The sequence below is a fragment of the Talpa europaea genome (assembly GCF_964194135.1).
Source record: "Talpa europaea genome assembly, chromosome: 10".
Taxonomy (NCBI): domain Eukaryota; kingdom Metazoa; phylum Chordata; class Mammalia; order Eulipotyphla; family Talpidae; genus Talpa; species Talpa europaea.
This window is the reverse complement of record NC_140077.1, coordinates 36,107,721-36,249,538: the sequence shown is the minus strand read 5'-3', so window position 1 is coordinate 36,249,538 and position 141,818 is coordinate 36,107,721. Positions and strand designations below refer to the sequence as shown.

Below are 141,818 nucleotides of genomic sequence, written 5' to 3'. Positions count from 1 at the left end.
GAGCCTTCTTCAAGCTACACTGTCTCCCCGAGGTTGAACATGGCCTCCTTCCCCAGGGTCCCATGGCCTCCTCTCTCAGGGGCCCTGACCTTTTCCTCCCTGATACTTTTTTCCTCCCAAGTCTTTGGAGCCCGGTATGTATTGAACACGTACACCATGCTGCAGGTGTCTATGTCCCATCGCCATGCATGGTTCCCCGCTGCTGGTGGACCCAGTTTCCTCATTGGCAGGCAAGGAAACTGAGAGTGGGAAAGGCAATCTTGCAGATGATCATGAGTGTGCACTCTAGGCAAGGCAGCCGCCATCCTGCCATTCACACTAAGGAACTGGTAGCCTCCTCACTGGTCATAAAGGAAGCAGGAGGCAGGCAAGTCTGTGACTAGTACCTGGGTGACTGAGCCTCCATCAGCAGGAAGGTGGTATAAGGGTTCCATTCCCCCCACAACAGGTTCCAATGTCCCAGGGCTTTCCTGCCTAATCCCCAAACAGCCCAGGCGACTAACCACAGGCTGTGCCGTGTGAGGTCAACCAGCCCTCACTGTTCCCAGCCTTCTGGCAGCAGGCATACAGCCTAGCACGCAGGGTTCAGGTTAGAGCTCCCACCTTCCCCCCAGAAAGGAAGGGTACCCCTGTCCCCCACCCTCTCCCATGTCATCCAGGATGCGGTCTGGATTACAGAGGTCCCCATAGAGTGTTCCACGAGCGCACGGGATGGGGAGGCGGGGGCAGGAGATCTCCAGGAGTGGGAGGGGGAGAAGGGAATCCTGTCTCACTGGAGCCGGGGGCAGCCCTCCGGAGTCCTCTGGCCGCCAGAATGGATTTTCCCCTTTGTCACACTCAGTCCTTCCACTGCAGTTTGCCGGGTGCTCTGTTGACACTTGTTTACCACTGCTCAGGCAGTGTGGTGGGAAGTCATGGTGCAGGTGCTGGCCTTGACCTCTGAGCATGGTCCTCTACCACAGACAGGACTGGGACCATTGCCCAAGGCAGAGCCCCTCTGCCAGCCAAGGGTTGCCAAGCTCAGTGCACTGAGCTTGAAGCTCCTCTTCCCAACCCAGTGAGACACAGGCATCCTTTCTGCAGTCTCATGCACCCACCATGCCTCTCCTTCTCTCTGTTCCTCCATGTCAGCTGCCTGCTGTCTCTCCCACTGGGCTGTAAGCTCCTTGAGAGCGCACAACAGGCTCTTACTTCACCCCCAGTGATTGGGCACAGTTCCGACACACCAGTGCTGAAAAGCAGCAGAAAGCAAGCAAGCGCCCAGCCTGTGTGCCCTCAGCTTCCTCCAGAGATGGCAGTGAGGTTTTGCCCAGTGTGCCAGTTCTTAATGTGCTGAATGGGCTCTTAAGGGTTCTGACTATGCACAGGCCATGAGAAGTCATTGTATGCTGCGTGGCGCACATTTGCCCTCTCAGCCCTGGCTCCCTGGGCATCAGGTCCACTTGTCAGGTGTCTTGGCTCTGGACTGTGGCCAGTGTGGACCTAGGGAAGAGGCAGTGACTTCATGGGTCCCTCAGGTGTCAGTCCGCCCTGACTGCTAGACAAAATGTGCCCCTGAGAACCTTCCAGAGACCCCAGGTTATGGGACAACATACACCTCCAAGAGTGGACTGAGGAGTGCCAGCCCCACACCCACACTCTGGTTACCGGGGAGGGAGGAGGAATCCATGGACGCTTTTCCCTCCCATCTGTCTTTCCCATTAAGTGCTTCTCACCCTTCTTCAGTTCCGGTTTGGGAAGCAGCACATCTTGCCTCACAGCTGTTTGGGACCCTCCACTGCTTCCCTGAGACATCTTTGGGGGCCTCTTTTGGAGCCTGTGGGAGCATCTCTGCCTCATAACCTCCATGGAATGCTCCCGCGGAGCCCTGGCCGTCTGGCCCATACTCCGGTTGGCAGGATAGATAGCATGTGACAGCCCTCCCAGGAGGCCCCTGGTGGGCTCTCTCAGCCCCATCCACAAACAGACCCCCCCCAACCTTGTCACCACCTAGAGAATCAGTCCCTCTACCCTTGCCATCTCTGCCCCCAACAAATGCCCTCTCAGCCCAAACTCTTCACCCAGCCTCTCCAGGGTGGCAAGGTTTGAATCTGGAGAACTTTGAGGAACTAGAACCTGTAAATAATCTGGAACACATTTCTCCATGTTAGGGGAAACACAAAGAACACCCTGCGTCCTTTAACCAGCTTAGCCTGGCCCCAGCCACAGCTCCAACATGGTTGATCAAGGTGACCTGATACTGCCAGGGCTTCCTCTAGATGCCACTGGTACCCCCCACCCCAATCCTGGAAAGCTCACTACCCAAGGGGTCATCCATGTAAATTTTAAAGGATGCTGTACGATGTAGTTAAAGCATGGCTTTTAGGGACAGGTGTTCTGGGTTCAAATCCCACCCAGCTCTGCCCCTTATCAACTAGGTGAATCTCGACAAGTCACTTCATAGAGAATATCCTCTGTTTACTCATCTGAAAAATGGGGAGAAGCCCACCTGCCTATAGGAGTGCTGTGGGACTGGAAGGCCACAGTAGCTGGACAGCACTGGTCTTCTCTGTTAATGGTAGAAGCTTCTACCTATAGCACTGGTGCCCTTGCTTGGGACTGGGATCCAACCACTCCAGTACCCAGATACTCACTGCTCCAGGGATACTGGTCTCCCTTTCTGGAGATTTTGAGTGGATACTTTGAGGATGACACCTGAAGGTGGAAATGCAGCTCTAACCGCAAGTGCCAACGTACACAAACCACTTGAGACACCTTTTAAATGCAAATTCTCAGGTTCCTCTCCTGGAGTCTTTTCTGTGGGTCCAGAGTTGGGCCCAGGGCTCTGAATTTTCAACCAGAACCCAGTGTCATGTCTCCGATCAGCCAGTCTGGGACACAATGGGGCCTGCAAGGAGGTGGGGGGTAGTTGGGGGAGCCTGGAGGTAGGGCCCTGACAGTGGTGCAGCCTCGCTGAGCAAACATGGGCAATGCTCTTCCCTCTCTGTCGCTCTGTTTTCTCATGAATAAACCAGATTAGATGATCTTTCAAGGTTCTTTCTGCTCATAAAACCCCATGATAATTAGAAGGACATTCCCTGGCATTCTCTCTGCCAGCCTCCCTGAGGCAGGGCTGTGGATTTCAGCCCCGTTCCCTCTGGCCACAGAGCTTTGGGTCAGCAGCTCCTGCCAGCCCCAGAGGTACAGGGACATGAAAGCTGTTCCCTGGACATAACACTCCGTTTAGAGGTAGTTCCCCTGTACCTTCCAGAAGGCCTTAGATCATCGGGCACTGCTGGATTCACTCAAATCTGAGATCTCTTCTGCAAGCTGAGCTGGAAGCACTCACTCTGAGCCAGTTGAGGAGGATAAGGTTGTGTGAGGTCATCCAGCAAATCTGAGGGGCCCCTAGGCCTTAATAGTTATCACACATGGAGTGTTAAAACTGGAGGATGGCCCTGTGAACCCCTTCCTTTTTTTAATGAGGAAACTGAGGCCCAGGGTGTTACATGCCTTGCCAGGTCACCTAGGAAGAGTGGGAGACAATGGGGAGCAGTCCAGGCACCTAGACGTCTTGCAGTCTGATCCTGGGCCATGCCACCTACCCACACCTCTTTTTGGGCAATCTACCTGGGATGGGCAGCCATGCCAGACCTGAGCCTCCCCCAGCCTCCGCAGCCCTTGGGAAGAAATGGGGCCATCTCAGGATAAGAACCAAGGTGCTGTCTGCTGCTGTCTTTGAGCCACACTGTCAGCCTAAATCAGCAGCCCCCACTCAGCTCCTGGGTCTTCCTGCCCCAGCCAGCGTGGAAGGTTTCCAGGAATATCCATGCAGAGGGCAGCATGCTCCAGAAATGAAAAGCTCTCACTCCCTGGCTCCCTCCCCTTCTCCACTTGCCAGTACACAAGAAAATTAATAAGCAGAGGTGGAAAAGCCGGCCCTGTCCTAAAGAGACCTCATCTGAAGCAGCTGGGCCCTGGCAGGTGACAAAAGAGGAATGATTCACCACTAGGGCCTTCACCCCCCCCACCCCCGCCCCCACCTGGGATGATGTCAGAGCCTGAGACTCAGGGTCTGGGCTGCGCTGTCACTCAGTCGAAGGACCAACGCTTCTGTGACCACTGGCATCCTGCTTGCATAGCCAGCCTTGGGTGTAGGCCGGGGTAGGCGGCACTGTCTCCTCCCCAGGCCAGTAGTCCAACACACTCCATTCACACTATTCACATATGCCTGGTACAAGACCCACCTCCAGGCCTTTGCATAAGTCAATCTCTCCTTCCTGCATTCTCCCTCTGCAGTCAGCAAGGCAGCAATAGTTAGTAAATACCTACTGTTTATATGGGTCTGTGCTCTACTCTTGGGGAAACAAGGAAGCAGAAAACCCTCTGCCACTCTGCAGGTTGGCACAGTCTAGGCCAAGGCTCCCATACAGGAAAGAGAATTAGTGCCCTGTGGCCAGGGAGGTGCTGAGATCAGAGTCATCCTTGGGAATTGGGGGCTTTGTAGGCTTCCTGGAGGAGGCTGATTGGAGTAGACAGACACTCAAAGGATTTCAAGTGGGTCCAGGGGTGAGGGAGGAAAAACCACTGTCTTTGGTTAGAATAGGAACTAGTGTCATCTGACCGCCAACTCCTCACTGTTCTTCCTTTCCCCCAAGGGCTCCTCTCGCGCAGCCCTCACTGCCAGTAAAGGGAATTTGAGCACCCCCCACCCCAGCATCTTTTTTGACAGAAAGGACACAAACTCTCTGAAAAATCATTTGCAGTCTTCCATTATTGATCTTATACCCATCCTTCTGGTGCCTTGCAGCCCTGTGGGAAGATGCACACCCAGTGGATAGTGAACAGACCCTTCCCCTGAATGGGTTTTTTTCTAACAGAAGAAGTAAGTTATTTGCCAGCCTTTGGTGCCTGGCACTTTGATAATTCAGGTGTTTAAATGGCAATGACTATGGGGCCAGCCAGGGGAGGAAGCAGCGAGTCAGATGGGAGATTCAACAGGACTTAAAGGTGCTTAATCTCAGTTCAACATTACTTTTCCAAATATATGGTCTCTGCACCAGAAACGGGGAGACCTCAGTGAGGGTGGACCTACTGGGAGCTTCTGGAAGGGGGCAGGAACTGTGGCTGTGAGTGCCGAGTGGATGCAAAGGGTCAGAGGGCACCCTCTGTAGCCCACTTGCTAGTAAATTCCTGAGAGCTGGAGGACAAACTGCTACTATTTTAGGAATTAAGGGATGGGTCGCCCTGGACAGTAATAGGAAGAATTTTAAGAATAGACCTAGATCAGCAAAGAGAGAGGGCCAGTGACTTGCCCAGGGTCACCCAGCCAGAATTTCAGACCCAGTCCTTTCTATTAATCACTATGATATACTGGAGAGAGAGAGAGAAAGAAAAAGAGAATGTGTGTGTGTTGGAGAATTCTAATGGTTTTTGTGTTAATTAGCATTCACCTCATGTGCTTTATTTTTTTTCTAAATATTTATTTATTTATGCATACAAGAACTGAGGCACAGGCCAGAGGTATAGGGGGTGAGAGGATTCACCAGAGACAGAGTTGGGAACAGAACAGGCAGATTGACCGAAGTACACTGCTGAGGGGTGCAGCGGGCGAGTCAGAAGTCTGCTTGCTGTGCCAAGTGGGCAGCTCCCTGGCAGGCCAGGGATCAAACTGGAAACTCATGCTGCAGTGGCTGCAGACAGCTTCATAGGTTGCGTCTTAACCCCTTGCGCCACCAAGGAGGCCCCCACCTCATGTACTTTATGTACATCATCTCATTTAATCTTCTTAGACCCTATTTTGCAAAGAAGTAAGTTGTGGAACACAGAAGTAAAGGAGTGTGCCTGTGATCCCATAGCCACAGGGAGGTGGGATCTGAATTTGAACCTGGTACTATCTGACTTGAGCACCCACTCTGAACATTGCCAGAGGAGAACCCCCAGCCAACACACACACACACACACACACACACACACACACACACACTCCCCTTGTGAACTAGGCCAAGCTTCCTCCCTCCTCCTCAGGGCACAGCTTGGTTCCCGTAGGCCAGCCAGCAGGAGGGCAGCCTGGAGCCTGAGCCCAGAACACCTTCCTGCTTGGCAGCGCTGGCGCTCTTTGTGCCAAGCAGGCCCTGTGTCTATGTCTGCAGCTCACGGACTGGCCATCCCCTGGTATGGAAAGTGTCTCCCATTTGGGAACAGGAATGCCCTGGATGGGAAAAAGCAGGGAGGGGACAGTTTATGAAAAACACAAACAAGCAAAGGATTATGATCCCTGAAAATGTGCCCTTTGTCTAGTGCTGGAGCCCAGAAAGTCCCAGAAAGTGAGAAAAGGGGCACAGGGAGGGCTGTGCAGATGGGGCCAGGGCCGAAAGCCAATGGAACCCTAGGATGGGGCCACTGTCCCGGCTTGGGGACCCTCAGGGTGAGACTGTGGCTCCTCTTCCTATAGAAATAAATAAATGGTTGACGGGAAAAGCTTCCAGGCTTCCAAACCCACCCCACCACCCCTCAGTCCTTCAGCAGTCATTTAGCACCACCATTAACCAGCACTCTGCTGAGTGTTTGGGGCAGCTCAGGGAGCAGGAGGCCAGGCTGCCACCCTCAGAGAATTGACATCATAGTGGAGCCAAGAAGGAACAGGTCATTGGAGCCCCGAGGCCTTCCTGACTGCCTGTCCCCTCTCCCTGTTTGTGCAGTGGGGGGCAGGCCCCCTGTGTGCCAGGGCACAGCCTCCTGTGCTATTGCAGGTATTGCCCGTTTACTGGGAGTTTCCCACAAGCGCCTGGAGGTGGAAGGGGCTGGCAGGACCTGTGGGGTAGTGAGGCTCTCTGGCCCCCTGAACACGAGCAGCTCCAGACAGCAAGGAGCAGCACTGAGAGAAGCATTTGGAAGAAGCAGATGACAGCGTTGGGGTGCAGTCTATGACTCCCAGCTCCATAGTTGCAAGCCACATGACCCTAGAGAGGTTTATAAATCCTAGAAACCTCTAGATTACTTTCCTCATCTGTAAGACATCTGAAAGACAGATCACAAATTTATTCTGTGCTTTAAATGCCATCACAGTTCCTGGCTCTAGGTGTGCAGTGGAGGCCAGCAGTCAGTACCATCAAGGGGTGGGGGGGGGGGTAGAGGCGGGACAGTCCCTCTTGCCAGGGGACTCCCCTGTAGATCTTCCTGTCTGAGCTGAGATCATTCTTTCTTCACACAGAATCTGGTGGCATTGGAAAGCCTCTTCTCTCTGGACCTCAGTTTCCCCATCTATCCAACAGGGGAGTAGAACTCCCTAATCTGAGTCCTAGTGGTCAGGGACTGGGATATAGAGGGGAGTCACTGGGCACATCAGCTGCTAGCAAAGCTGTGCCAACTGCTGTGCCAAGCACCCAGATCAGAGCTGTTGGGGATCAAGAACCCCCAGGGATGCCGTGAGTCCTTCCCGGGTCCTGGTGCTCCACGGGGTCGGCCATGGGTCCCCAACTGTGGCAGCATCTAGAATTGTTTGCCCCACACAGTCAGGCTGGTAGAACTCAGGCCTTCTCCCTGCGCCTGGCAAGGACCCGTAAATTGAAAACATGATGTTTCCTGTCGGAGGCCAGCGCAGGGCTGGACTCGGTGTGGCCTTGGAAAGCTGGCCTGGCTGTCAGGAAGCCCTGCTCCCCACAGCACTACCACAAAAACAGTGGAAAAGTGAAACCTTTTCAAGTCTGTGTTTCCACTGTAAACAGGGGGTGAAAGCTGGCCCCTCGCCTTCTGGCACTGCTTGGTTCAACTTCTCCACCCTGTGCCAACCTGCCCAGTCTTTAGAGGCACCTCAGCTGCCCCCTCTGCCCCAGATAGCACCCTCTGATAGGAGAAACCCAGGGTCCCCAATTCATGAAGTTGTCCAAGTTTAGTCAGGCACGCCCACGAGTCTTCAGCACCCATCCTGGATTGTGAGAAGGGCCAGGAGAAAAGACCCGTGCACAGAGGTATAGGACTCACCTCACATGGCAAAGTGAGGGCAACCCAATCTCCTTCCCATCTGGGGTGACCTCACAGAGCCTACAGGCCATCAAGGGAGGTTCTCGAGTGTGGACAAGCAAACCTAAGCAGAACTGCTGCCTGATCTAGCAAGAGACTCTTTGGCTTTGTCCTGTAAATGGAGAGACTTAAAGATTGCACAAGTAGCATTTAGCAGAAATGATTTATTTATTTTAAACTTTAATTGGGTCTCTTTCCCCTTATTGTAAAAGTATTGCATGTTTGTTGTAGAAATTCTGGAAGTCGCCCGAAAGCTAAAGGAAGAAAAATAAAAACTGCCCTTGATCCTCTCACTCAGAGGCCACCCCAGTCAACATGCTAGTATATTTCTTTCTAGTCACTTTATAATTTTCTTCCTTCTCTTGTGGACTTATGTCTTTAACAGGTTTTGGGGTCATTAGCTGCTACTAGAAAATGTGATTCTTAATGGCTTGGAGGAAGGCCAGGGCCATTTTCCCCCTCACCGGTCTGTTTGACCCCCGGCGTGGGCTGGGTGTGATGTGCATTGTCAGGGACACAGGGGGAGAGGCCCCCAACCCTGCAGTGGAGTTTCTGGTGAAGGCAGCCTGGCCTGGACCCTGGGTTCGAGAACCTGAGCAGCTCTGATTTGCTGCCGACTCTGCGTCTCTCTGACCTGTTTCTCTGTCTGGAAAACGGGCTTCTCTGGAGTCCTGGTGGCTAGTCAGCCTGCTACAGAGACCCTGCTCAGCGGCTGCCTTCCACACAGTGAGGCCTTCCTGCAGTCATGGGCGGTGGACAGACCTACTGTGTGCACGTGTCTGGGTCTGCTCGAATAATGATCAGCCCTGGTTGCCCTCCCTGTTCTCCCCACCATTATGCCTCCACACTCTGGCCTCTTTCAGCCCACAAGCCCACCCTGCTCCTTGATGGCCCCTCATCAGGCGAGGCTGGAGCCAAGCTGGGTGGGAGTAGCAGGAGTCCTAGGAGGCACCCTCTCCGGCCCCCTCCACCCCGCCCACGTCCTTGGTGGCCTTAAGACAGCTTTATGGAGGACGGATTGAGGCTGTGTCCCTCCTGGCAGGTTTATTTCTTCATTTTTCATGCCTGGCTCTGATTTTTCCATGTCGGCTTCCTGGTCTCCCCCTCCTCGTCCCCTGCATACTTCTCTTCCCTCCCCCTCTAATCTGTCAGTCCAGCCAGGGGAGAGGGCCACCGGCCTCCAAGGTGATTGAATTATTGGGGGGGAGACAGGCCAGGGTTTTCTGCGTGAGTGCTTTTGGCTTCCTGCCCTTGGAGAGGAGTAGGGGGAGGGGGTGTGATGGCGGACCGTGGATTTCCCAGACAGCCCTGCTCTCCTTGATCTGGGCCACAGGTGAGCCTTGTCACTGATGGTGTGGGCTGGCCAGGGGCCATTACTCCTTCCCCTCCCCACCCCCCACCCCCAAACGGACAGGTCTCTGTTCAGACACAGGGAGGAAGGAGAGGCGTTTGGGCAGTTTTGGCTACTGACTCACACATGAGAATTTCTTAAACATCTGCTACCTCTGTGCTGCAGACGAGGGACCCAGAATGAAGGGAGGCTAGCCCATCTAAAACACATACCGTGTGTTCACATGTGTGACTTCACATAAACCTCCACGCATCGTGACCAAAGATAGGCAGCCGCAGGTCAGAGTTACTGGCCTCATGCCTCTAGTTGAGAAATGTGTCCGATACAAAGTCCTCCGGCTGACGTGTGGGTCCTGGAGGACAGGGGCTCTGTCTTTGTCTTTGCTGGCTCCCCAAGGACGCCAGAAGACTAGACACTCAGAAAGGACCCAATAAGTGCTTGGTGAACTTGCTTCTACTGAAGTGAGCCCAGAGAGGTGAAGTCACTAGCCCAAGGTCACACAGCTAGAAATAGAGCCCCTCTTTGCCTGGCTCCCAGCCACCTCTTCTGGTTTGGATGTTGGCAGGGAGGCATGCCATTCCAGCTGGAGTTGCTCAGCCAATGGCTACTGTGGTGAGCAGAGAACTTGTGACTCCAGGTCTCACCCCCTTCCTGTCTGTGCCTCCCCTGGGCAGGCCCCACACTCTCCCTCACCAGCCTGCCTCTTCCCTCAAGGAGGGGCCAAGAAAGGAGAGCCCCTTCCCCCGCTCTGCTCCACACTCCAGCTCATGGAAATGAAAAACACATTGGCTTCATTATCCCGGACTGAATGAGCAAGGTTGCCATGGCGACAGCCATCTCAGGCCCACAAGGGGGCAGGGAAGGGGCTGGCGAGGCCTTGCCAAGGAGGGACCAGGCGGCGGGTGAGCAGGCGCACCTGGTGGGCAGGCCACAGGAGCAATTGCCATTTGTGCCATCCTTCTTCACGTCGGGCCCTGGCTGCAGCTCACCATCCTTCCGTCTTTGGGCAGAGAAAAGCAGGCAGTCGCATCCTCCACTGACCCACCCCTCACCTGTCCATCTGTCCTATCACTTGTCCATCTGTCCCCTTCCTGGGGATGCTTAGGCTAAAGATGGGCCTGTGTCTCACACCATCCTGAAGGTCAAGAGCAAGGGGACAGTGAGGAGGTAGGGGGGTGCTCCCCAGCAGAGACCAGCCCTGGGGCTCCAGGCCTATGGACTGACGTGAACTGAGGAAATGCTCAAGGTACCAGGCTGTGTATATCTGAGCATTCCCCTGAGACAAGGGTCATCCAGGTGACCTGTCCTCAAGTGTAACCCTATTAACAGAAGTTGGGTCTCAAATATCCAGCAGATCAATGGGCGTGGTGGTGGCTGTGGGGATGCCTGCAGAGTCGTGGACTAAGGAGCCCCAGGCAGGTGTCTCTGGCTCCAGGCCTGAGCTGGCCTGGCGCCACAATCCCGAGCCTGGCCAGAGCCCAAATGAGCTCTTCTTTCCCCAGGACCTGGGTACCATGTGTCCTGTGGCTGTCACCCCCGGGCTTGATTGTGGGAGCAGCTCCCCCAGTAGACTCCAGCCCTGCCTCCTCTTTGCTAAGACTTTTCCAAAGGAGACAGACTGCCCCCCGCCCGATCTCGTCCAGGCTCCCAATGCTGTGAGAGCTCAAGCTGACTCTCTGGAGTGACCCCAAGCAAACAATGCCACCTCCCTCTGAGCAGATAGCCCTGGCCAGTCCCCTGTGTGACCCAGAGACACTGGGGCAGCTGCCAAGAGCTCCTGTTGGCTGTGAGTACCCATAGGGACTTTCCCTTCAGATGGTCAGAAACACTCAACACTGATCCTAACTATGATTTCAGCCTGACCCTATCCCCAGACCCAGCCTCAGCCCCAACTTTCTGGTTGGCATGTTTCCAACTGCTGTCCCCGACCCCAGTTTCTCTTCCACCCTGCATTACCTTCCCTCTCTGCCTGTACATTGTCAAGTCAGCCTCCTCCCACTTCCTGTCTTAGATGAGGAAACCTCAAGTAAACATGTGACTTGTCCAAGGCCTCGGATTATGGGGCAGAGCTGCCTGGGGCAGGATGTCCCTTTGGCTGGAGGCTGAGCGTTCAGTTCCCCATTCAGATGGGTTAAGGTCCTTGTAGCCCTGGATAGAGAGCTCCAGGAGAGTGGGGGTGGGGGGTTGCTGTTGGTGGGGAGGAGTTGGGGTTGTACTCCCCCACTGACACAGCCTTGCTGACTCACCCACCCCAATTGCCCCAGGAGACAGCCATGAACAGGTGAGCTCTGCAGATGGGCCAGGCTCTGCCCCACTGCTGTGGCCATACCCTCCTACCAAAAGGAGATGGGTGCTAAGGCGAGGCAGCACAGCCGGAGAAACCCAGCCCCTCCCTGGGGCAGAGGAAGCCCAAACATTCTAAAGCAGCCATCTGTGACCAGATCCTAGGGGAGCATTAAAATGCAGATTCCCAGGCTCTCCCAAGGAGGAGGAATCTGTGTCTGTAGTCACCCAAACCCCAAGCTGTGTGAGTGCAGCACTTGCTTTACTGCCTCCGGGGGCCTGATTAGCCTGCCTGAGGATCTTAGACCATGTAATTTCAGCCTCCCTGGCAGAGTCCCTCCGTGTGCTGTAGTTCCAGGGTCACAACCCCTTACTGACCCTCCCTGGACCTTGTCCTGCAGAGGGCTAACTTCAGCCTAACCCTGGGGCCTAGTGCCTATCCCTTGCCCTCTTATCTTTGATCAACTGTTTGTCTGCCCCAAGCCCACAGTACCATGGCATCTGTTCCCTGCATTGACCTCCCCTGACTCCACGGCTGTGCATCCCAGGACAATTCCCAACCACCATTCCAGCCACTGCCCAGCAACCCGCCTGTCAGCCAAGGGCAACTACTGGATAAGGCTATCATTTTCCCTGCTGGGGATTATAGGTTTGGGGCTAAGGGCGTCTAAGCTGGAAGGGGAGGAGCTGGCACCCTCACCCTGGTGCCAGACCTGAGAAACACCTCACAGGAAGGGCAGCGGGCATGTTGTAGAGAGCTATTTAGGCAGGGATGGGGATTCCTATACCCTGATGTCATCCCAGCTCTGTGTGTGCGTGTGTGTGCATGCATATGTATTTGCATATGTGGCTGCATGCACGTGTATACACATATATTCTGTGGGTGCACCAGCTATGTGCATATGTACACATGTGCGATCTGTGGTGTCTGCATGTATATGTTGGTGAGTTGTGGGTGTGTTTGCTTGTGTTCTGTGTGTTTGTATGTATGTGTGTAGGTTAAGAATGTGTGTAGGTTATGTATGTGTGCGTGCACGTGTTCTTTGGGGGGGTGTGTGTGAGTGGGTGCATACCTCTCAAGAGGGCCAAGGGCTTCCTTGTGTTCATTTAATCATCAGGGGGCCTCCCTGGTGGCGCAGCGGTTGAGCGCTGGGTTGCGAAGCTGCTGGTGACCTCTGCGGCGCCGGTTCGATTCCCGGCTGCTCCCCGGCCACCAGAGGAGGGTCCCGCATGGCGCGCAGACCTCTCCTGCCGCCCACTGCTCCCCTCAGCAGTGTACTTTGGTCCTTCTGCCTGCTCTGCTCCCTGCTCTGGCTCTGGTGAATTCTCTCACCCTCCCCCGCTTCTGACTGTACCCAGTGCATGTACAAACAAAACAAACAAACAAATAAATAAATAAATAAAACATGCCTCTATTAAAAAAAAAAAGTTTATCCAAAAATAAATAAATAAATAAATAATTTAATCATCAGGGTCAGGTCTGGTGGAGAGCACATGCATCCCTTTTCTGTTCTGCTGCTGCAGTGCCCCTGGGCCTGGAGAGGACAGTGCAGGCCAGACCCCGCGTGTGGCAGCACCAGTATACAGAAGGTGGAACTTCTCCCAAGTTCACACTTGGGAACTGGGATGAGCTTAAATACCTATGCGGGGACTCCAGGCAGACCCAAACTTGAACCCTCCCTTCATTCCATCTGGGGAAAATGGGGTGAATGTCTGTGTGCTAGAGATAGGTTTGCGCTATTAATATATGTACAAGGACCCAAGGACCCTAATGGGATTTGAGGAACCTGGGGGTTTGAGGGACACAGTAGAGTGGTTCCCAGCACAGACTCTGGAATCTGGCTGCCTGTGTTATGATCTGGGATTAAGTCACGTAACCTCTCAGCCTTGTCTCTCAGGGTGGATGATGTGATGATTGAGCAAGACTAATCTAGAGCACTTAGTATAGTACCAGGCGCACAGCCCAGCCCACAGATGGTCACTAGTATCCTCCTCAGTTCTGTGGGGGATGCAGGCCCTGCTCCCACCATCTAAGCAATGGGGACCAGAGTGGAGGTAGGCAGTGTAGTGGAGGTAGGCAGTGGGGGTACCACCAGAGTGGGGGTAGGCAGTGTAGTGAACCCACCAGGTGGAAAGGGTGTGCCAAATGGGGCTTCTTTGGGACTGGGTCACTCCGGAGCTAGTGTTTCTGCCTAGCAGGACTGGGTCCCCCTGAGTCACACCAGGCCTGAGTTTACCAGGCAGACCTCAAGAGAGCTGACTCATGGGTGGCCTGAGCCCCGGGGCCAATTCAAGAGCAAGGAGCATGAGGGGGCCGAAGCTAGGATGAAGTCTATCTGCTCTTGGGGATTCACAGCATGTCTGCATGTCACTCGTACTTCGATAGGGAAGATTTGTAGGTGAGATTTGCAATTCTGTTTTCTCTGAGGGTTATAAATCAGCTGCACACACACCCCGATGTAGCATGGGCCTGAGGCGCACACGTGCACACTCGCGCACACAGAATCGCCGCCCAAGCAGGAGAAGCACACTCCAGTGAGCTAAGCTTCTAGAAGGGAGAGATCTGGGCCCTCACCTGCTGCTTAGCCTTAGAGCATCCCAGAACCTGCCCATCAAGAGTTCCCCCAGGAGACAGGTTGGAGAAAGCTCATCCCATAGGTTAAGAATGTGAGTACAGGAGATGCCCTGGCTGAGTTCAAACCTTGACCTTACCAGTCGTGTGCCTTTAGCCATGTTGCCTATAGAGCTCTTGGTTTCTCTATCTGTGAAATGGGACTCAATGTAGCATGTACTTCACACATGGTAGAGCAAAATAAGTTAATACATGTAGAATGTTTAAAAGGAACAGACATATAGTAAGACCTCTGGGAGTTTTTGGATATCATCATCATCATCATTTTTTCCCTGAGAATGTCTGGATTTTGGTGTCAGACGAAGGCTTGGACCCTGCCTCTATCTCTTGCTGCCTGTTTGAACTTGGACATGCTACTGAGCCCCGAATCCCTCATCCATAAAAATGGACTCTCTGTGGGCCTAAAGGAGATGAAACTTACCAAGGCAGCAATGCCAGGCCCTCAGGAAACATCAGCCCATCTGCCTTGAGGTAGGGTGTGCAGATGGGACCTGGTGGGAGCCTCCAGGTGGCTCTTCTCTGAGGCCAGCCTTCCTGGGGAATGTTTAGATGTGGAGGGAGGTCAGAGAGGGGGGCAGAGGAAAGGAATTCCAGGAACCTCTGTCTCCCCGTTGCCACAATGGCAGTGTAACACTAGCCAGAACTGCTCTCCTCTCCTGCCCGTCACCCCTCTCCTGAGAACAGGGCTCAGAGAATGGCAGGTGTGACGCATGGCTCTGCCACTCACTTACTGGGTGGCCTTGAACGAGTCACTTAACCTCTCCATTCCCTCCAGCAAGGGATAATTGCAGCTGCTCACAGGCAACTAGACAGCAAGTTGAATGAGATAACTGGCATGCAGCTCTTAGCACCACGGGGCCCATTCAGCCAGGCCATTCTGGCGTTCTGTGATGTGACACCCCCCCCACCCCAGCCTCTCCCTGCCTTCTCTCCTCTAGTCCTCACTCCCTGGGCCCTCCCATACCTGATGCATGGATGGCATCTTCCCAGGCCAGACATGAACGTATTTCTCTCTAGGAAAATATGAAATCCAGGTGGCGCCCCTGGAGCTGCTGGAATGAGCCTGGGTAGAGGGAGATGACTTCAGAGATTCAGATTGCTGTCTCCTGATTTAGTTCCCCTGGGCCAGCCTCACTGAAGCGACTGGACATGAGGCTGCCCTTGCTGGTCCATTGACCACCCACCCCAGAGCTTACTTCTCCTGAGGGTCCTCAAATGCTGTCAGATGCAGCTTGTTTCCAAGCTGTTTCTGGCATTTTTACCTGCTCAGCCATAAAACCCAGGAAATCGGTGATCTGGGGATGAGTAGCTGCTTGCACAAGAGCAGTGGGAGAGACAGGGACGGTTGCCCACATTCTTTGCAGAGCGGACAGTTTTGCACCTCTCCCACCCAGCTCACTGCCGCTGAGCAGCTTGATGAGGCCTTGGCTGTGGGTAATTGTCGGGAGCATCCCAGGCCAAGCCTTGGTCTCCCCACAGAACTTTGGAGGCCGGACTTCCCTGTTGCCAGGGAAACCAATGTGTTCCCTGGAAAGGAAGCCACAGTGCTTTGGCTGTTAAGATGCCTCAGTCCAACCCCCCCTCCCCCCCGAAAATGAGTTCCCTCCAAAACTGATTCCCTTGAAATTGTCTAGTCGGCAGCATCCTGCCTCCTCCCTGGGCCTGCTGAAATTACAGAAAATGAAATCTGCCCCTGACCTTGTGCTTTTCACCTCTTTTTTAAACATTCCACTGTAGCACAAGGACATGTTTTGTTTTTTCTTATTTATCTTCCTCCCATGCCAGCTGGGGCTCCAAGTCCTTCTCTCCTCTTGTTGACTGGAGCCAGAAGGGGAAGGACTTACATGTCTTTTTTTCTTCTTCGCTCAGCTGTCAGCAAAAATAAAACAAGCAGGTTTATATTTGGAAAGCAGAGGGTCTCAGCCACCGGCTATGTCCGGGTAGGCCACAGCCTTTGTATCCCTCACGAAGCAATGGCTTGAAATTTGATCTGTAGATTTGCCCCGGGGGTGGGGGGTGGGGCGGAGGGGGGGCTGCAGCCGGCCTGTCTTTACTCATGTTGACTTTTAAATGCCATTGGAGGATCATGGATGATTCTTCAATGGCTGACAACTCTGGGCCTGGCAAGAAATGGTTCTAGAAAACAACCTCCTGAGCATCAAGTTCTGAGGAGGGTCTGGAGTGCCCACATTCCCTTCCCAACCCGGGAAGCAGGGAGCTTTCACCGCATTTCACAGATAAGGCCCCTGGGCCTCAGCAAGGTTTTGAGATTGAGGAGTAGATTCAAGATTCACAGCCAGCGCCTGGGGACCCTGTGGGTCATTTTACGGAAAAACACACAAAGAAAGGACAGGAAAGAAGGGAGAGAAAAATGTGGTCAGTATTCACTTTCAGATGCCTGGATGCTGGGGGGATACAGCTGAGACAGAAAAGATATAAAGATATAAAGGAAATAATGAGTCTGGGGTCCAAATTTGTCCTGGGATTCCCCATCTGAACCACTGCCTGGGACCTGCATCCTCTCTAGCTTCTGCCAGGTCTGCCTCCCCGCCAGAGTTCCCCTTTGCTTTACTGCTCTGAACAGTTAATTTTTCACCCAGAAGTGACTCTCTGTTCCGTAAGTAATTTTAAACAAATTCTGTTCCTGTCCCTGCACTTCCGTGGGGGAAAAAACAAGACCCGGCTGGGTTTTCCACCATCCTCAGCGTGTGCTCTCGGCTCTGGGTCTGTTAAAACCCTCTGGACAGCAAACAAGTCCAGAGATCTGCCCTGGGAAACAGCTACAAGGGACAGAAAGACCCGGACTTGGGCAAGCAAATGGGCCAAGGCCCTAAGGAAGGATTTTGGTGGGGTCTGAAGGCCATTTCAGCCCCACTCTGGATTTTCAACAGATCTTTCTTTAGTGATTCCTGAAACCCTCTGTCAGATCTTGCTATTAGCATGAGGCTCTCAGAGTGTAGAGTAAACTAATGAATTACAGCATGATTACACAGCACATAATTAACTTTGTAATTAATATGCAACTGCCACTTAAGCTAAAACACTGCTTATAGAGACGTACGGCAATAGTAAATCACAGGTCAGAAATAGCACTTTGGAATTTTCAAAAGAATGAGTGTAAGCAGGGAATCACTTAAGGCAGCAGGGCGAGTTAATTAAAAAGCAGATGAATTGTGAGCGTCCTGCTTCATCTCAATACCTTCTCCCTTAAGAAAGACCCCAATGCCACCCTGCCAGGCTGCCAGGCCAGACCTGGTCAAAAGAATGCTGGGCATGAATTTTTTTTTTAAAGATTTATTTTATTTATACAAGAACCAGGGTACAGGCCAGATGCGCGGGAGGGTGAGAGGATTCACCAGAGACAGAGTGGGGAGCAGAACAGGCAGACGACTGAAAACACTGCAGAGGGGAGCAGCAGGAGAGACAGGAGAGGTCTGCTGCGCCATGTGGACGCTCACTGGCCGGCCGGGATCGAACCGGCGCTGCAGAGGGTGCAGACAGCTTCACAGCGCTGCGTTCAACCACCTACACCACCAGGGAGGCCCCTGGACATGTATTTTTATTTCCAAAATAAGATAGGTCTTCCTTGCCCCAGCCCAGCCCACCCCCACGTCTGGCCATCTGCCTAACCACACTGTCCTAGCCCTCGAGGTCCGTCCCCAACCCTCCTGCTCCTGAAAGCTTATAGAGATGCCCCCAGCCCGGCCCCGCACCTTCCATAGTCTAACCCAACTCCCAACCCTACAGTAGGCAGTGCTGGCAGGGGGCTTATCACCTTCACCTGGACTTTAGGCTTCTACAGGTCAGGGATGCTATGTTACTTTTTTTGGCTTAATCCTTTCTTCTCACGTCCTCCTGCTAGAGCGCTAAAGCTAGAAGATGCCTTAGGAACCACCTCACCCAGTCCCCATTTCACTAAGGCAAGAGAGTCAAGGGACTGAATGCCACAGTCACAGGGTGGCATGGGAGACTCCTTCCCCTGCACACTGTCTGACCCTGTACCAGGTCAAGTGGGAGCTACCAGTGGAGCTTAGGCCAACACCTTTGAAGTAAGTCCCACCAGGGTTTCAATCCCAGCAGCCCCACTGCTCCCATGTGTGGCCTTGCCTAGGTTACATCACCTCTCCGAGCCTCGGTTTCTTCATCTGTAAAGCTTGAGCAGTGATGGGCCCCTTGCCGGGCCAGTGTGAGAATAAAGTGAGGCCCAGTGCAGAGCGAATCACCACCTGCTCCTATCTTTAGAGGTTTGGAGGTGCAGGAGGTGCTGCATGATTCTCAACCAGCCTGTCCTTCAGGGACTGAGTAACCAGCCTAGAGAGATCAGCTATGTGCCCACAGCACTGCATGTGTGCTGGAAGGCTTGGGGACCCCTGCCCCCTCCCCACACACACCCTAGACCGGGAGGTCCTGGGCACAGATGGCTCTTGTTCCTGTGTCCAACCCTGGGCTGGGCACAGCAGGCACAGAACAGAGCAGTGCCTGGTGAGTGACAGAACTGAAGGGGGTCCTCAGCCCTGGAATGTGTGGAGGTAGCTTGGACTGGGGGATGGATCCTGGGCTTTCACGTCTGATAGCGTGAGGTTCAGATCTCAGCTTTGCCATTTTCTTATCTTGGGGAAGTTCCATGATCGTTTTCAATCTTAGTTTTGCCATCTATAGACAGTGCTGATCACGCTCCCTTTGGCTGTATCGTTATAAAGATAATTCACGTAAAATGCCAAATTCACTGCCGAACACAGGAGATAATGACTGATACCTGTATCGTTTTCATTATTATTCATAGTTACAGACAGAGATTCTCAGATAGCTGTTGGGAGCCACCACAGCCTCAGGGAGAGGACTCTACTGTCCCAGTCACCCCTGACCAGAGCCCGCAGTTTCTGAGGCCATGGCAGCCCTCCCTTAGAGCTCCTAGCTTGTGGGGTAGGGGAAGTATCAGTCTCCCCAGCTAACCTCGTCTCTCAGCCTCTGAAGAAGCAGTGTGACCTTCCAGCTCTGACCTTTGCCCTTCCAGGAAGTGGTCTGGGCTCCTCTCCTGACCTGAGCCAGCTTGCTGGGAATGGGGAGATGGGGGGCCTTCAGGCAGGCTCGGGCTGGTTGGTATTTCTAGCTGGCAGTGGCTTCGCGGAGCTGGTCCCGGTGTTGGATTCAGAATCCAGGACCCCAGCTTGGGGTCTGGCGCTGGCACCTGTGCCTTCTCTTCCCAGAGACACTTCAGCATCTGGTCCCTGCCCGACTGTCACCCCTCGTCAGTCCTGTCTGCCTTCCTTTCTTTGTCCCTGCTGTCCATCCTCTCCGTTATGTAGGTACTCTCCTTAGGTTGATATTTCTCAAAGCCAGATCCTGGGAAGACTAGTTTCATGGGGTTTTAAAGCATAGTTTATGAAAAAAAGTGCTTTGAGACCAGGAAAAGCCAGGTTCCCAGAGGAGTATGGAAAATGCAACTTTTCCCCAGCTCATCTGACCAGAGAATCCTTCATTTGGGGAGAGTGTCCAAGACTGGATTCCTGAAATGGGTGGGCATCCTCTTCTGGGGTGCCCAGCCACGGTCCCCCTTTGGCCCTAAATGGCAGTGGGTTCCTCTCAAGTCTCACTGCCTCCATAGTGACACCTGAACAGACTTAACCAGGACATACCACCACTGCCCTGAAGCAGCAGCGTTCACCTCACATGTCTTCAACCTCCACCCTTATCCCTCCTTCCTTCTGGAACTTTCCACAACTCGCCTTTGCCACTAGGACAGATCCCTTTAGCTCCTCAAGCTGTCACTCTGTCAGGTAGCCACAGCGCCCCTGCCCCGACCACCCATATTCCCCAAGTCCCTGCACCGCACCCTTGGGGCTTCCCAGGCACCTGGGTGAAGGTGAATGAAGCAGGCAGCCCCGCCCCCACTCTCCATCCAGAGCTCTGTCCCTTTCGTTGTATAAATTGAGTTTCCACCTAAGGTTAAAATTACATGTTTTAAAAATAAGTTTAAAATAAGGCAGGGGGTCGTTAGTGTCTAGAGTAATGGCGTTTAACCACCTCCCCCAGCAAGCACCGGCTCCTCTCAGGCCCGTGTTTCCTCCTGTCTGTGATGGAGATGATAAGGCCACCTGGGCCATCTAGAGCCGAAGCTCATGTGCTCGGGCTGTGCTAAGTGCTTCCTATTCACTAACTCACTTAACAGCACCACAGCCTATGAAGTGGCTACAGTGATTATTTTTGCTTCCTTTGCAGTCAGGGAGCCCAGGCACATGGGGGGAGCATCTTGTCCCCGGTCACAGAAGCTAGTAAGTGACAGAGCCAGGGTTTGAATCCAGGCAGCCTAGTGGCACTAAGTGGCACTGCCCATGTAAGATGAGTAGACACAAGGGCCACATGGGGTTATGACACCAGTGCCTTATAAACTGTAGAGTGCTGTGAGCTGTTAGAGCATCTGTGATACACAGCTTTGGTGCACCTAGCTCTCATGAATTTTTGTCCCTCAGCAGACCTTGAGGAAGTGTGTTTTTGTTTTGCCTATGGGGTGCCCAGCTTGTCCCTGGGGGGTCCCAGGGATGAGGCTCCCACTCCTGGCCTGGACTGGAGGTGGCCCAGTCCCCAGTTAGTGTTACATCCAAAGACTGATGGGTGCCAGACCCAGATTTGCTCCCTGCACCACAGCCCTTCTGGAGGGTGGGTTGGTCAGTTCACCAGCCTCAGCCCAACTGGGACGCTGAGAACCTCCACATGAAGAAGCCAGTGATCTCTCAGGACTCCTGCAGAGATGCACAGCTTCTCCCCAGGGGACAGAGTCCCTGCTCCCATCAGCCTTGGCACTGCCTGTCACAGTCACCATATCCTACCCCACCCATCTCAAGGCTACTGATCACTCCCCAGGGCAGGTCTGGCCTATGTGAGCCTCAAGGATATCATCTGGGCAGACATGGAGGTGTTTAGAATCAGAGAGGGCCAGGTCAAGGCTGCTGGGGCTCCTGAGGCCTGGATGTGGTCCCTGGCCTTCTCTGTGACCCAAAATGGGAATTTCAAGACTCTGTCCCACTGCACTTCTGTCCTGAACTTCAGTTTCCTCATCTGTAAATGTTAGGATAGGCCTGCGCAGAGTCCTCTTCCAGATCTAAGTTTATGAGAACTACGATTTCTCTTTTTTTATCTACAGCTTTTTAGCTCAAATGTCTGCTTTTTGATTCCTATGTGTCCTAATTTTTTTCTCCAAAAATTAAAAAATATTCTGATAGTTCATAGCAAGTAACTAAAGAAAAGACATATATAGTTAGTAAAAATAAAAGCATAGGACCAGGAAAAAAGCCACTATTCTGGATCAGATACATTTCCCTATGTGACTGGGTAGAACTCTCCCATTCCCTTGGAACCTCAATTTTCTCATCTGCAAAACTGGGATAATACTTGCCTGCAAGTTGCTGTGAGACTGTGATGTAATATTCTGAAGCATGGCTGGCTCATCTGAGGTGTCTGTTCATGGGCTCTCCGCTTGAGAAGACACTGACTCTGACTCACAGTTTAGCAGAAAGGTCATAAAATGCAGGAATAGGGAAGTCTGCATGAGGATCTCTGCTCATGCCTAACTGACTGGTAAACTCAGGCTAAGCCTGGCCCTCTCTGGATCTCTGTTCACCATCCTTTCAAAGATGGGGCCTCCCAGAAGTTTCCTTCTCATGTGCAGGTACCAGCTTGTTAAGAATGGCTGGACAGGATTGACTGGGCATGTCTGACTCAGTGGCAAGAGTGTGGTGGTTGATTAGCCATGCCTGCCACGGTGCAGGAGGTGGGGGAGACACCCTGCATACCACACCCTACCATCCCAGTGTTAGATGGTCCCTAAAATCCACCTGGTTCTATCTGGGGTATCTGTTGATCCTGCCCCTGTTTAGAGCTCCTGCAGAATACCAGGTGGGTATTTTTGAAACTTTAAGGATTTGGGATAAAGAGAAGATAGTGGAAAACACCGCTTTTTCCCTAAAACCAGAGCTATAAGAATATCTGCAGGGCATTTACAGCATTCCAGAGGCTACCATCCAGTAGTCAGGGGGTACTGGCTCCATGTCTAGCCTTGTCCCACCCCGTGTCCTCCAAGACCCCTTGGGAAACTGTTTCTACTCTTCCTTTCCCCCCTTCATGGCATCTGAGCCTAAGGAATTGTAGGTGAGTGTCTTGAGGCACAGCTAGGTCAGGACCACAGTATGAGCTTTGCTGTCCTGGGCTGACCTGGGCCCCACCCTGGACAACATCAGGCATGACTGTGACTCCCAATCTCAGCACCCTCCTCAGCACAGCCATGATAGTCACCTTCTTCTTGTGCAGTGCAATGGGTGCCAGGAAAGGCAGTCTGGCTGAGGAAGGCCTGCCACTTTTCCATGGGAGTATGATGCAGGAAAACATGATCTTGTCATTTGACTGGAATTCAAATCCTGCCATTGCCACTTCTCAGTGGTGTCACTTTGAGCAAGCCCTTGGACATCTCTGAGTCTCAGCTTTTTCATCTGTAATAGTCACTGGAACATCGAGAAGAATTTGGAGGCTTTAGTGAGGTGATATAAATAGAAAAGCTAGTGTCAGGCACATATAGGTTCAGTAGTCTTTTAATTTCTCTCTCCACTCTAAGGAAACAAAAGGCAGGGCAGGAGCATAGCTTTGGGGATGAGAAAAACCCAACGACCTTATCCAGGGCTCCTTTGCCTTTTGGGGAAAATAGCTGTCGGAGGAAGTTCACTGTGAGGCCAGAGATTGGAGTGTGGCCAGGGGGTGGCAGGAGTTTGGCATCAGGTGCATGGCCTGGGCCTGCTAAGGCGTCATAAGCCCCAGAGGGATGAGGCACACCCAAATGCAATTTAGATTCCCAGTAGGGCAAGGGTCAGGACAGGGACCGGCACTTTGTCAGGGGAATTTCAGCACATGTTCTTTCAAGTAAGTTTTTCTCCTCTGGATTAACTTTTGTGACCCAGAACAGGTGGTCAGTTATAGCTATATGAGTATAACCCTCAGGAAGCCCCCACTTTGAAACACCAAGGGTACATTATGTTGCCCCATTAACCACCATTGGCAAGGGATTCTCTGTAGAGTAGGGTGGGTGCTGGGACACGGGGTCCACATGAAGAGAAGTGGGTCCATCTTTCCAGGAGCCTTGAGTGCCAAGCCAAAGCCTCTGACCTCTGTAGCCAGGAGGTGTGTGGCTTTGTCATGTCTAGGCATAGACACTCCCTGAGCTGAGGAAGAAGGAACTTGATTTAAAAGAGCTGTTGTCAAAATCAGAATTTCCCTTTTCAGTCACCCCTAGGTGACTTGACTTATTCAGTTCCTTAGCTCAGTGGGGCAGGGAGAGGATGCTCCTTCCTCTTGGACAGATGAGGCTCAGGGAGATAAAGTAGCCTCCACAATCTCGCAGCCAGGAAGGGTGGGCTGTCAGGGCCCACCCTTCCAATAGCTCACCCTGTGCAAGGCCTCAAGCTGGCCCAGGGGCCCACTGGGTCAAGGATCCAAGCTGCTCAACCAGGAGTGGGAGGAGCTATGCCTGGGCAGCCACTGGGGTACTCCTTGCCTCCCTCTGCCCTCTTCCCTGACTTCCCCGAGGTAGGACATAAAGCCAGCCTCTTCCAGCTGCCTTCATTACTCTACCACCCTCTTCTTCTGCCACCGGACAGCATGCCTGATGCAGGCTTCCGAGGCTTGAGAGTGAGTCACATGCTGTGTGACCACAAGCACCTTGTGCACCTTTCTGAGCTTCTGCTCCTTCACCTTTAAGATGAGAAGGGTGTCAGACTCCATTAGTGCTGTGTTAACCTCATGCATCTACACCATGTTTAAATGTTTCTTTAATCCACCTAGGTCTGCCACTGCTCCCTAATTTAACCTATTTATTACTCATAAAGTAATAATATGAACCCCACCAGTGATCATCTCATTGAAATACTCCATTATGAAAATGTAAAACATGTCCATGGATCACCTAAAATCATCTTGTTCTACCAGTGGTGCACACTATGCTCTTTGGAAACCCAGGTCTGGGTAACCAATGTCACCCCCAGTCCTGAGATTTCTCTCAGTAGTGTTGGGCCATTGGGTTTTCAGCTTTTGCACTCTAGGCCATGTGTATACCCAACAGTGGCCATCCTCCCATCTAGCAAACACTGCTGAGCATTTGCTGGGTACCAGGCCCTGAACTGGGCTCTGGGAATCCATAGCTAGACGGCCTCCCAGCTGACGGGGGAGATAAATGCAAAGACACACCACTGGTCTAGTACCTCAGACTGGGGTAGAAGGTAGGGCGATGATAGAGACGCTGGGGGCATAGAAGTAGAAGTGAACAGCTCTGCTGGGGAAACCAACAAAGGGGGTGACAGTTGGCCTTGAGGGATGAAGGGGACCAGGCGTTCTAGGGGCAGCAGAAACCAAGACCTGGAAGCATGATCTTCAGATCCAAGAGGTGGGGTCAGCCCTTGTGGGAGACATACTTCCAGCAGGGGTGGTGAGAGGTAGAAGCCAGGTTGAGGAGAACCCAGCTGACTCTGACACATGCAAGGCTGGCAGGTCAAAGCTAAACCCAGGGCCCATGACATGTTCCCGCTGGGAACCTGAAGGCTGGGAAAGGGCTGGCTAGGATGGGTCCCCACACCCTGGGGCGTTCCATCAGGCTGAGCAGCAGGCAGGTCCCAAGCTCTTTGGCCCTGGCGATGTCTTGGAACACAGCCTTTCTCTGCAGGATGTAGGTACAGGCTCCCCACCCCCGCCTCCAGCACCACTCGCCCCGGGGGACCTGAGCTGCAGATGTGCATGGTGATTGAATCATTTCTGCACACCACTGCTCACACAGCTCCCCTGGGGACTCCGCCACTTGCCTGTGCAAGCTGTCATGAGATGTGTGTGCTCCAGTGCATCTGTGCCAGTACTCAAGTGTGTGCATGGACCTTCCTTTATATGTGCAAGTGGCTACACATGTATGTGAGTGTGCACACACATATGTAAATGCCTGTCCCCTTAGTAGTATGTGTGTTAATTGTTCCAGTTAACTAGCTTGGATTCAAAGGTGAAAAATAAAGTCCATGGATGTCAGTAAAACTGCTGTTGGCCCGCCACCCTTGGGAGCTTCGAGCTGCACATTTCCATGAGGCATCAAAGGAGCACCCTACCTCCTATATCTAGAGAGGAGCCTGCTGAGGGCAGAGTGCCTTCCCCAACCTTTCAGACCAGGAGAAATGTTTCTAGGGGGCCCGAGGAGGACCCACTTACTTAGAACAGCCAGAGAGCTTCAGTCCCTCCTGGCTCCTGTCTTCCCCCGTGTCTGTTTTCTTCTCTGCTCCTCCCTCCCATCCTGCAACATGAGGACACAGGGCCAGGGGCGCCCAGGCACCGAGCTGCAGTCAGGATCCTCCTCTCTGAGCAGCCTATGTGCGTAAGGGAAGCTAATGTTTCTTGTGTGTGTCTTCTGTGCTCAGCACTGCTGAGTGTAGACTGGGCTGGTGCTTTGCTAGGTGGCGAGAAGTGTCAGACAGAAGCTTGGCCCTTCAAGAGCTCACCTGGGAATTGGGAAGACCAGGCCAGCCCAGATGTCACCATCAGGAAGCTTACAGATGTGTCCTTAAGCCAAACTGAGCATAAGGAGCAAGGCAAACTGTGTAGCTGAAAGAGCGTCTGCCGACTTAGGCTCTGCTGGAACAGCCTCTCCTCCAGAGTTTCCTGGGCCTGCAGACTCCCCATAGGCCTGCCTCGGGACAGGCTTTGCGATTTTAAAGCCAAACATTCTATACTCATCAAGGTGGAGTTTTTCAAACAGCCGGAGCTCCTACACAGAAGTCGCAAGATGTTGGAGTTTGAAGGGATATAGCTAGACTTCAAGAATTTTACAGATGAGGAAACTGAGGCTGACCAGGATAGGCCAAGCTTCTTGCCCTGTACACACAGCAGGAGGTCAGGAAAGCAGGGTCTCATAAGCTGACTAGCTTTATTTTTCCTTCAGGCTCTGGCTGCTCAGGCAGGAGAGGGACTGGGGCACACCACAGAGCTGTCCCCAGTCAAGGGCAGAAAAGACTGAGGCTAGGGGTGCACCCGGGACCAGGCTGACAGCTATGGCCAGTTGGGAGGGAGCCAGTACAGCAGTGGGGGCTGCGCACTGGAGTTACAGCCACAGAGGATTTGTAGCAACTTGTAAAGGCTTAAAGGAGCCCAGGCTTCAAGAAGCCAGGCAGTGGCCAAGCTGAGCAATGGTGCCATGGTGGAGGGCGACCTCTGCTGGCTGCTGAGTGTTCCCCTCCACTCTGTGCCAGCGTGCAGGCAGCCCAGTGGCACTTGGAGCAAGTGGATGGGTTTAAACAGGTTGAGTGGAGTCAGAGGAACATCTCTGGCCCATCTCGGACCCATTTGTAGCCTTCGGTCTTAGAGAACTAAAAAGAACACATTAAGGGTTAGAAAGGCAGAGGGTTTGAATCTCAGCCCAATGCCTTCCTGGCTTTGTGACCCCAGGCAAGTCACCACACCACTCTGAGCTTTTAGGACTGCCTAGGGCCTGGCCTGGTACCTGCATGTAGCAGGATAAATGGAAGACCACAGACCACCCCTCAACATGCTACCTCTCTCACATTTCCCTTGGCCTATTCCTCCTTTCTGCATGCCTGCATTCCTCCTTCTTCCGTAGGAGGGAGCCACCAGCCCCATCCAGTCCTGATTTACCACTGACTTTGGCAATTTACAGATGTCATCTCACCTCTGAGTGCCCCTTAATCAGGCAGAAGTTTTTTTTTTTTTATAGATTAAGACACACACAGTAGGCCCTCTGATCTAGGATGTCTTTCCTGCGAGCCGCCCACACACCCTCTGGATTTCACTGGTGTCCCAGGTCCAGCCGTTCATTTCTTGATTCTAAGAACATGAGCCCTGGTCTGGGAGAAAAGTCTCCTGGGATTTGGACCCAGCCCAGATGTGCTGTGTGGCCCGGGACAAGCTGCTTCTGGGCCTCAGGCTTCCTATAGTAAAGCCAGTTGAATTGTTAGGGAGGCGGGAGACCCCAAAGCACTTTTGGACAATTATACTCTGAGACTCTGGATCCAGAAGCCAATTCAGTTCAGCCACTGGTGTCCAGACAGGATTGCCTGTGAGCCAGCATGGAGAAAGTTCTGTCTTCCCCTCTTTCTGTTTACTACCTGAGGTGAGACCTGTGTCCCTCTCCCCAATGGGGCTCAACAGAGAACAACAGCCTCTGGACCCCAAGTGGTTGCCTGCTTGGAGCTTCTCTGGGTGGCTAAGTACCTCTAGGCTCCAGAAGTTATTTGTTAGTCATTCAACAACCATTTACCATGGTCCCAATAGGTCTCTGGTGCTAGGAAAAATGCCAGCCCCAACCTGAGAAAAGTTTCTGCTTAGAGCCTCAAGAAGCCTCCTAATTTCCCTCACCACCCTCACCCCATCATGCTGAATAAATGGGAAAACCAAGGCTAGAAAACAGGAGAAGCCAGCTCACAACACCTTCTTGATGGGGAGACTCAGATGCTCCGTGAAGAAGGGCTCTGAGGACAGAGCCTCTCAAGCCTTCTCTAGGCGCTTAGGTTCGGCAACAGTGCTCCCTGCTGGCCACATGGGTCACTGCAGGCTCTTTGTCCTTGACTACAGCCTGTGGACAGGGAGATTGAGACCAGCACAGACCTGGGGTTTCTTTGTACTTCTGTCAGCCTTTTCCTAACCTGATGCAAAGCTTTGTTGAACAAGTCTATCCTGTTTGGCACCCCTGCCCTTACCTGGCTGTGGAAACTGCACCCTTTAATGGGGGCGCTTCCCAACCTCCTGGGATCCTAGAAGACCACCACAGTCCCTTGGGCTCAGCTGGAGTCTGGCTTCAGGAACCAAGGTAGCCTCACCAAGGGTGCACTGGCTCACTTCCACTCTGGTGCTTCCCAGGTCATGGCTTGCCCCTGACCCCGGGGGGGGGGCTGTTATGAATGCTGGCTAAGGCACTGTCAAGTAAACTCAAGAGGAGAAATTTGCCCTGTGAAACCTCCACTTTCTTCTCCCCTCTCCTCTATACAATCTGCGACACTGCAGCCTCCAGAGGAGACCCCTGTCCCTTCCCCAGTACCTGTACAAAAGTTTTGGTTGTGGGCCTCCGCAGTGGCGCAGCGGTTGAGCGCTGGGTTGCGAAGCTGCCCGCAGCCTCTGCAGCGCTGGTTCGATTCCCGGCTGCTCCCCAGCCACTGGAGGAGGGTCCCACATGGCGCGCAGACCTCTCCTGCCGCCCGCTGCTCCCCTCAGCAGTGTGCTTCGTCAATCTGCCTGTTCTGCTCCCTGCTCTGGCTCTGGTGAATTATCTCACCCTCCCGCGCTTCTGACTGTACCCAGTGCTTGTATAAATAAATAAATAAATAAATAAAAATCTTTAAAAAAAAAAAGTTTTGGTTGTAAAGAGAAAGCCAGGATTCTGAAGCCAGCTGCTACTGTAACCTAAACTTATAAGCCTTAGTTTCCTCATCTGCAAAGTGGGGCCACAGTAACTGTCTGTGTGTGCCTCATACTGGACCAGTGCCTCCCTTACAGCAGGAGCTCAACAGATAGTCACATAATTGGTGACCTGCAGTGAATATAGGCTTGGACCAGGAATTCCTTGAACACAAAAAGTTATTTCATTTCCATCTCTGCACGCCCCATAAATCTAGCATGGGACCCAGCACAGTATAAATATTGAAAGGTATTTACTGGGTGAGTTGGAAGCATTCTTGAAGTTTGGAAGGGCAGATGGACAGACCGGCATTTGGGCTTCATCCAAATGATGAAGTTGGATATCTGGGTGCAGGTGTGATAGGTGAAGTGAATGGAGGGATGGTTGGCAGGGGAAGGTGGAAAAATTAAATAGGACTCTACCCTCTTTTTTACCTTTTTGTAAGAGAGTTCCAAGATAAAGTAAACCCAGAGAGCATTTATCATAGATGCAAATGATCCAGCACCTCCACTTGAAAGAGTATGTTCTCTAGATTAATTCGCACGTGTATGAGGCAGCCACCGTGAAAGGTGACTGCAGTGTAACAGTACAAACACTGTTTGCAATAATAAAATTTGGTAAGAGCTTCAGGCTTTATCACTCAGGTTGGAGTGTGAGCCCTCTGAGCAGAAGGGCCTGGTCTGGGGCCTGGAGACTAAGCACACTGCCTGGCAGGGTAGACACTCACTTGTTAGTTGGATGAATGATTCAGCCATACCTTGGAATACTGTGCAGCCAGTCAAAAATAAAAGGCTCTTTATGCCTTGATGCGTAATCAGCTTTGACATATTTCTGGGAGGGCTAGGTAGTATGTATGGAATGCTATCATGTACTTTTCAGGAAAAGGGTAGAGGACAGTTCACCTTGCTTCTCTAAGCCAAGACCCTCGGAAAGAGGATCTTGATGACACGGCTTGTCACAGGAAGGGCTCCTAGAGGTGGGCACAGGAGAGCACTTCACTAGATACTCTTGGAGACTTTTTGATTCTTGAACCACACAGATGAGTTGCTTTTTCAGACACAAAGGGAATGATGAGAAGTGCTTACAAGGAACTGTGTAGAAAAGTCCCTTGCAAGCTCTTTAGAGGAGGAGCAGGGCTTTCTTCCCAATGCTGGGGCCAGGCTGCTCTGGGTTCCCTCAACAAAGGGTTCTCTCCAGAGGCAGATACAGGGATGGGGGCAGACAGTCAGGCGCACATAGTCCAAAGTCCCATCAGCTGTGGGGATGTGGCAGATCTCTGGACACCATCCATAAAATGGAGTACATACTCGTCTTAGAGAGTGGGCATGAGGATATGGGAGGGAATGCAGGGCCCAGAATATGGAAAATGCCAGTAAGCGGGGCTTTTGGTGACGTGACCAGAGGCAAGGGTCGTAGGATGGTGGTCAAGGCCAGGCCCACAGGCCTCAGATCGGCACCGTGTCTAAACCATGTGTCTGCGGCCTGAAATGCCCATTGGGTTGTGGACAAACTTCTACTTTGGTCCCTGAGCAGTGGGTGGACTTGGGCAGACCCTTCTGCCCCCTCTCTCGGTCTCTGTCTCTCTAGCTCCATCTCTGCCTTTGCTGTCATGGACTCCTTGGGGAGGACTGGAGACTTCAGGGGCTTTCTGCAGCTGGGGACACCATCTCTATGTAGCTTCTCTACCTGGAAGGAATTCACACTCATGTCAATGCTCCAGAGCCCACCCCCTACAGGAAGGGTGAGACTGATGACCGGGATGTTCATGTTCCCTGACCACTTGGCCATAGGCTGGCGGTAACTCTCTTCTGCTCCCTGAGCCTCAGTTTCCCTACCTGGAAAATGCAAATGGTGCTCATTCTGCGATCCTTCTTTCCCAGGAGGGGAAGGGAGAAAATAGAATTGTGAGTGGTTTGTAAAACATGAAAAACTCTGACACATGGGGGCTCTGGGGACGTGGCACCCATGACCTGCTCGCTGCACTTAGACCCACAGGCAGGGCAAGATTGCGATGTGGGATGATCCCATCCACATGCATACACTTGTACACATGCATGCACACGTGTGTGCACACATGTAGAGTCCAGGTAGGCTTGTGCCTGAACTGAGAATCACCTAACATAAGTACCACCTAACATACACACATACACACACGCATGCGCGCAGAAATGCTCATACCCATGCTTACATGGAAAATACCCAGGAGTACCTCCTGTCCTTCGCCCAAAAGGGGCTCCCTCAGAGCCCCATTTACAGAAGGGTGGCCTTAGACAGAGGCCTCTGCAGCTCACAAAGGATGGAACCACCTGGAAGTCTCTGGGGCCAGGAAGTCGGTCTTGGAGCCAGAGGGTGGCTGTGAGGCTGGTTTAACCCCAGTGACACCCTCTCTCCTTTCTCCACAGGCTGGACAACGTTCATGGCTCTCGGGTAGAACCCAGCTCAACGGCCAGAATGAATTCTATGGACAGGCACATCCAGCAGACCAATGACCGACTGCAGTGCATCAAGCAGGTGCGTGTGTGGCCTGGGCTCACTTCCTCCCCGCCTGCAGCTACCAAGGGCAGAGCAGTGGGGGTGCCAGCTGCAGTGCAGCTGGGCATGGGGTCCCTGGAGGAGGTGATGTGGGTGTGGACCAGCTGCCTGGGGCAGTAACCCACCTCTTGAGAACATTGCTGACAGAGACCAGCTTAGCCCTGGGATCACACACGCCTGGGGTCAAATGCCAGCTCCATCTGTCTCTTTGCCAGCTGTGTAACTTGGAACCAGTGTTATGCTCTCTGGGCTCTGCTATGTGCTCTGGGCTGTCTCGGGGATGCAGTGAAGTGCCCAACACTGAGGTCTCTCTCCCAGCCCCTCCCCATGCCTAAGCTACCTGTCCCTCTGCTCCAGCTCTCTATGAAGAAAGAGAAAGGAAAAGGCCTGGGAAAAGTACAAAAAAGGTGGGCCTCCCCGATGGCGCAGCGGTTGAGCGCTGGGTTGCGAAGCTGCCCGCGGCCTCTGCAGCGCCGGTTCGATCCCCGGCTGCTCCCGGCCACCGGAGGAGGGTCCCACATGGCGCGCAGACCTCTCCTGCCGCCCGCTGCTCCCCTCAGCAGTGTACTTCAGTCCTTCTGCCTGCTCTGCTCCCCGCTCTGGCTCTGGTGAATTCTCTCACCCTCCCGCGCTTCTGACTGTACCCAATGCATGTATAAACAAAACAAAACAAACAAACAAATAAATAAAACATGCCTCTATTAAAAAAAAAAAGTACAAAAAAGGAAACTGAGGCACAGAGAAGGGGAGGGAGTCTTCTAAAGTCATGCAGCCCAGACTCACAGATGCCAGGAGGGCCCCTTTGCTGAGGTAGTGAATTTCCCTCCCGCCAGTGATCTCTGCAAGCTCAGGAGGTGAGTCACGTGCCAGTTCCCCATCTCAGTTGTTTGGAGGAGGGGGCCCACTGGCCCCCACTTAAAGAGAATGGGTTGAGCCCAGGCAAAGTGTTGATTAACTTCAGGATGGGGCAGCTATAATGGGAGAGCAGGGGCTTTAGCATCAGACTGACCGGCCTGAATTCCCAGTCCTCTGTGTGCCCACGGTGCCATCTTAGGACTGTCGCTGCATTTCTGTGTCCCCAATGTCAGATAGGGCCAGTAAATCCTACCTCCTAGGATGCTGTGAGACCGTGGGTGACATTTCTAGCTGGCCCTGGCACTAGGCAGGTGGTCACCAGTGGGAGTGGGAACTGTTGTCCTCAGAGACAGGGAGAGGATAGCTGGCTTGCATGGGCCTGGCAGGAAGCTCAGGTAAGCAGTAAAGGCTGCTGACCTCAGGCCCTGATGGACACGGAGCTCAGCCCCACCCCAACAGGCCTGTCCCCCCTGAGCACCAGGCCAGCGGCACTGAGGCTAGAGCTCAGGAGTGAGGGACGTGTGTCTTCTCATTAGCATCAAGCAGAGCAATCTCGGGAGCCCAAGTGCAGCCTGAGGAGAGGAAATTGAAGAAGACTTGTTACAGATTGAACTCAGCCCGAACAGCTCTCCCAAACGCCAATTACGCCTCTGCTCACGGTCACAGAATAGAAACCAGACGATGAGCTCCCTCCTCCCCTGCCCTTCCCTCCTCCTCCTCAGGGCTCTGCAGGGCTCTCTCCCAGCTCTGCCTTTGACCCAGTTTCTCCCACCCAAAAGGGATCAGCTGTCAGCACCCTCCCTACACTACAGTCGCTCCCCACTGTGTCTCATCCCCTCTATGTGCCGAGCACACAACTCCTCCCAAGGCCTGCCCACAACTTGGCTTTTCTCCCCTACTGATGGCTCTGCATCACCAGGAATCGGGGTGCCATGGAAGCCTTGGACCTCCCAGGGCCCAACATGGGCAGAGAGGCCTATTGGGGAGCAGCCTTCAAAACATGGCACATAGGGTTCAAATTTACCTGTCATCGAACCTGAGTCCTGTCCCACCCCCTACTTGCTACCTGGCCTGGGTTAAGCTGTGCTTCACCTCCCTGGAGCTATAGAAGGAGCATCGTAATGCCCCCCAGGCAGTGAGTGCCAGAGCAGCTGGAGGCCAGGGATCAGCCAGTATGCCCTCCCCCAGCCTGCCCCGCACATGCACACACATGTGTACACACGCTTGCGGAGAGCTTTGCACGGGGCCAGACAGTGGCGCATTTGTGCGTGTGAGCTGGCCAGATGCCTCCCGGGCCATGCAGAGCTCCCTGCATCCATCATACCCCTCCTCCCCACCTCCAGTCAGACACAGCTCAGCACTGACGTCTGTCTGCTCCACAGCTGCCCCAGAGGGCAGCCACGGCTGGCTGAGACTGTTGATTCTCAGACGTCCTGTATCCTAATCAGAAGAGAAAGGTCTGCGTGCTCTGAGGATGACGGATGTGTTGGCTGTGCCTACCTCTGACTGGTGGGGCCTCACAGCCTCAGACTCTCTGTCCTACCTCACCTCTCTGGTATAGCCTTCCCTCTCCCATTCTATCTAATGGATAGAGCCAATAGATCCTGGTTCTATCCATTGCTGTTATTCACCTTCACCCCTCCACCCCCACCCAAGACCTTGCTGTCCATCTTCCCTCTAGGCCTCTGGCTTGGCTTCCCTTCCCCCTTTGAGTGCTGGGGTACAGGGAAAGCCAGTGCTCCCTCTCCAAGGTGTCCCACACTAAAGTCACACGCGCCTGCTGTCCCATGCTAATTCCTGCCAGGCAGCCTCCCCAAGGCCCAGGTGTGCTTCTCGACATCTGCACCCCTCATCTCTGAACCCTGGTATTTCCTGGGCACTTAGCTACTCACCCTTCCTATGTTCCTGTGGCGCATATATCACGTCTCCCACAGACTAAATTCCTTGGGGCAGAAGATCGGTTGATCGATCGATCGATCAATAGATAGATAGATAGATAGATAGATAGATAGATAGATAGATAGATAGAATGGCATATAGATGGGTAGTTAAGTGGGTGCATGGGTGGGTAGCTCTAGATGATAGATAGATGGATGAATGGACGAGTGGGTACCAGGATAAATTCTGGATAGATAAGCAGGTGGATGGATGGGTAAATGTGTGCAGTATAAAGTAGTGAATGGATGAATGGTGGGTGGGCAGGTGGGTGGGTGGGTGGATGGATGGATGGATGGATGGATGGACTGATTCATTTTGGGGGTGGATGGGCGGATAAATTGAGTAATTTTTGGTGAATGGATGGGTGAAGGGCTGGACCATTTGGTTCACAGATGGATTTATAAGATAAATTCAGCACCTGGGTAGTGATCCCTGGTCTGGGTATTCGTGTTCTATTCCTGCCCCACCAGACTTGGTAGCCTTTGCATATAGCCCAGGTCTTCTGTGGACATAGGCAGACTTTCTGGTATTAGTGTTAGTAACAGCCACAACCAGGCAGACCTTGGCCTCTGAAGCAAATCTGTGATCCTGCCCCCAGATCATCAAAAGCTAACCTTCAGACAGTTAACTGCTCAACAACCACTTTTGGCGGGGGGGGGGGGGGGGGGGGGCAGCCTAGCATGTTCTCACATTCCAGGGGTGAACAGGGAGCTATTTCTACCCCCAAGGCGTTCAGAAGAGAAATAAGGCACCACACAGAGGCCTGGCATCCCAGGGAGTAGCAGCCTTACCGCACTTACGCTGTAACAGGGGCATTGTTATGTGTGTTGCTTCCACACTGTGCAGCAATCCTGCAATTGTCAAGGATCTGAAGCTCAGAAAGTACCCAGGGCAGCATGACTCAGTGACAGAGATGGGTTTCCAAATCCGCCTGGCACAGTTCACCGTCACTCAGTCTGTCACTCCAGCCATAATCAAACAGGGAACAAAAGCACAGAGGGAGAGGGCGTGGCCAAGGTCGCAGAGCTGCTGAGCTGAGGCCATCACATGAAATGCCTGATCCTTCTGCCAATGAGTTGCACCCACAAGTGGCCACCAAGAGCTCAAGCTGAAGGCCAAGCTGGCTGGGGCGAGGGTAGAGAAGCCAGGGACAGACAGGGAAGATATGGAAGGCTAAAAGCCAGAACAAAATTGGGCCCCCTGAAACTGACCCAGCACCCCAAAAGCAGGTGCCAGACATGAGGGGTTCTGAGGGCAGGCAGATCTGAGAGCAGCCCATGGTGGCTGTGCCCCAATAATTGGGTGTGACATCACGTAAATAAACGGAATAACTTGGTTAGCCGAGCGAGGCTGCTGGGCAGGGAATGAGCCAATTTGCATGGTCTTCCACATGGATTCCGATGTTGCCCATGACCTCTGAAGGGGCACATTTTAAAGAGAGGGTAGGGGAGCAGAGGTGAGTGAGGACACACTGCTGCCCTCTCAAAGGGCACGTTTCTATATGTGGAAGCTCCCCATCTTCTACAAATCAGATGCAAGGAGCTCTGCCTTTGCAGAAAGAGCTCTGCGCAGAGACAGTGCTGAGAGCAGCTGAGAGCAGCTGAGTGCAGCTGCGCTTCCGGGGAGCCTTTGGGAGACCTATTCCCGGCTAAGGGCAGCCCCATGTGGGAGTAGCCCACGCACCAGGTGCCTTGCCAGCAGCCTCTTATGTCATCCTCGCCCTGCCCTGCGACAGAGGTTGGGCGGCTGCAGCCTTTCCTCACTCCAACCTCACTCCCTCTGCCTTTTTCCCCCACAGAGGGAGGAGACTCCAACTTGCTTCACTTTCTTCCATCCATTTTTAAATCTTACCTTACACAAACCACCATGTAACAGTCATGAAACCCTAAGTAAAAGAAAAAAAAAATTCTCATCTCCGAACCTGGAACTGTGACCTGCCACCCCCGTTTTACAGATGGGCCAACTGAGGCTCAGAAAGGGGAGGGAAATGGGGGTGGCTAAGTCAATGACCAGGAGGAGGTGACAACAGAGTGTGACCCCTGGGCCCCTGCCCCAAGTGGGCTCCCATAGCATGTTCCATTCCTCTCCCAATTCCAGGACCTAGCAGCATCCTCTCCCTGCCCTGGCTCCAAGGCTGACGCTCTGCAGGCTAGAGTTGCTGTCTTGGGCAGCCGCCATTCCTGTTCCTCCCAGCACACAGGTCACAAGGGCCTGAGAAGCTCCCACCTCCCCCTTTTCAGCTGGCTGACAATATTCCCAGTAGACACCCTCTAGGGGTCCTGTGGGAGGACCCCCAGGTGATCACACCTAACATGGGGGTCCCAGCTCTGCTCCTCGCCTGCTCTGTGATGCTGAGAGGATCATTCTTCTCCTGGACTCAGGGCCTAACTCAGCATGACCTGGGAGCCATGGACAAGCATTCAAGGGGTGGGGCCTCCCTGGGGGCACAGGCAGTTGAGTGCCACACTGTGAAGCTGTCCGCAGCCCCTGCAGTGTGGGTTCAATCCCGGCCGGCCGGCCGGCGAGAATCCCACTTGGTGCAGCAGAGACCTCTCCTGTTGCACCCACTGCTCCCCTCAGGAGTGTATTTCAGTCAATCTGCCTGTTCTGTTTCCTGTTCTGTTCCCTACTCTGTCTCTCGTGAATCCTCTCACCCTCCCTCGCATCTGGCCTGTACCCCAGTTCTTGTATAAATAAATCTTAAAAAAAAAAGATCACAGAGGTAACCCTGGAAGCCACCACGGCCATTCACCAGCCTTGTGACCTCTGTCTGCAGCAGAATCTAGTGACCGTGGCCCCAGCAATCAATCTCTGTTGACTCAGACCCTTGACTGGGAGGGGCCTTAGCTCGGGTCAGGACCACTCAACAATGCCAGCAGTCCCCTGATCCAAGCCAGACTGCACTGGGTTTGGGGAACTGGGTTTGTAAAGCTGCATACACCAGACCATAGTGGGGCAATAACAGCACACAGCGTGCTTCAGTCCACCCTCCACCAAACCTACAGGCTGGTCCCCACACCCCACACATACACTATCTGGCTATGGGACAGCTGGCTCTGATGCCAGATCTGCAGAGGGAGCTCATCAAGGAGGGGTTTCCAGGGCCAGCCTGCCCTGGACCAGGGAGAGCAGCTTCAAGTGTGGGAGCCACATACCACCCTGCAGAGTCCAGGAGGGCTCACCTCCCGCTACTGCCAGCATCCGGAAAACACTTTCATATCTACTTCCATTGCCCATGGCCAGGCCTTGGTTTTCCTATCTTTGATGTGGGGCTGCTTCCCATTCTGCCAGGGGATGAGGTGGAGTGGGCATGTAAAGGAAGGAGAATAAGAAGGATTTGAGAAAGCTTGTTACTCTGATCTGCCCCTTTCTGCGAGTCTCCTCCCTAGTGAGACCTGGGTCTCCCCTGCTCCAAACCCCCACCTCCTCCCCATGCTTGCCTTGTTCGTAGTGCCTCACAGACCTCCACTTCCTTTCCCACAGCACTTACAGAACCCTGCCAACTTCCACAATGCTGCCACGGAGCTGCTGGACTGGTGTGGAGACCCGAGAGCCTTCCAGCGGCCCTTCGAGCAGAGCCTGATGGGCTGTTTGACGGTGAGTTTGTACCCGCTCCCACCTGCGCTCGTGCCCTGGGGAGACAGCTGGGATTAGTTTGTCTGTCCAGGTGTTGGAGAACCTGCAGATAAAGGGACAGGAGAGATAGGAAGACACTGGTGCCAGAGAGAAGCACCCTTCTGCCTATACCCCCAAACACGCATACTCCGTCAGGGAACCTGAGGGAAGACCTAAACCCCTAGGGATTATGTGAGTGCTCCACATTTGGTGAGAAAAACATAGGGCCAACTTTGAGGGAGTTTTAAGTAAAATGGAGGTAATGTTCCATTACAAACAAAGCAAAAAGACTCTTGAAGGGTTTTCTGCCGTCCTTTTATCTAATCATTCATTCATTCATTTGGGCAAACATCTACTGAACTCTTTTTATAGTCACCCATCCATCTATCCATTCATCTAAACATTTATTGAGTTCCTATTCCATCCATCCATCTATCCAAATAAACATTGACTGATCTCTCATTTATCATGTACGATCCCCTCGCTAAGTTCTGGGAAACCAAAGATGAATAAGACTTTGCCAAACCCAATTTCCTCTTTGTGGACAGAGATGACTGAGAAAATCATGTACAAGATGAAGACAGCACAAAGAAGGGAAGTATTCACTGCCTGGGAAGCTGGGTGGGTCATGAAAAGCTAAGAGAGGCCACTTATGCATCTGTAGGAGTTTGCCAATTGACTGAGGATAGCGAGAGCTCTCTTAGCACTTGGAACAACATGTGCGAAGTTCCAGATGTACAAGAGAACCCCGCAAAGTCAAATTAACTCTGTGGTAGGGATCTAAGATATGAGCTTGTCAGAGGCCCAGCTCAGGGCTTTCAGCATGATTTCTAAGCTTATAAGTTTGTGGGCCAATAGCCATGTGGAAAGCTCAAAGCTTACATGCGTTCCCAGCCATGTGACCTGTGTCCATAAGTGTCAGAGGCCTCAGTGGCCAGCAAGGGCAGCTCCTAGTGGACGCTGAGTCGACTTTGAAGGGATTGTGGGGAAACAGATTGCAGGAGAGCCTGGCCATCCCCCAGCTTGGAGAGAAGAGGCCAAGATAGAGGCCTGGCTAGAAGGGAGCAGTGAGTAAAGTCCAAGGAAACCATATTTCCTGAGAAGTTCCAAACAGGAGGGAAGCTCCATGGCCCTGATCTGGAACAAAAGAAATAGTGGCAATAACGTGGACCACCAATGCACAGTGCATCTTCCGTGACACTGAACTTGGCCTATTGTTTGTGCCGGCTCACTGAGTCATCACTCCCTCTGCATGAGCCTGGTCCTACCATATTTCCCAAATGGAGACTTGCAACTGATTTCACAAGGTCACCCAACCAGTTAGAAGTGGACCTGGGAGAGACCCGGGCCCATCTGCCTTGGAGAGGATGCTCGTGGCCGCTGGGGATACCGGGCAGAGAGGCAGCCAAGACCCTCCCAGGACTCCTCCATTTGCAAAAAACCAACACCATCTGGCTTCCCTGAGGTCACCAGCCCAAATCAGGTGGCCGCCTGAACCTCCTAGCTCTCCTTATCCGTCAGCCCCTGAGCTCTCCTCTCTTTCCTCTAGCTCCCTTAATCCTCTTAGTAGGGATCCCGGTTCACGCTAAGCCCCGTGGGCAGGAACAGATGTTACCAGCCCCCTCACTCTCACCCAGCCATAATGAAAGAGAGGGTAGGGATCCCACACAGCTCAGGGTCACAACCCCTCAGCACGCCACCATCCCACCCTGAACCTGGCCCTGCCTCTGATGTGGGGACTCAAGGCTGAATCAGACAATGGCCTTAGCTGAGCTGGATGAGCATGTGGGCATGAGATGGCCAGTGACTGGCACAGCCCCAGCTCTGTCATTCGCCTATTCATTCAACAAACATTACTCCCATTGTGGGCCAAGCCCTGCGCTGGTCATCAGAGGAAGTGCCGTGAGCACACCAGCCCCCTCTCCAGGAGCTTACCTTCCAGAGGAGGAAAGTGACACTAAATGAGGACAGACACCCTGGAGGCTGTGGAGTCAGGAAGAGACCTCCAGGTAGAAGACAAGAAGGAGTCAGCCGTGGAGTTTGAGAGAGAAGGGTGCTCCAGGAAGCAGAACATACTAGTGCAAAGACCTGAAGGCCTGATTTGTTCATGAAATACCAAGAAGACTCAGAGAACCATAGCGAAGGAGAGGGAGAGGGGTATAAATGAAGAGGTGGGCAGGGAATGGATCATCACCCCATTTTACAAACAAGTGAGATAGGGGGAGCAACTTGCTACAGTCCCAGGCTGGTCCTGCTGATCCTCTAAGCACCCCAACCCTGCTACCAATCCTCCCCTCCCCCTGGGCATCCTCAGCCCCAGCCCTGCCCCATGGGAGAACGGAATGGGGTGATCAGAGATTCCCAAGGGGCCTAAGCAGGGGGAGGTTGTCATACACACACGCCCCACACACACACATGCATGCACCCCTCCCTGTGCAGGTGGCACTGAGCACTCCAGGTTGCCACAATCCCCCAGGTGACTCTGGCAGCAAATGCCTCTGGATCCCACTTATTCAAACAATATAAATTAAAAACCACTCAGTCTTAGGCATTAAATGAACACCTTTTTTTTTCTTCTTTTGCTCATACTGCTTCTAAGCAGCTCAGCACAATTCAAGTGAGAGGCTCTGAGCCCTGGGACGAAGAGCCCACTGGCCGTCCCCCCCTCCCCTTCACACCCTCTGACCCCAGGATGCAGTGTGGGGACAATTTGGGGCATCAGTCCTGGGCTACCTCTTCCCCTCAGGACTGGGTTCTCCCCAGCAGCTCATTCCACTGACCCCCTCCCTTAGCAGCAGGGCTCAGCTGCCTCTCTGGGGGTCTGTCGAAATAAGCCCTCTCTGAACGTGCTCCTTCTTGCTCCCTGGAAGGGGAGCATGCTGGAAAGCTCAGGGGATAGAAGAGACTCAGGTGACTGGGGCACAGGAGAGGAAAGACAGGTGGGAGAGGAGGTGGAAAAGGAAAACAGAAACCAAGAGCCTACTAGCAACATCCTCCCCATCTCTCCAGTGAGGTGTCCCCTCAAAGCATGCCCCATGGAAGCCAGGGCTGGCAGGTCGCATGCAGCATCCACTGAGTTGTCTTCCCGTCTTGTTGCAAGAAGGACATTTTATACCCATTTCACAGTTGAGGAAACTGAGGCCCAAAGAGATGAAGTCACTTGAGTGAGATAAAAGAGCTAGTAAGTGGCAGAACCAGAACCCATTCTCAGGTCCGACTCCAAAGAGCAGCAGCACCTGCTGCCTAGCCTGGTATTGAGTATGACACCAGGTGGGAATGAGGGCCAAGCCCTGAAGGACTTGAGGAGAGCCCCTATACCATGAGTATAGCCCTGGAGACAGAGCCAGGCCCCATGGAACTGTCAGACTCCATTATCCTCACCCCTGGAAATGGGGGACATCCCGACACCTTAACAGAGAGGAACCTGATGCACATTATAGCATGGAACAGGACTGGAGCACAGGCCCAGCATGCCTCCAGCTTCCCTGACTGCCTCAGAGGATGCCAGAATCAGAAAGGACTGTTAGGTTCAGCTGTCCCCTCCCTCTCACTGGGAGCAGACACCCCTTCTCTAGCATCTCCCAGACAGCCTGTCCTGCCTCTTGCCCAGGAGGCTCAAGGAATTTCAGGGCCACACTCGACCTTTATGGCACTAGTGTTAATTGGCCACATGGCCTTGAGCAAACCCCCTCTCTCATCTCTGGGTTACAGTTTCCCTCTCTGTGACATGAGGGGCTGGACTCACTAATCTGTAGTTCCCCTCCCTGAGACCCATGGTCTGGGCCTTGGAGCCCTGGCAGACTGGGTTGGGCTGAATGGGCCCAGGCAGCCAGCAGAGGGCAGCAGTGCCCTGGCCACCTTCCACAGGCCTGTGTGAGGAGGGGTCTTCCCACCCCACAGGACCTTCCCTGGGTGCCATGACCACTGGGGTAGGAGCGACCTCTTCAGAACACAGCTGACCCCTCAGCTGAGCCCACCCTCCCCATCACTGTCAGTCAGACCCCACCTCACAGGACTGTCCTGGGGATCTTCAGGCATGGCCAAGGAAAGCTAGGGGTGCACATGAGGCACTGTAGCCCACTGCCACACTGTGCTGTGTGACCTTCAGCAAGGCCCTTCCCTCTCTGGGCCTCAGCTTCCTTGTCATGAAAGGAGACTATTGGAACCAATGACCCTTCTGAACACTGGGGCTCTGGGAATTTAGTGACAAGCCGACACTCCCTGTGCTGCAGGGCAACACTTATACTAGTACCAGGCCCCTCTTGGTCAACTTAGCTAGTTGTTTTGTTTTAGTTTTTAAACCAGAACAACAGGAGTAGCCAATATTGGCCAAACCAAGGGACCATTGCCTTCCTGCCCTCACCTAGGGCCTGACAGCTCTCTAAGGTGGGTGGAAGTTATGGCCTTAACCCTTGATGGGTAAAATGGAAGTCCTCTCATGGTAAGAGCCCAGACTTTGTGACCTGGCTGCCTGGGATTGCATCCTGGCTCCTTAAGAATAAGCTTTGTAGGGGCCTCCCCGGTGGCGCAGTGGTTGAGCGCTGGGTTGCGAAGCTGCCCACAGCCTCTGCAGCGCCGGTTCGATCCCCGGCTACTCCCCGGCCACAGAGGAGGGTCCCGCATGGCGCGCAGACCTCTCCTGCCGCCCGCTGCTCCCCTCAGCAGTGTCCTTCGGTCCTTCTGCCTGCTCTGCGCCCCGCTCTGGCTCTGGTGAATTCTCTCGCCCTCCCGCGCTTCTGACTGTACCCAGTGCTTGTATAAATAAATAAAAAATAATAAAAAAATAAATCTTTAAAAAAAAAAAAAAAAGAATAAGCTTTGTAACCTTGAGCTGTTATTCATCCTCAGTTTCCTCATCTGTAAAACAGAGCTAGCAATACCACCTCATGGAGCTCTTGAGTTTGGTACTTCACAGCTTACAAAGCATTTACTTAGCCCTTGTCCTGGGAGCCAGCCTCATTATACTGCTTGTTGCATCGACATTTCCCACACATCACAGCCTCACTGATGCACCTGTCCAAACAAACCTGTCGATGTACTTGCATCCACCCCAAGTTTCTCCTACTAAAGAAAGAAGTCACCATAATCAATATCTGAGCTAACATGATCCTTCTCCCTGCTTCACACAGCGTCTATCTAAAGACTTAAAGTATCCAACAAGCCATAAAGAATCTTGAAAACCTTAGTTTTTTCACTTGGTTAGTGAGACTAGCAGTGATGACGCCCCCACCCACCCACCCTGTGGTGTCTCAGACTCTGGAACATGGTGTGTGTGTGTTTTGGAGGTGGGGAGTGTCTTAAGAATCACAGCATGGGGCCAAAAAGGGTGAATGGGAAAGAGCCTGGGGAGATCAGGAAACTTCTGTGTCAGGGGCTTCTGTTTGTGACCAGCAAACTGAGCAAACATTCTACCCTGAGAGTCCTTTATCCTCTCCTGAACAGAGTTGGTGGGGGTGCGGGGGGAGCAGGTCCCATTTCAAGAGACTTGTGGTCCTGGAAGAGGGGATCCCCTGTCTTCTGGGTTCACCATGGACCCGCTCTCTAAATGAGAGGATTTTCCAACCTTCTTAGCCCTAGAGATCTTGTAGCAAACCCCTAAATATAAAAAAGCTAATGGGGAACTCCTCTAATGGTTCCAGGGCTGCTCTAAACCCCATGGCAGGTGGAGTCTCCTCCCAGGACCGCCAAGTGCCTCTGGAGCTGGTGGTCTCTTCGGGACTTGAGCTCGCTCGAGTCTTCCCGTTCTCCAAAGAAGGGCCTCCCACATCTGGGAGCACTGCTTTCCCAGTCAGCCATAGCCGCCCAAGCTGCTTCCTGAAACGATTGCATTTTCCAAGGTCCTTCCTTCTTAATAAGGAAACCTAATTTTGCTGTTGTTAATGAGGAAGGCGGGCAGGAGGGAGCAGATCTGGCAGTGTCGGGACACCTGGGAATGAAGGAGAGAAGCCAGATGGGTGTGAGCCTGCAGAGCCATTCTGGGGCCCTAGAGAACCCTGTCCCACCCCATGCCCAGAGGCTGACAACCTTCCCATTCCCTGGCCTCCCCCCACTACTTCTTTCAGGTTCTGCTTCTGAGGTTCACGGCTCACAAGTGGGGCGCCAGGCTCCACATACACAGATGTTGACAAGCTCCCACTGGCTGCTATGGGAGCTGCTATGTGCTGAACAGCACTGGTGCAGGAGGCAGACCCCAGGCTGAGCATGAGAATCCTGCAGTTTCTGAGCGGGGGGCCTAGGGAACAGCTGGGTGCTTGGCAAGAAGCTAAGTACCGAGGACAGTGAGAGCTGGCCACCTAGGGCAGAGTCAGCCGGCCATCAGGCAGCGCCGCGTGGCCACGTGGGAGCAGAGCATCCTCCGTCCATGCTTCTCTTCCATGAAGATTCTGGCTCAGGAGGGGCCAGTGCTGTTGGACAGGGACTGTTTCTAAAGTAGTGAAGGGAGCAATCACCCCACCATGAAAGGTGGGCATAGGAGCCCAGTGACAGTAGGAGGGGTGGTTGGCATGAGAGAATTCCTGGGAACCAGAGCCTTGGAAAAGGGTTGGAAAGACAGATGGCTGCTGCAAACTTGGTACCAGTACTGCATCCCCAACCAACTTTTTTTTTTTTTTTAAAGATTTATTTATTTATTTATACAAGCATTGGGTACAGTCAGAAGCGCGGGAGGGTGAGAGAGTTCACCAGAGTCAGAGCTGGGAGCAGAGCAGGCAGACTGACGAAATACACTGCTGAGGGGAGCAGAGGGCGGCAGGAAAGGTCTGCACGCCATGTAGGACCCTCACCCAGTGGCCGGGGATCGAACCGGCGCTGCAGAGGCTGCAGGCAGGCAGCTTCGCAACCCAGCGCTCAACCACTGTGCCACTGGGGAGGCCCCCGACCAACTTTTAGAATGTGGACAGAGATGAGCCTTGAAAGCAGTAGGGCCTGGACTTTGGGGTTTCCCCCCAATCCCTACCCCCCCACACACCAGACTGGAAACCCCTGAGAGCAGGGACCGGGACCCAACTCTCATGAAAGAGGTACTTCTTAGTGTTTGATGAATAACCATACAAAGCATAGTCTGAGTTCCGGCTCTACCTGATCTTGGGGACCAGCCTTAGCCCTTTTGCCTCACCTGGCCCACCTGTAAAATGGATATCCACATTCTGGACTCAGAGACTTGACACAAGCAATAGCTCACCCCTGCCCTTCCTCCCTCTTCCCCTGGCAGGTGGTCAGTCGGGTGGCAGCTCAGCAAGGGTTCGACCTGGACCTCGGCTACAGACTGCTGGCTGTGTGTGCCGCCAACCGAGACAAGTTCACTCCGAAGTCTGCCGGTAGGTGCCCCCTGGGGCTCCATCACCTCATGGGGAGATGGGTGGGGAACTGACTCTAAGCCAGACTGGCTGCCACCCCTATAGGCTGGAACCTCGGTTTTTCCAGGCATGTTGTGAGCCCCTGAGCATCCATTGCTCATATGCTGGACTTTGGAGCCTACTGTGAGGCTTGTCCCTGATCTCGAGAACTATTCTTACCTGTGGAGGTACCTCAGGGACACTGAAGGGCTTGTACCCTGGCCCCCACAGTAGGCACTGTGCTGAAGGCAGAAGTGCATCACTTCATTGGATCACCAAAGTATGCCCTTGGCCAGAGCACTGTGATCATCCCCATTTTACAGATGGGGAAATGAGGCTCAGAGAAGCTGAAGAGATTTCCCCAGGTCACACACCTGGAAAATAGCAGCACTGGGATTTAAGCCCAGACCTGTGCTAGGGCGTCAGCATTCTTAACACTGACTCTCCACTATATCCACCCCACCACCACCAAAAATATATATCTATTTTTTAAAAAGCACAAATTAAAATGAAGAATGAATCAGTTCCTCCAGCGTTCTAAAAGTCTGCTCTGCACAGTATTCTGCATTGCAACTCTGCAGCCCAGGGGGCAGATTCTGTCTGTGAGGGCTATAAGCATGTTAAAGGTATAATTCTACATCTGCCACCACCCTCAGTCTCTTGCTTAGGCAGGGGGTGCAATGTAGGCTTTAACTGAACAGACTGGTGACAACCAGCCCTGTCATTTACTAGGGGCATGGACTCTGAGCCTCAGTTTATCCCCCTGGGGAGGCAGGAGTGACAATGAGACCTACCTTGCAGGTGTCATTGTAAGTTCTCGAAATATGTACAGTGCCAAGCACAGTGTCTACATGTTGTTAACATTCTTTATCGAGTCAGAATAATTCATTGAGAAAGAAAAAAATCAATTATTTCCTCTGTACAACAATAAAACAGACGTTTTCTCTGTATTCGTCAATCAGTTCTTTGGGGTATATACAGTAACAGCCTTAATGAAAGTGTTTAAATGATATCTCACGTTGTGTTTTCATCAATCTGCTAAACCCACAATGTCTCGAGTGCGGGTTTGTTCTCCCTTCTGTGTGTGTTTATTGTCTGTGCGTGCGGGTCGTGGGTCACTGGTTAGAGGCACATGGAGGTCTCATTAGCTAATAGCTACTCGGAGTTGCTTGACGGGCCGGCTGTGTTGGGATACCGCTATTGTAGTGAACCACTTGCCAGAAAATGGTCTTTGAATGTCATGAGTTATGTCTATTCGTGATGGAATCTGCAGTTTTAATAATAACTTAAGTCTCCACTGAGGGCCTGCTCTGTGCCAGCCCCTAGCCAGGACTGGGTTACCCTGAGGAGGGAAACAGATATGGCTTCACCTCGGGGAACCTGCAGTCTAAAGCAGGGGCCAACAAACATTGTCTGTAAAGGTCCAGATGGTCAATACTGAGGGCCTTCCAGGCGCTACAAGAGCAACCAGACAGTGTGGTTAGTTCCAGTAAAATGTATTTTCAAAAGCAGATTCATAGGCTGGAGTTTCCTGAGCTCTCTAGAAGGAGAGAAAAGTATTGATCAAACAATCAACAGTGTGGATGTGTGGATGTAATCCAAGCTATGATAAGTGCCTTGAAGGAAAAGTCAGGGGTGCTAGGAGACCACTCAGGGGTAGGGAAAAGACTCCCAGAGACTTGAAGTTTGAGTAAAAGTTGAGTAGATGAAGATTAGGAGGACAAGTTTCTTCCCAGATACAGGGAAGCAGCTGTGCAAAGGCCCTGGGATGAGAACATGGCTTCTGGCACAACTGAAAGGGCTGTGGTTCCAGTGCCCAGAGGCAGAAGTCAACAGCAACTAGACCCAGAGCCTGTCTTGAAAATTGAAGTCTTTTTCCTAAGAGTAACAAGAAAGCTCACAACCAAATTCTCATTTTTCAAAGATCACTCCAGCTACAAAAGGACAGATTGCACAGGGGACCAGCAGCTGCAGGGGCCAGTTGACAGATGGCTTGGGGAGGTCAGGGTGAGGATGATGGTGGCTAGACCAGAAAGGCTCCACTTCATATGAAGTGAAGAGAAAGGCTGAATCCAAGGGATATGGAAGAAGCAAACTAAGACAAGGAAACATGGCCAGAGGGGTAGGAGGAAAACAGGAAAGGACTGTCCCTGAAGCCCCCACTGCTCCCTCTTCAGCCACCCCCAACCCTGACCCCGGGGTCGCTTATGCCCTTACTGGTACATGCTGGCTGCACTCTGTTTTACTTCAGTGCCCAGCTCCATGAGACACAGGGTATTACGTACATTTACAGATGAGGAATTGAAGCTCAGAGAGGTCTTGTGATTTACTTGAAGTCACACAGCTCATCAGTGGTAGCACTGGGCCTTGAACTCATGAACTCCTGAGTCCAGGTCTCAGGCTGTGCCTACACCACCACAGCTCAACCTGGGACTGATTGGGGACCCAGATTTAGGAGCCCTCAGCTCTCATGGGCCAGGAGCTAGGAAGCCACTATGTTTGGGAGGGACCTTTACTTGACTGAAGTCTATCACGGCCCTGCTTACCTCTGAATGGATTTCCTTCCTTGCTTCTTGTCCTGAAACAGGGGTTTGTCTGTACTCCACCTGTATCCCCAGCTGTGTGCAGCTTTTTACAGGCTACAGAAACCTTTCTTGTGCATTGTGTCTACTAAGTCACATGATATGCCCTGGGGCCCTGAGGCCAGTTTTTAGTGTCCCCACTGTGCAGCTGAGAACACTGAGGCCCAGCAATGCCTGAGGCTTAGCTATCACTTGAGTTCCCTCATTAGGAGTTAAATTCTCCTCAGCTCTGACAGCCGTGACTAGGCACCCCCCCTCCCCCACTACACACACACACACACACACACACACACACACACACACGGGTGTGGGCCTCACAGCTTTCAGGATCCCAGTCTTTCCCCTGCCCAACCCATCTTCCCAGAAGGCAGGGCACCAGTCTGAGGGAGGAGGCTTCCAGGCTCATTTCACTGGCAGGGTGAAGGGCCCGCCCACGCAGTCTGGGCCATAAGAGAGGCAGAGGCTGGGGGAGCAAAGCAGAGAACCCGAGTTCCAGAGACCACTCCAGCACTGGCCCACTCTTGATCATGTTGCCCACCCCCCAGATCTGTGGCCTCACCTGTAAAGAATGGGTTATGCATCTACCTCAGACTGCCTGCTAGGATTAAATGAGATCCCCTAATGATGGAAATGAGGGGCCCAGCTAACACAGTGGGTGCTGAGCAAATGTTCTTTTGCATCCTGCCTTCTCGGCTTATCTGTCTCTTCCCCAACCTGGCTCCCCACCTATCTAAAACCTTTCTGCTGCCCCAGCAAGACCCCTCTCTCCCCAGGCTCTGCAAGGGGGCATGTGACCTGCTGTAACTCACCTCTGGCTGCAGCCGTGAGGGTCCTTGCAGCCTCAGGTATGCATGTGTTGCAGTCACGCCAGGCATACCCCTCAGCTGACTGAGGTCTCCCCGGCCAGTGTCTGCAGCGCAGAGCCTGCTTCTTCGTCCTCGGAGCTCCTGCACCAGCCTGCTGAGCCTCTCCACCCTCCTGTCTCTCAGTCTCTGTCTCAACTCCCACTCTGTCTGACTGGCTTGTGCCATTTTCTCCCTTCCAGTCTGCCCCTCACCATTCTCTCTGAGGAATCTCTGACGTCTGTATGTCTGTCTCTGTCTAGCCTTCTCTTCTGTCTTCCCTCAGACTTCCTCCCTGTGTGGTGTATGTTCTCTGTGTGTTGGTGAGCATGTCTGTGTGTGTTGGAAGCTGTACACATACCTCTGTGTGTGTGTGGGGGGGGGCAATGGGCATGTCTGTGGGAGGTGGGGAGCATATATGTTCATATGTGTAGGGGGAGCGTGTCTGTGCATGTTGGAAGTGGTATGCATGTCTGCAAGTGCCTCTGTGGGGGTGCATGTCTCTGTGTGGTTGGTGCTTGTGCCCTTGAGTGTCTCTCCCTTCTCTCCCCTTCTGCTTCCCCCACCTCTTCTCCTGCTCCATCTCCCTGTCTGTCTCTCTTGTCAGGAGGCCAAGCTGGGGCCAGATGAGGGCCGATGGGATGAGATCATACAGCAAGGAGCGGTGCTTTGTCAGGGGAGATGGTGGGGAGCTGGGCTGGGCTGTGCATGCCGGCATTGGTGGACTCTGGAGCAGGAGCTCAGGCCTGGGGGCAGTGCTGTGCGGGTGTGTGTATGTGTGTGTGTGAGAGAGAGAGAGAAAGAGAGAGAGAGTGAGTGAGAGAGAGAGAGAGACAGACAGAGATGGAGCGTGAGCGCAGAGCAGACACTGCAGCAAACCGCCAAGTCAGGCGTCTCCACGTGGGCCCCTCAGATACCCAGCCCCCAGCTCTTTGTTCTGGTGCAGCCTTTAGCCTGTGTGCTCGCACACGGGAGCATGTGCACACGCGCACACTCACCAGGAGCCTCCTGGTTGGAAAGGTCCTTGGGGGCCCGTTTCTCCCTCCTCTGCCTCAGAACAGAAGGTCACCTGCCTGTGCATCCCCTGGCCCCCTGAGACCACAGCATGCCCACCCTACCCCCACCCACCACTGTGTGCCAGCCCTCAGTGACTTGGCAGGCAACGCTGAAATGTCAGCCTCCCCAGCACCGCGCCGGCCCACGCCTGCTAGCTACGTGGGCGCCAAGCACCAGGCAGTTGCTGTGTCCGAGTCCCCCAAGAGCCCAAGGCATCCCTCAGCCACTATCCCCTCTATCCCTGTGTCCTCTCAGCTGACCCCTGTGAATAGCCCGGCAGTGTGTTAAAATAATAGAGTAGGTACATCAGAACCCAAGGGAGGGTGAGCCAAGGGCCCAGGGAAGGGGGAACCTGGTCCATATCACAGCAAGACAGCAACAGAGATCAGATGAGATTGGGGTGTCCACTGCAAGTCCTCACCTCCAGCCTGTCTCCCTAGGCTCTCGTCCTGAGAGGTGAGGGACACCAGGCTATTAGCATAGCATAGTGAGTGGAAACTATAGAGAGGTGTGTGTGTGTGTGTGTTTGTGCATGTGCGTGCTTGCGTGCTTGCATGCTTGCGTGTGTGTGTGTGTGTGTGTGTGTGTGTGTGGTATCAGGACATCCTAGGGACATCCTGGGGAGAAGGTGGCAATGAACTCAGATATTTGGAGAAGAGAACCAATGAACTCAGAGAGGTTAGAGCTAGAAGAGGCAGACACCCAGGGAGAGGAAGTCAGCTGCCCTTAGGGATCAGCAGAGGGCACTTGCCAATCATTCAGCTTTGGGCCAGATGTGGTTCATAGGTACCTGAGGTCCCACTGCTTGAAGGCTTAAAAGATGCACCTTAGCTGCTAACATTTGATTTTTGGGAGATTGCACTGTCAAGTCAAACGCCCGGCTCCTTGGGATGGGAATCTTAGACCTACAACCCACAGCTGATTGGGTGGTGGCTGACCCCTCAAACAGGTGCTGTGCTACCCATCCCCCACTGTCTCACACCCCAAACATCTCCTGCAGCTGGAAACCCACCAATCCCCCTGCTATGGACACGTGTGCTTCTGACCTCTGTTCTAAGCACCCTCACACCCCATATGGCAGCCTGCGTCCCAGGCCCAGGAGTGGATCACTTGCTGTGTCAACCCAACATCTACTCGGTGTGGCTTCTCTGAGGTGCTGATAACCTCCAGACAACAGCAGTCAACGGGAAGGGGTCGGAGATGTGTTCTTCCCCCAACCCCAAACAGTGCAGGAGATAAAGAATCAGGAACGTGATGGGGTCCCTGCCTCTCCTCCCCAGGTCTGTAGCCCGAGGCCCACGGAAGGACTGGGGAAGAGGATCCGGGGCTTCTGTAGCAACTTGCGCTGCAGCCCAGAGCTCAGAGAGAGACCTGCCCCCCAGACCTGGGGTGAGGGTTGGGAAGGGACACAGACACCAGAGACCAGCTGGGTCATGTGCGCTGCTTCTACCCAGGACTCCTTAAGCAAGAGAGGAGGGTCATAAACTGTCCCTCTGTCTTTGAAAAAGATCCTTCTAGGTCCCACCTGGCTGAATGAGGCATTCTCAGACCCCGCATGGTGGTGGGGACATTCCTGGCCTATCTCCTCCTTCACGCCTCCCCCGTGTCCTCGCTCCACCCGCCTCTGTCTCTGCCCATCCCGGAGCACACAGCCACCTTCTAGTCACCATCACTGGAGACAGGACAAATGGCCTCATTCAGGGACACCCTGCCAGAGCTGTCTCTCCAAGACAAAGCTGTGCGCAGCTCTGCGTGAAAAACGGCTCACAGCCGCCCGGCAAGCAGGCAGGATTGGTGGGTGCAAATTGCAGGGGATTTGTTAACGCTCACCAGCTCCCTAGAGACAGTGGGCAGAAGGGCCCTCACCCTTGAAATGCCAGGCCGCCCTGCTGGGCGCCTTGTCAAGGCCAGAACGGACTTCCTCCTGGACACCAGCCCCCACCCCCACATCTGAGCTCAGCAGAGCTGGGATGTGGGGGAGGGACTTGGCTTCCTTCCTCCTGCTCAGCAGCCTCTCTGCTCCAGGTCAGGTCCTACTTGGGAAAGGGCTCTGGATTTCATCACCAGGCCCCTGGGAACAACTCGAGGTCAGCTCTGTTTGCTGGACAAAACCTGTTCATGTGCTCACCTCCCACCCATTCATGCTGGGGGAGAGACCACTGGGACACTTACCAGCAAGCCCACTTTATAGAGGAGAAAACTGAGACTCCCCCAAGGAAGTGACAGACACAGGTGGCCTGGCCTCCAGTGCTGAAGGCAGGACTTGGCCTCCAGATGGTCAGATCTGGAGCACAGAAAGCCACCCCCCTCTGAGTGACCCTGAGTGAGCCGGTGGGTGTGATGTCCTAGGCCAGTAGCCCCTGGCTCCCCTCCCTTCCCCCCCACCTCTCCCTGAGGGCCAAGGTCTGGGATCCAGTGGCCTCAGTCAGCTCTTGGAGAAAAAGAACAGTGGGGAGGAGCCCATGTGACAGAGGGTTTGCGGACAGAGCGTTCCCAGGCTAAGGAATTGGGGGGAGGGTGACTGTGATGGTCCCTGGGGTGTCCAGAGTGATCACTAAGGAGGGGGGCAGTGCCACGAAAGAATGAGAGAAAGTCTATCTGTAAACAGCTTCAAGGGCCTGGAAAAGGGAGCTGAGTATTCCTAAGCCACGTTATGGCCACTACAAATGAGCCCCACCACCCCAAATTATTACTTTATGGACATGCTTGTGACATAATAATAATTTTTTTAGAAAATGGACAAAATGGTGTGTTCAGTATGACCTCAACCAGGTGCAAGAAACAAAATATACATTTCTTTAGGCACAGAAAACAGAAGGGACTATACCAAAATGTCAACTTATAAATAATGGATTTATCTGGATGGAGGAGGGAGGTGACTCTTTATGTCCCACATTTTCTGCCCGGAGCAGGCATTCTGTTTTTAAGCAGAAGTAGCTATGGGTGTTGTGAGTTCCCTTGGAGTTTGGCTGGGGTGAGACTAGAGCGCCCTTGTCTCCAGGCTGGCTCAGCAGCTTCCCGACCAAGTCTTCTCTGGTTCCTGGAGCCCCCGGGGGGCAGGCCTCTGCTTGTTGGAAGGCTACTCTTTCTGTCTCCTCTCCTCTGTGGGATTAGCTCATCACGGCCCCCCCTCCCCCCAGCCAGGATTTGCAAGGACAAGACTGCCTAAGGCTCAACTGGGGGATATCTGCTTTTCAGATCTGTCCAAAAGAAGAGGGGGCAGGAAGAAGAAGGCATGGGGGGAGTGAGGCACAGGGCCCTGACAGGCTGCAGAACCCTTCAAGAGGGGGCCTTTTCTCTTACCTGGACCCTTGCAATCTCTGTCCTGACACCCAAACTGGACTCCATGCACCTGAGGTCTGCAAGGGATGGGGTGGGGTTCATGGACTACGTGGTGGGTGTAGGTGAGGCTGCAGGAGGCACCTCAATCTGAGTTTGGGTTTCCCCAGATGCATTCCCTGCAACAAAAATTCCAGTGCAAGTGATTTTACTTAAGAGGACCATCGAAAACACAGGTAGCGAATTGGGGAAATGAGACAGGCAAGGGAAGAGGCTGATGACAAGTGTGCATTTAAGCACGTTACCCACTGTGGGCACCTGCCGAGAGCTCTGGGGAACAGAAATTGCCCCTCCTTCGACAACTTAAAAAACAAGGATGGGGAGGTGTTTATTCAGCATCTGGCATCCATGATTGGCTGCAGGCTACTTGGGTGGAGTACCCTCAAGCAGTCACCTTGGTGAAGACACCCCATAGAGTCGTGTACATGGTGAGTGCAGGGCGTGTGATAAGCTTCCAGGGTGCCAGCCATGAGGCTATTGCCCATTTCTAGTCATTGGCATCCTTTTCTCATCATTCCTGCCATTTTTCAGCCCCCTTTTATTATGGTTGTATTCTTTACATTGTTATTTATTTTTACTTCAATGGGATTGCTAAGAGGAAACTTTGTGTCTTATACCCCTACTATACCTGGTTGACCAGGCTCCCTTGCCACATTTAGAAACTATCAAAATAAAGACAGTAGAAACTATGTTCTGTGTCTGAGTGTAGCTACTGGTGCCTGCTCAGGGCTGAGGCTGGGCCAGCTCTCTGTCAGTTATACAAGGAGGTAAGGATTTAGGAAGGGGAGATTCCCCTTCTTGAAATAGCAACAGCCCAAACATGGGGAGAAGCTGATTAGCAGTGGTTGTCTTTCTGGGTCCACTTAAACTATCGTGGGGCTACCCCCTTAGTCCACAATTGAGGGTGCTCCAGTCAAGATGGGGCCTGGGCACCACCCTCCACCCCTACCTCCCCTGCGTAGCCTGTGCCCCGTCCAGCATTAGTGTATCCCACAGTCCAGTGATCTCTGCTGTTTCTCTACCTTCGTGGCTACAGAATGATGAGCTTGTGGGCATGAGCATGCCTCTCAAAAAATATTAAATGGGACTTTTAAGGGCAAGGAATGGTTATGTCTTGTGCCAAGCCCACTCGGCACTAAGCACAGGGCCACAAATGTATGTAAATACAACACACTCTGTCCCTACCTGCACTAGAGGTTTGAAATAAATGATGCTCTCCTTCTGTGGGTGCAAAATGACAGTAAGCCACCCAGACAGCCCGATGAGATCCCCAAGGCAGGCTTACTCCCATTTAGGGAAGAGGACACCGAAGCTCTGAGGACAAGGGCAGAACTAGAACCTGAGCTGTGCCTGGGCCACCCCTGCTTCTCTGCGGGTGTCCCTCCAACAGCTGGCAAGTCTCTCAGAGATACAGGGCCACAGGGTTATCACCCTACAGGCTCACCCTACAGGCACCAAAGTTGTCACCCTGCAGCCATAGTGCCGCCCAGCCCAAAGGTGCATCCAGAACAAGCGACCTACCCAAACAATTCCCACCGCCCCAGAATGCCCTAAGGATGCCTTGGCTGCCCGAGACATTAATAAAGCCATCGGCAGCAATTAATTCTGCAGAGGAAAGAGCCAGGTAAGAGGATTAAAGAAGCCAGAGCTTTGGTTTTAAGATGAGCTTAGCATTCTCACCCCCAGAGGAGGGATTTCAAGGGATTCCAGGGTGTGAGAGTGAAATGGAGCAGGGACTTGGCAGAAAGTGGGCGAGTTGGTTATGGAACTTTTTAAGCAAGCATTGCAAGCCACAGCCTTGTAAATACCTTCTGGGTTAGACAGACAGGAATTAACGATGGTGCAGGTATCATCAGCCTATTTAGATTTACAGGGCCAGGCCAGGCCAGGGCGTCTGGATTAGGAAGAAATCAAATATATAGCTCCTTTCAGTCACAATGGCAGCCAACATTTGGTCAATGCTTTTTCAGTACCAGGCTCTGTATGGCACATCCATGAACTCACTCACCCACATGATGTCCCCAGACCCGCGTCCTCCCCATTTTATAGATGTGGAAATGGGGGGAGGTTAAGAAGACCAAATAATTTGACCAATATCACTTGGCTAAAAAGAGGCAGACTTGTGATTTAAACAAGAATATCTGACCCTGGAGCCATAAGCTGCTCCCTGTTATCTGTTGAGCAGGTGAAAATGAAGCCCTGGGAAAGACGTGTTAGAGACTCAAAGAGCATGTCAAAAGTAACTGAATTGCTTGCAGGTGGAGGTACTGCGTATTTGACAGTGTTGACAATGATTTCCCCTTGTTGGTAAGTTAACTACCCTCCCATCTTTGCGTCCCATACTCACTGTCCCATGATGGTGGGTAGCAGGATGCCCAATACCCAGTAAGCCTTCAATGCATGTCAGCGCTTACTGGCAAATGTCCTGGCCAACCCAATTTCAACTATTTTTTCCAGAAACTGTTCAAAAAGTAGTAGTTAAAAGCATAGCCAGTGGAGCAGCCTGGCTGGGTATGAAACCCACCTCACCCTCCACTCACCAGCTGTGTGACCTCGGAAAAGTCACTTCACCTGTCTTTGCCGTGGTTACCGCTGCTTATTTTTTATTTTTTTAATTATGGAAATAACAGTGTCTGGTTACCTAGGTTGATAAAAACAGGTAACCATAATACTAGCATCGTAGGCATTAAGTGGCTTAATTTGTGTACAGTGCTCAGAACAAGGTCTAGTGTATACAACACAGTGTATGGCTTGCCAATTTTATTCCTCGCTTTGGTTTTCAGGCTCTCTTAGGATTCCTCTCAAACCTGGAGGTAGGCTGTGCCTGACCTTGTGTCACAGACCTTGTGGAAATACGGCAGCTGTATGCATAGGTAGAGCCAAGGTGAATGCCAACCACATCCCACTGAGGGGGTAGGAGATGAGTAGGATCCCATTAGCACAGATAGAGGAATGGCTGCTTCCTGGGGGCCAGAGCCAGAAGCCATAAGACTGCAAAGGTTCGCATCTCCCTCCCCCGCTCCCAACCCCCAAGAAGGGGAAGCTGGGAGAGGCAGGAGGTCTGCAGAAGTAGAGAGTAGAGAGCTAGCTGAGATAGGTCAGACAGAACCAACAGCACCCAGTTTGAGTCTTGGGTGCTGGGGGAGTTTGAGGGCCTTTATCTCACCAAGTCTTCCCAGCAATGCTTCCCAAGCTTCTTTCAAGAGAGGAAGCAACATATAAAGTATGCTTTTGTGCATTCCTGCTTCATGCCAGATGCCAGTACTAGCTATTTTATGAACATCAGCACTGACCAACAGCTCAAAGACCAACCCATTGTATTGACTGAAAAAGTGATTGTACCCAGAGATGTAATCATTTGCTCAGAGTAACTTAGTCCTCGTTTTTTTGTTATTTTTTTAAAGATTTATTTATTTATGCATACAAGAACTAGGGTACAGGCCACAGATGTGAGGGGTTAGAGGATTCACCAGAGACAGGGTGGGGAGCAGAACAGGCAGAATGACCAAAATACACTGCTGAAGGGAGCAGCGGGCGAGACAGGAGAGGTCTGCTGCGCCATGTGGGCAGCTCCCTGGCCGGCCAGGGATTAAACTCATGCTGCAGAGGCTGTGGACAGCTTCACAGTGCTGTGTTTAGCCCCTTGTACCACCAGGGAGGTCCTCCTCAGTAACAAGGAGGGGATACATGGTTAGGCAGCCCTAAATGGATGGATGTTTGACTGTTGGGGCCGAAGAGAAGGAAAGAAGCTAGAGCTTGAGAGAGGAGTGTGGACCAAGTACTTGCTCCTTGTTCTCCCTGGCCATGCCTTCTCTCTCCCTCCCTAGGATGGGGCTCCTTGTGAGTGTCCCCTTCACTTGACCTGTCCCCACCTGCCAAACTGGGACAGGGAAGAAGGACCTGGTCCACAGACCTCTGCCCTCTTGCCCTTACGAGCTGGCCAGGTCAACAGGGATTCAGGCTTTGGAAACTCTGGGTCTCACGCTTTCAGTGACCCCCAAGTCAAGTTCAGCTCACCTCGGGATAGGGCTAGTCACAGGCAGGGCATGCAGAGCTGACATCTGGAAAACAGAGTGGGGATCTAAGCTCAGCCTCAGGCTCAGGCTGACCTGGACTCAGCTGGCCTCTATCACTGCCACGCTCTGTGTGACCAGGGTCACGTCTTTCAGCCTCTCGTGATTATGGGTACAAAGCACTTAACACAAGCTGGCATCTCAAAAGTGCTCTGTGTTCTGATTATTAAGCCTGCATTGCAGTGCAGGCTCTGAAACCCACTTGCCGCGCGACTTTTCTAAGCTTGGGGTCCAGTGGATCTAGAATCCGGGTCTCCTGACTGGAGCAGCAGCAATTTTGTTTCCATGGCAACCCAGCTGCCTCTCAAGAGACCATCTGGATCGCGTCACCCTGGCAAGGTGCTGCCCAGGCAACCAGGTGTTTGTGTTTTGCAGAGAAAGCTCTGCAAGGTGGTAATTCCCCTCTCTGGGGACAGGGTGGTGGCCGGGCAGGTGGCCCTCGCTCTTCCTGGGCCCAGAGAAAAACAGACCCCAGAGCATGAGCACCCTGGCCAATGACTTTCCTTGAAGAATTATTAACAGCTGCTTCATTATATTGCTAGGAACATTTCCTGGCTTGTTGAGGCTGGCCAGGTGGGAAACACTGCCTGGGGCTGGACTCCTGTAGGGAATTCCAAAGGACCCAGTCTCACCTGTTTGGGATGAAGAGCCACTATTGTCTCTGGCAGGAAACAGGAATTACTGGGGAGAAAAATTAGGAGTCTGCCTTTCAAAATGGCACATAATTATAATGACAGCAAAAACTCGGTGCAAAGGATAAACTAAATTCACCCCTTCAACAAACGTGCATGGGCACCTATTATGTGTAGACTTTATGATTGGCACCTAGGTAGCCCTAGAGACTGTCTGTGCCCTTCAGGAGCTCACAGACCTGACGTGCTTAGGAAGAAGACAATGTTAACAGACCCACATCAGCAGGCGGGCAGTTGAGAGGGGAGGACTGGAACCCACTGGGGCCAGCCACTTCCAGCAGGAAGCTCTCACACAGGGCTCAGGGAAAAAGAGGAGGGGTCGAAGGGACCCGCTCCTGCCCTGCATCACTTTACAAAGGTGAGCCCCTTAACTCTTACAGCAGCCCTTTTCCAGATGAGGAGACTGAGGCTTAGAGCAGTGAAGTCTGTGCCAGGGTCACACAGAGGGCCAAGATGAGAACTGAGCCGGCCTGTCTCCACAGGGAGTCCTGAGACAGGACGCAGCTCTCTGGGTGGGCTGCCCAGAGAGTCTCCATATTCTGGAAGCCTAAAACCTCTCTCCAAGCTGAGCAAAATTGTCCTCTGCCCCCTTTTCTTTCTGTTTCTCTCTCTTCCCCTCTCTGCCCCTCCCTCTCCCTGGCTCTCCTTCCCCCTCCTCCTGCATTTCCTTTGTCTCCCCTTCCCCTGGGACCTCAGCTCCATGCACCACTGGCCCTCCTGGCTGCAGTTCAGCTCTGCCCTGGACTCACCCGTTGCCTCTTGCTCTAGGCTCCAGGCTCACTTAGTGTGCCATCCAGATCCTGCCCCCATTAGTTCTGGGCTGCACCCCCAGCAATGCCTGCTGCTGTTTAGGGCTGCCCCTCCCGGGCACCCTGAGCTGCGGAAGTGACATAATTGCATGGCTCCCCATTTCCTCCAGGCTTCATGTGGTCTTGAGCCCACTCTCAGATGTGCGCCCCAGATGTTTGGAATCACTTCCTTCCAATTAAGCGTCTGCCGGGAGGCAAGGGGCCTGTGTATGCGAAAGGGCCCACGTCTGTGCAAATGGGTCTTAGAAGAGAAAAAATGGGAACTCTCCCTCCCCATGCACAGACTGTGGGAAATTGGTGCGCTGTTGAGCTCCGTGGGGAAGCCAAGCGCCTGGAAGTGCAGCGAGATGCCCGCCTGTTCACTTTGCTGTGAGCAGCTCTACCAGGCTCCTTGGTGGTCTCCAGGGAGAGATTGGCATGCCCACCCCCTGGGGACAGGGCCTCAACATCTGGTTCTTCTTCCCCCACCCCAAATGAAGAGGGAATTGAGAGAGAGAAAACAAGAAGAAAAAGGCACTGCCCTTCTAAAGGGAGTCTGGAGTGGGGAGGCACCATTGATGCAGTCTGTTTCCTTGTGGGCACTGCTGCCCGGGTCCAGCCACACCTAGGCTTCAGGGTCCGTTCCCAGCCCCCTGTGTGGGAGGGGCTGCCTCGCCCTGCATTGCACATATCCACATAGCTGGGAGGTGGCACAAAGCAGTGGCATCCAGGCTGAAGATACAGAGTAGGTCTGGGAAATTTGAGAGCCCAGCACCCTCAATGAGCAACCACCACACAGGGGCCACCTGAGACTTTACAAGACACATGTCCAGAACTTCTAGTTCCAGATTTATGCAATAAATCTGAGGGTTTTCATGTTGTCGCCCTCCTCTTATTTAAGACCTGAATTTAAGTCTAGCTACCATGGAGGGCTGGCTTTCAGCTGGCCAGTGGAGGCATGGAACTTAAATCATAAGGACCAAGGTGCAGACAGATGACCCCATACAAATAGGAGGAGGAAGGGCTGGTCTGCAGAGCACGTGGGACCAGGCCATCTTCAGTATGGACACAGGAGGCCTGCTCTATCAGCTGGGGAGTGGATAGAGCAGAACCTAAGGGGGTGAGCAGGAAGGACCATTGCAGGCATAGAAATCAACTGCATGGTGAGCATCCAGCCATGGAGACAGTCTACCCTGAGCTTGTATCCTGCTCTGCGTTCAAGCTGTGTGACTTTAGGTAACTGACATAACTTCTCGGAGCCTTCGCTAGGGCATCAGGAAATGGGGCTGACCATTACTTTTTCCCAGGGTCATTTATGCTGAGGTTGAGAATTAGATGGGGTGATGTGGGGGAGCTGTTAGTTTCCGATTCTGAAACTTAGGATCTTTTTGCCATGTCTCAGCTGAGGCAAAACTCGTGGGTAGATAGTACCTTCTCCCCACCCCCAAAACTCAGCTATGAGCAGAAGACTGGGTGGGGAAGGAAGATACTGTGTGCTGGACAACAAACAGGAAGCAGGTGGACAGTGTCCTTTTGGAGATCGAGAGGTATATAGTAATAGGTGTTAAGTATCTGTAGTAGTATTGGTTTTATTGCTGCTGTTACTTAGGGACTTCAATGTCAAAATGCAGAGGGCCTTTTGATGACTGGGTCCAAACCTTGGCACAGAGAAGAAGAAACAATCTTCCCAGCATCCCCCTTCATGCCAGGGTTGGGGCTGGCATGACACAATGCTCACTACTCATGTGCTTCCCATTACCACTACTCATCCTGTTACTCCCATCATTGTCATCAATGAAGGTGTTAATTTTTATTGACTCCTTCCCATGTTCCAGGGACCGGGCAAAATACTGCATGTACCTCCTCTCCTTTCATCTTTATAAAAATATCAAGAAGAATCTGAGACTCAGGTTAATTATGTGCTTAAGGCCACACAGCTCGCAAGTCACAGGGGTAGAATTAAACCCAGACAGTCCCACTCCAGAACTGCACACTCTGGTACAAAGCTCTGACCACCTTCCAGAAGGAGGAAGGAGGCTTGACAAGCCCTGGTCTTGGAGATATTGGAGCTTCATTGTGTCCTGGGAGCAGAGCTGCCTTATGTATTAGCCCAAGGGCCACTGCCTTTGTGAAGGGATCTAATTGTCTCTCTCCTGCCTTATTTGACTATTCAAGTGGCTTTCTTTGGATTAAAGTACTTGTCCCTCTATAGGTTAACCTGTTCATCTGCTCTGTCATTCAGTTACACACAGTGAGGGCCAGCGTGGCCAGCTCCCACATTCAGACAGGTCTGGCTTCCAGTTCTGCTCTGTTTGCAAGCAGGGAGCCTGTCCCTTTGCCCACCAAGCATGAGATCTCATATCTGAAGCCGCAGCACAGGACCTCACAGGGTAGACCTTGTGTCCCTCCTTCCTGCATGCAGCATTGCTCCAGCTCCCCTGGGACTCTGAGGTCACCTGGCACAACCCCAAATGCAATACTCCTTGCAGATGAGGCCCCCCCACCCCCAAGATCCAGCCAGTGATGGGGAACAGACTGGGGACAAAACAGAATTTAGAGGTTATTCTCCATTCATTCAGCAAACATTATATTGAGTTCCACCATGTCCGTGTTGGATGTGTTAGATGCCTGGACATGTGTGAGCAAGGCAGATGCAGTCCTTGCCCAGGAGCTTGAGGCTTGGTGAAGACAGACTTGGAATAAACACCCTCAACAATGAGGTAATTCTTTTGCTAGGTTCTACAAAGGACAGGTGGAGGGGCCGTGAACCTGGGAGCTTAGGGAGGGCGTTCTCGAAGAAATGATCCTATGAGAAAGTTCTAAGGAGACACTATGCCCAGAGAGGAAGATGGGGTAAGGCATTTCAGGCAGAGGGAATAGCATGTGCTAAGGCCCAGGCACAGAAACAAGGTGAGCAAACGTCCTCTCTACTTCCTATGATTTGGTGTCCCTGTACAATATGCTTCTCTCTGAACCTCCACTTCTTTGCCTGGAGAATGGAAACAGTGTCACCTGGCTCTCCAGGTCACAAAAAAGTGCTAGTGCCTAGCATTGACTCCCTGAATGCCTAGGGAATCTGGAGGCTGCCTCTTGGCTCCTGACTTCAGCCACCCCCAACACCCGAGGCCTCTGTCAGTACTAGTTGTTCCTCAGCACAATTAGGTAATTAGGCCAAATTCAATTACACACCACACTCCCAGGTCTGTCTGGGGCCCAAAGGGGGCGTGGGCTCCCTTTGCTGAGGGGTGGCAGCAAGAACACTGGCTTGGTTCCCAGGACTGTGACTTCCAACTGTGCATCAGAGAATACTGGGTACATCCTAGCTGGGGAAACTGAGTCAGGGAAGAGGCAGCACTGCTTGGCCCCAAACCATAACATCCTCAGGGCTGAGATCCTCAGGGCCGACTTTTCCCCTTCTTAAGAACCTCAGCCCAGACCGCTGGCCCATGATTTATCCCCACTTTTCCTCATCCTCCTGGAAGGGCACCCAGATTCGGGGGAGGGTGGGGCTCAGCTTCCCTGCCACCTTTGAATTTGTGGCATTTTTCCTTCCAGCTGCAGGCTGGCACCCAGCCACTGTTTGGCACTTAGATTAATATGTGGGCTTGGGGGAAAAGCATTCTTCCAGTATAGTCGAGCAAATCAGGGTTTATAAACCAGGGTTTGTAACTATCCAGGGGTACCCAGACAGGAGCATGTAGGTTGAAGGCAGCAAAAGGGCCCTCCTAGAGACCTTGCATGAGATCTCTAGCACCTTGAATGCTAATCTAAGGAGATGGAACTTGAACTTGGTCTTGACTGCACTGGGGAGCCATGGAAGATTTTAGACAACAGAGTAACATAATCAGACTTGCCTTTTAGAAAGCCTCAACAGGTAGAACAGAGACCTAGAGGCCAAAGGCAGAGAAAACAGTTTGGAGGTTGCTCCAGGTGTCCAGACAAGAGACAGCTGGGATGGGCCTCCCTGGTGGCACAAGGGGTTAAGCACAGCACTATGAAGCTATCCGCAGCCACTGCAGCAGGAGTTCGATCCCCGCCAAAGAGGTGACCCCACATGGTGCAGCAGACCTCTCCTGACTTGCCTGCTGCTCCCCTCAGCAGTGTATTTCAGTAGATCTGCCTGTTCTGTTCCCCATTCTGTCTCTGGTGAATCCTCTCATCACCACCACCACCCCCCCTACCCCACACCTCTGGCCTGTACCCCAGTTCTTGTATGCATAAATAAATAAATCTTTAAAAAGAGAGAGAGAGCTGGGATGGAATTATGACATTTGTAGAGCAAATGGGACAGGGGTGACTCTCTAGAGATGCCTATTGCCCATGCCCTGTCCCAAGCCTCTGCAGGTGGGGCCCTTAGAAGCTCAATTGGTGATGCTGCCATTGCTCTATGCTCGACTGTCATGTTAGTGGTCCTGAAGATTGTGCACAGCACCTTTCAGGGGGGGAAAGTCTTAACTTTGGACTCACTTAATTCTATTTTTATTAAGATTTACTTATTTATGCATACAAGAACTGGGGTACAGGTCAGAGATGTGGTGGGTAAGAGGATTCACCAGAGACAGAGTGGGGAGCAGAACAGGCAGATCTACTGAAATACACTGAGGAGGGGAGTAGCAGGCAAGGCAGGAGAGGTCTGCTGTGCCACGTGGGTCACCTCCCTGGCCAGGGATCAAACTCCTGCTGCAGTGGCTGTCGATATCTTCACAGTGCTGCTTAGTCTTAACCACTTGTGCCACCAGGGAGGCCCCAAGATTCCTTAATTCTAAAATGAAAGTTTTCCAGGATATTTTTTCCCCTAATCACAAATGTAGTCTACGTTCCTCAGAAAATTATAAAGAAATAATAGCTGAAATCCCACTACCATGGGATATTAACTTGGTGAATAACCATTATTCAACAAATATTTGTTGAGCAACTAACCTGTGCCAGATACAGAGGCACCAGGGATGTGACAGTGATCAAAACAGTCAAAATCCCTGTCCTCGTGGAGCTTATAGGTCACCAAAAATGCTATGCTTATAGATATGTTGCAAATAATAGGACCGCAGTGGACTAATACTTCGGGACTAGTTTCTTTGTCTTAATAGGATTATGTATATTCCAGGCATCTTGCCTGGCTGCTTGGGCTTATAGGACATCACTGGGGATCAGCTCAATAGTAACCCTTCTTGGGGCCTTCCCAACCAGACTTGGGGAAGCCTGTGCCCCAGCAGCAAAGAGAGGTCCAGCATCAATACCAGGGGTCTTCACTGGGCGGGGAAGATGTGACCCAGTGACAGATAGTGACATGCTCTTGGTCACACAGCAAACCCCCAAACCTCTCTCCCAGGCGGCATCTATCCAGTTGGGGACTTGACCTCCGGGCAAAGGAGTGTGTTGTTCCCACCTGCCGAGCTCGGCTCTGCAGATCCTGATTTCAACATCAGGCCTCCCACTCCTTGCCCTGCCCTGGCGGCCACCTTGGATTTTCCCCAGACAGACATTCCTCCGTGGCCTGTCTGCTCACGTCCTGAGCCCCCAGGAGTGGGGGACACCTGGAACCACACTGAGGAGTGAAGGAAGCCACCGAATCCCCTGGGCTGCTGTGGACTGGGAACAAGAGGGTGGAAGGGAATAGGTACCTGGGAGAAAGTCCTTTCACAAGGACTGTCAGAAGAGGTGGGGGGAGGGAGGCCAGCAGGTGATGAAGGATTCCTGGCAAACTGCAGTGGGCTTGGGAGTCCATAAAGCTGTTTCATGGCTGCCTAGAACTCACTGAGGTGCTTAGGCATACTTCTCAGTCACCCTTCATCCCTGCTTACCTATTACAGCGCCCCAAAGCAGAAAGGGCCTCAGAAGCCATCAGTCTGCCAGTGTGGGATCCCCTCTGCATCTCTCCATCCTCCAGTGACACAGTGCTCACCACCACCCCAGGCAGCCTGGACTGTCAGAAGCGCCTTCATTCTTTCGAACCCAAATCTGGGGCCCTCCCCTATCTTCCTGGAGTATGTGACTCCCACTGTGGATGAGGAAAGGACCTCAAAGGTCAGGGGTTGACCCCCCCGCCCCCACCTCCTGTGAGGAGGAGGAAGAATAGAGTTAGAGTGGGGTGGGCTCCATCCAAACCTCTCCAGCTCCAAATCCCACACTGTGCTGGAGAAAGAGGCAATTGATGAACAAGAGCTCTTTAAGATAGTAAGTTCTCAAATCTGGCCAGCACTTTACAGTTTGGAGATCACAAACCCTCGACACTATAGCTGACTGGAACATAGCCCTAAGAGAGATAGCATAGATAATGTAGCATAGGTAACGTAGAGATAGATAATAACGTAGCCCTTGTTCCAGGCTCGCAGCTCTGGAACAAGCCAGGAGTCCTGGGTCCAGTGCTGGCTCTACCATTAATTTGCTACCATTAATTTGCTATTGCTAAGCCCTGGCCCCTTTCTCAGCCTCAGTTTCTCATTTGAAAAGTGAGACAAGGGTCTCTTCATTTCAATGCTGGCTGAGGTGATGATCTCAATTGGGCAAGTAGAGGCTCTGTAGGGAACAGGGCTGGAGGGAACAGGACACACAGGTTTGAGGGGTGCACTCCTGGCAAAAGGTTGTTGGGGCAGCCTGCACTCAGCTCTGTCTGGCCCCCTAGACTGGAGCCAGATGTGTGCGTGTGTGGCCTTAAATCCTTCCCTGATCTGAGCCTCATTTCTGCCTCTGCACTCTGCAGAGGATGGCATCTCCTGGTGCCTGTGCGAGCCTTTGTTTGGAAGCATCAGGAGCGGAATTCGGCTGCCCCCGCCCAGACAGGGAGGTGTGCACAGCCAGGAGCGCAGACAGACTGACAGCTTCAGCAGGAAGGGAAATTGCCTTTCTAACCACAGGGAGCTTATGTCAGTTCAACCTGGGGGCCATCCGGAAGCCCCCTGTCAAAGCAGTGTCCTGGGAGAAGCAATAAAACCCCAGGACTGCTGAGGCACAGACATTCGAGCTGCCTTGGCCGTCCCTTCCCTTCAAAGGCGACTCCAGAAATCAATGGGACGAGATTCATTAGAGGCCTGGGTGGCAAGCGCCCCATCACCTCCGGCGGCCGGCAGCCCCTTTGTTAACCAGCCTGAGCTTCCTGTCGCATTGGGCTGCTTCCACGGAGAAACAGCCCATGTTCTTACAGACAGCAGGTTGGAAACCTCCACTCTGGGCAGGCAGGCAGGGGGAGCAGGGCTCCACAGACCCTACTGTTCATTCATTCATTCTTTCATTCATTTATTCATTCATTTCTTTGCTCAATCATTCATTCAGGCAGCTGGTTCTTGTTTTGTTTATGTACAGCAAGTATCACACATCTATGCCTGGCATATTTTAGATACTGTCATATAACCTATACAAAAAAACAGATAAAAAAGTCATTGTTGACATGGAGCTCGGAAGGGAGACATCATTAAACAAGAGAAATAATTGAAGTACAGCAGTCATAAATGTGAAGGAGAAAGCTAAGTCAGGAGAGTCTTGGGAAGCTGGGAGGGGCTGCAGTTTTGGCAGCATGGCAGGAGGAAGGCTTTCTGAGAAGGGGTCACCTGGAGGAGAGAAGTCGGCTCAGCAACCCCCTGAGGGTGAGCCTGGGGCATTTGCATGCTGTGAGGCTGGAGCCTGGGGGAAGAGAAGGAAATGAGGTTGGGAGGGGGACAGGAAAGGTCAAGCAATGTCTTGTGGGTCATAACAAGGACCAGGGTTTTTACACTCACCTAGCAGGAGCCCCTAGCGGAAGGGATTTAAGCAGCAAAGTGGTGTGTTGTGACTTGGGTGTTAACAGCCTTGTTGTGTGTATGTTTGCTAGGAACGCCATAGCAGAGTGCCCTAGACTGGGGCAGGCGAGGGAGGGGGCATCAACAACAGACATTTTTTTGTCTCAAGGTTCTGGAAAGTCCAAGATCAAGGTGTCTGTCTGCAGACCCTGGAGGCAGAGGCGCTGGCAGCAGTGTTCCCATGGGTGCTTGCATATCGGTTTCTGTGTCCAAATGTCTGATTTTAAGAGGACACCAGTCATATGGGATAAGGAACACCCCAGTGACCTCATCTTAACCCGATCATCTGTAAAGACCTATTTCGAAATAAGGTGACATTCACAGGAACTGGGGGTTAAGACTACAGCATCTTTTGGGGGGAACACAGTTCATCCTATAATACCATAGTCTCTCAGCCTCTTGAGAAATGTCACTGTGAAATCCTTAGGTCCCCCTAGTTCCTGGCCTTAGATGACCTCACTCCTGTTTTACAAAGGAAAAGACTAGAGGTCTGGGAAACTCAAGTGACTTGTCCAGGGCCACCAGATAATCAGTACTTGTTTCCTAAGCCTCAGCCTCCAAGCCCAGCCGCGTCTGCTCCCTCCACCGCTCCTTGGCAAGCAGGGATGTGACCAGTTCCTTCCTGTCTCCTGCCCGCCTGCTGTCTTCTCTGCCCACCAGATACCCTGGTGGCTGTGTGACTGTGGACATCCCGTGGCATAGGATGCCTGGGGTGTGGCCTCCTTCCCAGCTGAGCAGGTAGAAGAGCAGACAGCTCCGGAAGACTGCTACCCCCTGAATGCCCGTTTTGTGCCCATCAACCAGGTTTCCTTCCCCCCATGCTCACTCCAGGAGGTATTCCTGGATTTCCAATGACTCGAGCTTCTCAGAGGTGTTGAATGTAGGTGTGGGGCAAGGGTTGGTTTTGTTTTCTTAATGAAATGATTCTAAGGTTTGGGCCGAAGCCAAATGCAGGCTTCTGGGAATGCAGCCTGCGCCTATGATGAGGCCCTTCTGGGGGATAAATCCAGGAGGAAGATGGGGTGCAGTGATAGGAGGAGGAGCCAGGGAGGAGCCTTTTACCTCCAAATCCTACAACCCCCACAGGTGGAGCTCTGCCATCCCAGAATGTCAGGTGTATGCTTGTAATCACCCCGATGCTAAATATGAAAAAGAAACATGCCAAGAAAGATAAGATTTCAGTATATCTAATGTGGAGTGCTGGAAAGAACATGAAACAAGAGTCTGGGGGATACAGTTCTTATCATAACTCTGATTCTCCGGATACCTTGAAAGTCTGTTATAGGGCAGCCCCGATATTGAACGGGTTGCCTGGCTGTGGGTCCTCACCCGCGCTTACAAGGGACTTATTAATACTCCACTACAGGCACACACAAAAGGTTAATAAAAGGTTTATTTACAAGGGAAAGGGAATTAAGGAAATGTACAACTCAGGGAGAAAATAGGGAAATAAAGTCTTTAATGCGTCCTACCCGATCCGCTGACCTGGAAACCCTAAAAGCACTCTCCGAGCTGGCTGGACGCTGCGAGCTGGCGGAGAGCCAAAATGGGGGAACCCTCCAAAGCCCACGTGTCTGGCTTTATACCAACCTGGCTGCTTAACCCCACCCTCAGGTCCCAGCCACCTTCCCTTTGGTGGTGATGGCATTTGGAGTTCCCAGTGTCTTTGGCTTTGGCCTGGGGTGGGGGTGGAGTCCACAAAGCCTGTATGGAATTAGCTTTAGGACATCCTTTTCCCCCTAGCAAGTCTACTCTCCTCTATATCTTGGGGCCCCTTCTTGGGAGTACAGGATGATGGTGCTAGGGTGCAGAGTGACTTAAATCCTTGGGCAGATTGTCTCAGCCTCTTGGTGCCTCCATTTCTACCTCTGTAGATTGGGAGCAACTATCAACGCTACATCACCACGGTGGAAATGCCCGAAACTATGCATGCCTGGCAACCAGCAAGCACTTGGTCACCAGGAGCTCCTAGCTGTTACAGAGAGAGGGAAGGCCTGGATCCAGCTTGGGGTGCTCAGCTGGTTCCCATGTGGGAGTGTGCCCTCCTGCTGTCCCCATGTGTGGGTAGAGTTCTGAGGCCTGCCAGGTACACCTGCTCTGAGTGGGAGCAAAACCTCACCTGGGCCTTCCTTCTCCAAGGTTGTACCGGGAGAATTGAGGAGGATAACTAGGGCCAAGAAGGAAAGGAAAGGGGCAGAGACAACAGTGTTATCAGGAGACACAGAGTTCGTGCCTTGACCCTCAGGGGTGGGCAGAAACCCTGCACTCCCTCCCAGGGGTCCTGAGAAGGACCATTTGTGCAAAGGCAGATGATCTAGACAACTGGGCCTGAGCTTGTACCAGTCACACTCACAGGCACACCTGCCCCAGGACCTCCCTGTCTTCTTCACTCTTCTGAGTGCCAGAGCCCACCTGGGTGACCAGCCCCGGCCAGTAGCTGAACCTGCAAGCCCTGCTTGAGGAAGCCCTAACTCTGTAGTGTAGAACCCAGTGTTCCAGAAGAGCAGTTTCTTCTTGGGTTTATTGTTTGGCCTATCCTCAGTCTCAGGCTTTTGTATGCCCCCAGGCCTCCCCACCTCACAAAGCAGGAAGTGGTGCAGCCCTGAGCTGGGAAACCCACAAAGCGGAGGAGCCACTTTCAAACCCGGGGTGACCTACATCCTAGGTGCTGTTGCTCTTGCACTCCTTACTAGCCAGAGGAGTAGGACAGTTATCAGGAGACTCATCCCTCTATGGACAAGCTGGGGATCCCCGAAGAGGCTTCCCTGGCACCCCAGGCTTGGCTACAGGGGCCCTCCCCTGGTGGCCTAGGTTGGTCCTGCTGGGGTGGTTCTGCCTGGCAGGCTTCCCCAGCTAGGCAAGCCTCCTCCCTCCTGTGCTCTTCAGAGCGAGCCGCTGCTGCCTTTCCTGCTGCAGCCCTGTGATTTATTGGCGGCTCCTCCTCGCCAGGGCCCACGGCAGGAGTTCAAACACCCGCAAGAAAAGCCACCCGCTATTGATCCCCGCAACAGCCTTCCTGAGCGCTCTAGGGCATTCATCAAGAAACTGTGGCGCCGGGCGCAGCACTCCCTTTCTCTTCCTTTCTTCTGCCTCCCCAGTCATTCCCCCGGGCCGTGCCCCCTCCCCGAGGTCACTCGGCGAGCTGGCCGAGCAACTGCGAGCCGAGGTGGAGGGCGCCTTTGTCTGTGGGCCCCTTTCCTGTAGATCTTATCAAGGCAGGCGCCCAGGGGGTGGAGCAGGCCACTTCGGGCCTGGCCTGTGAGCAAATCTTTGGAAGTTGGAGAAGTGGAATTGGAATGTGGAATTGTTAAAGGACAGGGAGAAGCCCTTCTGAAGCAAGAACTGGTTGGAGTAGCCGTAGTTCTGTAGACTCAGGGCGTGTAGTATTAATAAGAGCTTGTTAACCAAGTGGGCCAGAGAGGGACTTGAATAGGGCTGGGCAGGCCTTGAGATTAGCATGTGAAAACCCTAGCTTTTGCCGGGAGGCCTTCTGTGCTGGCTAAAGAATGAATGCTTGAAAACAATTTGTTTTCCTAATTACATAAATCTGCTAATGAAGAGTGTTTACTTTTTTTTTTAAAGCTTACCTGGGGAAAGTAAAAATACGGTTAGTCCCAGGCCTGAAGTTTAAATAAGTGTATTAATCCTCTGTTCCCACTGTACCCTGCGGCTTCTCCCAGGCTGGGACCCTGAGGGAACTGGCAGTGGGGGTGGAGCACTGGTAGGGCTGTCTTAGTTTTAAAGACTGTTTCAGGTCTGTGTCCATCTGGTGTAAAACCTCTGCTCAGTTCCAGGGCAGATTTTAGCTCAACTTAATAGCCATGGTTTTTCTGATCTCAGTTTCTGGAACTGGTAATGTGGTACCACAGAGAGTATTTGAGAACGAACCTGGAAGTTTCCAGCATTGGGTCTTTGGTGGACCAGAAGGCACAGGGGATCAGCTTCATATTGTGAACTATCATTGCATAAAACTTCTGCGAGAGGAGGATCCAGGAAAAAAGGTGTGCTGGTTCTTTGAATTCTGTGTCATTAAGGAGCCCTGACATTACAATAAAATCAGATAGCTAAATGTCAGAGGCCAGGTTTTAGGGCCATCCATTCTGAAAGGTCGGCCAAATTGTTATTTTCCATCTGTGACATTCTTGGTGTTGTTGGGGGAGGAGTGAGGAAGATATCCTGAAGGAACTCCTAAGTGCATGGGTGAGGACCCACCCTCTGGCAGGCAACCCATTTCATATTGGAGTTGCCTGGTAAGTGCCATTGCCTGAGCACTGGACTCTGGAGCACATCATCTCGGGGATCTACTATGGGGACTGGGCCAACAGAGTGAGAAAGAGGGCAGTCGTCCCTGGGCCACAGAGTCCTTCCCTCTTGGGATCCCAAATCCCAATAGGGCTGCTAGAGAGGACAGGGCCCCAATGAATGTCTCAGTAAATAAATGACTGTCCCCCAAAGAAGGCATTAAAAGCCAAAAAGAGGGAAGGCTCCTTAAAGGAGATAAGATTGAGCAGATTCTGGAATCAGTGCTCAGCAGAGAAGTCCTTCCTCTTGCTGCTCCCAGCTTGGCCCAGGAGGAAGGGATGCCAATTAATCTCTCTTGCAGGAAGCTAGTTCTTGTCCAAAAGGCAGCAAGTTATGAAGTATGAATTAATCCATTTAACCAGCTCCTTGGAGGGAAAGCCCATGACAACTGCATTTCCAAATGCCATCCCCAAAAGTGATATTTCAAGTGGCAGTGGGTGGGATTAGAGCCTGCTAACGATTTATGTCAAACAAGGAGCAAAAACATTAATTTCGAGATAAGTGATTTGTCTCAGCCACTTCCAGGGCAGGCAGTACGATAGACGGGAAGGTTTAGGGACCAGCCAGAGGCTCGGATTAAAAGGTGGTCGGGCGGGGCGGGGGTGGGGGGTGGGGGTGGGGAGGTATCTCAGAAGGAAGAGTCAGGAGAAGCAAAGTCAAAAACTAGTCGCTCTGGTCAGTTTCCTAGGAACAGAATAGGACAGTCCAGCGTGGAGATTTTAGAGACGGTTCTGGCTACCCTTCCTAAGGGTGAATGATGGGCCCCATTAAACTTTCTAATTGTCTCGGGCAGTTAGGTCGCTGTTCAAAAAAACTTGCCATGGCAGGTGGGCGGGAACGAGGGAGGGGGCTATAAAATGTATTTTCTTCCTCGAGGTTGCTGGTGACGGGACGATGAGAGAGAGGGAGGGCGGCAGAGCCCTGGGGGGCAGCGGGTGGGCTTCCAGGGGTGTCTGCGGGCGGAGGGGTGTAGAGGGGGCGAGCTGAGCTCAGCTCAGCGCCATGAGCCCAGGAGACAGGCTGGAAGGAAGAGGCCTCGGCCACCACAGGATGCACTGTCAGGAAGGCAGCCGCTCCCGGGGCGGGGCGGGGCCCCGCTCTGCAGCCGCCCCCGGCTTCCCTAAGGCCGCTGGCTTCAGGGCACAGGAACTCCCCGAAGTCAGGGAGCCACCGTGTACGTGCGCCTGCTCACCCGGGTCCCCGGACTCAGTCCTCGAGGAATCCCAAAGGTGGCAGCGGTCCTGTGCCAGGGACGATGCCAGGCCACCTGCCTTCTCTGTCCCCTAGCCAGGTCCGAAAATCCTTTAAACCTCGGTCGCAATCCGGATGCCCCAGCCCTGCCCCGCCCTCTCCCCCTCCCGGCGATCAGGGGCGCCTCGGGGCCTGCTCCCACCGCCGCCCCCACCCCGACTTGGACCCTCATTAGCATGACCACTTGGGAGGATTCGCCGGGGGGGCGGGAGACGCCCGAAGTCATCCACCTCCTGCGCCTTCCCGGCGGCCCCCTCGGGCGACAGCGCTCCGGGAGATCCACTCGCACAAGTGTTGCTTCCAATTAATTGCCCCGGCGGGGGAGGGCAGGAGGCCGGGTCGCCGCCCCCGCCCGGAGGCTGGAGCGCCACTCTCCGGGTCGTGCGTTCGCTCGGCGGCGGCGTGCACCAGCACCACCCCTGCGTGCAAGTTTGAAATGTGAGCTGCCTCCAATTCATACTCGCTGACGCGCTCTCGCAGCAAAGTGGCAGGGCCGGCGGCCTGCGCGCGCGAGTGAGTGCGGGCGGCGGGCTGGGGGGCGGGGGTGCGGACAGCGAGGCGCGCGGGGCGGGGAGGGCGCGCGCGAGCCGGGGCTCCCTGGAGACGCCGAGGCAGGTCTGCTCGCCTTTCATCTTCCTACCGCGCTCCTCCTTCTCCCTCCCCTCCCCCCGCTGCGGCGCGCCGGGCCTCCCCCGAACCCCCAGCCCCACGCGGGCGCACGCGGGGTGGGTGGTCGCGCCGGCGGGGTCCGGGCGCGCGGCGCAGGGCGCGGGCCGTGGGAAGTTTCGCCGGCGCGCCCCGTGCGCCCCCGCCCCCCGCGCGCCCCCGGCCCATCCCCGTCCCCGGAGGGCTGTCGCTTGCGCCCGGGCGCGCGGCTGGCTGCCTCCTCGGCGGCGGCGGCGGCCCCATTAGCGGAGCCTCCGCCTGTGATTGGCTTCGCCCGGGAAGCTGGAGACGGGCGATGAATAATTGATGTGTGCGGTGCGGTAGCCGGACGGCAGCGGCGGTGGCGGGCAGCAGCGAGCGGGAGCGCGGGAGCCAGAGCGCCCTCGGAGCGGGCAGCGCGGAGCGAGCGGGCGCCGGAGCCGCCCGGGCCCCCGCGCTGCCGCCGCGGCCCCGGCGCGGAGCGGGGATGCAGGCGGCGCCCGCTGCCTGCGCGCAGCCTTTGTTCAGCGCCGGCTGAACCCTGCCCGGAGTCGCTCGCCGCGGCCGCCCCCGGCCGGGCCCCAGACCCCACGGGCGCCTGGGCTGCGTCGCGGCCGGTGCAACTTGTAGGTAAGTGCCAGGCTGGAGGGGTCGCCGCCGGGGCGCCCGCGGGCCCGGCCCGGGCTCGCTCGGGGCGCGGGGGTGAGTGTGCGTGCCTGTGTGTGACAGAGGAGCCGGTGCATTGTGGGTAGCACCGTGTGCTGCATGGTGTCAGCCCGAGGCTTGGCCGCGAGAGTGGCACCGGCGTGCACCAGGCTGTTTTGTGCGCCCACGGAGGGGGCCCTCATGTCTCCTCCCGGCCGGGGCCAGGGTGCTCCCCCGCAACCGCTCCCGGAAGGTGAAGGTTTGGCTCTCCAGCAGACATTTTACAAGGCTCGGTTGGTTTCTTACTGCAAAATAAGAATCAGCCGGGAAGCCTTGCGCAGAGACAGCGGCCAAGGGTCCTTAACTTCAAACTGCTCCTTTGTCAGAATGCAGCCCTCACGCTGGAGGCACCCAGAGACCCCCAGGGGCGCCCCCAGTGTTGCCATCATTGTGGCAGGGAGTCCTTCCGAGGCTGGGTGGGTGCCGAGCAGACTTCTGACAAGTGTTTGCTGGGAAACCAGCTGCAGGAGGCGAGAAGGGTTTGCACTGGAGGGCAGGAAGGAGCTTTGGGGGGGATCCTGACGGTGGACTGGGAAGATCTTGTTTAAGACCTTAGAGAGAGGATATCTCAGAGGACTGCCCCAGGCTATGGCACAGGCTTTAGGTGTTGGGTTTTAAAGCTTTGGTGTCCAGGGCAGTAGGTAGGTCCCAATTCCTAGGGCCAACAGGGGAGAAGTGAGGACTTGACTTTTCCTGCCCTAACCCTTTGCACCAGTGCAGGGAGGCGGTGCCTCCTGAAATGGACTTCAGGGACAATCGACACTCTTGGGGAGCAATTGCTGTTCATGGCTGATGGGTTCTCCAGCAGTAAGGTTTTTGTGTGGCAGCTGGCAAGGAGATGGTGCCAGAGAGTGCTTCTTAATGGCCCGTCCTTGAGAATGGTCCTCGGAGTGGACCATAAAACCGACTGGGGAATGAGTTGAAGTGGGCAGGGTAACCCCAGCTGATGTATAGAGACTCAGGCGCCTCCATTTCTGGGGCTCTGGGCATGAAGCACATTTCCCATCCACTACAGAGGATAAGGCCTTGTCCCATGTGGGGGCTGGGCAGGTGGGGTTGGTGAGTCTTGGGGTCCACGTGGTTACCAGTAAGCCTGTTCCCCTTTTTTTGTGTGTTAGCCAAGCAGTGACTACCCCCAACTAGCTGGATTCAAGTCCCCTCCTGAGCTATTTTTACTCTGAACTTCCTTAGTGAGAAACCACCAAACAGCAATGCATGGTGAGAATCTGGGTCTTTACCGGAAGCAGCAGTCTGCACAGTTTGAGACTTTCTTCATAATACTGTCTCCACACCACCTCCATGTCCACCAGAGCCCCTTCACCTCTCTGTCTTGCCTCTTGGTTCTCACCACCACTTGTGCGCTCAAGGATTTGGGATCCCCAGTTTCAGATGAGGAAACTGATGTGTGAAAACAGAGCCCCATTGAGTTGGAGCTAGAGGAAGCCAATCAGAGCTCCCACTGGAGCAAGGTCTTGACTGGGAGCTCCTTGAAGGCAGGAACCATATGTCACTCATCCTGTCTACCCTAGTGCCAGCCACAGGCCACAGGTGACAGAGGCTCAATGATTGCTCAGTATTGGCAACTTGAGCAGAGAGCTGGCAAATGCTGCCTTCTCTCTTGGAGTGGGGAGGTGATGGAAGGGTTCAAGAACACTTCTGGATTTAAGTCAGGCTCTGCTCAGCTCCTGGGAACTCTAAGGTGAGTCCCTAGTCTGGAGTCAGCCAGTCAGACTGGGAAAGGTGCTCCCAGATGTTCAGCTCAAAGCCCTACCTGTGAAACTTCCTGGTGGTTCCTGGTGGGTCACATACCAAGGAGAAGGATGACGGAGCCACATCTAGAACTGCACCATCCAGTCTGGTAGCCCCTGGCCACGTGTGACTGTTTATAGATTTAAAATAATTACAAGTAAGAGTTCAGTTTCTCATTTGCACCAGCCACATACCAGATTGGGGTAGTCCCTACTGTCACAGGAAGTTCCATTGGACTTCTCTGGTCTAGAAGCATGGGAACTTAGAACAGAAAGTTAGTGTGAGGACACTTGTCCAGAGCCCACAGGTGTGACAATGCAGGATGAGTCCTTTCCCCGAAGAAACTTCCCCTTTCTTATTACTTCATTTCCTGACAGCATGGTGGGTTGGGGGGTAGGAGGGAGAAGATGAGGGGTACAGCCAAGCCAGGGGCTCCCAGTTAACACGGGAGAAAGCCAAGTTTCCTTCTTGCCCAAGGTCACCCAGCAAGGGGGCAATGTGAGGCCCAGGTCTCAGACTTTTCCACCAGGACTCTGCCACCCAGCAGAGGTCAGCCAGGGGGCAAGGGTGGGCAGGAGGCCCAGAAACAGCCCCACACCTCCCCAGGGACAGCCCTGGTGCCCGGTAGGCGTCAGTCTTTGTGAAGTCATCCATTGATCAGGCGGGAGAGCCAGCTCAGCCTCGGCTCCCCAGGAACAGAGAGTTCTGTGCTGGAAGAAGGGAGAGAGTCTTTCTGAGCGAGGAGGTGTTTACCTTGATCGATGCAGCTTTGGTCCCAAAGGAGAGCCTGGTTCTTCTCCACGGGGAAGGACCGTGTCCCTGGGCTTGGGGCCAGGTTCGTTAGCACTGCCCCAGAGAGGTATGCAGGCCCCAACCCAAGGGAGGGAGGAATTTGGGGGTGTTTGGTTGGCAGAAAATGCCCTTTGCTCCCACCTTGCCAGGACCTGCTGCCCTTCATATCATGGGCATTCACTGTGCCACCCTTGCCCTCCCCTCTCCAAAAGCCCCTCTTCAAAAGCTCCAGGAGGAAACTCTCCCAGGGCCTGGCAGAGAAGCAGCAGCCTCATGAGGGAGCTTGCTCAGGGAAAAACAAGTCCCCTAGCCTCCAAGCACTTCCAGCTTCTCGGGAGCTCGCAGGCTGCCAGCCATAAGCAAGGGAGAGACATCTGGCCACCACTGCCCAGATGGGTGAAGGGAATTCCTGCCCCAAGGTCACACAGCAGAACAGGCCTGGGAGGGAGCTAATGTCTTCTTGGAGTCCCCTGCAATTCCCAGTCTGCCATTTTGAACTTGAGGTTTATATAAGATTCACTTGTCGTTACTTCAGTTTCCTGCTCCAGCCTGAGGTGAGGTCACCCTGTCTCTGCGCCTGTGTCCTTAGGTGCCCACCTCCCCTCAGCATCAGGCTTCCCCTCAGTCTCCAACTCCTATGGCTCTGATACAATTAAAAGAAGAGGTCTGTAAATGGGGTGACTCTCTGCCATGGACCCCAGCAAACCTGAAAGGGGGTCTTCAAGGCCCGTCGAGGGCAGCTTGAGGGGTGAAAAGACCTTTGGCAACTCTCTAGTTCCCAGTCCCCGAAACTGAAGTAGGCGCGGTGTTTAAGGACCTTGTTTACTGTGCTTGTCCCTAGGGATGCCCCCAGCTCTCTTTTTCCCCCAGTCCAATGGGCTGCATGCCCTACAGGTCTGACGGACACCCCACCACCCAGAGTGTTTAGCTTGGGCACGCCAGGCTGCGCCCTCCCACCTGGCAGGCTCAGGAATTGTGCCTCCCTCTTAGCAGTCCCAGACCGAGCACTGGCGCCTGCTTGGAGCTGGCTTCCGAGGCTTCTCTGAAACCCCTGGACCCTTCTGGGTTCTCCTTTTCCCACCTGTGGGGTGAGACCAGGCCTTATGAATGCCTGGCCCAGGGCAGGAGTGTTTGGGAAATGGTGGTTTTAGCGAGGACACCAACATTTATTCACACCCACAAGAGGCCAGGGCTCCCCAGTCACCGTGGAGATTGGGTATTTCTGGGGTAGGGCCCAGCCTCTGAGATTTGGCTTTAGTTTTGTAAAGCTCCCCAGATAGTTCTGATACTGTTTGTGGAAACAGGGCTCCTAGCCCTCAGTGATGACATCTATGATCTGGTGCCAAATTAGTGTGTGACCTTTACTAAGTCACTTCCCCTCTGGGAACCTCTCTTCTCATCTCTGTACTGAGAATGTTGTTCTGTGTCTCATCTCTGAGAGGTAGACTCCACTCCAGGAGTTCAGCTTCCGGTCTTGTGCTAGTAGATTCTAGGTCAGGGGGGAGAGGGAAGAGGGGATGAGAAAGCCTTGAAAGGGAAGAGGGAATGAGAAAGAGGGGATGAGAAAGCAGCATCCGAGGATGCAGGGGGCAATACGAGAGGAGCAGCAGGCCGAGGAGAATTGCCCTAATGGAGCAGCCTGGGCTTGATGCCCTAAACACTGTAGAAGCAAGAACCGTGGCGACTGGCGACTTTGTGGCTGGAGGAGGCTGAAATTCTTCCAGGTACAACTTGTTTGGGGAGATGGGCAGGATTTGGGTGTTGGGTAAGAAGGGAAATGAATGTCAAGTGGGAAGATTAGTAGATGTAAAGGTTTGGAAATGAGGAGAGGTGGGGGGGAGGTGGAGTAGGGGAAGGTGTCCTTCCAGGTGAATCATGGGAGGTGTTAGGGGAAGGGGGAGTGCAGCTCTTCTGAAACCCCAGTAGGGGGCACAGATTTTTATCCTGGGGACAGTGGGGAGCCACAGCGTCCACTGGGACTCCCTCCAGGGTTCCCAGGAGCATGGATGCTGCTGAATTGCAGACAGGGATGTGTGCAGAGGAGGAGTAGGGGAGCGGTGCCAGGTCGGAGTTTGCTGCGGGAATGTCCCTGCCTCTGCTGACGCAATGGAAAGCCTTGTCTTGTTGCAGGGTTCCTGTTTTGTGGTTGCCCGTGGTGGGGCCGAGGTGGGGGGCCAGGGCAGCCAGCTCTTCCTTCTGAGAAACTCCGGGAACTTGGTGGAACTTGTCCAGATCACCCCGCGGCGCCCTCTGCTCTCTCCTAGAAAATACTGTTTGTGGAGTCTGTCCCCCTGTCTCCCAAGAGGGTCTACACCACTGTGGGCTGGGACTGGAGGGGACAGGTGGCAAGGGACAGCCTCTGGACTTGGTTAGGCCCTGTGGTGGCTAGAGATTTATGGGCACTCTCTGCGCCTCCCAAGAGTGTAATCTGGTTGGCAGATTCATGGTGTGCTCTGAAGACTGAACAGGGTCCGGTTCAGCCCCTGTCTATGGGAGGGAGGAAAGTGTTTCAAAGGGGAGGGGAGAAGAAGCCTGAAGAGACTCTGGAGGCCTCCCATGGCCCCACCCCCAGCACGCACCCCTGCAGTGGTCCCTGCCCCCTGGCAGCCTTTTCACTCTTGTACACCCCGGACCTTACGTCAATCTGTTTTATGTGGTCACTTGCCCGCCCAGGTGTCCGCCTCATTGCAAGTTCTGGGAGGGGCATCTGTGACTTGGATCAGGGCTGGGTGTTCCGTAAGAGTCATTAAATGATCAGCATAGGTAGGTCATAACAACAGCAGTCACCCCAGAAGAAATCGAGGGACCCGAGTTCTTGGCCCAGCTCTGGCTTCCCAAATTAACTGGGTGATAGACTGTTCCTTCTTGAAGTTCCCGCCTATAGAAAGAAGCACTGGATTTACTGTGCTGTCTGATAAAGGGGTTATTTAAAGGTCTGTTAGGAAAAGTGAAATTTTTATTGCTCCATCACTAGCCCCTGGGGGCTGGCCACCACCGTGTTGTACCGTGCAAGGGTTGAACATTTCCATCATCACAGAAAGTTCTGTTGGGCAGTTGGACCTGAGGGTCTCTGAGGGCCCCTGTGGCTCTGTTGATCTGTGGTTCTACAGGGAGGCAAACTCCCAGGCCTGAAGGATGGAGGACTGTCTCCCTGCTGGCAGCTCCAGCTACTGCTCCTATTGCCCACCCTCCCCTCCCCACCCCCATGTACAGGCCCCCAGACTCTCTCCCCGCATCCCTGCCCTGTCCTTTTTGTGAAGCCTAGCCCTGATTCTGTGAAATACATCCCCCCACCCTCATCCTGGGGCTCTTAACATGGGGCCACCCAGTGTCCTTACCGAGACAGTGTGAGGGAGTAATTACGAAACCCACATCTATCATTTACTGGGTGACTTTGGGTAAGTCACTTAACTTCTCTAAGCCTCTCTTTCCTAATCAATAAATAGAGCTGCCTGGAAGGGTTTCAGTGGTAAGTAAATGAAATGGGGCTGAAAGCTCAGTTTCTGCTGCATAGTAATTGCTAGTAAACGGCCAATTTCGTTACCATCAGTTGACTTAATTCCCTTCTACCTAGGGTTTAGCTGCCAAAACAAGCTGGACTTTGGGGTTCCCTTGCGTTCCCGAGTCTGCGAGACTGACTTGTTTCTTGCCCTGCCTCCACCTCAGGCCTCAGTGGCCCTATCTGTAAGATGCTCCTGGAATTGTGACCAGAGAGAACTTGCTGTATGGGAGTGGACCCCTCCCTGCAACAGGAGAACTTGACAAGGGGTGCCAGTGGGCTGTCTCCTGTTCTGTCCTGATGAGGAGCTGCAGGCTGTCCCCACTGGCAGCCCCTAACCAGCAGCCACCTGGGAGGTCTCAGTGGTTGTGTCCCTGCTCAGGAGGAAGTCCACGGGCCTGCACACATACCCACTTTCCTTTCCCTTTTGGGGAAGGAGCTGTAGGTCTATACTCGAGGTGACTTGCACAGAACCTCTCCCCTCTGAGGTCCACAGAGCGTTTGTTTGTGTGGTGTGTTTTCTGGACAGAGGGTCTAGGAGCTGTGGCATGTGTGGTGCCAACAGGAGCCGTGGCACATGTGGTGCCAATAGGTGTCTTGGGGCCCCAACAGCACAGAAGAAAGTAGGGCTTGAGGGTCCAGGCCTGACTTCCAGCTGTCCAAAGCGCTCAGGAAAGGCACTCAGTGCAAGGTGTGTTCCATGCTGGGCTCCGGGAGGTGGGACAGTCTCAGGAACTGTTCCACTCTGTGCAGGCAGGGTGCAGGCAGGGCAGACGGTTGGGGTTGGATCAAGGGGCTTCCCTGGTTCTGTCTTACGGGAAGAAGTTGAGGAGGTGAGGGCAGGGCATGACCAGGTGCCACCCTCTTCACCCTCCCCCGCATAAGAAGCTAGAGGTCATCACCCCCTCAGAGGTCTCTTTCCTGAGCCTCAGTCACCAGTTATCTCTCCCCTCTATTTCTGTTCCCTCCACACACTGGTGCCTCTTAACATCTCCACACCTCAGTTTCCTCATCTGTAAAATGGAGGAGTGGCACTCACCTCGTCAGGTTATGGGAGGATTACAGAGTATATTCCAGCTCCAGCCTTGAGCTCAGTGCAAATTGCTGCTCAGAGCTGGAAAGCTTCCCCTGTCCTTGCTGCACTGCTATTAATGCGTCTCCTATTAATGCGGGGCCTGTTTCTCCGGGGCCACATCCTCCCACTTCCCTGCCTCATCCTCGCAGCAGCCTGAATGAATCTGAACACTCCCTGCTCCTCCACCCAACATGTGCCTGCGTGGGGCGCCTTTTAATTCAGTGCAAGCCCTGAACTGGCCCACATGTGGAACGCCCTCCCCCACAGGCCTGAAAACTCCTGAAGGCATCAGCCCCCTTGCCTCACCCCTGGGAGCTCAGGGCTCTCTCGGTGATTGCTGAGAGAAACTTGTGGTTTCTCTACAGGGTGTTGGGAATGGCTTCTGCAACCTTCAGGTGTGTCTGCTTTTTGTTTGCCAAGGACAAGCCTGGAAAGCTCCTGGGCGCTCCCAGGGATGCCTCAGAGGGATGACAAACCTGGGGCTCAGGGCAGGAGCACACAAAGCAGGGAACGCCCCACTTCCCACCCCCACCTTACTGGATCCAGGACCACCTTAACCATTGAGTTTCTAGTGACTTTTGGGCCTCCATGGACACCCCCTCCCCACCCTGGAAGGCAGGCCAATCCGGTGCCCAGAGATCGGAAAAAGGGGCCGGAGCCATGCTTCTGCTCCCTGTTGTGAGTCTCTGGCTCTTGTGCCTGGGTTGCTTTGCCCCTTGAAGCAGAGATGGTTCCTCACCCTTTCATGCCCCTGCCCAAAGGCACCAGAAGAGGCAGCATCACCTTACCACCACCACAGAGAGCCAGCTCCCCACAAACTGCAGTGAGGCTGGAATTAAGCCTTCCCAGTATTACATCTGTCGGGGGCCGATAATCCTCTCACAGCTTGGCACGGAATTGTACCTTCTCTGAGAAATACGTTCAGTGACCTGGATGAGACCTTTGTCTCCGGATAGGGCCTCTGCCGTGGACAGTTCTTTTCGGGTTGTGGCTTCCTGAGTCCCCCTTCTCTCTCCAGGAGTGTGCCACCCCATTGATGCCCTATGGACTCTTGCCCAAATGGATCCCACAGGCCTAGCCTGGGCTGGCTACCCCAGACACCTCCCTGACTTTAGTCACCTGTTACCCCTCCCTGCTGTGCCCCTGCCTAGGTGATCTGGAGCTTGGGACTTCCTTCTGCCACTGGGAATGGCCACGACCTCATCGGCCGGTTGGGAATGGGTGTATGCATCCCACGGAAGGTGCTGGTGCACACCCTCCACACCTGTGCACTTACAAGGACCCTCTCCCGGTTCCCCGTGCCATAACTGCAGCACTCCAGCCAGCTCTTGGCTTGCGCAGGAAATTGTATTTCTACAAGTTCATGGCTATAGCTTATTCCAGTTTTTATGATCAGCATCCAGATCGACAAAATGGGCAGGCTAATGTGTTTTAAATGCATGAATGAACAATGAAGAGCGCACTCTGGGTAGAGCACTGTGAGCATGTGAAAAAAGACAGGGTTCCTCCCTTCTGGGAGCTTCAAGTCCCCAGATGCGACTATCGGAGTTGGAAGGCACTGTGTGTGCAGGGTGGACATGGGCCTGGGAGAGAAGAGGTGAAATGGAAGCGAGTCTATCACGGGGGGGTTGTGCTGGAGAATAGAAGTAGAAGATGGGTCATTTGAAAATGCCACTCGGCTTTTGCATCTGTGTACATATATCATGCACCCCTGTGCTTGAACATGCATGTAGACATGTGACAAGTTGAATGATTGTTGGGTGAGCATGTTTGGGTGGTGGTGTTCCTATATGTTTGTGCAGATTCGCGAACACAGGGTGTCAGGGGTGTTCGCCGGTTCTGTGTGAGGGTCTGTGACATAAGAGGGGCACGTTGGGAGCCAGGTGGTGTGTGGGTGAGCGTCACTACATTCTGATCTCTTTGGGCATTCAGCCCTCCCTACCAGGCTGGGCGGCCTCAAGGTAGAAGCAGGGTCAGTCTGTGTGTGACCGGCCCATCCACTTGCCATTGTGGGTCTTCAAGCAGGTGGCTGAAGTCCTGCCTGTGCTTGAGCCTCTATATTCAGAAAGAGGGGTGATGACAACAGCCTGGACAGGTGGTTGCTATCCGGCTCCCACTGAGTCTAGGTGCAGGCACAAAGCATGCGTTTCACAAATGTTAGTTTGTTAGTTATCATAAGGCCAGGGTAGGAGAGATGTTGCCCCCAATCTCCCCACTCAAACCTGGGGTTCAAAGAGGGAGTGCACCCCAAAGCCTGGGCATGTCTAGAAATGACAAGGTCCTCTAGACCAGGGGCCCTTCTCACTGTGCCACTCCAGGGGCTGGGAGAAGGGTCTGGGGAGGCTGGCTGGAGCTGACCCCAGAAGGGTGGGTCACCATCCCATCCTCTGGCAGATGACTGTGGACCCTCCCAGGTCTTCAGGAAACAGTGTTCCGTGCTTGCCTAGAAATGGAGGCCTGGCTGTCCTCAGCTTCCTCTTCACCTGTCTAGGGAGTTCTGGGAGTATTCTCAGAGCCACCTGCAGAGACTTTCAGGTTATTGGTTGAATGGCACCATGGAGTTGGAAGACCCTTCTTTCACTCGCCGCAGGGCCTGTGTTTCCCATCTGAAGAAATGGGGTTGTTGATTCCTGTCTTTAGCGCCAGGAGTAAAGGCCCAGAGGCGGACTGGTCTCTGAGCTCTCCCGGCCCTGCTCTGGCCACAGCCACTGTGGAGGGAGTAGCGGGCTCCCTTGTGGCTTGGCTCCCTCTCAGGCCGCCCCGGTCTCTTCCCATTGAGTCTTGTGTCCTGCTACAAGCTCTGCCAGCTCAAGTGAGTGACTCTTCCCTTGGGGTGTGGGGAGGGAGAATGCCCTGGCCAGGTGGCCTTGCCTTAAACTCCCTCCCCCAAGAAATCTGACTTTAAGTGCTAAGTAAGCTGCTCGGGTTGCTGACCACACTCCCAAAGTTGAAGCTAGAGTTGGAGCAGGGGGTGAAAATATCCAGTGTTTTCAGAGCTCTCCAGAGGCCAGAAAGATACTTCCACCTACGTGGTACCTTCTGTCCCTAGCACAGAAGACTGTCATTGCTGGCATGGGCACGTAGGGGGACTGAAGTTGGAGGGGACCTGGGTCGAGGTGGTGAGTGGAAGCCTCAGCTCTGGCCTCCGCCTTCAGGGTTTGTGTCTTCCACACTGGCTGAAGACTCTCCCTCTCACATGCCTAGCAGTGCCTGAGGCGATGTGGGTCCAGACCCCAGGATCCTGGCTTGGGCTCCCTGAGCAGAGGACTGTGACCCCAAAGGATACCCACCTGCTGAGTGTCTAGCATTCCCTGTGTGGTATTACACAGACCTGTGCACATGTGTGCATGTACACACACACACACACGCACTCTTCCACCTTCGTTGTCCATCTCCATTTAGACTTCATTGAGCTTTAGTTCTCATTTTAGCCAACTTTGCTTTTAATGTGGAACAACTATCACTTGTTTGTCTATACTTCAGAAACAAAGTCCCCGGGGGAGAAGTATTCTGTTTTCTGAAGCTGAATCCTGGAAGTCCAATTAGGAGTGATTGTTCCACTTCTAAGGTTTTCTAGTGGCTGCCTGGCATGCCCTGCTGAGCCCCTAATTAGACAGCCAGAGTGTCCCACTTCAGGGCCCAGCCTGGCTTGGGGGTGGCTTGTTTGAGGATTGGGCCGGGGCAAGTTCAGGAGCCTGAACCCCAGCCAAGGAGGGCCTGCGGGGGGCAAGGGATGGTCCTGTCTCCCACTCATGGAGTGTCGAGCTTACTGCTCACAATGCCAGGTCCTGGCTGCCTTGAAGGTGGACGTGCAGGACACAAGAGCAGAGTTGGGGTGCTCTGGGTCTGAGGGAAGTCACATCATCAGGTCAGGATGGGCTTCATGCCCCTGGGAAATGTAGTAGGAGAGCTGCTGAACGCTGTTCTTGCTCACACCGCTGGGAGTTCACCAGTGACAGGGCAATGCTTCCTCAGCTCCATTCAAGCACTGGGCTTACTAGAGCCAGATCTGTGGGCCTCAGGGTCCTGTATAACAGGCATGCCATGGACCTGGGAGGGGAGGGTCCAGAAAGGTAGGGAAAGGCATCTGGAGAGGTGAGGCAGAACCATGGAACATGGAGGATGATTTCGACAGGTAGAGGCGGGCAGGCAATGAAAGGAAAGTTGGCAGAGACCAGGGCCATTATGCCTGTTGACTTTGGAAACCAAACACCTAGTAGCACTTTTTCTGGAGAAGAAGGGTGTGTCGTTGAGAATGCCTATGCCTGTAGCCCAGCTCAGCCTGCAACCTAGAGGTTTGTCTGAACTGCGCACACCAGCTGGTGCCTGCTTGCTCCCTGTGGGCCATGGCCACAACCTGGGCTGGCTCGGTCCTGTGGTGCCACTAAATGCCTGGGACTGCCCTGGGAGGTGTTGCCTCCCACCCAGCCCAGGCCTGTTTGCTGCAGCCTCTGGGAGGTTCAGGTTTCTGCCTGCCAGGTGGGCAGCTCACAACTCTGCCCTGCTTTTGCCACCTGAGCCCCCCAGGTGCCATCTGCCACCCCATTTCCAGGCAGCAGGTAGGAGACCTCAGGACTGGGGCTAGGAGAAGCAGACAGATCCCAGATGGGGTTGGTAAGGGGCTCCAGCTCTGAGGGTCAGGGTGTGCCCAACTTGCCACCTGGCACCTGGGTTGTCCCCACCTCTTTAGGAATGGATGAAAGCAGGTCTGGTAAAGTTTGGATGTGCTTAAGAGGATCCCCCAAGTATCATTCTCTTGGCACCTCTGCAGTTTTGATCAGTGGGCCCTGACTGGGCATCTCTGTATCCATGTACCTGACCATCCTTGTCCGAAGTCAGACACTGTCTTCTCCCTGTGTCTCTACCTGCCTGCGTCTCTGTGCCTCTCCCGCTGCACCTTCCACGTCTCTGTCGCTAGTTGTGTGTCCCTCTGTGCCTCTCTGTCAGTTCTGCGCTGGTGAGGGGTGCCTTTGCCATTAGAGCCACCTCCCCCCACATTGGGTGGCTCTGCTTAATTTCATTTTCCCGGGGCTCCAACTCTCAGAAATAAACCCTCCTTCCCCACCCCTGCACTTTTTTTTTGATTTAACAAGCCTGCTGGAAAACAATAGTGATTTCCGCATCGATCATAAACAGAAGTGATTACCATACAATTACAGCCTGAACCATCAGCCTCGATGCAATCACTGAGCCGCATTGTAAATCGGAAGACAATTGCTTGCAGAATTACCCCCAAATTGGTTTAAGTGGCAACAAAAGAGTGTTGGCATTTTGGCATTTCGGGAAGGGGTAGGGAGAATGCTGGTGGTCCTGGCAGCCAAAAGTCCCCATTGGGGAGCTCTCAGGGGACCTTCCTTACCATTGAGGAAGCAGCTTGCTAGGGAGATCTGCCTATTCATTCCCCCATTCATTTTCCTTCAGTTACTGCTCCTTGCCCCAGTTTGTTGTAAACTCATTTATACTAATGTGTGAGTGACTACATATACCTTCCACAGGATGTTGTGGGGAGTTTTCCTCAGCTCTCCTGGTATGCCCTTCTCCCCACTTCCACCACATCTCTCACTCTTACTGGTCTGGTTGCCTCATTGCTCTCTGCTCTTCTAGGCTCCCATCCTGCAACTCTCCCTCCCCATGCCCCAGCCCTGTGTAGGAACCGCCTACATTCCATCCAGGGCAACCTACTTCCTCCTATAGCTGCAATGTGTTCCTGAATCCTCCCCTGCTGCCCAGCCCAGTGGGCCAAGTCATCCCATTCCTGGGAGCCTGCTGGCCCCCACCCCAGCAGGTTCTGAGAGGGGCTCACAAGATGGGCCTCTTGTAGATCTGGGCCTGCCTCTTTCCAGTTGCCAGCAGGACTCCTCTTGAGTGTCTGAAGCCTGCATTCCTAAGCTCTGCCTGTTTCTGGGATGGGGAGTGGGGCACATCTTCCCTTGGGGAAGCAATTTCTCTCCAGGGTCAGTCTGCTCTGAAGTCACCAGGAAAGCTTCCCCACTGGCTCACTTAGATTCCATCAGAGTTGTCAAGACCCAGGTTATAAATTCTTTTGCTTGCTCCATCTAATCATCACAGAAGGATTTGCACATGCTTGTGGCTTTCACTATTTTTTTTAAAGATTTATTTATTTATGCATACAATAAGGGGGGGGAGGGAGGGGGACCCTGCAGACCAGAGGTGCGAGGGGTGAGAGGACTCACCAGAGACAGAGTGGGGAACAGAACAGACAGACTGACTGGCATACACTGCTGAGGGGAGCAGCGGGCACGACAGGAGAGGTCTGCTGCGCCGTGTGGGTATCTCCCTGCCCGGGAATAGAACCCGCGCTGCAGTGGCTGCAGTAAGCTTCATAGGTTGTGTCTCAACCCCTTGCACCACCAGGGAGGCCCTGATTTTGATAAAGAAAGGAGACGCTGGGGTGAGGCAGCTTGTGCAGGTCACACAGCAGATCGGTAAAAAGGGCATGTCTTCAGGCCCCTGCTCTGCTCTGTGCCCCTGCCTGGCTACTTCATCCCAGACCTGAGGACAAAGGCTGGGGTCTCGCAGGTCTTATGGGTTCTCTGTGCTTCCCTAAACCACCGGACAATACCACTAATTTGAACAGGCCCCAGCAAGCACACTTGCAGGGCACTGGGTTCTGTTCCCAGGTTTGTTAGCACCTGGCATCCCCATTGAAGCCCCACAAGGGGAATGGTCAGGTCCTCACTGAGGGGATTCATTCAGGTTCCTGGTGTCAGAAGCTGGTTTAAACCCATATCGGACAGCCCTCCCACCTGTGCTAGCTGGCCTCCTGTAAAACAGAAGGAAACTGGTGTCCCTAAGTGCTTTTGCAGGTCCTAGTGTCATGAAGGCTCCTGTCTGGCTGCTTTGATCACTGCAAAAGTCTCAGAGCAGGACTCCATCCAGAGTTGGTATAGTATTTAGATACAAACATTCTGTCAGTTGCTCCAGCTCTGCCTACCACCTGAAGGGGCCTCCTTGCCACCCTGGGCTTAGCCTGAGGGGCTAGGGCAAGCTGGGCAGGGCTTGGGATCGGGAGCAACTCTGGGGTGCCTCTGTGCCTGGCACCTACCTCCCTGATGCTGGTGTTGAGAGGAGAGGCTGCAGATCCACCCTCAGGAGCCCTACTCTTGCTGTGTGTCTCCTGGGTAACCAGGTGTCCTGTGGGAAGACAGTTTCAAAGCCCAGGCAGGACCTGGGCCCAGTTGTAGCTCTGCCACTATATGGTTTGTGTCATCCTCACCTCTCTTCTTTTTCTTTAAAAATGGGGTCGTCTGCCTGTCTCACTGAACTACAAGATGGCAAAGGTGAGCGTGTCATCAGTTCAGGGTCTTCAAGTAACAGCCCCTCTTACTCTTGACCTCAGAATCCAGCCTTCCTTTGAAAAGGAAGAGACCCTGCCCTTGCCCAGCATTTGGCACATGCAGAGCTTTGTGCTGGGCATTTCAAAGCTGTCTCCCATACCCTTCACTCCAACCCCGGACGGGCAGCACGCCATGTGTCAGTGATGTCCAACCCCAGAGCCAGAGCCCCATGTGACCATGTCACAGACGTGACATTGTGGTCAGCCCATATCGCACTCAGGACTCTGGCTGGAGAGGAGGGGAGGGAGCTGGCGTGCAAACCTGGACCCATCCACCATACAACCCAGCTGGGATACTTGCCTTTTCACCAGCGCTCTGTGGACTCCTCCAGGGCCAAGACCTTGTATGTAGTACTCAGCCCAAGGCCTGCCCCAGGGTCGGCATTTGGGGGCGAGTGTTGCTGAGTGGATGATGGAATGAACATCTGAGTGAGCACTGCCTGCTGAAACTTGGGGCCCACTTAACTCTCCTCCTGAAGGAGGAGGCTCAGAGCCAGCTGCTGAGGAGTGATGGATGGCTCCTCTCCGGAGATAAATGTGGCAGTCAAGGTAATCGGATTGTGTGTGACGGTCTAATTTGTAGGCGAGGGTAGGAAGCGCCCAGCCATGCCTCGCCCCAGCCACCCATATTAGTTTAATCAAATGCCCAGTATCTAAATGACTGGGCCCCAGTGATGGATGATGTGAGCTTTGTTAAATGCTGTTGCCCTGTCAAGCCAAACTTCTCAGGGCCCTGCCAGGTTCCTGGGCTCTTTAATGTGTTTTTTCTTGCTTCGTTATCTCTGTGTGGGTCAGGGGAGGGGGGCTGGGCATGTTCTGTCTGTCTCAAGTCTCTGACTTTTCAGAGAGGAGAAGGAAGAGGCTAGTCCTGGGGGAGAAGTAAGATGTAGTTATCTTCCACCTCTTCTGAGAAGCCTTCCTGGATTGCTACCAGTCTTGGGCAGCCCGACTACCAAGAGCCCTTGAATCTGGGCCCCACTACATATTGTAGGCTTCTGTTCCATGCCATCCATCTCTCAGCAGGTATTTTGGTTTACCAGAAAGTTCTTAGCTTTAATGTTGGAAAATGTATCATTTTCCCCTGGGGTTAGTGCTAGTGGTGTTCTCTTTGAGAATCTTCTCCAATTCAAAGGGCATGGAGATAATCTCCTATATAAATTTTCTAGGGAAGGTATTGTTTTGCTTTCTGTTTTTTTGTGTGTGTTTGTTTTTGTTTTTTTTTTGGTCTGTGGTGTGAGGTAGGGGCCACGTTTCCAGTCTGGTCACTCTGAGCTCTGAGCATCTACTGCATGCCCCAGTCCAGAGTGGGTCCTTGGGAGAGAAAAAGGATAGAAAGAGGAGCCCTCCCCTCCAGGAGAGCTGAAACATGTTCTTAAAAAGGAGGTCACCGGCAGCATGTATGACACGCCACCCTCAGTGCCAGGGTAACATAGACCCATCTGCATGCTCCTGCCCAGAGCCGCTGCTGTTGATTGTCTTCCACGGGTCAGGCACTTTCCAGGCACTGAGGACGTGGTAGTGGGGGCAGCACACAGAAGCCCCTGCACAGGGAGTGGTGGGGCATCAGATGGTCACTACGATAAACAGTGGAAGGTAATCAGTGTGACGGAGAAGGGCTCAGCAGGATAGAGAAGTGGCGTGGGGTGGCAGGGAGCTGTTAGAGTTTATAAACCGGAAAGGGCAGGGAAGCTCTCCCAATGGATAAGGGGTGACCCATATGAAAATTCACAGCGAGAGCCCTCCAGGCAGATGTTGTCCAGGCTGTGATCTATGTAAATGACTGAATAACTCTGGGAAGCAAAACCAAAAGCCACCACCGTGATTCCCCTGGTAAGAGGAACTGGGCAGGAAGGATGGAGGTGGAGCGGAAACAGTTTCTCAGGACATACCTTTTTTTTCTACCTCTATATATTTTTAATTACATACATACATTACTTCTTCAAGACTTCTTCAAAGTAACATTTAATTAATTCATTTTTAGAAAGATTTATTTATTTATGCATACAAGAACTGGGGTACAGGCCAAAGGTGCAGGGGGTAAGAGGATTCACTAAGACAGAGTGGGGAACAGAACAGGCAGATTGACTGAAATACACTGCTGAGGGGAGCAGCGGGAGAGACAGAAGAGGTCTGCTGTGCCATGTGGGTAGCTCCCTGGCCGGGGATCAAACTCGTGCTGCAGTGGCTGCGCCACCGGAGAGGCCAGCACCATGAAGCTATCTGCAACCACTGCCTGGCCAGGGACTGACCCATCAGCAGTCCCTGATGGTCAGCAGCAACTGACCTCCCCTCAGCAGTGTGTTTCAGTCAATCCACCTGTTCTGCTTCCCACTCTGTCTCTCACCCCACACCCCACACCCCACACCTCTGGCCTACACCCCAGCTCTTGTATGCATAAATAAATAAAAAAAATTTTAAAATAAGTAAAAGTTAAGAAGAGAGGGGGGTGAAATAGAACCATGAGGTGGGACCACCAGATGTAATGGGAGGACTATGGATTTTGGGGGGCTGGTAGACATGGATCCTAGCCCTCTTCTGGTTTATCTGAAATGTTAGCCTCCTAAGGTAAAGGAATTTATGTGATTCTTAAAGCTGTATACAAAGTAACTTTATTAATTACACATAGATTCTATTCTGCCTGTTGTTTGGGCTGGTTGTCTTCTGACAGATTCCTTAACCTCTCTGAGCACGTTTTCTCCTGTAAAATGGGGGTAGTGATTCTGACCTCCCGAGATTGTCAGGAAAATGAACAGAGAAGAGGAATGTATGGAGTATCTGTTTGGCCTGCATTTGGCCTTCCCAGACCACATGCCTGCAGGACTTAGGGCTTGGCTCTCTTCAGGGTAGAGCCAGAGAATCCAGTCCTTTGGTTCCCCTAGAGCTCAAGATCTCATGAAAGCCGGGGGCCTGCATTCCTATATCCTCCAAAGCAGTTGGATTTGCTCCGTACCCCCATCCTGGAGACCATCCAAGACCTTGTAGCCACGCTGGGTGGTCAGTCTCAAGACTGCAGGCCCCCCAGACCCTGTCAGAATCCCACTTGCACAACTGCGGCCTACTCCGGCTGGGGCCAGCTGGTCACTCAGCTCAGCCCTACCCCACTCCATCCCCCACCCCCAGTTTCCTTCTCTGGGTGCTGTGTTAATTTTTCATGGCCTCCACCAGAGACAGAAGACTGAGTCGTTGCCTGCAAGGAGAGAGTAGGCACTGAAGGGTGGAGTGGTGAGAAGGGAGGGAGAAGCAGGATGGTGATTAAACACTGCAGAGGCCTAAACAAATGACTGCTCCCGCCCCCAGCTGCTCTGGGAGAAAAAAACAGGAGCCAGGCTTGAACTGCAGATGGCCCAGGCTGCTGTCTGTCTCCTACCTATGTGCGGCTGGGATGTCGAGCCCTGCAGGATCTAACTCAGTCCTTACAGCCACTCTGTAAGGCAGCCCAAGGCAGAGAGGGCTCAGAGCCACACGGCCAACACGCTGGCAACAGGGGACCATTACGGGGAGACAGTGGTAATTACCTGGTCAAGTGCGGGCTTGAGTAGCACAGTGCATGCAGTGTGTTCAGAATCAAGCTCTCCATCTACAGTAGTCACTGTGCAGGTTGCCCCCTTACTCTTAGAGCATACAGGTGAAGAAAGGGAGCTGATTATACCTGTCAGGGCCTCGCCCAAGAACACACTATTCATTGCTAATAGACAAGACCGGCTTACCCATTTCTGATGCCCTGTCCAGTGTTCTTTTCTCTTGCACCAAAGCCAGCAAAAGAATCTAGGGTCAGACCTCCAGACCCCGAAGGCAAAGATGAAGGGGTGCCAGCAGCAGCAGGGAACAAATGCCAAGCCCAGGCTTTTCTTGAACCGAGAGCTTGCATGCATTCTGAACCCAGAAAGTGGGAGGCAAGACTAGTTCCTGCCCTTCTGTTCACACATCAGATGGCAACCAAACTCGCCCCTAGGTCTAGAGCAGTAGTTCTTAAAGTGGGGTCCCCTGACTAAAGAGCATCATGGGAACTGCCACTTCTTAAGCTCCATCCTAGACCCACTGAATCAGAAACCTCCACCAGAGGTGAGGTCTGGCACACTGTTTTCACAAGCCTTCCAGATGATTCTGATGCACAAAGAAAATTGAGAATCCCTTCCCTGAGTCCCAGGTGCTTCGTCATGCCCTGGGACCTCACTACTTAGGGGTGCAGATTCACCCAGATATCACCCAGGTGTGTTACACTCGGAGTAACAGGTGCAGCCAGGAAGCACTCCATGTAAATGGAATTCTTTCAAACGACTCTTATTTTCATTGCAACCAGGCAGCTGGATGTTTAATGAAACCTCAGAGAGAATCATTTCATCACATAAAGGCGCTTCTGCCAAAAGAAAAATGTTCTCTTTCGTTTGCTACCCCCTCCCCCCAAGTGTTCTATAAATTCAGTCTCTGTGTCAGGTTTTCTTTGAAGGGTGCCTACCTCTCCATAACTAAAACAAATAGATGGTGTGCTCGAAGGATGACAGGTTGTCTCCATAATGCAGCAGGGACCCCTGCAGTTGAGCAGAACCCAGGGACAAAGGGAGGCCAGTCTGTTTCACACAACCAGGTCATCCTCTACAAGAATAAGCCAAAGGATTCTTGCCAGCTGCTGCTGGGCACCTGCAGAGTTTGAAGAGGCCGAGCATGGGTGGTTTCCAGGGCTCCGTGCTGCATCCACACTAGGGCTTCTCAGAAAAGGAGTGGAGTGACCCACTAGGAAGCCTAGACATAGATGTGTGAAGTATGAGTTTTGTGGGTGATTGGCTGCTCTTGCTGGATGAATGGGTGAGAGGAAATTCTGCATCAGGTTTTCCTTTGGGTTTTAGATAGAGAACTCACTAGAAATGTGTCTTCCCCCTTGATGTGGGGTCAGGAAGGAGCTTCTGGACCTGCCCCTGAATGCTACCCATGGAACTTGACACTTGCTTGACTTCCAGAGCAATTGCAGGTGGAACAGGAGCCTGTCTCACCTCTAAGCCACCTGATCTGTGGCCCCAGCTGTGGTGAGGTTCAGTCTTCACCCTCACAAGCCTGGAGTGGGAAGGAAGGAATTATCTTGTGTTTCTTGTACAGGGAACCTGAGATTCTTAGAGGTTAACCAGGGATGGGGGGTGTGTGTGAGAGTAGTGAGGGTGGAGGGGGTTCCTAATGATTGGAGGCTGGGAAGCTGGGTCTGGTTAGCAGGTTTTTCCTGAATCTCAAAGAGCAGCAAGTGACCTAAACCCAACTGTAGGTCCCCTGGCTAAGTGCTGCCTGCCCCAAATCTCTCTCCTGCTCCTATCACCGCAGCGGATACCCTCACCATCTCCCCCTAGCACTTTCTGGGTGCTCTGGGGTCAGCACCTCCCCAAGACTTAGTCTCAGGACCAGACCCCCTGGACATTCTACCCTTGGTTACATGAACCTAGGTTGGGTGGCGGCAACCTCCATGCATGGAGTCCTGGGGTTTGTTGCTGGCTCCTGGCTCCCACAGGAAGCTCCAAGGACCTGGAATTGGACACGGGGCCAGAGGGGCAGAGGAGAGTATACGGCGACACCTCTCAGTCTCAGGCTCTTAGTGATTTCGGCTCAGGGGTCTCGTTGACCCTGGCAAGGGCCCAACCTCACCTGTACCTCTCCTTATGCTGGGGGACTCCTGCTAACAGCAGGAAGACACAGCCAAACTGCAAGTACCCAGCTGGGAAGCTTCAGAAAAGTAAATTACCCAGGGAAGAAATTGATTTCCGTAACCCCTCCTTACCCCTCCGGCTCCCTGAGAGCCAGCAACGGCCGTGGTGTTTAGCCCCCAGGAGAAACTGTATGTGCAGAATAGAAAACCAGCTCTGCAGGAGCCCCACTGAAACCGGCCACACTTGGGCTCCGTGTTCCTGAGGCTTGGCTCACAGGCCTGCGGAGGCAGGGCAGGTGAGGCTTGGCCCCTCCCACCTTGCAGATGTGCTGGGAATGTCCCAGGGCCTGCTGGTGTGGGGAGAGTAACCTCCCTGCCCTAGGCCTCTGGATACTCCCCTGCCTTGCTCAGGCATTGTCTTGGAGCTTGGAGTGAAGCAGAGGTGTGGACTCTGCACTCTATGCTTCTTCCTCCACTCTACACTTCCCCCTCCCCCCACACCTGTGGGTATTCTGCCTGGGTAGCCAGTGGCACCTGTCCTGTTGAAAAACCATGGCCTCCCAGAACATGGGGACAGATGCACAAAGCCTCTTGGCTTCAGTCTACTGGGAGGATGGCTCAGGGACCCCTTCCTCTCTCCAACACACATACTTTTCCAAGTTAATGCTGTGTAATTTTTAACTGAGGTGATCTAGATCCTCACCCTTGCCCTCTTGCCAGCAAATATCCCTGGACTAGGAAGATCCTGCCTGGAGCCTCAAAGTGTGCTTTGAGCCAGCAACCTCATTTCCCTGTGCCCACCTGCAATCTCTAAGGTGGAGTCTGTGACTGACTACCCCATCACCAGGTGGCTTGCCAGAACGGGGGCAGGTGAGCCAGGTCCACAGGGGTGAAGTGGCCCCTGCCAACTCTTCCCGACCAAGAGCAGTACTTTGGCCCTTGCCTACTGCCCAGGCCCATCCCTCAGGCTGCAGGACCAAGGGGACAGCACCTAGAATAAGGGGGCATTCTTATTCTGATGAAAATGTTCCCTTAAGTTAGTTTTGGAGTGTCTTTTCATTTGAACCTGAGTTATCTAGGAAGGCCCAGATGGTAGTGTGAGGTGAGCAGGGAATTTTCCAGGCTGGGATTTTCCTGAAGCCCACAGACAGGCTCAACCTGTCTGGCGTCTGCTCTTGTGTCCAAGCATCCTGCCCTGCAGGCCCAGCCTCCAGGCCCAACCTCCACTGGCAGAGGGATGGCCAAACCGGTTTGGGAATCAGTCCTGCTGGCTCTCAGGTCCCCCAGAGTTCAGTTCCCAGGGTGTGTTCACAGGCCTTGAGACTAACTCCTGCCAACCTAACAGCCCTTGGGGAGAGGGATAGGGAGGTAAAGGAGTGTTCCAGGAGGGAGGGAGAGGAGAGGCCAGGCATAGGAAGGCAGGTAGGATGAGGTGGGGCAGGGCAAAGCCTCCATGTGCACCCTGGACCTCCACACCACCAACCTTGGTCCACCCTGTACCTGGGGCCCGAGGTGAGCATGGATGAGGGACAGGCAGATAAAGAGGTCATAGACAACTGAAGGGCCAGCAGATGATTCCTCTTTGTTTTAATGTAGTACCACATGGTGATGGGAAATGACCGAGCAGAGTATGAGAATGATCTAGAAAAACCAGAAGTAGTTGAAACTCTGGATAGTGTGCTGCTGGTGGTAGTGGCTCAGAAAGAGCTGTTTTTCAAGAGAGCAAGGTTTACCCCCAAGGAAAACCTCTCGGGTTTTATGTTCCAGGGGCCAACTGCTAGGGCCACCCAAGTCCAGCCTACAAACCCCTAGAAACACATTTCCTGTAACCATGGGGAACTCCTGGCAGCTGAGATTGCAGAGTCCTTTCCTCCCTCTCAGCCCCTGGGTTCACACACACCAGCTCACTCTGGGCTCTTGACCCTAGTAAATGGGGTACCCAGGTAAGATCTCTGGAACTCCTTCCATCTGTAACCCATGCTGGGGTTAAGGGCAGGTGTGAGGATGATGCCCCATCCCTCAGCTCCTGTAGCACTGAGAAGAGATGAAGCTGGTCTGAGCCCCAAGAGATGTGGCCCCTTGTGAAATCCAGGCTGATTCATGAGACCACAAACTTCAGAGCTCATAGTGCCCAAAGAAAGGGGGAAGTTGCCTGAGGTCACGCAGGAATTTGGTGGCACACTAGGGACAAGAAGCTGGGATGGGGCTGAGTCGCAGAAGTGGGAGGTGTGGGGGGGCACAGAGCCTTCTCCTGGGGACTTGCCTGCTCTCAGTCTTCGACATCGCAGACTTGGGGGTGATGAAAGAGAAACCATCTTGGACCAGCATCTTCGACCTGTAGTGTGATTGTGATTGATTCACCCCCTGAGCCTCGGGCTGCTTCACAAAATACAGACCCTCTCCCCCTAGGTCAGCTCCTCACTAGGAGGTTGTGAGGCTCCCAGCCAGTTGGGGAAAGGAAAGTATCGTCATGACTTCAGGGTCCCCGTGTTAGCCCTGGCCCTAGGGCTCCAGGTCACTGCCCCTGGCTCTGGCCACGCCTTGGTCATGTGCATCCTGTGCTGTTTCCTTTTGGGAGGAGATGACTGAGCTAGCCAGCAGGGAGGGCCCTTTTTCCACTTCTGGGGGCGCCCAGCAGTGGTGGGCCCACAGGAGGCCAGGCAGGAAACCCAGCCCTGAGGGCAGGCAGAGTAACAGTTCTGTGGACAGCTCTTCTCAGGGGTCACAGGCAGACCACCCATTCCTGCTGGGAGCATCCGGGCGAGAGCAGGACTCCTGGTCTGACCCCTGTCCCCACCCATGTGGTACATAACGAGGATGGGGAAGAAGATGGGCCATCCGAGAGCTGGTCTGTGGCCCGGGCCTCCCTTGTTTGGGGCCAGACGAGAGGCCCTCTGTCAGCCTCTGTTGGTCTGTCAGCCTCTGTTGGTCCAGTGTGGTCAGGACCGCTGCGACGTCTGCCCCAACCCCCACACTCCGGTGCTCCCCTCTTCCACTCCAAGTAGCCTAGGAGCTGCGGCAGAAGGGACCAGCCGTCCAGGCTCAGTTCCATAGGTCCCAGGGTCTGCCCGATACCGGGTGTCTGGCAGGGAAAACATGGGGTGTGGGCACCGCTGGGTGCTAGGGAGCCACAGTGCCTGTCTCTGTGAGAGGTGGTGCAAGACCAGACCAAGGCGTGTAAGCATTTTGAGATCCTTTGGGAAATAGGTGAAAGAAATTTGTATTTTACATGAACAATAACATGTAAATAGGAAGACAGAAAAGCCTCTTAGTCCTAAAGGGACTCAAGCACCACAAAAAAACAAAACAGTAACAGTTCATTCTTTTGTATTCCTTCCTACATGCCAGCATTGTTCTACAGTGCCATGTGTATTAGCTTCTATGATCCTCATGACAGCTTAGGAGCTGGGTTATAGGTACTATCCTCATTTTACACAAAGGGAAACCAAAGCACAGATCGGTTAAGTAACTCACCCAAGATCACACAGCTGCTCAGTGGCAGAGCTGGGGTTTGAGTTCAGACAGCTTGACTCCAGAGTCTGTGCTCTTGACCCCTCTGCCGCATGGGGGCAGGAGAGGTAATGAGCACTGAGATGACCCAGTCTGGGCTGTCTGCATCTCATCTGCGAAGCGGGGAGTTTCCTGTTCTTTCCCTGGCACAAGAGTCGCCATCTCTGTCATGTGACTTAAAGCTCAGAGCCCTTCCTTTATCTTGGGGCTCCTCACGCCAGGACCGTGAGCAGAGGTTCCTCACATTGTCTCCCCACTTTGCAGATGTGAAAGCCCAGACCTGTGTCACCTCAAACTCCAGTGTCACCTTTCCCCCTCCGCTCCTGGACCCTTACTACGCTCTTCTTCTGCCAGGGTTTGGCGTCTGGAGTCCAGGTCCCCACGGGAGTCTCTGTTGTCTCTGATCCTGGCATTTCTCTGTGCCTAGTCTCAGAACCCCAATTTTGACAGCTAAAAAGGTCAGAGGGCAGGAGGGGTTGTGCCCAGGAGGAGGAACAGCAGCAGCAGCATCTCCGGGGAGTCCTGGTTGAGCCGCTCTGGGCCCGTCCTTCCCCCTCCCTTGTGGAAAGGCACCATTAACATCAACACTGATGCCAACCCAATGAGCCGAGAGCGGCCAGGGCTGCCGTTGACCCGCCACGTCACACCAACTGATACTGTGTCTGTAAACCGCTTCCCTCTCATCCCCCATTTCAGTACGGCCCACGGTGGCTGCGCATACCTCAGAATACGTGTTACTTGACTCAATTATAGGTTTTATTTGATGACAGTGCCAATTTCTGGTCACATCTGTGAAAGGGTTCCATTCAGGCTGGGTCTCCTGCCTCCAGGGAGGTTTAAAAGCCTCAGGCAGTGCCCTTATTACTCAGTGTGACTGCTGTCCGTCAATTCCTTCTGTCCTCTGTGTATTGGGCTGTCCTCTGCAGCTGTTACTCATTTCAGTCCTTTAGTCATGTGTTGGCTGCATAGCCTCTGCCAAACACCACAAGTGAACCCCTCAAGTCTCCTGGTGGCTCTCAGGGTTTTGCTGTCACTAGGGAACCCCACGTCTTTCCCCCACATAACCTGACTCTCATTCCTGCAGCCATTGAGCATCTACTGTCTACAGAGCCCTGGGCAGCCTCTGGGGACACGGGCTGGAAAGAGGTGATCAGAATACATTTGTGGGAAAACTCCTCTGGCCGCCTTGCAGTGAGGGTTGGTGGGAGGTGGGTTTAGAGACTGAGATACATCATGGGACGCGCTTGTCATAATTCAGGGGAGAGCGGACAAGGCTGCAGAAGGTGATTGGAGCAGGCAAGAAGCAAAGGGGACAGACTGCAAAGCTAATCAGGCCGCAATAGCCAGAGGCTGGGGCAGAGCAGGGGGCGTGGGGGGCACCTTCCTGAGGTGGCTGGAGGCGCTCCTGGGAATTGGAGGACATGCAGGAACAGGAACTTGGGCATACGAAGGAGGAAAGGGGAGGTGGGAACCTGCCTCTGCCCTGGCTCTCGGGCAAGGCCCTCCAGCTGCCTGCGCCCAGATGCTCCTGTAGTTGCTTCAGAGGGTCTTGTGATGATTTTGTAAACTGATATATGGAAGCACTGAAGGATGTTCATGTTTTTAACTGAACAGGGAATGCACTTGCATGTTCCCAGGGGTGCTTTCTGTTTGACTCTTCCTCACCCACTCTCTGCCCTGGGCACTTGACCCCATCCCTGAGCCTCAGAAGCCTGCTCCTCCCTTTCTCTCTCTCTCTCTCTCTCTCTCTCACTCACACACACACACACACACACACACACACACACACACACACACAGGCACGGTTGCTCTGTTCTCCAGCAGCCTTTTAGCCACGAAGATGCTCTTTGATACTTAATACGCCTTTGTCTCATTTTGCATCTAGCTTCCTCAGGCTGCAGCATAATTCTCCTGCTTGGCCCTTACCACCAGGTTCTGCACCCTCCTTCCTGTACCACTGCTGCTGCCATCCCTTTCTGATCCCCAGACCATGCCAGAAATGAGCATGCTGCCTCACACTGTGTGAACACCCCTCTACTCGCCTCCATAGGCATAAATGCCGTGCTTCTGTGGCTACAATGGCTGCCTCTGGCTTTTCACTTGAGTCCAGCCTTTACATGTGCCAGGCAAGCTCGTATGCCTTTTTGATGCTTTGACTCCAGCCTCTACTCCCTACCAGCTCATTGTCTGCCAGTTATAAACTGGTATGGAGAAGGCAGCTCCGCCTCCCCCCGCCCCAACCTGGAGCCCGGGTCATTCCTGAATTGGGACGTGCAGCCTCTTCCTTCCACCTCTCAGGCACCACCTCATCTTGTTAGCTCATCCTAAGGTACGGAGGCAAATGCAGGGCCTGGCACAGTCCCCAGGGAGGATACATGTGGGGCAAACCAGAACTGACACCCAGGACTCCACTGTGGACCTGCCCCCCCCCCCACACACACACACACTTACATCTGCTTTTCCTTTGTCCATAAAGGACACGGGTGGCTGCTCGCTGCAGGCAGAGTAACCAGAAAGATCTTGGGGAGCAAATGTCAGGGACCTGGCTCTTCCTCAGTGCCTCTCCCAGACCTGATTCTCAGACTGGGCGTTGTCTTCCATTTCACTTCCAGAGGAGTTCATGCTGCCTTATCCTTAGCTCTGGGGGAAAGAGGGGGGCCTAGACATATCTATTAGATCCCATTAATAGGAGATGCCCCTGTGGTCACTCAGACTATTTTTTGTGAACCGCCAGGAAGGAAAGCACCTGCTAATCACACCAAGACACAGCATCAACTCTGCACACATGCCTCTAGCCAATGACCATAGTCGTTTAAGTCCCTGGCAGGTCTGGATAAGGAACCCCTGCACCCCTGTGGCTTTCAGGATAAGTACAGAGACAGGTGCAGGCAGTGGGAGCAGAAGAGGCAGCCAGTCATGGCTCTTCCCTGCTGGAGTCTCCTCTCCCTTCATTGACGCCCCAGGACTCTGCTTCCTCTGGACTGTGCCTACCTGTCACTCTTCCTACGCTTAGTGATATTACCTCAGCTTATCCTTACAACAACCCTATGAGATGAGGAGACTCCCCCGCCGGCCCCCATTTTAGAGTTGAGGAAACAGGCACTGAAAGGTTAGGCCTCTTGGAGCTGTCAGATGGTGGTGGACACCCAGCTGGGTCAGGTCTTGCCAGTTATTCTGGAGTCGGGGGTCTCACCAGCTCTCCCAGAGATACACCAGGCCGTGGTGGGTGTGGGATTGAGAGGCTGCCATGGGTTACTGGGTCCCTTGGTTCTTTACCCACCCTCCGCTGCTTTTTGACTTCCACTTGAATACCCCTTTGGCCGATTGATACTAATTAACAGCTCACCTCTACTCTGAAGCAGGAATTTTCAGTTTAACCCATTTTACAGATGGGGAAACTGGGGTCCCCTCAGTTGGTGAAGCAGCCTGTGTGAGATCTCACAGCTTGTGGCAGGCCATGGGGCTCGAACCTGGTCTGGACTCCAAGCCAGTGTGCTTAGCCATGGCTCCCAACCTGCCCACACCCATCCCACCCCCTCCTCTCTCCTAGGCTGGTGTGGGTGACCTTGACCCCTTCAGGGAGCTGGGAAAATTTCCTCCCATTCACAAAACACTTTGCTGCCTGCAGCAAATGGCACTTTTGCAGATGTCCCACCTGCTCTCCCAAGACCACACACAGAGCTTTCTGGGACTCTGTGCCGACTTCATGCCAGAGGTGCAGAGAGCTTGTGTGATTTGCCTGAGGCCACATAACTCTAAGCAGTGGAACTAAGAATATTGGGATCCCACTGGTGAACCCCAGAGGGATAACTGGTCCCTAAAGTTAATAGAAAATGAGGGTCAGGGCTGCCTCCTAGTCTTTTCGATTTTACACATTTCGACTTTTCCAGTGGAAGCTATGAAAGGTCTTAGCAAGGGCATTTACCTAACCCACTTCACCACAGGAACTCCTGCACACAGTAGGTACTCAGCAGCCATTTGCAGAGTGAATATTGGGTAAATGATCAAACAACCAAGTACTTAAGGTGAGATTGGGGGAAACCTGGCAAATAAAGGTGCCAGGTAGGAGGGGTACGGGAGGCCCCCATGTGCTCAAGAGCCAAGCGCAGGCGTACATGTTTCTTGCTGCGATGTGCGGAAGTGCTTAGAAACCTGGGTGAAGTCAAGCAGGCTGTGCTATGTGACGGGGGGAAAGGACACAGTCATAGCTGCTATCTTAATATGAAAATTAGAGCCCTCTGTGTGAAAAGGGGGCTTTTGGGGTCAGCCCTGTTACAACTGGGGAGTGGTACTCACAGGATGAGACAGGGCTGGTCATGGCAGCTGGCGAGACAGTTGGAGGGGCATTCCTGACCCTGCCTGCAATGGGTTAGGGAGGCTGGTGTCTCTTCCTGGAAATCCTGTTGCAGGCCAGGCTCTGTGCGCCATGCCTGTGTCTTAAAAGATGAGTCCCACACCAGCCTGGGAGTCTACATGCCTGGAATCCCTCCCAAATCCCAGGGCCTGTGCTATGCTCAGTGGTCCCTTTTCATGCCCTGCCCCAACCAGTGCCCAAAGAAAGACATTAGGACGGAAGGAGCACGCAGCATGGCCCAGCTTCTCAGCATGGCCCAGATCCAGGCACGTAGACCCCACCCAGCTGAGCTGCCATTCTGTCTGATGTTGTCATCCTCTGCCTGCCTCTTTCTGATCGTCCCCCAGGGTCTCTGGGAGTGCTTAGACTCCCTTTCTGGCTGCAGGTTGCCATGTATTATCATTAGCAAGCACTACCTCAGAGCAGCTCGTGCTGGTTTGCACCGTGATGGGAGCATGCACTGTGTCCATCCGCCATGCATCCTCCTGCCACTTGTCTGCCAGCATGGCCTCTGTACTAGCTGGCCTCTCAGGCCCAGGAGGTGAGGTGTGCTGCCTCCCTCCTCATCTGCTGCCTCCCCCCTTCCCCTGTTGGATGTAGGAACGTCGCTGTCCTGGCATCTGTGTTGTGTCGTGGCTGCCTGTTACACACATCACATCTGCTTACAGCATGCAGACCCTGCCATGCCACCAACCTCTCTTTATTCCCTTTGCAGAAAACCACTTCACCAGTGATAGGGAGGCCATGAGGGCTGTCCTTGACCAAGCAGGGAGGTGGCCTATGACACTGGAGGGAATCTCTGAATGCCCCTATGGTGCCTCCCATCCCCTCCCACTTGGCAAGGGTGGCCCCCTGGAGGAAGGCTGGGAGGGGCGGCTGTGGGCAGTGGGCAGCACCATCTGTGGCCATCCTTTGTGCTGGCAGCCGAGCCATCCCTCCTTCGCTGTGATCCAGCAGGGCTCGTGCTTGGTGTGCAAATGAGTTTCCAGATGCCCAATGCCCCCTGCACAAGAAGCAGTAACTAGGGGCCTGGGAGAAGAATGGAGCAATCTGGAAATTCTCTTCTGTCTGTTGCAGCCTCTCTGAATAGCCTGCTTCCCTCCCACTCCCCCAAATCCCCCCCCCCCCACACACACACACACGCACCCAGCTGTGGCAGATGTATGCTGGTTGCCTGCTTTAGGGGCATTTCGCCATAGTTTCTGGACAGACAGACACAGGGTGGGGGCCTCTCCTCTCTGGCACCCTCCTGCTTTTGCAGCTGGAGGTAAGGTGAGCCCCACAGAGAGGGGCAGACTGCATATTTTAAGACATAGCCGATCATTGGCCTAGAGAGAGAAACAGGTGTGCCCCCTGGCTTTCAGTCCCGCTCACCTCCTACTTGGGCATCTTTGCACACCACACAAGTCAAATTAACAAACCCAGCAGCCCTGGCAGGAGCCCTTAACCCCACCTCTCCCTGTTCCCTATAAGAACCACTTTGTCCTTTGACACCTTTGTCCTTCCTTTGTCCTTTGACACCAGAAGAACCCCAGGAATGTGGGCACCTCCCTCCCAGCTTGCCCAAGGCAGGAGTGGATGGATGGGGTTGTTCTGCTAGTCCCAGAAGTGTCTGCTGGTCCTCCTCGCTCCCCGCCCTTGATAGAGCTTACCTGGGCCCTGGACAGGGGCAGAGGCAGAGCCTGGCAGGGCTCCAAGGGTTCCCAGCCCTCCTCTCCAGGCCTAGGCATTATGCTTCTCTCTGGTCATCCTTCCTGGCCAGCTGAACTTGGTGAAGGGTGATTCAGAGGATGCCTAAGGGTTTCCTCGTTGAACTGGAGGAGCTGAGACCATGCCCCTCGGAGTTTGTCTTCTGATAGGTTTCATCACCTTCCCCACCTTCTATCTAGCCTCAGACTCCACCACCAGTGCTTGGGGCAGGGTCACCGTCGATGTCCCTGCACCTCTGACTGTGCTTCCTGGAATGAGTGACTTTACCTGCCCGTGCCTCAGTCTTCCCATCTATAGAATAGGGATAATGGTGCATGTGGGGTTGACTTGAGGAAAGGACAGAAGTGTGTTGTCCAGCACCCAGAGGTGAGAGCCTGGAAGTGAGGGAGGGGTCTTTGCATTCAGCCAGTGACTGGGATGACTGCTTCCAGAACTATCAGGTCTGTGTGTCAGCAGTCTCACAGCAGGGCATGTGGTCACCCGACTTTGTTTCTGTACATACTTAGCAGTTCCTCTGTCTGCTCCTCCTCACAGCCCTGGGAGGAAGGTGGAATGTAAGGCAGGAGTCATTCATTACTCCTCTTCCCCTGCAAGCAAACTGAGGCCCAGAGAGGGACTGTGAATTCCTTAGAGTCGCACAGCAAGGTGGTGACAGCCCAGCCTTCTCGACTCCCAGCTCCCTCCCCACAACCACACTCAGTGGTCAAGCACTTCGGAAGGACTGGCCTGACACCCTGACCTTGAGGGTTCTTTTGGTCCCCCCCACCGCATTGCCACATTGGGACAGTGAGCATGAAAGAAACTCACTTTCCTCTTAGCACCCATTACTTCATGGCTTCTCTCTTGGCCTGTAAACCTCTGTAAGCGTAGATATGCAGGGTTCCCTGTGCTCCTGACTCGGGTGCCCCGGCAGACCCTCCGTCAGCACCCTCGCGCCGACCTCTGCCTGGAAATGCTTTGTACTCTGGGGTATTTGTGCCCTGTAGTGTGGGGCCAGTCCCGGGTCAAAGGTTTGGGAAGGTGCTCACGTGCTCAGCAGAACACTTTCTGGAAGTTTTAGGGAGGTCCTGCCATCACTCCTGGGATCATCAGCAGGCTCCAGAAAGGCTCCGGATTATGTTTAAACCTTGTGATTTTGGGCCCTGCCCAGAAGAAGAAGCAGCGTTGTTGGCTCCTGGTCAGGAGTCCAGTGGGGTGGGGGGTACGAGCTTCACCAAGAAGCCTGGGGCCACTGGCAGTGCTAATGATGGTGTCTCTTGCCCCACACAGCATGTGTGTCTGTCCGTTCCCTCCCATTCCCCCCACCCCATTCCCACCATCTTCACTTGGCACCATGCCCTCATCTTGACTCTTTCCCCTTTGCTGCCTCCGGCTGGTCCTCCTTAAATTAGTTGCCATTGAAATCAGCCTCCTTGGATCTACTTTTATAGTAGCAGAAGCTCTTAAGTCCTCTTCCAGGGTGTCAGCCCCACTTTTCAGCTGCGAACACTGAGTCTTCTCCTGATGTTACACAGAGGTGGGGGCAGGCGTGGCAGGGTGTGGTGGCCAAGGTGCCCGCTGACCATCCTGTCCTTCCTTGCAGCCCTGCTGTCCTCCTGGTGCGAGGAACTCGGCCGCCTGCTGCTGCTCCGACATCAGAAGAGCCGCCAGAGCGACCCCCCTGGGAAACTCCCCATGCAGCCCCCCCTCAACTCCATGAGCTCCATGAAACCCACTCTGTCGCACAGGTGAGCGGGCAGGTGCCGCCAGGGCCAGGCTGCTTGACTGGGGACTGGCAGCCACTGTCAGGCCCACAGTCTTCTTGGAGATGCCCTCAGGGAAGAACAGGGGTGGGGGCTTCTGCAAAGCCTTGAGGATGTCACATCTAAAGTCCAGTTGTTCACATTCTTGTGGCTGAGTGTGGTTTCTGCCCCATCAAAATAGGTAGAAAGTGCTGGATTTAGTCAACCCGGATGTTCTGTCCCTTACATGGGGAGCTGCCTCTTCCTTAGATTCTAGACTTCTGGCAGAAGTTCTGGACTTCTTGGCTGCTCTGGACTCAGGCCTTCCCTTTCTCCTGAGCAGGGTCTTGGGCAAAAGCAGAGAAACCAGAATCAGAAAGGACTCAGGAAGTTCCTAGGCTGGTGGTCCCACTCCCAGATAGGGGGACAGCCAACCCAGGCCCACCAGGCTGGAGGGTGGCTCAGCACAGAGATGGGGTGGGACGTGCAGCACAGGTGGGGAAGGGTTCACCACAGGCCATAGGCATGAAAGAGCTGGCCTGGCTGCCCTGCACCAGCCTCAGAACGACTCATGGTCAGGATGGGCAGTTTCCCCAGTGAATCATCTTGCAGGTCCCTTGCTGAGCTGGGATGCCCTCTCCAAGCTCTGCTATCTCTGGAACAACGGGGCCCTTCATGCTATCATCAGAGATCACCAGAAGGGGCATTTGTGGTCAGAGCTCAGTTCTCATTACCCAGCTTGACTAGGGAGCTGCAGCCCAGAGACCTGGGTCACACCATAAATGTGCTGCTAGGGAGCCAGGTGTTGACCAGGCTTTTGAAATCTAATTAGAATCCACTGATCTTCAGTGTCAGAAGGGACCTCAGAGCAACTGGAGTTCAGTGTCCTGTCCAGCAGGGTGGCCCCCAACATGTGGTTCCCTGACACAGTCACAAGCACTTTGCATGACAGCAAGTGCACATCAACACCTAGGGTCAGGCCAAGGTCAGCTCTGACTTTCAGAATAGCCCCTCACCCGACCCCCCATGGGTATTTTGCAAGAAGTCGCGGTTGGTATTTGGGCAAGGTAATTTTTCATGGTGCAGGACTTTGCAGAGCATTTAATGTATCGATCCCAGCCCACTTGATTCTTTTAGCATGCCCCTGCTCCCCAAGATAACTAAAACACCATCACACATGTTGTGGAGTGGGAGTATCTCCCTGGTTAGGTACCCCTGCTCTAGAGAGGCAAAGCCCGCCTTCATCTGCCTTTCACCCCTCGCTCCTGGTTCCACAGGTCTTCTGAACCAAGCATAGGCTGTGGCTGAATGCAACCTAAGCTGTGTAATTTGCATTTACCCTTGCAATGTTTTAGCTCATTAATTCTCCTCCTGCCTCTCATCATCCCATACTTCATGTCCTCCCCAACCTTCCCTCCTCCAAGTCATTTCAGTAAAGCTGTTGCTGATGGCAGGCCAGGACCCCAAGGGCCCCAACAGAGACCTGCCTCAGAGCTACTTGGGCATGACCGTTGAGCCCCAGAGTGCCAGGGTTCTGGCCCATGGCCAGCCCTTTGCCAGGTCTTTGCTGAATTGAGCTGAAGGCAGGAGACTGTTCAGTCCTGGGATTGAGCAGATGAAGGGAGCCTGTGCTCCAGGAGCTGACTCTCACTAGCTGGAGAAATAAGCTCGAGGCAAAAATCAAGAGCTGGCATAAAGGCAAGGTTAGGGTTACATGACTGGCAGTCTCGGCCTTGGGGGTTAGAAGGAGGAAGATGGGCCAGGCTGGCTGTCATGAGGCTGCCCAAAGAACATGAACTTTTACCCTGAAGGACTTAGACTGGCCACCGAGCAAGTGCTCCTTGGAGCTCAAATTGACTTCCCAGAAATGCTGTGGGCCTGAGGAGCCTGGTTGGAACCCAGTGCTTGGCAACTCTGCCACCACCAGTGGCTCAGCTGTGCGTGTGCTTGGGATCCTAGACAGGAGAACTGTCAAAGGGGAGAGCTGTGTGCACCCGAAAACTCGCTAAGTGTTAATAGACCAATTGGATCCATGGAACCCAGTCTCCTGGCAGAGCACAATGAGGTGTCCTATATCCTAGATGGTACCTCCCATCCCTAGTAGCAGAACTAGAAGGGAAATTGGGTCTGAGTGGGACAGTGACTTGCCCAAGAACACACAGCTAGCAAGGGGCATGCAGGGCATTGAACCACAATGAGCCTAGCCAGCCTAGCTCTTCGCCCTCTGCTCACCATTCAGGATCACCCAAATGGTATCTGCTTGTTAACCCGAATTTGATCAGCTCCCTATTTCCCACTCTAAGAGGGTGTTGGTTGAGGCCAAAAATAACCTCTTGTGGGCTTCCCCTGGTGGCACAGGAGGTTGAGCTCAACGCTGTGAAGCTGTCCGCAGCCTCTGCAGCGCCGGTTCGATCCCGGCTGGTGGGCAAGGGCCCCACATGGTGCGGCAGACCTCTCCTGCCGCCCGCTGCTCCCCTCAGCAGTGTACTTCGTCAGTCTGCCTGTTCTGTTCCCCACTCTGTCTGTGGTGAATCCTCCCACCCTCCTGCGAATCTGGCCTGTATCCCCGTTCTTGTATAAATAAATAGATCTTTAAAAAAAAATAATAACCTCTTGTATAGGGACCAACCCATGTCCCTTCAGGTCCAGAGTTGTTCTGAGGACCCATAATGATTGGGGGAGTGGCAGTTGGGGATCTTATCTTGTGACTTTATGAATTTCCCCAGGGGGGATTCCCTCATTTCCAGGGAAACTCCAGTAACGTCCATCATGTTTTAAGTCACTAATCAATTACCCAATGAAGAGAAAGAGTAGAAGAGAAAGTCAGGTACTTTGGCAGATAGAAACCATTTTAATCATCATCCTCCACATGTCCTGACTAGCCTGAAGGAAGGAGGCTGGTCTAGCCTTCTCACTAAGGAGACATCGGGCCAGGGGTCCTCAGCTTGGGGACCCTGCAATATTCATGATTTGGTACTAAATGGTACCCCAGCTATTCTGAAGACTTGAGGCCCCTTCTCTGAAGGCACTGAGGACAGTCACAGAGAGGATGAGGGACCCCTGGAAGCAGAAGCCTCGGGGTGTCTCTAGGGACCCTGTGATTGCCGTACCTCTGTAGCTCAGGCATCAGGCTACAGACGTTGACCCCAGCACTAGGCTTCTATGTAAAGCCTGTGCCCCCAAGTGTAGCCGTGACCCCTGAAGAGCTGCTGGGCTGAGGTAGAGCTAAGCACACAGAGCTAGGTGTTAGAAAAAGATCAGACCGCTGCGGCCCCCAGGCAGTTTCTGCAGGTGACAGTGGTAAGGGGTCCTCTTGAGTACCCACACATTTGGAGAGCATTACTGTTTGTGGAGCAGTCTTTGGATTCGCTCCCTGATTGGTTCCCCCACAGAGCTGAGGGTGGGTGCTGTCCTATCCGCTCCACCTACAGAGGCGCGGGAGGCTGGGGAGGCCAGTCCGGTGCAGGAAGGGACCTGGACCTGTAGCCGGACAGCAGACTCCTTCACAGTCCCTTCAGTCACACGCAATGGATGCCAACCACTATTTCTGCCTTCTCCCAGATTTTTAATGAGTAGTTAAAAAAGCCATTTGTGATTAGCACATTGTTTGTATGCAAATCAGTGCTGCAAAGGTAATTAAAAGCCTAATAAATCTTGTTTACACCCTTAATTTGATTACAATCAAAGCCCTGATAGAGCTGGGAAAGATTCCAAGACCAGGGGTGCCACTCTTCTTCCAGGTGAGAGATTTGTGGGCCCCCAGGGAGAGAGTCCAGGGACTGTGATGTTCCCCAGGACCTCTGGGGCTCCCTGCAGATCCTGGGTAGACCCCCTTGTGCTACCCCTGGATCCTGGGCAGGCCCTCTCGTGTCCTCCCCCTTTGGATCTAGAGCAGAGATCCCGTCTTCCCTCAGATCTTGAGTGGGGTTCTGATGTTCTGGTCCAATCCTGGTGCTCCTCTCTGTCCCTCAGTTTCCTCATCTATAGTATGGAATAACAGCCATGCAGGGTCTCCAGTGAGATCATTGCCAGGCCTGACACACAGGGAACGCCAGACTGGTCATCACTCCCCCAACCCTCAGCTTGGCGCCCTCAGGGACTGACATGCGCATTCATAGTCAACTAACATGAAGGTGTCAATCGAAACCAACCTGCCTTCCCCTTTCCCTAGTTATGTCACATCACCTTCACCCCTTTTGTTTTCTAAAACTCTTTTCACATAGCTGTTCCTAAAATTCAGTATGTAATAGGCCCTTTTCCCCCCAGAAAATTCTGCGCCATCAGTTCCAGATTGCCAAGATGTTCCTTTCCTCTTTCCTATTGAAAAAATTTAAAACCCTCTAATATGCAGTTAGCTGCACAAGTTCCTCTCTGAGTTTCACCGCAGGGAGGGAAGGAAGCAGGCCCCAGTAATTGTGATGATGGAGAGCGTTGTTAATGGTTCCCCTAAATTAAAGAGGGTGGGAGCCTCAGCGCCTCACTGGCTGGTGTTTCATTAGTACTAACACTATAGTCTTGCACGGAGACAGGACCAATATAGCCAGATCAGGGAAATTAATTAGGGTCTGACAATACCCTTAATAGGAATTTGTTATTTCTCCAAAATAAAGTGGCTGTTACAAGTGCAAGGGAAGAATAACTCAGCCCTCCCTTCTCCTTCCATCCATGAATGTCGTTATAGACATTGTCTCAAGAATCCAGAATCATCACTCTCTTCCTGGCTCTAAAATGTTCTCTCATATTCAGCAAACATTGGTCAGTGCCCCACCCCCCCGAACATGGAGCTAGCAAACAGACTTGTAAAGCATCTGCTGTAACTGCAATATAAAAGGCTCTTTGTAAAATATATGGAAAAAGTGGGGCGTGTTGAGGAAACAGGAAAATGCCCTTGGTTCTGTTTAGGATAATCACAAAAGGGACTATCTAGACTGGGCTTTGCCGTAGAGGTAGGAGTTGACTAACTAGAGAAAAGAAGGCAGAGAACACTGAAGAAAGCCTCAGAAGCTTGGAAAATATGGTCAGCAGGCAGGAATGAAAATAATACTCTCTCCCATTAATAGCATACGTGCAAAACATCTGGGCACCATCTCTGCACTATTAAGGAAATGTGGGTACCTATACCACAGACAGAAGAAATCAAGAAAAGCAGAAGTACAGCTGAGCTCAGATTGCCAGGCACTGTGCTAGATTTCTGTTTTACCCTAGGAGAGTATTAGCCTCACTTTACAGATGAGAAATTTGAGACCAACTTAAATAACATGTCCCATGTCATAGTAATCATCAGTGAAAGAGTGAAAGTTTAGCCCCAAAGACTATTAAGTCCAGAGCCCTGAGAGTTAACCATGCTTCTGCTCTGGCATTTGAATATTAACCTCAAAAATATTTAGTCAGGGCCTCCCTGGTGGCCTAGGGGTTAAGTCTCAGTGCTGTCATCACCACGGCCTGAGTTATATCCCTGGCCAGGAAGCTGTCCCACATATGGCACAGCAGACCTCTCCTGTCTTGCCTGTTGCTCCCCTCAGCAGCGTATTTCAGTAGATCTGCCTGTTCAGCTCCCCACTCTGTCTGTCCCTGCACTTCTGGCCTACACCCCATCTCTTCTATGCAAAAAATAAAATAAATTAAAAAAAATAAATTAATTTTAAAAATATATATATTTAGTCAAAGTCCCTGATTCTTTTCCTACATAGTTCAGACTACAGCTACTGACTTGATGTATGAAGTGTTTTTTCCTGGGATACTATTTGGGATTTCTCTGAACACAGTCTTTGAGACCAAATTTTACATTTCTGTACCTTTGTGCTGGGTGGCTTCTGAAAGGCGCCTTCCCTAAGAGCCCCTGCGTAGCTGCACTCCTTTTTGGAATTCTTGGGGACTTCTAGATTGCCTTTGCAGTGCCTGCTCCCTTGCTTTGTCACCGTGTTTGTGGGGGCAGCTTTTTTCTTGGATCTTAAGCTTCCTGAGACACTGTGCCTGACATGGCCAGGCCGACCCAGCCACCTTGCCCTTGACAAGCTCTTAGACCCCTGTGAGTCTCAGATGTGTTTGTTTTGTGCACTTAAAAGGATTAAATGAGTTTTTGGTCAAAGTCACTTTTACATAATTCCTTGCTTTGAGAAACCACTCAATAAATTATAGCAAATAATAAGAGCAGCCCGCAGTTTTAAGGGTGCCCAGAGTATGCTGGACATGGTCATTTGGCCTGACGTGTGTGAATTCACTTACTCCTTATGACAGCCTCTGGGAAAGAACTATCATCCCATTTTAGAGACACTGATGAGCAGCTATCTCCTTTACTTCCCTCTGCCACTCTCCCTAGGGTCCCAAGCCCTCCCACTTCCAGGTCCTATAGGTGAGCAGCTAGCAGGCTTAATGAAATGTTCATTCATTCTCAGGCACCTCTCTGAGGGCAAACGCAGAGATGGAAGTGCTCCCTGACACCGGATTCCTATGCCCTCTAGATGTATAAAGACATCGCTCTAGGCACAGGGAGCCTGAGAGATTGGGCTCCTGAGGCAGAAGGACAAAAGCAGAAGGGCTGTTATTGGGGCCCTAGGAATATGAGGAGCAGGCAGGACTCGGGCTGATGGAGATGGCAAGGGCTTTCTGGACAAGGTGGCCTTTGGAGGAGCCTAGCAAGATGAGTGGCATTTCAGGGTGGGGTGAAGCCTCCCAGGTTGAGAGGTGCGGAGGTGGGAAAGCCACACACACACACACACACACACACACACACTCACACACACATGTGTTAGGAAGCCAAGTAGTTTCTGGCACTGGTGCCTCTGGAGGAGCAACAGTGTTCTTAGGGCACTTTTGGCTGGATAGGACTATGGTATGAGCTCGAGCCACGGTGGATTAGGGGTGTCCAGAGCCAGGCAGGATTACCAAGAGTGAATTCACAAGTCCCAGGTTTCTGACCTCCCTCTGAACTGTGGCCATGTGTGCCAAAAGGAGAGAAGTAATTCCCAATGGGTGGCCTGGAATGCTAGGGGCCTCTGACTGGACTTGGTATATCTGCTGGATAAACAATACAGGAGCCAGATGAGGGTAGGGCCTCAGGACACCCCCTAGACCTACTCTTCATGACCCTAGGGCCCTCCCACCCCTGGTAAGGCACAGGAACCTGACTCATCTATGATCTTTGAGTGTAGGAGCTGGGTGCCCTCCCCCATCCCACCCCATGTCTGAGTCCAGGCAGAGGCGTCTGCAGGCCGACTGCCGCCATGGGCCTGTGGGGGCGAATGCCTTTGCTGTGACAGCAGGAGCTGTCTCCCCAGGAGATGAGTCACAGCCTTGTCGGTGCGGCTGCCACTTCTGCTTCTGCAGCAGGTGCAAGTGGGGGCGAGTGAGCCTCGAGACCGCCTCTACTTACGTGCGCCTGTCTCCCCCGAGCCGGTGCTCATGCCAGCGGGGCCCCTGTATGTGTACACATATGTATCCCCCCATAAGTGTGTGTGCACCTGGGTGTGTGCCTAGGCTTTGAGGTGAACCTTCCAGCAACACAGAGGGATGCCCATTTTGGGAGCCTTAGTTAAGTTTGCTTCTCACCTAGTTTGGGGTGGAGGGGTCGAAACAGGAAGGAGCCCATTTCCGCTCACGAGGCCCACCCACGGAGCTGCAGGGCAGTCAGGAGCTTCTTTGTGGGCCTGTGCGGTATCCCTGTAAGCTGGAACCTCTCTGCCTGAGGTGGGACCCTGATGGAGTCTGGGGGTTCCCAGAAGGCTTGACTTCCCAAGGCTTCCAGGCACGTTCTAAAAGAACACACAAGCCTAATTCAGAACCTGACATCAGCCTGTAAGGGTGATGAGAGCTGTGGGGCCCAAGTTCTGGGAAGAGAAGACAGACTCAGTGCTTTGTTAATTGTAGGAGGTCTTGGGTTCAATCCAGTCACACCTAGGACCAGGGGTCTGCAGAAGATCCAGGGGTCTCTGTTGTTTAAAACCGAGCCTACTGGGCCTCCTTGTGAGACTGGCAGTGTCCCAGGTCTCCAGTGAACGCCCCCTCTTGGGAGAGAAGGGGCTTTTCCAGCACAGCTGCACTGAGAAGCAGGCTCACCCCTTCCTCCCCTGTGTTTCTCTGCCCTACCCGTACTCACTGGACTCCCAGGTCCCTAGCCAGTTGCCCCAGGTGCAGAGTGTGAGCTGTGTCACCTTTGGCCTGTGCATCTGGGCCTCAACCCTTCTGCTGACCCATGGCATGTCTGGCCTGCAGAGGGAGGGGCAGGCAGTAGGGCTGGGTTCCCTGAGGACAGTGCCCCTCCCCCCAACTCTCAGCCTGCTATTTTTCCCCCAGAAGCCATGAGTAATGCTACTCTGTGTCACTTTCCATTTGAGAAAGCCTTTTTGTCTGTATTCTCTTTGAGCCCCATCAGACTTACACTACTGAAGCATGTCTTATTCGAGCTTAAGTGACTGAGACCCACAGTAAATACACGCTCTCTACACCCTGACCCGGGGTGTGCATATACTTATACTTGAAATCAAGATGTAAGTTCAAGGAATGACACTCATCCTTATTAGGGCACCCACTTGATTACTCTGTGTTTTGTTCCCTTGTTTTCCCCTCGTGCTGTTTTGATATCTTGCCCTGCTTTTGTTTCATGACCAGCAATTTGGATGTAGGGGCTGCTGTTCTTATGCCATTTTACAGATGAGAAGACAGAGCATAGACAGGCTCAGAAACTGACACCTGGACTTTGAGCTGGTGCTGGGGGGTGGAACCAGAACTTGTGTCCAGGGTATAAACAAAAGCCAGGAGAAGAGGGAAAGCGGTTGCTCTTTTATACCAGGAGGTCTGGACAGACCCCTCCGGTGAGGTGGCAGGAAGGAATTCAGAGGCTGGAGAGGCAGGGGAAGAGCCAGCATGAATAGACGGTGGCATGGTCTTGCTGCCCAGTCTGGTCACTATCACTGCTGAGGGCTCTGCCAGGCAAGGAGCTGACACAAGGCTCAGCTCCAACCCCCCTCTGCCTGCCCATCAAACAGTACTCCACCTTCCTCCTGGAAGACCTGACCTGGGCTGGCTCCAGTTTCCTCAACCTCTGGAGTGTGAGAGCTTTTGCCTCCTGCTGGTTTTCTGTGGCAAGGGCACAAGGCAGACAGAGGCTTGAGTTGCTTTTCTAGCCCTTTCTCCAGAGTCTCCAGTGCCTCCCCCCAGTGCCCAGCTGTGCTGCTTGGCAGACCTCACTCCCATTGGGATAGGCACAGCTGTGGGCGCCCTGCTGTTCTGCTTTTTCTGGGACCGTGTCTGGGATTTTCTCTCAGGGAGAGGTGCTAGAGAGTCCATGCAGGGCTGGCTCGGGCAGAGGGGGGAGCCCTCTTCTCCACTATGTGCCCCTGCATTCTCCCCAGGGTTCACTGTACTTTACACCATCTGCACCCCAGCAACTGATAGAAACTGCTGTTTAGTGCAGGGTGGGTGATAGACCTAATGTTCAGTTCTTCTGATGTTTGCGGGCTCCTTGGGAGATGTCACCAAACATCTGGCACTGCTGGACCTAATGAGGAGACTGGGGAGACATGGGGGTGATGGCGGGACTCCGGAAGAGGTGGGAGCCAAATGGGACACTGGCCAGGGTGGGATTAGGCAACTGGGTAAATCATTCTGAAGTGAGTTTGGACTTTGCCCAGTAAACACTGGAAGCCACTAAAGGTCTTTCATTGTGCCGGGCGTTCTGGGTGTTTGAGGGGGATGTGCGGAAGCAGTTGGGTTGGAGTAGAGGAGGAAACGCCACAGGTAGGCTGTGGCTGCTCTGTGAGGTCGAAGAGAAAGGATGGCATAAGGTAGTCCCCCTTCCAAAGGCCAGATCAGCTGGGCTGGGTGGCCAACTGACTGAAAGGGGTCAGAAGGAAGGAGGAAGAGTCAAGACTCCAACTTGATCCCCCAGTCTTTTCAGAGAAGAGACTGGGAAGTTCTGGCAGGAAGCTGGTGTAACGGAGGCTCTTGGAGTCTGAGTGTGGTTGAGGGAGGAGTCTTCCTCTGTGGCATGGCCTGCAGACTTACGGCTGAGGGAAGACAGATAGACATAGGGTGGTGGTTTCACAGCGATGGGCAAAGAGGTGGTCCCTTTGGTATGGCATGTCCCTGTGAGGTGAGGCCCACCTCTTCCACATCAGCCATTGTGCCAGGCCCGGGAGATCCCCAGCTGACTAAGACGGGGTCCTCCTGTTTGGCTGGGAGCTGCAGAGCCTGGTAAGGAGTGGGGGCACAGCTCCTTGTGCCCCATGCCTGCCAGGCACTGAGGAGCCCCCTCTGTCTCCCTCTGCAGTGATGGGTCCTTCCCCTACGATTCTGTCCCTTGGCAGCAGAGCGCCAACCAGCCTCCCGGCTCCCTCTCCGTGGTCACCACAGTTTGGGGAGTGACCAACACGTCCCAGAGCCAGGTAAGAACCTGTCCCACCTCCCACCACTGTCAAACCCTGGGGTCACCATAGCACCAGCCCAACACACCTCACTGGACAGGCTCTGCCCAGTTGGACAGACCAGTTTTCACACTTAGCTATGGACACGTCTCCACTCAGGAGGGCAGCAGCTGACCCCTGTGGACTGACCCCATCCAGCACCTTCCTGAGAGAATGGCTTTCTCTCACTGATAGCAAGGGACTCTTCCCCAGGTGACTTTGACTTAGCTTAGATAAACAGGAACAGTTCCCGTTACTGGCCTCAGGACTCCAACCTCTGGAGTTTGGGACCCTGGATGGCCTGCTACAATTTCAATGAAAAGCTCATTTCAATGAAATGCGCATTTAAACCTCTACCCACTTGTCTAGTCAACCCACTCATTGTTTCCTATTTCCTCCACTCCCTCCCCTCCCATCTCTCGGCCTCTGCTGTGGCCACATGTAAGGGTCAGGCCACGGGGGCCTCCCCATCGGGATCCTGCTGCCCTCCAGAGCTGGCACGTGGCCCACATGGCCTGATCCTCTGTGCATCCAGGCTCCTTTACAGGGGGTGTGGCTGAGAAGTCCAGTGCTGTCCCCACCTGCCATCTGGTGCAGGACCGAGCCTTCCCTGACAGGGTCTCAACTCCTTTTCCTGGAGCTATCCAGGCTCCAGGCACTACTGCACTGGCTTTATCCTGACCGCCCCCTCACCTCATTCCATCACAGGCCGAGGTTCTCAGCACCTGCACTGCCTGCTTCCAGGCCTGGTATCCCCTTGTGATCATTTGCACACTCTGGGAACAATATTGCCTCCCCCTTCCCCTGTTTTCTCCTTTTCCTCTGTTATCATCCCCCTTGTTTCACTCTTCAACCCTTCCACCCCCATTTTTCCCTTTTCCCCTCCACACTGCCTGGGGTACCAGCTTGGGGCAACCACTCTCTCTGCCCACAGGTCCTCGGGAACCCTATGGCCAATGCCAACAACCCCATGAATCCAGGCGGCAACCCCATGGCATCGGGCATGACCACCAGCAACCCCGGCCTCAACTCCCCCCAGTTTGCTGGGCAGCAGCAGCAGTTCTCGGCCAAGGCCGGCCCTGCTCAGCCCTACATCCAGCAGAGCATGTATGGCCGGCCCAACTACCCCGGCAGCGGGGGCTTCGGGGCCAGGTGAGAGGGCTGGCCCGGGCAGAGGCCTTCAGAAGCAGCATGTCAGTCCTGCTCTTCCCCTCCATCCAGGCAGAAGAGTCCAGTTTAAATCCCAGCACCCTGCTTCTGGGCCTGCAATGTGTGGGAGAGCCTGGCACTTCTCTTATCCTCAGCTTTCCCATTAGCCAAAGGGCACGGTCGTCCCCCATGCTCAGGTGGCTGCAGGGGCTGGGTATTGCTGTGAGAGCATCAGCCCCACAGGGTAGGAGGACCATGTTCTCAGCCAGTCTCAAAAAGACCCTTCTCTGCCTTATGTCTGTGTAAGTTGAAAGACTTGGAGAGAGCTGGGTCAGCAGTTGAAGCTCCCTGCTGGCTGTGGAGACTGAGCTGTGCAGAGGCTGGGAATCTCTCCATTTGGCAGCAAGGGGCAAGGAACCCCAAGAGGGCAGTTGGGATCATGGGTGGGGCAAAGGCTCCCCATTGCTCCTCTTGCCACCCCACTCTGTCCCAGACCATCATGACCTCATCCCTTCCTCTCCCTCCCAACCCAAGACTTGGGGGTTCATCTTTAGGTTCAGGCAGTATCTAACTCTTCCATTCTTCTCCCTCACAGTTACCCTGGGGGTCCTAATGCCCCTGCAGGCATGGGCATCCCTCCGCACACCCGGCCGCCTGCTGACTTCACTCAGCCGGCGGCCGCTGCCGCAGCAGCTGCAGTAGCAGCAGCAGCAGCCACGGCCACAGCCACAGCCACAGCCACTGTGGCAGCCTTGCAGGAGACGCAGAACAAGGATATAAACCAGTATGGACCGGTAAGGGCCCTGCTAGTCCTGGTCCAGGCTCACCAGCCAGCCAAGCAGACAGCCCCCAGGGAATCAGAGGGTGTTGGTGCCTATGGGGGAGCTGATGGTGTCAGGGTGTATCTGAGTTTTCTTGGAAGGATGTGTGTTAGGATATGCTTGTGTCAGCATGCTTGGGGGTTGCCAGTGCATTTGGTGCCCCTTGTATGTCATGTATGTCTGCATATAGGAGGAAAGGATCCTGAGTAGGCCCAGTATCTAAAAATAGTGTTGTCACTCTTCTGTCCCCTGGGTGGCCTCTGAAGTTCAGTGCTTTCCTAGTTATCCCATCTGTGGATTCTGCCAGGTCCCAGCTCTGTTCCCCTGACTTTCAGGATGGGTGGGGTGTGAGGTGATGGATAGCCCCTGTCGGAGTTCAGGACAGGTGTGGAAGTGGGCAGAGTAGAGATGAGAACTGGGGCCCCATCAGACATTGTGATTGGAGGGTATGTCTACATTGACCAGGACCAAGGGCGAGGCCAGGGCTTCCAGGAAAGGGGCTTCTGCCTCCATCCTCATCTGCCTCCATCCTCCCATGTCCCTCCCTACCCCTGCACCCTCTTCCCCATTCCCTGCCTGCCTCCCTGGAAATGCTGCCTGTGCATTGGAGTGACCACGTCCCACCCCTTAACACCCTTGGGCTGCACCTTTCCTGTGTGGCCTGCAGAGGGCAGCAGCGAGCCCCTGAGGTCAGTGGGCCCTTGGGGGCCTGGTCACCAGCAGCAGCCACACAGGAAAGTGCACCCCCCCACCCACTCCAAGCCCCACACCTGCCCCACCCTTCTCTCCCTGCACTTTCAATGCATGTGGCATTTTATTCTTTTTTTTTTTCTTCTTCTCCCGTTGAAGGTCTGTTCCTCTTTCCAGATGGGTCCCACCCAGGCGTATAACAGCCAATTCATGAACCAGCCCGGGCCACGGGGCCCTGCCTCCATGGGGGGCAGCATGAACCCCGCAAGCATGGCGGCTGGCATGACACCCTCGGGGATGAGCGGCCCTCCCATGGGCATGAACCAGCCCCGACCACCCGGCATCAGCCCCTTTGGCACGCATGGGCAGCGGATGCCCCAGCAGACCTACCCGGGCCCCCGGCCCCAGTCCCTCCCCATTCAAAGCATAAAGAGGCCATACCCAGGAGAGGTGAGTGTGACATGGGCAGGTGGTGGGCAGGGTGGGAGATGGGGAGGACCCGGGGTTCAAAGATGCTGGGGCTGTGGGTGGCTCCTTGGAGAGGGTGTGGGTTAACCTTCAAAAAGCCTGGACCGAAAGGTAGAGCCTTGAGGGTGAGGTGCCACTGGGTCTGAAACCAGCTCTGCCATGTCCCAGGCCTGCCAGTTCCATGCCTGGAAAAGATAGGGAGCCTGCCTGAGTCAGCTTTTTGGTTTGTAAATGGCTGTAACTATCCAACCAACCTACCTCCTCCTCCTCTGGCTGCTTGGAGGGCCTGACTAAGGGATCACATGCGGTTTGTGGCCCTGGGCCAGCATGGCCGGGCACTGAGCACGCAGCAGCTCTTTTGTCTCTTGTCTTGGCTCAGACATGACCTGGGTGATTTTTAGTAAGGACTAGACTACTTTGGGTCTACATTCCTCATGCCTATGTGAGGGCTTCCTTATTTCCTTTTAAAAATGAGAGAGGAGACAAAACCCCGTACATATCTAAAAGCTGTGCCCACTGGAGACATGATTGGAAGGCAGACAGCTAGTTTCTGAGGGCTCTTCTCTATCGACAGCCAGAGGCCCTGTCAGGTGTGCCGCCCGCCAGGCTGCCAGCCCACTCAGCCAAATATGGGTGAAGATTTAGGGGAGTGAAGCCCACACCTCCTACCCTCCAGGAACCAGGATTTTAGTAGAAATGATAAGGTCTGAGCAGGGCCCCCAAGTATATGATGCACAGCAGAGTGTACAGAATTCAATATTCAAACAGAGGAAGACTTCCTGGAGTGGGTGTCACAGGGCCTACAGTGAGCACTCAGAAAACAAGTTGACAGTAAGGGGCTTGTGAAAGACTTGGTTCACCTGCAGAAGACATGGGGAACCCAGAATCCTAGCCCAGACATGTCCCTTGGGAAGCCTGCCTTGATTTTTTTCCCCCAGAATAAGATTCTTCCTGAGCCTTTCCGCCAGCGCGCTGCTCCATGGCATTCTCAAGTCAGCTTCCCCCTGCCCTCTTGGCTCAGACCCTCAGTGTGGGCTTCCACTGGCTTTGGAGCTCAGAGACCTTAAGTTGCTGGAAAGGTCTGTGACGCCCTCTGGCATCCACGCTAAGCTCAGGCTAGAAGGAGGGTTGGCTGCTGGTGGAAGTCTCCCCTCCGAGTCCAGGAGGGAGAAGTCAGGGACCTCTCAAACACCCAGGAACCTGGGTCAAGACTAACCCTCAGCACCAGTTCAGGGCAGGAGCAAGAAAGAAATTGGCCCCCGAGGTCCTGTCTGTCCTGGGGGGGGCTTGGAAATGCACAGCCCCATGCACATCTGGACCCCTTTGTGCTCAAACCCTTGGCTGGGGATGCATCCATAGACCATGCATCAGCTACTGCCACTTAGGGAGGGGCCTGCAGAAAAGGCAGGGATTTTCCAGCCATTAACCCGACATCAGCCTTGCACCTGCACCAATGTCATGCTCCCAGCTCCAGCCTGCCACCAAAGACTCTCAATTATCTCTAGTAAATTAACCATTCCCTTCAGTGTGCTCTGCTGCTACCCAGCTACAAGATGCCCAACACTGGGCCGTGACACTGGGTGGTCTTGGTATGCGTGATCTGACCCACGCTGGGGACGCTGCCCTTGCCTCCCAGTGGCATGTGCTGTCTGAACCACTGACCTGGGGCAGAACTGGAGGCAGGTCCCCTGGTCCTACAGAGGACTCCTTTCTCTAGCCCCACTCTCACTGCCCCCCTGCCGTGATGGGAGACCGTCTTCCTAAGCAGCAGTGTGAGCTGGACGCAGTTCTTAAGCAAAGACACAGGTGTCTCCACCCTCTGACATTCACCCACAAGTCCTTCATTCATTTGTTGATCCAGTATTTTGAGGGCCTGTTCTCAGTCAGACCCTGGACCCAGCTGTCTTCTGGACTCTGAGCCTTGAGGGCACAAGAGACATGTTATAGACTAGGAGTTTCAACAGACAGGAAAAAAAACACTGACCTCATAGGACATAACGTCCTGGGTTGTCTGGATGGCAGGTGACATCTGCTCTTACATGTGGAAACCAGTGTGAGCAGGAGTGGCATGTGTCACCTTGTGTCACCTGGGACTCTGAGGACAGGGACCCTGCCCTTCCCAGCACTGTGTCTCCTCTCCCTTCTCAACTGCCTCTCCCAAGAAGGCTTGTGTTATCTCATCACCAGCCTGGTTCTCCCACCCTCTGCACAGATGGCTGGAACTGAACCCCAGTGTGTTTTGCTTAGTGTGGGGTACAGAACAGCACCTTCTGGTCAGCCTCAGTGCAAGGGTAGAGCAGTTACTTTCTGGAGGTGCATCCTGTGGTCATCATCACCTGTGACATACAAGCACTAGGAGAGACGCAAGGTGGGCTTTAGAATTGATTCCCGCTCCTCGTGGCAGCAACAAGAGGCTCTAATGGTGCTGCAGAGGCAAGGGGCATGGCCCTTTGAGAAAGGCAGCTGGGTGGGGAGGCAGCCTGCACATTGATGGGCACAATGTGGATGTCAGGGCAGGAAAGGGCCTCAGGCATCACGTGGGTCAACCTCTCTCTCCCCTTTGTAACTGGGGTGTCTTATGGGTTGAAAAGCAGGGACAAAGGAGTGGGAGACAACCCTGGCTCTGTGACTCTGATGATTTCTCCCCATCCTTTCTCTTTTACCACAGCCCAACTATGGAAACCAGCAATATGGACCAAACAGCCAGTTCCCCACCCAGCCAGGCCAGTACCCCACCCCCAACCCCCCAAGGCCGCTCACCTCTCCCAACTACCCCGGCCAGAGAATGCCCAGCCAGCCGAGCACCGGGCAGTACCCGCCCCCCACAGTCAACATGGGGCAGTATTATAAGGTGAGTCCCACCACCACCCACCCTATCCCTTCCTGTGTCATCCTGGCCCTGTGTGTGCTCTGACATCCCCAAAGGGCAGGCAGAGATTTCTGGATGTGTCCTGTGTGCCCACAGCTGAGCATGTGGTAGCCTAAGTGTCAGCCCAGCTTTTCATGGGTCCTTGTTTTCACCAGGCCCAGATGATGATTTTCCATCTCCTTTTTTATTGATGGCGCATGAGATGATAGCAGGAAAAGAGGTGCACTTCCTAGCAAGGGAAAGCCCACACCCGAATATATTTTAACGTATCATTGTAATTTCTCTCTCCTTGGGCAGGTGGGCACCCACATGTTCTATAGATATGACTGAGGCTGTGGTTTTGAATCCACTTCTTTCACTGGACATGAAGTCATGAGCATGTTATACTTCTGGCTGCCGAGTCTCTGTGGTTTTCACTTCCGGTGACTGCCAGACACTCCCCGGGAGACACCCATGCCATAGTGTATCTTCCCTTTTCTATTGGACGTTTGGGTTGTTTCTGATTTTTCACTCCCCAAAGAACACAGCGATGACAATTCTTCCAGGCACATGTCTTTTTCCTTCATTGGGATGATCGTGGAGTTCATGCTAGGGAGTGAGGACGACTCTGGCAATATTTTACATTTATTTGCCAAGGAATCATGCCAGCTTACATGACCACCTGCCGTGTGGGTCTACTGTTTTGGCTCCAGCTTCAGCACACTTAGGTGTTTCTATTTTTGTAAACTCCTTGGCTAAATTAATAGCTTTGGGCAGAGAGAGGTAAACCATTGTCCCGGGGATTGCCTGTTCCCCCCCCACCCCGCACAGGGCAGGCCTCTACAGCGTCCCTGGTACTTGTGGCAGATTTTCCTATCAGGAGGGAGAGCAGGCTTCTGGTGGCTTCCCTGCCTTCCTCTCATGACATTGTTTATCTTGTTTCAACAGCCAGAGCAATTTAATGGACAAAATAACACCTTCTCGGGAAACAGCTACAGTAACTACAGCCAAGGGAATGTGAATAGGGTATGTTCCACTTGTCAACTTAGGAATTAAAACCCACACACACTGTCTCAGGGATCACAGGTTCTGGCTTCAGCCCTTCTAGGCGTCAGAAGGGCCCTCAGATGGGGGTGCACTCCTGGGTCTTCTGCTCTGAGGCACAGAGATGCCTGGACAGATGATCCGCTGTGCTTGGTGGGTGGCCCTGGGCTGAGTGTAGACCAAGAGAGGAAGGGAGGGCTCCTGGGGGACTCCCTGGCCCCTGATCCTACAGGCCTCACTCCATGTGGAAGCACCAGTGGGGTGGGGCTAGAGTCATGATATGAGCAGGAGACAACCTGGGCTTCACCCCAGCTCTCCTCTCCCCCTGGGGTTATATTAAGCAAGTCTCCCATTACTGTCAACCTGTGTCCTCATTTGTCAAATGGATGGGTGGCCCTGTCCCTGCTGAAACTGGAGGCACTAAGAAGTGCAAAGAGCCAAATAATGGAGGGCGGGAGTGGGGGCCCTTCCCAGGCCTATCTGTCTTCTCATGGGGGTGGGGACTTCAGTGCCAACTACAGGGGAGAAGTCTTCCCGGGATGGGTGAGTACATATCCACTTCCCCCAGCCCTGTGACACTAGAACTTATATATGGTTTCTCTTTCCCTCCAGCCTCCCAGGCCAGTTCCTGTGGCAAATTACCCCCACTCACCTGTTCCAGGGAACCCCACACCCCCCATGACCCCCGGGAGCAGCATCCCCCCTTATCTGTCCCCCAGCCAAGATGTTAAACCACCCTTCCCACCTGACATCAAGCCAAATATGAGTGCTCTGCCGCCACCCCCAGGTGAGTACCCGCTCTCCTTCCCTCTGCCTTTCAGCTCTCAGCCAGCACCCATGGGGCCTGCAGCAGGCCAGGGCCCGGGGCTTGGAAGTTAGGCTGCCTGTGGGGGGCTGGGAATGTGGAAAGAACAGGAGGAGGAATTGAGAGCAGGTAAGGGACCTAGAAATCCCCCACCCAAATGGGACATTTGGGGGGCCTACACTGCCAGAAGCCCTCCTTGCCACCTGCCCGAGTCCTGGAAACCAGCTGTAAGAGGGTCAGGAGGCAGGACCTGGGGCTTCCAGAGCAGGGAGTTGGTGGAGGAGTTGGTGGGATGGGAGGGAATGTAGAGCGGGGTCAATGGGACACAGAGGATGGTCAGAGTGGCATTGGGTGGACTGGCAGGACCTGTGGCTCCCTGATATGCACTTGGGCAAATGGCCCACCCTTCACAACCCTGTTTACACACATGCTCAGCGTGGCTGTGTTGCCATGTGTTTAGCATGGCTGAGCAAGCCCCACCATGGCCTCAGAGCCTACGGTCTTGTGTGCCCCTGGCCAGGAGGTTCATCCTGCCCCTTCCCCTTCCCAGCCAACCACAACGACGAGCTTCGGCTCACGTTCCCTGTGCGGGATGGCGTGGTGCTGGAGCCCTTCCGCCTCGAGCACAACCTGGCTGTCAGCAACCACGTCTTTCACCTGAGGCCCACGGTTCACCAGACACTGATGTGGAGGTGAGTATCAGATGGGGACTTGGACCCAAGCTGGGTAGAGGAGTCCCAGGTGGTGCATCTTTGCACCCAGGTGGTGCAGTGTCTGCTTCTTCAACATCACATGCTGGGCCCTGCTCTGTGCATGGCCCTGGGGGTGCCATGGGGATTTACAGGCACAGGGGAGACAAACAGGCAGCCTCTGCTTAGTGTCCAGAGGGCAGGGAGTCACTGTCAATCCCCCAATCCTGAGAGAGTGGGCAGGGGTAACTTCCAGTGGAAAAGGTGGCTAGTTCAATCCTAGAGACTGAAAACAAGGGTATTCCAGTGGAGGCCCTGAGTTGGCAAGAAGGAACTTGAATGTGCTCATGGCCAGAGCTGGGAATGTAGAGATGTGAGATGGCAGCAGGGCTGGGAGGACAGGACCAACAAGTCCTGCAGACTGCCTGCTCCAACACCGGGGCGTGCAGAGCCAGACTTCCCTGTGGTATCCCACATCTTCCTCTCCGGATGACCTCCTTTGATCTTGTGGGTAGACAGTGTGTGTCCCCATGACAATGAGGAAACTGAGGCTAGGGAAGTTAAACTTGCGGGAGTTCTCACAGCTAGCCAGGGGCAGAGCTGGCACTTGGAGCTGCTCACTTAGCTGCCAGAACTTGGGGTCTCCACCTTGGTCCTTGCTCCTCAGGCAGGACTCAGTCACAGCACAGCACTGCAGTGCCTGTGACTAGAGCCCCTCAGCTGCCCAGCTGAGGGCACGAGATAGGTCCAAACTGGGCAAGCTCGCACACACTGCTGTCCCGGGGCACTGGCCATGTGGAGTAGGCTACGGTGAGGGCCAGAGACAGCTGGGGTGCATGTGCAAACTTGGAAACTCCCTCAAGAAGATAGGTGAAGAGACCACAGTGCAGGCGCCCTGCTCACCCACCCATGAGTATCCTCACCTGAGAGGCTTCTGCAGTCCTGGCCTGACCCCACTTGGTTTCCACACACATGTGGTCACTGCTATGTTTGTGTGGCCCCTTCAGTGAGCGCCCTGTGCTCAGGGCCCACTTGGGGTTGTGGGAGAGGACTGACCAGAAATGACATTGGCCTGGGATTCTGCCCCCAACAGGAGCTGGGGATAAGCATGATCAGCTTTCCAATTGTTCTTATCAAATTAATGTCTTTGTTTTTTGTCCTTTTGTCTGTTTTGGGGGGCGGGAGGGTGCGGGGATAGAATTCACCCTTCCAGGAAGAGGTCAGGGGAGATCATGACTACCCCTGTGGTTTGTGGCTGGAGGGAACAGCACATGGGAGATAGAGAAGAATTTGGGAGGTTGGGATGGGTCTGACTGGAGATTTGGGCAGGGGGAGTTTTGGGGGCAGAGGAGACCTCAGGGAAGTTAGGGGACAGTTGTAGCTGAGGACAGGGTCCTGAGGGACTCATGGGACTGGTGAATTAGCGGTGGGCAACTGGTCTGGCATCAGGGATTCTGGGCAGCCCCCTCGCAGAGCTGCTGTGAACCTCACCTTGCCCCCAGGTCTGACCTGGAGCTGCAGTTCAAGTGCTACCACCATGAGGACCGACAGATGAACACCAACTGGCCGGCCTCGGTGCAGGTCAGCGTGAACGCCACCCCCCTCACCATCGAGCGTGGCGACAACAAGACCTCCCACAAGCCCCTGCACCTCAAGCACGTGTGCCAGCCAGGCCGCAACACCATCCAGATCACCGTCACGGCCTGTTGCTGCGTGAGTGTGCCGGGCAGGGGCTGAGGGCATAGTGGGGGGAGCCGAGATCCCCCTGGGCCCTGTCTTTGGGTCTCCCATCGCTGGCCCCACAGCTTTCTGGAACACCACCCTTCCTCCCGAAACGTACAGCAATTCCCCCAGGCTATGGAATAAAAGACTCAGGTGGCCCACGAAGCCTCCAGGCTCTGGCCTTGGTCTTGGCACTCCTCATTCACACTACACCCTCCATCTGACCTACACACTCATGCCTACTTACTCCTGTGCCCCTCCTCCTGATCACCTCCCCCAGGCCTGTCACCTTACTCCCTTGGTAAAGTTGTGTATATACCCAAAGTCAGGCTCTGTCTTGACTTGTTTGTAAGAAATTTGTATACTCTAAATACCAGACTCTAAATTCCCCAGACTTAGCTCCACCAAATCTAGAGTGAACTTCCATTTCTTCACCCAGTCCTGCTGTCAGAATGCGAGTGTGTGTACACCCCTCCAACCTGTGACTCACTGGCTTAGGACCACATCTGAACCAAGCTTCTGTTCCCCAGAGATCAGGGTCTGACATACAGGGCTTGTTTGGGGACTTGTATGGAAGTGGATTGCCAGCCCTACTCTGCTGTCCTATTTGGGAAACATAGGAGATGGCAGAGCTCTGATCCTGCCCTTACGAGCATAGGGACACCAAGGCCACCTAGAGATAGGGGTTGCGAGACCAGGGATGCCCCCGGCATGTGGGGGCTTGTTGGTGTGTGCAGTCCTGGAAGACTTCTTGGAAGACAGAGGACAAGGATGACACCCTCTGACAGGGAGGGCAGAGAATGCCTGATGGGATGCAATGGTAGGCAAGGTTAGGGATGAGACCACCTCCAGTCCTGATGCAGTGGGCCCCCTAACCTCATCCCATGGATGTTTCAATGCCAAAGTCAGTCTTGAAAGCCTAGAAGAGATCCAGCAGACTCACAGGTCTCAGGAAGCCACCTTTCTCTCACCTCAGGTCCCAGGAGGTTGCTGCTGGGTAGCATCACTGTAGACAATGGGCCTTTTCCTGGGCTTGGCCTCTAGGGACCTTCAGGCAGGGCTGCCTAGGTCTGCAGAGACTGCAGACCATGGGGCCCTGGGCAACCCCTAGCATCCCCTCTTTCTCGGCAGTCCCACCTCTTCGTGCTGCAGCTGGTCCACCGGCCCTCCGTGCGCTCCGTGCTACAAGGGCTCCTCAAGAAGCGCCTCCTGCCCGCAGAACACTGCATCACGAAAAGTGAGTGGAGCAGAGGGGAGAGCGGGCCCAGCCCACCTATGCTTGGGGCTGGGAAGTGGTCATTGGGTCCAGAGGTTCCTTGGTACCAGTCATCCCTGCCCCCACCCCCACACACATGTTCCCCCACTGGGACTGTGTGGGTGACGAGTTGAGCCTGGTGCTACAGGAACTGGTGAGAATTCAGACCCACCAAGGGTAGAAAAGATATGAGGCAGAATAAAACAAAATGTGGTATAGACAGGCCAAAATGTGGGAGGAAATGATCACCTGGAAGAAAAGGAGGAACTGAGAATGGGGCATCTTCACCAGGAGGGAGGCAAAGAGGTAAATTCTTGCCTCTTCACCCCAATATTTCATGATTAAATCCTGGAAGGAAGGCATGGCTCAGGGTCTACTCCTTTGGAGGAAACAGCCAGGTGACCACTCAGAGTGGGGGGCGATACTGTGCAGGGAGTGTACCCTGCACCCCCCTTTAATTGTGCTTCTTCCCATTTACCGCTGAGCTCTCAAATCTCACCAGGAAGTTGTCCATTTCCACACTTGCAGAATTAGGTGCCTGGGGAGCCCTCTACTGACCCAGAAAGTCAATGAAGTGCCAGACTGAGTTTCTGCAAGTTTTGCAGAAAGTCCCCCTTACTAGCGAAGGCAAAGCCTGTTCTGCCGAGACTGGGAAACTGACACGCGCCACCTCCGAGGCACGTGTCCACCACTCATTGCCTAAGGGCCCTGCTATTCCAGAGGGCTGGGTGGGCCAAGCTGCACTTTAATCAAGGGAGTGGGGGAGCAGGGAGACACTACAGTCACTCATAGACCCTACTTGTATTTTATAGGGGATGGGGGGTAGAGAAATAGGTATGTTCAGCCACAAGATGAGTGGGGGGGCACGTGCAGGCGCACCCTTCCCTCTTCATCTCCCCTTGCCTCCCACCCCATAGTCAAGCGGAATTTCAGCAGTGTGGCTGCCTCCTCGGGGAACACGACCCTCAATGGGGAGGATGGTGTGGAGCAGACAGCCATCAAGGTGTCTCTGAAGTGCCCCATCACATTCCGGCGCATCCAGCTGCCTGCTCGAGGCCATGATTGCAAACACGTCCAGGTGGGCAGTCCCCTAGGCAGGCACAACAGCTCTGGAGTCTGAGGGGGAGGCAGGGGAAGCAGGGCCTGACTCTGATCCCTGAAGGAAACTGTGGCCATCAGCAGGTGATGCCACTCACTCCCTCAGCCGCCATTTGTCCTTAGAGCATCTTTCTCTGCATGCTCAGGGCTTGCTTCCCAGAGGATGGCTGACCTGGATTTAGACAGGCACTGCCCTGGCAGATATCAGATGCCAACTGGAGATTCCACACATGCAACCTCAGCTGTTCCCAGGCCTGAGAGCAGGGACACCTCTGCCTGGCGGCTGCAGTGTCCCAAAGCCTGGTCCCAAGCAGGTGCTTGGGAAGTGACAGAATGAGTGACCGCCAGTCTGGGAGACTGTAACAAAACCCTGTGCTGGTGTGGGCCAGATTCATTGGGTGGGAGCTGCTCAGGGAAGGAATCCCAGAAGAGGGGTTAGAAGTTACCCCCCGAAGCCCATAAATCAGCAGCCTGGAATGAGGATGCAGGGTGGGCAGCAGGGTCCTTGCCTGGCGAACTCTGAGCCCTGCCCTGCACGCAGCTGCTTCCTAGGGCTTCTCCTGTGGATGTGCGGTCACTTTCTCCATCTGCACACATTGATGAGCTGGACCTAATGTGTCCTCTGCCTGGGCTGCACTGGTGGGAAGGTGGGAGTCCACACTCGCCCCACCCTTGGAGAGGCGCTGTCGCGGAGCAGAATCAGTGAGGGGCAGCTGTGGGGGAACCAGTAACCTTCTCAGAGGACATGGGCTGGTCCTAGGAGGCTTGGGAAGAGCATGAGGAACTTCTGGACTGCTCACTGAACAGCAGAAAGATGACATGGTCATCATCCTCCAGCCGTGGGCCTCTTCCACCTGTACCTTCCCGAGGGAAGGCCTTCATAAGGGTCCCAAAGGCAGTGGTGCTTGTGTCTGGACAGTTTCTCCGAGTCCTTGGTCTCACCGGCCTGTCTGTGTTGTCTCCTGACTCCCGCAGTGTTTTGACCTGGAATCATATCTGCAGTTGAATTGCGAGAGAGGGACCTGGAGGTGTCCTGTGTGCAAGTGAGTGACGCCCACCCCGAGGGGACTTTCTCCTCTGGCTGCAGAGGGGAGGCGTGCCACTGACTTCCTCTGGCCTTGCTCCTTGGGATCCAGCCTCCTCCGCCTGCCCTGAAAGCAAAGCAGAAGGGCTCAGGTCATGGGGGTGTGCGCAGTCCCTTTGTAACAAGCTCCCACAAGGCCTGCCTCAGTGCCTGCCGTGGTAACCGGTGGCAGGGGTGGGGTCTCCCTGCATACCTGGGCCCCCACCACCTAGGGTCTAGAGGCAAACACCAAATGCTTCCCTTTCTTTTTCCAGTAAAACCGCTCTGCTCGAGGGCCTGGAGGTGGATCAGTACATGTGGGGCATCCTGAATGCCATCCAACAGTAAGTGGGCCTCCCCGAGGTGGGGGCAGAGGGTGTAGTGCCAGCCTGGATTTGACGAGCTTGTGGGCACCCCTGATATCCTCTCCTCTCCAAGCAGGCAGACCACTAACCCACATCTCTTACTCTCTGACTACTTGGAGGCAAATGAGCTTCCAGAAAAGATCATATTCAGCTGCAGCCCCTGACAGCTGCTTCCTGAGCGGGGAAGCCTCCAACTGCTCAGTGTCTAACCACTTTCTTTTCTTGACCACAGTTGCCCCACTTTCAAACAGTTGTAAAAATCCCCCACCCCTCTGTCATGTGCAGAGCATGGCGGGAATGGGGGCAGTAGGCCTGGGCACAGACCCCTCGGTGTCTGTTAGAGCTCAGGACTCATGTCCGAAGCCCAGCGTCCCAGAGCCTAAGCTGCAGTCCCTCCTCTCCACAGCTCCGAGTTTGAAGAGGTCACCATTGACCCCACATGCAGCTGGCGGCCAGTGCCCATCAAGTCAGACCTTCACATTAAGGATGACCCCGATGGCATCCCCTCTAAGCGATTCAAGACCATGAGCCCCAGCCAAATGATCATGCCCAACGTCATGGAGATGATTGCCGCTCTGGGCCCTGGCCCGTCCCCTTACCCACTCCCACCGCCCCCTGGGGGCACCAGCTCTAATGACTACAGCAGCCAAGGTGGGTGATGTGGGATATGGGGGGAGGGCAGCCCCAAGTCCCAGCGGGAGCATGAGGTCTCTGGGTTGATGGTGCAGGCACAGGGGGTGGGCATGGAGGAGATAAAGGTAACACATTCCCCAGAAACAACCCTATATCAGTACGACAGCCCCTACAGTGCCACCCTCCCCTCGTCATCTACTCTCTGGGTTCCATCCAGCCCTGGGTTTGGCACCCCCAGGGACAGCGTAAGTGGGAATCTGCCCTGTGAGCCAACCTCCTGCCTCCCACCCCACACTGCCCAGCCTCCCCTCCTGACTCTGGCGCTCCCAGCCAACTACTCCAAGCAGTCAGGTGCCATGCACAGGAGCTTCAGAGTCTGCTTTGCTGGGGGCACACCTGCTATCTCTTCCCCCGCACGAGTGTTCCCTGGAAGCTGTAACAGAGTACTCTGCCTGTGGTTCTTGCTGCTTTCCCCACCCTCCTGTGACCCTGTCCTTGCAACTCTTCTCCCTCCTAGGGACAGAGTCCTGAGACCTAGATTCCAACCTATGTCACTCCCTCTTACTCTCTGCTGCCCTGACCATGCTTCACCTGCTCTGTCATTGGTTCCTGGAAAGTCCCCATCGCCTCAAACATGGGAAGGCAGCTCCCAGCACTGTCCTGCTCTTAGATCTTCTGGCCTTGACCCTTCTGCGGGGCCTGGGACTTCCTGGTGAAGCACAGCCATGTGAGGCAGTGAGGAGAACGGGCCTGGGGTCTAGCTCAGAAGATCCTGTGGAAGGCTGAGACGTGGGCCTCATTCCCATCCACCCCTTTCTCCCACTGCCCCTCCTGTGGCTGTGGCACATGCCCTGGGGTGCAAAGGCCATATGCTGCCCCTGCACACAGCCTGGAAGCCTCGGGCCACCAGTTCCCGTCTCCAGCACTGGGTTCTTGATTTACACCCTCTCTGCTCCCTGAGAGTGGGTCATCTTCCTTCTGAGTGACACCCCCCCCATTTTGTTCCCTCCCTAGGCAACAACTACCAGGCCCATGGAAACTTTGACTTCCCCCATGGAAACCCCGGTGGGACGTCCATGAATGACTTCATGCATGGGCCTCCCCAGCTCTCCCACCCCCCGGACATGCCCAACAACATGGCCGCCCTCGAGAAACCCCTCAGTCACCCCATGCAGGAAACTGTGAGTACCTCTTCCTCACCCTGAACTCCCCCTGCCTCCCAGCCTCTGTATGGGGCCAACAGGCCAGAGGACTCCCCCAGGACCTTTCTTTCCAATGTTTGCCTGTTATCCTCCCAGACCAACAGGAGGGCTGAGAACAGCACTGGGGCCTCAGAGAAGAGTGACAGCCTGGCCAAGTCTGAGTTGTGGCCCTTTAGCATCCTTAGACTCCAGATTCCAAAGAGATGGCGGGGGGGGGGGGGGGGGGGTTTGGGTGTTTCCTGAGCACGCATATGCACATCCCTACACAAGCCCCACATTCACCACCTATCCCCTCTCTCCCCTACTCACACACACTCTTACACCAACATGTTGTAACCCCAGCCATCTAAAACTTTGTCCCCAACCCAGACCCCTATTCCTCTGGGTCTGGTTCTTCAGCATTACCACCATCTCCTGCAAAACAAAATGCTGAGAAGACTACTTAGCCTTAGAGAATTCACTTTTCATCCTTTCTCACATTTATTAATACATAACCTGTGCTACTGAGAAAGCCCCCTGTGGATCTGAATTCCAGCTCCACACAGAGGCCTCCCCTTCCTTGGCCCCAACAGACTAGTAGGCCCGGCTACCTCGAGTCCTCATCTTGTGGGCATTGATGGTCCACTCTGTTTAGCAGACAGTGCCTGAGCCTGTGCTTTGGACCGGACCTTATACCAGAGATAGGCAAGACAGACACAGGCCTTGTGCTATTGGAGCAAAAGTTCTGGTAGCCCCTGACAGGAAAAACCATTTTGGAGAAACCGAGGCCTGGAGGCTGCAGTCTGAGGCCTCAGTCATTCTGTTTGTTTTTCATCTCTCATCTATGGAGGACAAAGGATGGTCACTGAGGCCTCGGTAGGAGCCCTGAGCCATATCAGCTGGAGAGAAGGGCCCAGGGCTCTCACCAGTGCCTGGTCACCAGTACTGGTGGTGAAGACACTTGATACTGGTACCTGAGGCACCACTCTGGACCTTTCCATCTTCCATCACATGGCCTAAAAGGAAGGGCCTCTGGCTTGTACTGTGCTCTGCCACTAGGCCAGGGGTTTTCCTGTGGGCCAGAGTCACCGGGTTCTCAGACAAAGTAACTATGAGGCAGAAAGTCTCTGGTGAGGGGCTCTGCAATAGCTTCCCCATAAGGGCCCCAGAATGCCAAGCCAGAAATAGCTGCTTTCAATTCCCACCATCGGAAAAAAAGCCATATACATCCTGTGTCCAGCAAAACTTTCTGTTGCCTTGTTAGCCCTGCTACCTGGGCTCTTTGCAAAAGATCTCTGAATTGACTTCACAATCCCCAGAATGTTTTCCAGATATGCATTGTCCTTCCCTATTTCTGGGCTCTCACCTGAGGTCAGCTGGACCCAGAAGTCCAGCTGTGCACGGTGGGGTGGTGCAGACATACCTGCCCAACTGGAATGGCCTGGTCCCTGCCAAGCCTGCAACTGAGAAGGATTCCCATGTGCACAGTGATTGGTGGGGGGTACCAGCCAGGCACTGACTGGCCCAAAAATTGGACCATGCCAGGTGGCGGGCTGACAGGTGTATGTATACCAGCAGCTCCCAGAGAGCACCTGTTCCTCAGAGCTCTGGATCATTCCAACAAGCTTCAAGGCCAAGAGGGAGAGTTGTGTCAGTACATTGGGGGACTGTCCGTCCTGGGCTGGGCTACTCCAGGACTGTGGACCCCCTCCCTGCCCCCCAGAATGGGCACTGTGGGGCATCCACAGACATATTTGGGAGTCAAGAGTTGGCCTCAGACTGACGGCATGGTGATGGCCCCCTGGTGATGCAGTCATCCTGTTCATAGGGGGGTGGAGGGGTGCTGTGCTACATGGGGTCACCTGGACCTCAGGCAGAGGCCAACCTTCAAGAAGGCCTGGGAAGCAGCTTTTAGGAGAAACAGGAAGAGAAACTAGGGTCTGGAGAAGTTTCAGGATGGTGTGGGTGGTTTCCAAACCCACAACGCAGGGAAATGTAAATATTTGTGTGGCCAGAAGGCAGGGCAAGGAGGGGCTACTAAGTAATCAAGGCGGCACTTGAGCATCTGGAGTATCAGTGAGCTCCCCTTGATAGGCAGAGCACAAGTGGGCCTGGGGGCCTATGGGGGGATTCTGGGGGGTTTGTGAAGAATTGGACTGGGCCTTTGTCTCTGAGATCTGACATCTGAAGGGAAGATAGCAGACAGACTAAGAGGGAAGTTTTAATCTCACCCACACGTGGTCTCCCAGGGTCACCAACCCCATGGTCGTGTGGTCACCCTGCATATACCCCTGCCCCCTCAGCCTAGTGTTACAGTGCATGCACACGTGGGAGGCTGTGGGTCCCCTAGGTGATCTGCCAGGGAAACATCATCTGCCCCAACCTCAACAAGGTACCCCCATAATGAATCAGGAGGCGCAGTTGCCCACTTTCCTTAGAAACCTGTGGTGACGCCTGTGACTGCCTGGATGGGGTGTCCAAGAGGAAGGTCCAGCAGTACTGGGAAGCCCTGCCCTGTTCCTTGGTCTTGAGTTTAATCCCACACCCACCACAGGCAGTAGGCTGGGCTTGTGCCAAAGCTCCTGAAGGAACCTACATGCCAGGATCACTCCCTGCCCAGCGGGAGGCACAGACCCACCCCTGAGCTGCACGCCTGCCCCATGCTGTCTGTCCATGTCTGCTCTCTACCGCCCTGGCCCTGAGGAGGCCTGCACCACACTGCCAGCAGCACCCCTCCCACCTCCCTGGAAACATGCCCATTTTGCTTCTCCATTCTGCCCTTGCTATTGTTCATTGTGGTGATGGTGTCCGGGCTGGAGAGGCGGAGGGGCTCAAAAGGGCCTTGGCCCCGCTCTCAGTGTCTGTGTGTGTCTCAGAGCCCCATCCGCCTCCCCGTCCACCCCACACAGCCTCAGAGGCCCTTGGCCCGCCTTCCTCTCCACAGCCTTCCTGACTGGAGGCTCTGGGGGAGGACCTTTTTGTTTGTTTTGCTGCCCAAAAAAAAGACAACATTCAGCTTTGTAAAGGGGTGGCTTTGTTTTGGGGGTTTGTTATTTTCCTGGTTTTGTTTGGTTTTCATTTCTCCAGGCATCTCGTCGCTGTACCTCGTCACCTCACCTTTCTTTTTTCCTGCTCTCTCCTCCTCCACAGATGCCACACGCTGGCAGTTCTGACCAGCCCCATCCCTCCATACAACAAGGCTTGCACGTCCCACACCCCAGCAGCCAGTCAGGGCCTCCATTACATCACAGTGGGGCTCCTCCTCCTCCTTCCCAGCCTCCCCGGCAACCGCCACAGGCCGCTCCCAGCAACCATCCTCACAGCGACCTGACCTTTAACCCCTCCTCAGCCTTAGAGGGTCAGGCCGGAGCGCAGGGAGCGTCCGACATGCCGGAGCCTTCGCTGGATGTAAGTTGGGGTCACCATTTGCCTTGACCTGGGGCTAGGCCTGGCCCCAGGACTTGCCCAGAGAGCAGGGGTGGGTGTTGAGGGCTCAAGGCCCAGGGTGGAGGAGGTACAGCTGTGAGGGGGCGGGTGGGCAGTGGGTGGGCCCAGCCCGCCAGCCAGCCAGCCTCTCCTGGCTCCAGAACCAGGGACTCCCACAACCGGAAGCCTCACCAGGGACCAAGCATCCCCTTCCACACCCTGCCAGCCCCTGGTCTCCTTGACCATAGTCCTGCAGCACAGTCCTGCCCCGCCTCCCCCCAGCCCTCAGCCCCTACGGGTGGGGACTCTGGAGGCAACACAGGAGACTCCCTGCCCTTCCTCCCCTACCCTCTCTCCCCTCATTGAGTTTGCCATCTCTGTGTCTGCCACATTCTCTGGCCCAAGGCAGGGGAGGGGCGGAGTGACCGGGTCCCTCTGTCCATCTCGCTGGCGTCTGTCTGTCTCCAGTTTCTTGTCCATGTGTTGTCCATGCCCGGCTGCTTCTGCTTGCTCCATCACTCACTCTGAGAGAGGCCCTCGTGTGGGGTGACAGTAGAATCAGCCGAAGTCAAGGGAGGGTCACTGAGGCGGAAGTTGGCGGCTGAGATTTAGTGGTCTTCCACCTTGAGACCTGAATAGCCTGGAAGGTGGCCGGGATGGCTTGAACATTGGGATCTGGACAACTGGCCACAGCTGGCCAGTAAGGGTCGTGCCTCCACCTCTCCCATCCCATACCCCTAGGCTCTAGATTCCCAGAGAAGAGGCCTATTCTCGCCTCGGCGCTCCTATCCTTCATGTCCCAGCCCCATGCAGTGGCAGGGTCTTCACTGGGGTTTACTCAGCTCTGCAACTGGATGAATTGTCCTCCCCAGACCAGGCCAAGGGTAGGGTGCTTTTTAGGCTCATGAGGGTCTTCATGCAACAGAAAGGACCCCTAAGACCTCATGGTAGAGGGTAGGGACAGCACAGCCTCTGCCCAGGGAGACCACAGGGAAGGACAGTGTCGCTGTCCAGACACATGCTCAACAAGGAGCAGTGACTTCTTAGTAGAGATCTAGGGTGGTGGGAGCTACAGGGACCACCTGGCCTTATGGCAAACTCACGTGAGAAGCCATGTGACCTGCAACTCCTCACAGTGGTGCCTTGTCAGCTGGTAGGCCAGGGCCCCTCTCTCTTAGGCTTGAAATGAGCATGTGCGCCCCAGACTAAGTGGCCTGGATATGTTTGGGGACAGCCAGTGCTGGTAGTTTCTCTGTTCTGTCCTGGATACAGGATGCCGGTAGTGGGGAAGTAGGCGGGGATGTCCCTGCATTCCACACCCTGGGTGGCCTGGCCCCTCAGTCCACACCTCATCTGGGCTTCTGTACTTCTTTTCCAGCTCCTTCCAGAACTCACAAATCCTGACGAGCTCCTCTCGTACCTGGACCCCCCCGACCTGCCGAGCAATAGTAACGATGACCTCCTGTCTCTCTTTGAGAACAACTGAAACCCACCCCTCCGTCGGGGCCGCCCCTCCCCACTCTGCCTCCTCCCTTGTCAGTCCCACACACACTTTCCCACTGGGAGCTGTGCCCTCAGACCGCCCTGCTATGGCCTTCCCAGAGCGGAGGGGGTGGGAGGGCGCACTGTGAAGGCTGTGTGGGTCTTTGGCCCGCCCTCACCCGGAGCAGGCCCCGAAGATGACCCTCGCCATGGGGAACCAGCCGGGTGCGAGGCCCATGCTGACGATGGCTTCCCGGTCCCCTGTGCGTGCCGACTCCAGACGGCCCTCCAGTGCCCCCAAGGTTCTTCCAGTTTCTAGACTGTGATCCTGCCTCCCTGCTTCCTGGCCCAGAGCCTCCTTCAAGTGACTGAGCCTGAGAGAAGGCCCCCCAAGACCCAGGGGGGCCCGGAGCCTTGGAGGAGCAGTGACGGTTGGTGGCAGTGAGAGCCACCGTCATCAGCCACCACAGAAAAGCACAAACCTCTGGGAAAGCGCTCTCTCAGGGGCCATGGTCGTCGTTTTGACCCCTGACCTCTAAGCCAAGATACCCTGTAAACACTCTCTCAGAAAGCGGAGAAAAGACAATATTCTGTTTGAGAGAAGGCGTGCCATTCCTGCCTGGGGACTGGTGGGGACGGGTCAGGGGCTCCTTGGAGCCAGGACAGCGCAGCAGACAGCCCCATGGCCTTTGGACTCAGGCCGGGGCCTGGCTTTGGGGGGCAGAGAGAGTTAAAGTACCCTATTGAAATTATTGTGCCCTTAGCTGAGGGGCGGGGGTGCAGGAGGATGCAGTCAGCCAGAGTCAAATAGGAATGGCAACTTAAAACTGCTCCAAGCCACTCCCTGTTTTTAAGCAACGATTGAAAGCTATGACGTCATCTGGAGAAAAGGAACATCAGGCTTGGACAGCAAGCAAACCATTTCTCTTCATGTGTTCTGTTTCTTTCCTCCTGCTCCCCACCCACCTCTCCAAGACTGTTACGTGGGGCACCCACTGCCCTTTGTCCTAGTTCTTTGTCCACCCAGACAGCCAGGTGGGGTGGCGGAGGGGCAGGGGAGGCATGGGCTTGGCCACGGAGTGGGCTTGGCCCCGGGCACTCCAGCCTCTCTGTCCATCTGTCCCTGCACTCAAGGCTGCCCCTGGCTCCAGCCCAGCTCATCACCATGCGTGTCGGGATATGCCCACGAGCATTGAGTGGTGTTTCTGTGGCTGCCTCAGATGCCACCCTCAGCTGCCAGCCTCTCCTTCCCTTTGTGTCCCCCTGCCCTTGCAAGCTCACCCCATACTCCCGCTTGCTCCAGCAGAAGCAACCTCTGGTATTCCCTCCATGGCTTTGGCTTTGCTCCATCCACCTTTCTGCTCTCGGACCTCCCGAGTAGCTTGTGCGTCCGTTCTGTTTCAGGCTCATCTGTGCTCCCCTAAGCCACATGGCCTCTGATGCTGCTGGGCCGTTGGGTCACTTGGGTCGCCTCTGTAAATTCGTTGCATCCTTCCCTGCTACTGCCTGGGGCCCTCTCAGGCTCCCCCTGCCGCTGTCTGTGTTCCCAGTTTCCATCTCTCTCTCTCTCCGTGACTGGTGGTCCCCAGCACTCCTCTGCATTTGCCCAGAATGGTGGCCCCAGCTTTGACTTCCAGCCGCTGTACCAGACAGCCAGCACAAGGTTTTCTGTAGGAAAGCTGCCATTGCCTGCCCTGCCCCCCTTTTCCTTTGTCCCGTTGTCGAGGTTTTTTCAAACAGCGTGGTGTTCAGTATGCAAATCAATTATTTTAAGAATTGCTTTTGTAAATATCTTTGTGAATATTTTAGTATCGTCTTTGATAATATTCAACATTTTCATGACCTGGTTATCGCCTTTGCTGGTGTTTTTAAAATACCTTGACTCAACAACAAAGACCGAGTCCTTTTTTTAAAAAAACAACAAACAAAAACAAAAAAGCCACCAGGGCTATTTGAACAGATGAAGGGGTGAAGCACGGGTGGCTGTACCGTGAGTGAGAAGACCAGGCTGTCCACCATTTAGAGGCCTCCCCAGTCGACTGGTGGGGATGAGATGACACCACGTAGTATGTCTTTGCCTGGTGACCAATAACCCCGGCAGGTCGCCACACTATGTAGGACCATCTGGGAATGTTGCGCCCCAGACTTACAGATGCCTTCCTTAGAAGTTTCTGCTTCCTGCCGTGCTACTCTCCCAGAAAGGCGTGGGGTCCCTTCTGGTTCTTAGCGGGTGTCCCCCCTCTGCTCATCAACCTATCCTCAGTTTTCTCCTGCAGAGAGCCCACCTACCCCCCACAGCCCAAGCTCCAGGCACCTCCCTCAGCCCTCTCTGGGGGAGCCATGGACTCAGCCCCAGAGGCGGGTTTCCTGGGTCCCCTCCCAAGCAAGCCTCCACCAGCAAGTTCCCCAAAGCTTTCCTGAACCGTGGTGCCTGAAGCATGCACTCTGGGGATGTAAAACATACTCTTCCAGAGTTTTGGAGCCAGGACTGGGTAAGGGAGGTATAAAGGCATCCAGGGCTGGAGTAAACTCCAACTAGTGACAGATTCAGTGAAGACAACCTCCCTAAGCAGAGGCGGTTTTGAACTCCAGGGAGATGCTTCCCTGACCCTTTTGGACAACTACTTGGAGCCATAAGTCACCTCAGCAAAAAAAGAGGATTCAGCAAGCCACTCTATGACAAGCATCCACCCAGGCCACAGGCACGTTCTTGCCACCACTCCACATGATGGACAGGGTGCCGGCTGGCAGACAGGAAGGCCCAAGTACAGGCAATCACCCCCCATCTTCTTGGTTTGAAGCTTTACCCGTGTATCATGTTCCCTGTAACCTTTTTTTTTTTAAAATCTCTTAATACTTTCTCCCTCATGGAAGCCCTAACCCCACAGAGAGCTCCAGGTCTGCTCCCTCAGCCTGACCCATCCTGATAGGACAGCGTCAGCAGCGGCGACTCAAGGGACGTGTGTACATATGTAAATGAGTAATAGAGACATGTTAACAGATGCATTCATTTCCCTTGGAATGTGTATTGTTTTTATTTTATGAAACAAAACAAAACAAGAAAAAAAGGCTTGGAACTCCATCTTAACGTGGAAAAACTAGATCCTGTTTGCTAGCATTTGTGAGGTCTCTCCGCATTTGTCTCACTCATGTAATATACTCTGACCCTGTGTGGAAAGGAATTTTTGTTCTCTTTTGTTTTTATTTTACCTACATGTACTATTTAGCTTCAGTGTACTAGTCCTGCCACCTGTGTATTTTTAGGGTGCTATGGAAATAATGAAAAGAAATGGGAATTTCAGAAGAAAATTGTAACCAAATTCATACTTTGTATAATTTTTGATATCATGATCACAGGTGATTCACACGTACACACATCAGCACAGTGCGGCCTGAAGTAACTCCCACAGAAAGCATCATCGTCTTTGTACATCTCTGTACAATGCAATCATTTCATTTTAAACTGGTCAGAAAGCTAATTGTGGTTTCTAGTCTTGCAAAGCTGTATGTAGTTAGATGATGTGACAACCTCTAATATTTATCTAATAAATATGTATTCAGATGAAACCTGTATATTAGGTGTTCATGTGGTTATTTTGTATTTAAAGATCAAATTATTTGACTATTGCTAGACATTTCTATACTCTGTTGTAACACTGAGGTATCTCATTTGCCCATGTTAATTTTTTTCTAAATAAATGGACAAAAAACGAAGGTTTGGCGAATTAGCTATTTTGTGAATGCTAAGGAGTAGTTTGGGTGTTTTTTTGTTTTGTTTTGTTTTTCTTTTTCAACCACCACCCCTGCTCATCTCCCTGCAAAAAAGAAAAGGAAAAAAAAACAGCAGCAAACTGCCACATGAGCTGAGTGTCGAGTAGGAAGAGCCCCTGCCCCGGTGTCCCTGGAACCTGGGGGCAGGTGAGTGTCCAGGGCCCAGCTGCTGGAGGGACTTCTGCTGGTGGGATAGAAAGGCTGGGAGAAGGGGTACCTCAACAGGACCGGGTCATGTGCGAATTGGTTGGGATCATGGCTGGGAGGGTGTGCAGTGCTGGCCTATCCCTGATTTTGAGTCCATTGTGAATTTTCTCGATATAAAGAATTGGAACCTATTCAGGTTAAGCCCCCAAAAGATGCTGTCCAAAGGAATGATGAAACGGACGTTCAGTTAAGCTCTCACAGAACCTGTAGTATTGCCTCAGTCACACTCCTTGTTGGCAGTCTCTGGACATCCCACTTCCCAGCACCCCTGTCCTGCACCCTCAGGGGACGTTGGGTTTCTCTGTGACAGCTTTATGTGGGGTTCTGGTGCTGCAGCCCTTACCCTGGTCATGGTCTTGTCTTTTTTTTTTTTTTTTAAGATTTATTTATTTATGCACGCAAGAGCTGGGGTACAGGCCCAAGATGTGGGGGTTGAGAGGAATCACCAGAGACAGAGTGGGGAACAGAACAGGCAGGTTGACCGAAGTACACTGCTGAGGGGAGCAGCAGGCAAGTCAGGAGAGGTCTGCTGTGCCATGAGAGGTCTGCCTCACCATGTGGGTTGCTCCCTGACTGGGAATCGAACTCGTGCTGCAGAGGCTGCGGGTTGCTTCATAGTGCGGTACTTCACCACTTGCGCCACCAGGGAGGCCCCCGTGGTCCTGTCTACAGTCTCAGCACCTGACACAAACTGCATGTATTTACTTTCTGTCTCTTGCTAAAGTTTGGGAAAGTGGATCTGACTCAGAGCCAGCAGCCAATCACCACCCCTCCTCCACTAAGCTAGAAAAAATCGTGTGGTTGCATAGCCTGCCCTCCACAGTTATTGTGGGCAAAGGCAAGTCCAAAGAAGGATATAGGAGCTGGCAGCCACCCCAAAACAGTCCTTGGAGTGTGTGTGTGGGAAAGTGTGTCAGAGTATGAAGGTCTAGGTGTAAGCAGGTGTGTGTGTGCACGTGTGTGCACATGTGTGTGCCCAGGAGTGGGCCAGGATAGAGTGTGGTTGCATCCACAAGGGAGCTACCTGTGAGTAGTTGGCCACCTGAAGTCTCCTGACTCGGCCTTTTCCAAGACAGGAAGAGAGAAGGAGAATTTACATTAAAAATGAAATCTTGGTCACTGCTAAGCTGTTCACCCAGACAGGAGGTGCTGACCCTGGGAGCACACCTCTGAGAGGAGAGGGGGCAGCACTGGTGAGAACTTCTGAAAAGGGCCCCCCCAGCAACCTACACCTTAGAGCCAGGCTTCTCAAGTGCCCCAGCACCTCCATCTGGTGGGGCGTGACCACGTTTTCATGAACTAGATGAGAATCAACCAGAAATCATTGAAGAGTAAGGGTAGGATTGTATCGTCAAACTTCCCTTGTAGTTGAGTGTGTCTGTTGAATCCTGACATAAAATTAATTTTTACTTGTGGGTCGTGGTTAAAAACAAAAGCTTGAATGCCATTGTTTGAAAGGCAGAAATGGGCAAGGGGTGAGGAGGTAGAGGGGAATGCAGTATGCGCCCCTAACTTCATGATAAAAGGCAAACCTCCCTGGCCTCCCAGCTTGAGAGCCTGAAACCAGTGACCCAGTTAAGTACAGGTCTGTGGCTGCCTCAGAGCTGCATGGAGACCGCCGTCTCAGCCCACCAACTCCTCCGCCTTCTGTGGTCCTACAATGAGAATAGTTCTAAGGATGAGAAGAGTCCACAGGAAAAGCCCAGCAGAGTGCCCAGCTCAGGGCAGCTTGGAGCTTAGCACCCCTCTGGGCTCCCCTGCTGCCCTTCCCTCCCACACCTGGGACCACACATCACATCCTTCAGCACCTGGGTCATCTTGGGTTTCTGTTCTTCCCAACCCACCCCGAAAAGGCCCCAGCCTGTGTCCCATGACTGTCTTTCCATGTAAGGCCGCAGAGTGTCCCTGAGGGGAGACATTGTACAGGGGGCTCCAGCCTCCAGAGGCCTCTGGGCCTGGTCTCCCAGCCCCTCCCCCCCAGCTCCCTCCTCTGCTCAACCGTGCCTGCCTCCCACTAAGCAGACTACCCAACCACTACATGGAGCCCTGCTCACTACCCTCATGTCCCCCAAACCCACCCACAAACTGATCTCTGTCCTCCCCAGGCTTATCGTCTTCCGCCCAGGCCCAGAGGATGTGGTGTTCCTTTTCCAGTCAGGGCCAGCCCCTCCCCCAGCCCCCACACCATCACCTCCTCTTCTGGGAGAGACTTCAGCCTCTTTTTTTAGGGTTTTTTTTTTTTTTTTTAGGTTGAACGAATATTTTTATTTACTTATTTTTTAATATATACACATATTTTAT

At 53.7% G+C, this 141,818-nt stretch overlaps 1 protein-coding gene across 2 annotated transcripts; it reads left to right on the top strand.

Moving 5' to 3' along the window:
* Nucleotides 1–31,137: 31,137 nt before the first annotated feature.
* ZMIZ1 (zinc finger MIZ-type containing 1) lies at nt 31,138–135,543 on the top strand (the record flags this gene model as incomplete). Of its 2 annotated transcripts, none has more annotated exons than XM_084245663.1 (21): nt 31,138–31,197; nt 37,495–37,608; nt 44,837–44,942; nt 104,262–104,406; nt 114,668–114,782; nt 115,735–115,952; nt 116,545–116,743; nt 117,638–117,910; nt 120,597–120,779; nt 121,725–121,802; nt 122,433–122,607; nt 123,176–123,317; nt 124,817–125,027; nt 126,168–126,273; nt 127,209–127,369; nt 128,365–128,432; nt 128,728–128,796; nt 129,224–129,468; nt 130,465–130,631; nt 133,782–134,039; nt 135,436–135,543. In XM_084245663.1, 21 exons carry the CDS (start codon nt 31,138–31,140, stop codon nt 135,541–135,543), a joined length of 3,201 nt encoding a protein of 1,066 aa, XP_084101789.1. The 2 variants fall into 2 exon arrangements, with proteins under 2 accessions (XP_084101789.1, XP_084101788.1); XM_084245662.1 differs by having other exon boundaries at nt 117,620–117,910.
* Between the last annotated feature and the right edge of the window lie 6,275 nt (nt 135,544–141,818).